The 144179-nt window shown below is 43.9% G+C and overlaps 2 protein-coding genes and 1 long non-coding RNA gene across 6 annotated transcripts; 1 reads left to right on the forward strand and 2 right to left on the reverse strand.

The window, feature by feature from the left end:
* Positions 1-1360: 1360 nt before the first annotated feature.
* Positions 1361-11344, reverse strand: LOC144265754 (uncharacterized). 2 transcript variants are annotated; one of them, XR_013346350.1, is made up of 5 exons: positions 10538-11344; positions 9576-9690; positions 9150-9203; positions 3039-5096; positions 1361-1573 (listed from the first exon to the last, which is right to left on the reverse strand). It is a non-coding gene; the product is annotated as an uncharacterized LOC144265754 (long non-coding RNA). The 2 variants fall into 2 exon arrangements; XR_013346349.1 differs by having other exon boundaries at positions 3039-3195; positions 10538-11335.
* A 93-nt stretch (positions 11345-11437) lies between these two features.
* Positions 11438-21884, forward strand: PIGH (phosphatidylinositol glycan anchor biosynthesis class H). Of its 3 annotated transcripts, none has more exons than XM_077818719.1 (5): positions 11438-11665; positions 15433-15642; positions 17399-17482; positions 17848-17918; positions 20950-21884. In XM_077818719.1, exons 1-4 carry the CDS (start codon positions 11489-11491, stop codon positions 17869-17871), a joined length of 495 nt encoding a protein of 164 aa, XP_077674845.1. In that variant the 5' UTR covers positions 11438-11488; the 3' UTR covers positions 17872-17918; positions 20950-21884. The 3 variants fall into 3 exon arrangements, with proteins under 3 accessions (XP_077674845.1, XP_077674844.1, XP_077674843.1); XM_077818718.1 differs by lacking the exon at positions 17848-17918 and having other exon boundaries at positions 20950-21064; positions 21603-21884; XM_077818717.1 differs by lacking the exon at positions 17848-17918.
* Positions 21885-26600: 4716 nt separating this feature from the next.
* On the reverse strand, positions 26601-97260 carry PLEKHH1 (pleckstrin homology, MyTH4 and FERM domain containing H1). Its single transcript, XM_077818715.1, has 28 exons — positions 97120-97260; positions 83875-83937; positions 78590-78739; positions 75513-75596; positions 72986-73067; positions 66646-67658; positions 63578-63656; positions 62249-62340; positions 61358-61508; positions 59892-60031; positions 58460-58570; positions 54995-55081; positions 53795-53956; positions 51384-51464; positions 50086-50265; positions 49545-49653; positions 48275-48387; positions 46307-46483; positions 45214-45311; positions 41492-41669; positions 41191-41346; positions 40413-40513; positions 38347-38488; positions 36465-36607; positions 30799-30928; positions 27874-27960; positions 27138-27284; positions 26601-26795 (listed from the first exon to the last, which is right to left on the reverse strand). Exons 1-28 carry the CDS (start codon positions 97243-97245, stop codon positions 26601-26603), a joined length of 4377 nt encoding a protein of 1458 aa, XP_077674841.1. The 5' UTR covers positions 97246-97260.
* Positions 97261-144179: the final 46919 nt, after the last annotated feature.

Consider the following 144179-nt stretch of genomic DNA (forward strand, 5'->3'; position numbering starts at 1 on the left):
TCCCAGTAATTATGTCAGCTGGATTGCCGACAGCGCCATCTATAGAAGGGGTTAGGTCGGTATAACTACATTGCTCAGGGATGTGCACTTTTCTCACCCCTGAGCAACATAGTTATGCCGATAGAGGTAGCATAGACCAGACTTGATTTACAAATAACTTCCCTTTCCTGTTTTTTCCCCAGCTCTCTACTCCTTAGAGGAACCATGGTGGTAACATTGCACTTTACTTCCATTTGGACAGTTTGGAGTACCAGTTTGGTGAGAAGAGTTTTTCACAAAAGAGTTAACTGGGGAAAGGAGAGCAATGGTAGAGCCCAATGTGGGGTTAAGGAAAAGGGAGTTAGCCAGAAATGAATTTGGCCAGAAATTAAAACAATGTCTAACCTTAAAGGTGTGCATCATTTCTTGCTTTTTTCCTTCTCTTTCCTTCTCTCATTTTCATCATCCAATTTCCTTTCATCTATTTTTCTTCCTTTTTATTTCCTGACCATTCCCATTTCTACCCCTACTGGTCTCCTGGGAGACCATTTCTCTCCCCTCCCACCACTGGTCCCCCACCACCTCTAGTTCTTCAATTTTCTCTCCTTGCCCCCTTTCCATCTCCTGGGACTCCCATCTCAAGGTATGTCTACACTACGTGCTGGATCAGCAGGCAGCAATCGATCCAGCAGGGGTCAATTTATCGCGTCTAGTCTAGATGCAGTAAATGGACCCCCGAGCGCTCGCCCGTCGACTCCTGTACTCCAGCTCGGCGACAGGCGCCAGCAGAGTGGATGGGGGAGCAGCAGTAGTCGACTCACTGCGGTAAATCGACCCAAGTACGTCGACTTCAGCTGCGTTATTCACGCAGCTGAAGTTGCGTAACTTAAGATTGATCCCCCCGCCCCAGTGTAGACCAGGCCTCAGTAGTCCCCATCAGTCCTTTCCACTGTTACTACTCTGTCCCCTCCCATCCCATCTTTAAATTTGCTATGTTGGTTCCACTTTATTTCTTTCTATTTTAATTCTCTCTCCAAAGCTTCCTCATATTTCTTACTAATTAATTTTCTCAACTTATTTCAGTCTCTCTGCACCATTATTTCCTTCCCCCAGTTTCTCTCACCTTACAGTTTTTCCTCTTCAGACTTCCAGCCCATCTTTCAAAGCAGCTGCTTGTATTACAGTGTGATTCAGTACAAGAGTCTTCTGCTAGTGCCAGGCTTCACCTGCTGCCACACCCAAGGTTGAGGTCCTCTGTATTGTTTCTTCAGACCACCAGTTCCACCCCACTGTTTCCCTACACATTGCAATTATTAATAGTATCTGAAATTATTATTATTAATACAGGACACACAAGACACTAATTTAACCATAAATTCCTTTATTAAGTCCAAAGGCCAAATGGTATTTTATACCATTGCTTTTAACATGCATGACAGCCTAAAATTAAGCAATCACTACACCCAATACAGTAATAACGTATTCATAAGCATGTGATCAGTATACTTACAACTCATCCTGGCATGCTCTGTGCGCAGTTAAGGTAGACGTCTCATGTATGATCACATCACCCTCTCCATACACTGCCAACAGCCTGAAAAACAAAACAATTTCTGTGTACCCTTAGTGGGAACCTCTGAACAATTTTAACTGACTAGCATGTCTTTCCCAAGGACCCTTGAAGTGCTGTGCCTGGATAAATCTACCTTTTGTTTGTCCAGGAGAAGTTTTTTTTAAGCACAAACCAGGCAATTGTGAACATGAATTGTTACATCTTTTTTGCAATTGGGCTGGCTACCTTAAATCACTGAAAAGTAGCACAGTCGAACCTCAGAGTTACGAACTGACCAGTCAACCACGCACCTCATTTGGAACCAGAAGTTCGCAATCAGGCAGCAGCAAAGACAACAACAAAAAAAGGCAAATACAGTACAGTGCTGTGTTAAACATAAACTACTAAAAAACAAAGGGAAAGAAAAAAATTTGACAAGTTAAGGATACTTTCTGTGCTTGTTTCATTTAAATTAAGACGGTTAAAAACAGCATTTTTCTTCTGCACAGTAAAATTTCCAAGTTGTATTAAGTCAATGTTGAGTTGTAAAGTTTTGAAAGAACTGTAACGTTTTGTTCAGAGCTATGAATGCTTCAGAGTTACAAACAGCCTCCATTCCCGAGGTGTTCGTAACTCCAAGGTTCTACTGTATCAGTATTTTGGTGGGCCCCTGAAATACATCATGCACTAATCTCAACATTTCCCTTTGAAAGGGCTGTAAAGGAATCCAAACCTGGTAAGGCAAATCATCCCCTTCACTGAGCAATGAGTTATCCCTAACAAGGGGTTGTTTACCATTTAACTGGTTTAACTCCCCAAGCATTACTTTTTGATTAAGAGCAGATAACTCTGGATCAGATTCTTGTAATGTTACTAAGGCCTTGTCTACACTGACTAGTTTCTGCGCAGTAAAGTAGCTTTCTGCATTGTAACTCCAGAGGTGTACACACTGCCAAGCCACTTAGTGCACAGAAACCGTGCAGTTGCAGCGCTGTAAAAAAAAAAAAAAAACCCACCCCGACAAGAGGTATACAGGTTTCTGTGCTGGGGTACAGCTCCTCAGTGCTGGTATGGACACCCGGGTCCATTACTGCACTTTGATTGGCCTCCGGGAGGTTTCCCACAATGCCTGTTCTCACCTCTCTGGTCACTGGTTTGAGCTCTACTGCCCTGCCCTCAGGTGACCAACCGTCATCCCCACCACTTAAATTCCTTGGGAATTTTGAAAGTCCCCTTCCTGTTTGCTTGGTGACGCGTGCAGTGGTCTCAGTGCATCTTTCCAGGTGACCATGCCTGCTCCACGCACCAGGCGATCCCCCGCTTGGAGCAATGCCGAGCTGCTGGACCTCATCAGCATTTGGGGAGAGGAGGCTGTCCAGTCCCAGCTGTGTTCCAGCCATAGGAATTATACCACCTATGGACAGATTTCACGACCAATGACAGAAAGGGGCTAGGACTGTGACACACTTCAGTGCAGGTCAAAGTGAAGAAGCTGCGGAACACCTACCACAAGGTGCGGGAGGCAAACTGCTGCTCTGGTGCTGTGCCCACAAGCTGCTGGTTCTACAAGAGCTGGACGTGATACTCAGTGGTGACCACACCTCCACTGCGAAGGCCCCTGTGGATACTTCGGTGGCTCTTTCTGCATGCAGTCATGATGCTTTCTGCAGCCGAAAAACAAGAATTGAAGGAGTGGCGGGACAGCGAGAATAGGGACCGAAAGGAGAACACGGTGCGCCAAAACGAAGCCATGGAGTGGCTCTTAAATGTTATGAAGCGCCAAGCGGACATGCTCCATGCACTATTAGCACTGCAAACAGAGCAGTTCCGTGCCTGCCCTCCCCTGCAGCCGCTGTCGCAAAACTCTTTCCCATGCGCCCCCCCCCAGACACTGCCAACACACTCTTATCAACCTCCTGGCTCCAGTCTGTACCCGCTGCATTCCACTCCTGCCCCATCACAGTCCAGCACTGCAGACTCCCAGTACCCACTGCACTCAACACCCATCTTTCTGCAGTTTAGCCGTGCTGAAGTACAGTACCCACTGCACTGTACTCCAAAGGACAAGGTTGGATATGATACCTGGACATAAACAAATCTTTAACCATCCTGGGACCCTCCCTTTCCCCATCCCCCTCAGTGCTGATGTGTTTTTTTGTTTGTCTCTCTCCACCGGTTGTTGTTTTTTAGTAAAATAATTGTTTTGGTTTGAAAGCAATCTTTAGTCCATTAATTGAAAGCAAACAGAGTCCTGCAAAGCAACAGGCCATTTTCTTAGATCTTCATAGTGCATCGTCTGCACCAATCACAATAATCTCCTAGCATTACAAGCACTGCACTCTCAAGCACAGCAACAAACATTAGTGGCTTTCAGCATCAAACTGCTGCCTCAAGGCATCCCTGATCCTTATGGCCCCACACTGCACCCCTCTAATAGCCCTGGTCTCTGGCTATTCAAATTCAGCATCCAGGTGCTGAGCTTCAGCGGTCCAGCCCTGAGTGAAGCTTTCACCCTTCCCTTCACAAATATTATGGAGTGTACAGCATGTGGCTATAAACATAGGAATATTGCCATTGGCCATGTCCAGCTTCCCACAGAGGCAGCGCCAGCAGGCTTTTAAATGGCCAAATGCACACTCCACAGTCATTCTGCATTTGCTCAGCCTCTTGAACTGCTCCTTGCTGCTGTCAAGTTGCCCAGTGTATGGCTTCATGAGCCACGGCATTAAGGAGTAGGCAGGGTCTCCCAAAATCACATTGGGCATTTCGACTTCCTCTATAGCGATCTTCTGGTCCAGGAAGAAAGTCCCTGCTTGCAGCTTCTTGAACAGGCCAGTGTTCCGAAAGATGCATGCGTCATGCACCTTTCCAGACCAGCCTGCGTTAATGCCTGGAGAACCACTGAAAAATACCCCTTGCAATTAATGTACTCGGTGGCTAGGTGGTCTGGTGCCAGAATTGGAATGTGCATGCCATTTATCGCCTCTCCGCAATTAGGGAAGCCCATTTGTGCAAAGTCATCCACAATGTCACGCATGTTGCCCAGAGTCACGGTCTTTCGGAGCAGGATGCGATTAATGGCCCTGTCGATCAACAAGACTCCAACGGTTGACTTTCCCACTCCGAACTGATCAGTGACCAATCGGTAGCAGTCTGGAGTAGCCAGCTTCCACAGTGCTATCGCCACACACTTCTTCAACGACAGGGCAGCTTTCATTCTCGTGCCCCTGAGCCGCAGAGCTGGGGTGAGCTCATCACACAGTCATACGAATGTGGCTTTTCTCATGCGAAAGTTCTGCAACCACTGCTCGTCATCCCAGACATGCATCGCGATGTGATCCCACCATTCAGTGATTGTTTCCCGAGCCCAAAAGCGGTGCTCCACTGTGGTCAGCACCTCCATGAATGCCACAAGCAATCTCGTGTCTTAGCTACTATGCATGGCAAGATCAATGTCGCTCTCCTCTTGCCTTTGTAGTTTGAGGAATAACTCCACTGCCACTCATGACTTGTTGGTCAGAGTGAGCAGCATACTGGTTAGCAGTTTGGGATCCATTCCTGAATCCTGAAACAGGCAGGGCACACAGTACACAAACTGTTGAAAGATAGTGCCAAATGTGAACAGCAGCACAGGGATTGATGGGATGCAAAGCAATGCATCACGGGGCATTGAGACTGGACCTAGGATGCCCCGCAACCCCCTCCACCTTCCCACAAGTCTTAGAAGCAAAAGAAAAAGTGGTGCTCTGTGGGATAGTTGGGGATTGGTCCTGCTTTGAGCAGGGGGTTGAACTAGATGACCTCCTGAGGTCCCTTCCAACTCTGATATTCTATGGCTGCCCAGAGTGCAGCACTGTGAATAGTGCTGCAAGTGTGAACATGCTATTGTGCGGGCAGCTGTCAGTGTGAACACACAACAGCGGTTTCCCTTCTGCACTCTCTGAGCAGCGCTGTAACTGCCGGCCCTGTAACTTTGCAAGTGTAGACGTGTCCTCAATCAGTGTTTTCTGTTTGTGCTTGGGTGGTAACAACAAGGATTGGATAATCAGGGTGGGACCCATACCACAGCCTCCCTAGCAGCAGCAGCTTCATCCACATTTATTCTTCTTCCTTACTTCCTAAGTCTAGGATGAGCTTTTACCTTAACCACATATATCACCGAGTTACCCAATTTATCTGCCAATTCCTATATATAGGACAAAAGGGCTTGAGAAGCGTAAAGGCTTGTGATCTGCACTACAAAATGAATTCATACTCCACCCAGGGAGGTATGTTGTCAAGGCATCACAGATCCACTGAGTTTGAACATATCACACCAACCAGTACTTGTCCTTTATTACAGAGTGATAATGCCTTTGACACAGCAGCCACTTCAGTACGCTTGGCTGAGTGTGTACTACACCTGTGCTGCAGAGGTACAGCTGCCTGAATGCGGGGAGCTCAATCAGCAAATCCTGTGACTAGGGTCCCTTTTTGGTGACAGGGTGACGCATCAACATATATTGCTAGTCCCTCAGGCTACCGCCCTTCAGAATTTAACTTATGTACTGCTCATGGGATAAAAGGGTTAAGGGCCCCTTTTTAGAGAAAATTTCTCCAGAACACTCACATGGAGTACAATTAACAATCCTGTTGGTAAGGGTGACTGGGTTTTTGAGAGGACAGACTTCAAGATGGTGCTCTTCCAGCAGCAAGGACCATGTCATTTTAGAACTTGACACTGTACCATTTTTGATTTTACCAGACAAAAGATACTTTTAAAGAGTATGAGCCACATAGTTTTATGCGTCCCAGCCCCACCAGATATCTAAAATATGTCAGAGCCCACTAAAAACCCAGTAGTATTTTTCATACAGGTATACTGCTTTTCAACTCCATTTAATACCCAGGAAGCATAACACTAACATTTTTCTCTGTTGTGAGATACTGAGTTAATAGCTGAAATGGCTGTTTCCCTGGTTGCTACAAACAATCCAAAAGGTTTTGTATAAGCTGAGGTGCTAAGAACTGGAGCTTGTGCTAAAAGCCTCCTAACTTATACGCTGGCAGGGTATGCTGGGGGGTATCCATTCCCACTCTGTCTTCTTCTGGGGGAGGTGGTAGAGGGGTGCAAGGATTACAGTGTAACCAGGGATGAAATCCCCCACAAAAGCCTGTCACACCCAGCAGTGATCTAGTGTTGTTTCTGACATAGGGAGGGGCAGTTCTAAAAAAAAAAAAAAAAAATATATCACATGAAGCTTTTGTTTGGAGCATACAGGCCTGGTTGTAGGGTTAGTCCCAGGAAGGAAATCTCCTGCTTCATGAGCTGAGCCTTTTTTGGCTTTAGCTTTAGTCCAGCTTTCATTAAAATCTAACACAGGACTTTTAATACCATTACCTGTCTGCACCAGAATATCATCTACATCTTACACAACATTTTAAAAGGTTTACCCAACCCTAAACCATCAGTTGCATTCATTTGCAATTTACTAAGGTATTTAAATGTTGTATACACTTGCTTTAGTTTAAATACAATTCTTTTTTCTATTTACAAAACATTCCCATATAGATTCTCACTCCCTAATAACCTTTACTTTACACCACAGTTAATCAGAACTTTTGGATACAATTTTTAGTGGTTAATCATCATTTCTTACATTCACTGATCTTTCTTGGTGCTGAGTTGGTTTCTGCTTCCAAGACACACAGCCATCTGAAAAAGCCTCTTTGGAGCCATGATAGGATTTTAATTAAGTAGTATGTCTTGTTTACATTTCTTTTACAGTATACACTGCATGTTCCATAGAAATGCTCACTCCTTTCATAATTTAACTTTCACTTTTTTATTTGCTATAACTTATTAGCCATATCAATTATACATATATATATATATATATATATATATATATATATATATATACACACACACTATACATTAATATTTTATTTTTCTTCTGCAGCTCTCTCAGCTGTTGCTTCATTACTGAAAAAGGGATGCAGGATCTCTCCCCACTATCCCAGTTCTGCCTGTGCCCTTTTATTCCTTATTTTCATTTACTGGTTTATATTTAACATTTATAACTTAATTAAAAAAGAGTTAAACTTTGTAATAGCACTGAGACACCCAAAGTGTTAACTAACAAAGTTAAGACTGCCCAGACATGTTGGCTGCTGCTCAAAGAGTGTGTGTGTGGGTGTCAGCTTTGCAATCTTGAATGAAAGATTTGGATGGAATTTTAATGGAATCTTTTAAAAGCCAATTAATTTTAAACATACAAAAGAGGGTACTACAAACTCTCTCTCATCAACAGAAGTTGGTCCAATAAAAGATATTACCTCACTCACCGTGTCTCTCCATGGTCAAATAGTTCTAATCAGACTGTCACTCTGCCAGCAGCAGCTATTTACAATTGATTATTTACAGATACATTTCTCCAGAAGCGGTCTTTTCCTTCTAAACAGCTGTAAAGGCTTTTGGGGACAAAACATAGTTGTGCCCAACTGATCTCCCCTTTACATAATTTGTTTCATTACTAAGGCATGACTGCATGGAGTTGTACTGCCATTACTGGGTTTCACTATCAACCCAAGCATTTTTTTTTTTTGGTAAAACACCAACATTCTGTAACATTTAATCACTTCTAATTTTTTAACATTTTATTACTTGCACTACCCTCGACTATCTAGTCCCCTCTGAGCTCTGCAGAGTTAATTTGCACAAAAGCTCCTTTTAATTGCACATACCTTTTCCTTAAATTACTCACCAGTTTTTCCTTGTTTAATAAGACGCTTCCCAAGACCGCACTAGCTACTAACTTCTGGGACTATAACTCTTCTGTGTTATCTCCCAGAATAACATTTCTCTGCTGACTTTTTCTTAGTCTCTAAGTTTATCTTTATGTTTTTTGCACTTATTTCTTAACTTAGTACACTTTGCCTGCAAAGCTGTGCTCACTAAATATGGTCCTTGAAAGACAACTGCTTTTCACTTTGGATTTATGCGACAGACATTGTTTTTTCCTTCCAGGAATCTTTTCCATTTAGCTTGTTTCCTTCTCTACAACTTTGATTTGTTCTCTATGCTTTTTGCATTCATCCCTCAGGGTGGCATATTTTGTTTGTAGCCACCAGAAATAATGCTTGTGAAACTGCTGCTTTATTTTGGCTCTCTTTGCCTTAGGATAAAAGAAGCTAGATACTGTTTTTTCTGTGGCTGCCAACGGTTTTTTTTGTTTTTTGTTTTAATTTCAGTGGCATTCAACAGACTTCTGCCAAGCATTCTTTTACATAGGTATCTAGAATACCTCCCTCTATTCCCCTTATTTTATTGAATTTCTCTTTTCAAGAGAATTCTATATTGTCCCTAGATAACAGGTCCGTTCACTTTGGGGGTTTACAGCAACTAAAATTGTCAGGGGTCCTTTCTGGTCACCAAAAATTTTGGAATCATTAATAGTATCTGAAATTATTGGAGACCACCAAATGCTAAATTTAATCAACAATTCCTTTATTAAATCCAAAGACCAAATGGTATTTTATACAACTGCTGTAAACATACATAGCACCCTAAAAATGAACAGTCACTACACCCAATACAGTAATAAAATATTGATAAGAACATGATCAGTATACTTACAAACAGGCCTGACCTAGGGAAAACCATTTCATCTCCAGCATGATCAGGTAGGATCTGAAAAAGAACCGGCAGCTTCATGGCTCTCTTTATACACTTCAGCTAACTTGCTAGCTTTAGCAAAAACCCAGTTTGAAGCAGTTTATCCTTCCTACTTTCTTTCCTCCAAGGCCTTCCTTTCGGCTCCTCTCTCCTTATTACCAGCTAAATAATGGGATGGTTTGTACTTGTTTCTTTTAAGACCGTTTTCCTTTGTCTTTTTGCTTTATCAGTTACTTTTTGAACCACATATATCTTTTCCACACTATAAGTAATAATACTTATTATTTTCATGGCCTTCTTTTACTTGCTGATGGGGGCTTTTCCGTACTAGCCACAAATTATAAACCAAACTTAAGCTAACTTTAATTCTTTTAATTTCATAAGTACCTCTGCAGCTGGCATTCCTAGGCATGGGTTCTTCAGTTCCTTCTCTTGTCTACTCCTTGTGAGGTATGGTGACAGCAGCAAGCCCTCAGGTCCAAAGAGTATTCACCCAAAAGTTCTGAAGGATTTAAGAATTAAGTGGGTGAGCTGCTAACAAAACAATGTAATTTACAATGAAAGCTAGCTGATATTCTTGAGGACTAGAAGGTAGTCAATATTAGGTCTATTTTTTTAAAGCATTAGGATTAAGTATGACATTTAAAGGCCAGTATCTTTACTTCAGCACTCGGCAAGTTGTTTGAAGCAATATTAAGAAGAACACCTGTCCTAGAGAAACACAATACAAGACCCAATTAATGTGGGCTTTAACCGAGAATCACATCCCTCAATTTAGGAGAAGTCTTTGAGGGTGACAAAGGAAAACCAGTTGATATTATTGGTTCAGACTTTCAAAAAGCTTTAATCAGGTTCCTCATAAGAAGGTGTAGTTAAGGAAACTAGATACAGGGTGTAAGAGAAGTTCTTTTGTGTAATAGAAATTGACAGAAACAGAAAAACAAACAGGAATAAGTCATCAGTTTTTAAATCATGGAATGAAGCAAATAAGAGGATATTGCAATGATTTATACTAAGAGCAGTTTAAACTTATTTATTAAAGACCTGGAGAGGAAGGTTAACAGTGACTTGGCAAAATCTGCACATGACACAAGATTATTTAGATTAGTCAAAGACTACAGAAGACTGAGGAAGTTCAAAGGCACCTGAGTTAGAGAATTAAATAAAATTCACTGTAGATAAATATGATGCTCACAGAGAGGAACAGTTTAAATTTCTAACACTGCTAGATTTTAAAATAAACAGATATTCAGAAAAAGTATCTAGCCGTACCTGTTGACAGTTTATGATAGAGTCATTATGCTTTAGTAGCAGGAAAATATTTGGGAGTCTCTTTCAGACTCTCTTACCTTAGGATGGGTTTATCCTATTTGTCTGAACTTGATTTTCTAGGACTCCAGGAGGATGCTAGCGTGTGTCCTTGTTATAGGATACACCTGGCAAGACCAGGTAATCACCCTGCTAAGAGTGGGACTAGAGAAATTTATACCAGCATAAAGCCCCACTGAAGTCAACAGGGTTCTGCCTGCATGTTTTACCTTATTAGGGCTCAAGCACTAAGTAGAATCAAAACGTGGCCATTCATTTCAATTACAGAATTGAGACACCTTGGGCCTGATTGTCAGAGGTGTTGAGCGTCTGGATCTGCCCATGCCTTTATCTGGATCGGGAGTGCTCAGTGCTTCTGAAAAATCAGGTTCAATGGAGCTCAGATTTAGATGGGAGGCCCCTACAATCAGCAGCCACGGACAACCTGGGCCTTCGCCTTTCACAAACTACGGCTCTTCGTGAGGAGCCACAACCACGCCTCTGACTTGGTGCCTGTGAATTGGGCCAGCACTGCTGTGCGGCGACCACTTGCGGGTACGGATAAGGGCACTGGGAGACTTAAGTTCCCCGCTGAACGAGCCCATGGGGCGGAGGGCAAGTCTGTCACTCGGCGGCCGCTTCTTCAGCTGGGCGGCCCCTGGCCTCAGGCTCCCCATCCCTCAAACAGAGATCACAACGCTCCCCTGCTCCAGGAGGGGCCTGCGCACCCCAAAGCCGGGGGCTGCTGCGTAGGGCGGCTCGGCCCCGGACTCCTCGGGCAGCAGCTCCCGCGGGGGCGGGCGGTTCAGGGGAGGCAGGAGACCGAGTCAGGTCAAAGGGCAACACGGGGAGCGAGCCCGGGCGGCGGCGGCGGAAGTGAGAGCTCTGTACCATGGAGCTGACGGCAAGTGGTGGCTAGAGCGGCGGGCAGCCGGGGCCGCTCTGCGCGGCGGGAGGCCCGCTCGGTGCGGCTGGCTGGCTGGCGGGGCAATATGGAGGAGGGGGTGTACCGGGCCGTGTCCGGGGGCCGCATCGCGCTGCAGCGCCGCCAGTACAGCGCCTCCTGCCGGGAGTTCTCGGTGCGCTGCCCCCGGCTGCAGCTGCGCTCGCTGAGCGCCGCTACCTGCTCCGTCTGGCTGGCGGCTTATGGGCTCTTCGTGCTCAGCCAGGTACCGAGGGGCCCTCCGGGCCCGCCCCGACCGCGCAGCCCCGGCGGGGGCCCCCAAAGCCTCCTCCGCCTTGCGGGCGCCCCGGTCATGCGCCGCCACGTTCTCCCAGCCCCCGTGAGGGGCCCCCGAAATCCGCCGTCAGGGGAGCCCTGGCGTCAGCCCGCGTCCCCTGCGCCCCATCAGGGTCCCCCATGGCCCACTGCTCATTTATCAAAGTGCTGCAGTCTCCAGGCGGGCACGGAAATGTCATTATTTAAAAGAAAGGACCTTTTGTCATTATTTACCCAGGGAATCCCTTTGCCCCCACCACCTTCGCACACAGACACCAGGCAGCAGCCAGCCCCTTAAACCGGCGCAAATTCCGAGAAAGGCATAACAGGAACAAAAGTTAAAGGCAGACAAATTCAAGTTAGAAATAAAGAACAAATTTAACGGTGAGGGTGAGTAACTGCTGGAAGAAGTGAGCAGGGAAGTGGTGGATTCTCCATATCTTGATGTCTTCAAATCAAGACTTTCTGGATGCCTTTCTGAAAGCTATCCTTTAGTCAAACTGAAGTTGTTAGATTCCGTATAGGATAGGGCTGTCGATTAATCGCAGTTAACTCGCGATTAACTCAAAAAAATTAATTGCGATTAAAAAAATTAATTGTGATTCATTGCAGTTTTAATCGCACTGTTAAACAAGAGACTACCAATTGAAATTTATTAAATATTTTGGATATTTTTCTACGTTTTCTGTCTTATATTCTGTGTTGTAATTGAAATCAAAGTGTATATTTTGATTACAAATATTTGCACTGTAAAAATGATAAACAGAAGAAATAGTATTTTTCAGTTCACCTCAGACAAGTACTGTAGTGCAATCTCTTTGTCCTGAAAGTGCAGCGTACAAACGTAGATTTTTTTTTTGCATAACTGCACTCAAAAACAAAACTATATAAAACTTCAGAGGCTACAGATCCACTCAGTCCTACTTCTTGTTCAGCCAATCACTCAGACAAACAAGTTTGTGTACATTTACAGGAGATAATGCTGCTCTCTTCTTATTTACAATGTCACCAGAAAGTGAGAACAGGCAGTTGCTTGGCACTTTTGTAGCCAGCATTGCAAGGTATTTAAGTGCCAGATATGCTAAACATTCATATGCCGTTTCATGCTTTGGCCACCATTCCAGAGGACATGCTTCCATGCTGATGACGCTCATTTAAAAAAATAATGAGTTAACTAAATTTGTGACTGAACTCCTTGGGGGAGAATTGTATGTCCCCTGCTCTGTTTTACCCACATTCTGCCATATATTTCATGTTATAGCAGTCTTGGATGATGACCCAAAACATGTTCATTTTAAGAACACTTTTGCTGCAGATTTGACAAAGGCAAAGAAGGTACCAATGTGAGATTTCTAAAGATAGCTACAGCACTCAACCCAAGATTTAAGAATCGGAAGTGCCTTCCAAAATCTGAGAGGGACGAGGTAGGGAGCATGCTTTCAGATGTCTTAAAAGAGCAACACTCTGATGTGGAAACTACAGAATCTGAACCACCAAAAAATAAAAACAGCCTTCTGCTGGTGGCATCTGACTCAGATAATGAAAATGAACATGCATCGGTACATCTAGCCCCCAGATGTAGAAATCTAGGGGCTAGTGAGCATGAACACTCATTCCATCTGACTTCAGCTCCTATGATGGCTTATGGAGAGCAAGATGATGCACCAGGTAGCTGAGACTCTGATAATACAGGACAAAGTAAATTCTTAGAAGTGAATAGAAAGCCAGTTCCTAGCAAATGGATGTAATATATCACTATTCAGGAAGACTGACTGATGTTGCTGTTAAGTGATCTTTAGGGGTATCCCCATGTAGAGCATTACTGCAATTCTGCTTGAGCTGAGCTTCTGCTAGTTCACATCCCAAGTCTTGGGCTCACCCAGGCTCTGGGAAAGCAAAGATGCTCTGTCATCTTCATTTGATGAAAATGAGTCAGAGTTGCATGACAGCCACATTCTGATCTCATTATTTTCCCAGAAGCCTCAGTTAGTTTGTAAGCTTCTTCAGGGCAGGGATCATGTATCTTTTATGTATATGGATCCATGTCTAGCATATTGATGGGAGCCAGATTATATACACTGAACAGGAGAGATGAGTGTCTGGAAACCCACAGGAGATATTTCTTGGGGGCAGAGAAGTGATCACGGAGAATAATTCTCTCAAATTTTTCTGAGGGGAAGAAGGGCACTCCACTAGCAATACCATCTACGTACTTGTGGTCATGTGTCAACAAGACCTTGTGGGCAAAGATTTTAAAGACTGTTGACAGATCTAAAAGAATAGGCATAAATATCTGACCTTTAGCATTACTAAGAGATTGTGAACAACCAATGAGACCAGTGCAATCTCTATAGTGTATATTGAAGCCAAAAGATGGACTGAAAAGGCTCAAGAAAGTCTGAGGACTACAGTTAACACTAGCATTGCCATACAACAACCTTCTCAGTGACATTTCCCAGAAAGCAAAGATAAAGAGACCAGGGTGATAATTGGCAAGGTTGTCAATGTCAGAAGATAGTTTATTGAGCAAGGATTTAACAGCCACTTGTTAGTGGGGGAATTGTATCCTAAATTCCTGTAAGAAGGCATTAATCTGTCAGCAATTGCCCCCAGTGCCTTCCTACTTGATTATACAAGCTGTGAAGAACACTGATCCAAGCTGTACACCATTGGTTGAAATTCTTCCATTACCCCAAGAACCTGAGCCTCAATCTCACCACCCTCTTAGTGCAGCGCAGGACCCCTTTCTCCTGTAACAGTGCTAGCGAGCAGTCCAGCATCATTCCTCCTTCAAGACAGCCACCAAGGATTATCCAGTTTGGGAAGTGGCATGAAATGAGTTAGAACAACAGAGTTTTGGTCCATTAGTGATAGAATTAATATTTCCTATGCTCATCAATGTTCTCTCTAAAATTGGTCCTGGGGATAGAGCACTGGATTTTGAGTCAGGACACCTGGATACTATTCCCAGCTCTCCAAGTGAGCTGCTGCTTGAGTTTAATCTAATCATTGATTTAGCATGTATTATTTATAATGTAGTAATACCAAAAGGTCCCAAGATCAGGGCACCATACAAACACCTAGCAAGGCACAGTTCCATCTCCAGAAAGCTTACGGTCTAAATATACAAGACAAAGCATTGAAGAAAGGGATAAGTATTACTACCATTGTACCGATCAAGGTACTAAGGCAGAGAAATTAAGATTAATAAAGGTCACACATGGCAGAACTAGACTGAACTCACATCTTCTGATTCCAATCCAGTGCTTGAACCACAAGACCATCCTTACTCTCTAATCATGCTGGGCCTCTGATTCACCATCTATAAAAAAGGGGTAATACCTGTCTATCTTTGTAAGTGTAACTGCATCATAATCTGCATTTATATGACAGTCTGTCTTGTATGATATAACTTGGTGTTTTGGGGCAGAGTTAGTAGAACCCACTGGTCAGTTATAGGTCCCCCTCCAGGCCTGATCCACTGAGGTATCAGTCTGTTACAGCATTCAACCACAGAGCTTGGCACTTAATTAAGTTCAAGGTATAGAGACTCATGCTTCCTGATCTAGAGGTTAGTCCACAGTGTGTCAAGCAAGATGGGAACTATCAGACTTTCATGGATGACCCTACAATTTACTGTACATAGCCCCATGTCTATGCTTGCATGCAGTTAATTGCAGGGTTGGAGCCTAAATGCCTGTTTGGTTTTCTTTACAGAACAGCATGGTGCTCTCAGCTGCTATATTTATCACCCTGATTGGCTTGATCGTGTACCTGCACTTTGTGAAAATTGACCACGAGTCCCTGTTAGTCATTGGCTCACTTGGCATCCAGATGACCTCATCCTATGCTTCGGGCAAAGAGAATACAACCTTCATTGAAATGAGCCAAGTGAAGGACGTGGTCATCAATGAGGCCATCTATATGGTAATCAGCTCATACAGCCTTTCTTCTTGTACAGCATAATCAGTACTGCATCTGTTACGTTTTCCCGTGTGCTTGGGTTAGGAACAACTGTTTTAACTGGGCAATGGATTCAGATTTTGTTGTCAAGGCATGAAATTCTTGGACTGGTGTGGTGTCCTTAGCTTCACCAACATTATGTTCTATATTCCTGATTTCTCTTCCCATTGCACCATCTTTTTCCTTTCTGAACCCTGCTGGAAAGAGGACATTTAAAACAAAAGGCCACATTCATCCCTGATATAATGAAGTTGATGGTAGTGGATTTACATCAGGGTGAATTTGGGTCAGCGGTTGTAAACATTCCCTCTTGTGTTATTCCTGTGAGTGTTGGTCCCGATGTCAGACACACCAAATGGTTTATAAATCAGAAGACAGACCACAATACATCTCATTATGTTTGTGGTTTTCTGATTTTGTTTAAGGTCTTATGGGAAAGCCGCAACTATCCTCTCAATTTATTGGAGTTGATTTCATATTAAAAGTGTAATATTAAATGTGGCTAAAATTGCACATATATTGGGTGACAGTGGAGGGAGGGAGTTGCAATGTCAATGTACTATAATGTAAACAGGGCCTTAGAGACTGAGGTGCATGGGCTGTCTGTTTTGCATGTATGTTTTGGGATGATATATTGGTGTGGGTGGGTGGGTTTGGTTTGGTTGTTTCCCTAGATTTGTTCCCTTCCAGTGTAGACCGGGTACAATTGTGCTTGGCTTGTAAGATTTGAAGAGATCTCAGCTGTAGATGGAATGGTTGCAGGAACTCCATTTTCCTCTGAAAAGTATTTGAGAGAACGCTTCTGAAGTGGATTGGTATAGAAAGGAGATACCTGGCTTCTTGGAATGAAAGAGCAGGAAAACCTCTTGGAGTTCATAGCACTGCAGTGCAGATCTTAACCAAGACCTGCAAAAGAAAAAACAACTGAGCTTGGACATGTTTTTTTTTTTTCTCTTCATTTTGATGGCTAAAGAAGGCTTGAAAGTCTTTAAAAATTGTTTTTTGTTGCTTTAAGTCTATTCAGTCTGATTAGTCTGGAAGACTCTATGTGCTGCACTAAATAACAAAATGTTACCATGTTTGAACACAGTCATGAAGAAGTGAGTCTACTAACAGGATGTCACTGGCAGCGTCTTTGTAGTCAGTGCAGACCAGGACAAATCCTTTCTTGATTCTTCACAATCCTGTTTAATTATGATATAATTTTATAGGAAAGACAAATCCTGTGATAACTGGAGAATTAGTAAAATGATATCATGAGTCAAAAGGGTAAGAGCGGAAGGAATTTTTAGTCAGACTGTTTAAAACACTTTTTGTGTTTGCTTTTTGTTAATACCTATTGAACTACAGTGACTGATGAACATTTTGGAAAAACAACGTCTTTGTTAAAAATTCAGCACCATTACCCTTTCAGTTAAAGGGAAGGAGATCACAATATCTATGCTACTGGAGCCTTAAAAGATCCTCCAGCAAAACCCAGAAAAACAGGGCATTCCTGATATTTCTAAGGTAAAACACAGTTGGGAGATGAGAGGAGACCACATCATTTTAAAGCAAAAATTGTTCCTTGTTTAAATCAGCTGTCGGTGCTGAGTCATCTCAATATGCCTTACCCCTTCCCTCAGGTCACTTTTGTTAGGAACAGATCCCCTCTCACTGATAATTTAAGGCACTCTGATAAAATTCTCATGCTTTGTTGGTTTTTGCTTTTGTTTTTTAGCAAAAAGTTATCTATTACCTGTGCATCCTTCTCCAAGATCCTGGGGAACCTCATGGGGTGTCTGAGGTGGTGCCGCTCTTTCAGGTGAGAATGAAATGGATTGTGGAGAGACTCAGATTTGTAGTTTGTTGGTATTACTGGGGTTCTCAACACTTTTCATTCCATAACCCCTCACTCAGCCCATTGCAGTTGCTCTCTCCGAGATGTGCCTCGGAGTCCGCCAGCTTGATTCCTATAGCACTTTATAGCTGGTGCCACAGGAGCAGTAGAAATTAGTGTTGGGAAAACACTTTTGGCTCTCGTGTAGTCCATTCTGGATTCAGAGTAGGAATAGAAAGATGTGCAAATCTCAACCCAAGAGAAAAGCTCATTGGTCAGCCTAGGAACCAAGGCTGCTGAATTTCATACAGCTCGGTTTATCTGGCTTCTGTGTGTCGTCTCCTCCTCAGGCTATACAGTGCTGCCACCAGTAGAGTCTCAGCTACCCACGTCAAAGGTTCTGGTAAGGAGGTACTCTGAAGTAAGTGGATGGTCTCTCCCTTTTTTACCCAATGACAATCAAAGGTATTGAAACAGAAGTGGTGAGCTGAGACCTCTGCTTAACATTACCTTCTTTCCTCTCTTCTCTGCCCATTTATTTGTACGATCCACTTGTTGTGACTTGTCGTAACCTAGGTTATGAGCTCTTTGGGGTTGGGAATTTCTTTTTACTGTTTGACTCTGTACGGTGCCTAACACAGTGGGTTTTCCTTTCACGTTCCTAGGCACTACTGAAGTACAAATATAGTAATAACAAATTTTTGTATACTTCGTATAATGTAATGACTCTACAGCCTTCTCTACCTGTGAAAATTACCTACTGCTGAGTGTCAGGTTTTAGCCATGGTTTCTGAATCACTACTGAACACAATTTGTCAATGGCTACACACAGCTAAATTGCATTCAGCTGCACATGTTGCTGATGATAGGCAAAGATCTCAAAGATACTTACAAATGTTAATGAATTAAACTTCTTCAGCAAATCCAATGTCACTTGCAATGAGTGAATTCCTTACAGCTCCACCGAGAATCCTGGCATCGGACTGTGATCTCAGCTGCCTCTATTCATTGCCAATGCCAAGGGATAGGCTTGTATTTGGGTGTGGTTTCTCGCATCCACCCAACTCTGAACAATGCTACTTTCAAGGGTATACTCTGATACTTGTATTTGATTCTCCTTTAACCACTCACTACCAAGGACCTAGGAAAGAGGATGCTTTAGTCTGAAATGCAGTACCCCTCAAAAATTCTCACCTAAGACAATCTGACATGCTCACTTGAGGGTGCATTCACAGATACTTTAACAGGAGCAGTAACCTCTTGTTGCCTCCACTGTACAGTCTTTATTTCTCTCTGTTATGCCAACTTTAGAGAAGGCAATTTTAATGAATATCATCTGACGGAGCCCGTTAACACGTCTGCACTGACCTGACCTATTGTTCTCTCAAGCTGCCATTGGCAACGTTTACAAAGATAGCTTTTAGGTGGACTTCATACTACACTGCTGTTTTGGGAGCTCAAAAGTCATAAAACCCTGGGGGACTAGATGACTCAGAAGGTTAGGAATGGGATACAGAACCTTTCACCTCTCTGTTGGCTTTAATCTGACCCAGGTCAGTAGTGACAAAAAATCATTATCCTTTGACTGCCATTTAGTGATTATGTGGAATGAATTGGTGGTTTCAGTCCACGTCCTCTCCTCTTGTGGATAGTAGTAGAAGAGGCTAAGCACTGTGGAGTCCGAACTCCCCTTTCTTAAAGGTAGATCCTCCAGGGCAGGATCCAGATACATTGGGTCAATATGAGGAAAGCTGCTTCTTATGGTAAATAGAGGAGTAATATATGGGGGTAACAATTAGGTTATGGGTCTGAGAATCAGGACACCTGGGTTTTATTCCACAGTCAGAGACAGATTTGCTTTTTGAAAAATCCTCTTACCCTCTGTGTGCTTCAGTCTTACCTATCTGCAGAATGTAGAACAACACTTAACCATTTTTATAAAGTACTTTGAGATCCTTGGATGACAGGTGCTGTATAAATGCCAGTAAGTAATAGTATTCTATTTCCTCATCATAAGTGATATTTGGACCATGTGGATGTTTTGCAGCTATGGCATTGATGGCTTATTATAAGGGGGTCAAGGCTGGGAAGCACAGACTAACAAAATGTCAAAAAGGTAACAATAACATAATACTCTTGGTGGAATGCATTTTGGCATTACATATTATATACACCAGCATCATAGTGCTCAGTATGATATATGTACAAGGCCAATAAAAAGAAGCTGTAGAGATCTCACCAAATCCCCCTGTTTACTGAGTTATAGTTAAAGCCCAAGGACCACTGAGGCTTAGCAAAGGTTCATTAGTAACTTGCCAGGAACCTGAAAGCCACACTTGATTAGTATAAGAGGGAGCCAATTGCAGTAGTGCCCTTCTTTATTATGGAGGTATTTCTATCTCCTGTCAACCAGGTCCTTCTGGTTTCTCTGTAAATACTCCAAGTACTGACAGTGGACGATTGCTCTCTGTCTCATGTCACATAATTTGTTCCCCACCCTCTCATGAGATATATATGTGTTTCACTTGTAACAAATGTATGTATTAGCATGTGCAGTCAAATTTTTTCTTTTCCCTGCATCTGGCACTGATTTACTGGGCTAAATTAAGCCATTGAATTTAGCAATTACCCCTCCTCATACCAACGTTCAGTTTGGACAAGTCCTCTGAATAAAATCAGTTTATTCGTCAATAAAAAAGATACGCTTACTTTGAAGAGTATTGTGAGGCTTAATTAGTTTACAAAGCCCTTTGAGAACTTCTGAAAAAATGTTACTATTATATTATTACTGAAAAGTCAAGGAATTTTAAACTGGAAAAATGTTACTGTTATATTGTTGGTGAGATTGGGAAGTTCAAAGTTGTGGTTCCTGTGACAATTGTAATTCTGTCCTGTTGCACATGTATATTGAGGCATTAAATTAAAGCTCAGATTTAGTAATACAGAATGCTACATGTACAAAGGATAAAAGGTACAGTTTCTGTGTGACCCATCAACTTGAATATTCTAGCCTCTGGGTGTTTAAAACCTCAACCATAACTTTGCATTAACTTAAAGAACAAAGTGGATGTCCTGTTCCTTAAAGGGACTGCATTGACAGCCTTGAGGACTGAAGTCCTCTAACCACAGTACAGGTACAGCACAGGCTATGTTCATACAATCATTCCCCTTCAATCTGCCTCAGCCCTTCCTTGGAGCCTGATGGATCACCTCGAGTTGTATGGATACAAGAGGAGTTCACTCTATAGTCATCATCTCACTTCAGAAAAATAATCTACTGCAGATGCCTTGCTTTTGTGTTCCCTTTATATCCATGCCAATGGTAGCTTGCTTTGCGTGAGTCTTCTTCCCGCTCCTTCCTCCATCTGACAAATGTTACTGTGGATGAATATTAAAACTCTTACCTCTTCAGCAACCAGCCCAGAGCCTGACTGTTTTTCCTTGACCTCTAGAGCTCCAAGCCACGTCTAGACTGTCTGGTTGAAGTGTACCGAAGTTGCCAAGAAATCCTGGAGCAGAGGAAGACTTAAAACTTCATCAGAACTTTAAACTAAAAAGCTCATCAAGGTAGAAAACTCACAGCAAACTAGGATAGATTGTATATAGTAAATGAACCCCAGACCAAAACAGTCCTGCAGTTTGTCCTTCATTAGATGGTGCATGTAGACTGTGATCCAGCAGCAAGTGAAGTTGTTGCTAGTGCCCTGGCTGGTGGCCCACGGTTATGGAAAAATTTTCAGCCCATCCACAAAATCTATCCTTGCCAAGATGATGATGTAAAAGTTAATGATAAATTTACTTGGCTGTCCAAAATATTAACACAACTCAGATTAGTAGAATTTTTCAAGACTGGAGCCTCAGAGATGGGATTTCCTTCCCCGCTGCCCACCCTGCCAATAGAGGGATGGGACTAGGTATGGGGAGATCATGCAACAAATTTATACTCCTTTAATAAATCCTAAAACAAATTCTGATAAGCACACATTACAACTTTGGCCAAATTGCCAATAAACCCACAAAGAACAAACGAACCAAATGCCCTCGACAGTGAATATTGGTATTACATTTTTGTTGTAAAATTCTTTAAACCTTTTGTTTGAAAAAGGAGGTATCGTCCCTAAGTGAGCCAAAGCCAAGCAGATGTGCGAAGAGGAGAGCTCTGGTTCTCTGGTCTGAGGAGAGCTAAGAGAAGGGAAACTTGCCCAGGAAAATGCCAAACTTACTGCAGCATTTAATTCTTTGTTTTCTGGACTGTTTACCGGTTACTTTGTTTGGATGGTAAAGGCCACCTATAAATGTCTGGGACTCCTTGCGTGTGTGGGGAAACCTGCCACTGATAATGTTGTGTAATGAGAATGTGTGTAAATAAAGTTTTTATTGGCTTGTGCCCTTGGGAGTATTTCATGGTGTGAATTTGTATTGTACCTCATTGTTATCCTGAAGATTATTGTAGCTTTTAACTAAGATGACCTAGAGGTGTGGGGCTTTTTTGAACTCTTTCATAATAATATAACCTGGGCAGCTAAACCTTTGCCTACCTAAAGGACAAGTCAGCAGCTCATCAGGAGCCTATGGCTCACACATAATTTGCATAAAAATGGAGCTAGGTGTGTCAGTATGCAGTGCTCCAGCGGCTAAGATGGCAGTGACTCTGAAAATGTTAAATTTACACTTTAGAAAGAAATGCCTTCCTATTACATGTTAGTACATAAGGCAAGAGCTCTGGGTTCTGCCACTGACTTCTGGGTGGCCTTGGTTAAGTCATTTAACCTTTCTGTGCTTCAGTTTCTCACCCATGCTTTAATTCATGTCTTAATTACTGAAGTCATACCTGGAGTTGTACAGACTTTAAGAGCTAAATCTTGTCCTGGTATAAGCTGGTTGGACTCCACTGAACTCAATGAAGTTGCATCCTTTAAGAGCGGGTGCTGTGAGCCCAGGCATAATTTAGGTTTGGCCTTTTAAGAGTGGGAAGCCATGGGAGGTGTAGTTTCCAGGAGGGATTGTTTGAGATCCTGTGAGTAGGGACTGTCGTTCAGTGAGTGAGGGGAATGAAGGTATGAGGTGGGGTGGTTTCTCCTTGGTTGTAGGCTTCAGGAGACAGCCAGGTCACCGGGTAGAACAGAGCTGGGAAAAGACATGCGAGAGATCTAGGGACAGGATAGAGAAAGACCCTGAGGAGGGGCATTGCCAGAAGGAAGTAGCCTGGGCAGGATAGTGCAGAGGGATGTTGAAGAGAGTTGATGCTCAATTAGGGGGTCCAGGCTGGGACTTTCAGTGACAGTGGGAGGAAGCCTTCTGTCTATGGTTCTGTGCCAGCAAGGCAAATAGACTGTTGAGCCCAGGAAGATGGTAGAAGAGGACCTATGGGTGAAGATACTATGTGGCCCTGTGAGGGTGCCCACTGAGTGAACAGGAAGAACTACCTAGTCTGAGGAATGCTGGAAAGTTGTTTTTTAATGCCAGAAGGGGTGGAGTTCTTGTGGCTTACCTGGAGGCCTAAGTCACCTCAGTGACCCCAAGCACTGAGAGCTGGAGGCCCACCAGAGAGAAACAGTGGGTCGGAAAGGGAAAGTTGAAGCAGGTGCATGCCCAGAAGGCAAGGGAAATACGGCCATCTTTTTAACATGCCTACTTACATCCAGGCTGGTTTTGTCTTCTAAAAGATTGTCACAATTTGACATTAAACTGCTGCTGAAATGCTGATTATGATATAATGAAACAAACACAGCTTGAGTCACTGACAACTGCATTTTATTAAGAACAAAAAACCTCACAGTATCTCACAGTTATCCTTTTACATACAGCACAGCAGTTAGGCTTCTGTTATTCAGTATCTCATTCTACACTTTAGAAAATGTCCAGTCATTGCCAAGAGTGTTGACGAAAATAAAAAATTAAATTCTCTACCCAGCAATCAAAAAAATAGTTAAGCTAGCTACACAGTTTTCTGAAGTCAGGTAAGCTATAAATAAGAGGTATATGGTGGCATTCATCAAAGTGGGGGTGTTCCCTGAAATGCTCAAGTATTGATGAATGCTCACAAGATCTAATGCCTAAAGGAACAACATGCCATGCTGTAGAGTTTAAAGTGCAGTTATGGTCAGAAAAATGACAGTAAAAATGGCCCGCTTCTTACTCAATTTCTCTGCTTCCTGTGTATGAGTCAAATCGTTAATGTAACAAGTGTTACTCCCGTAGGGCTTTGTGCATCATTAACACAAGTAACAGCTCAATTCGGACTGAGGAATCTTTGTTGCTGGTGATAACGTAAGAGGCAGAAGGCCAGCTGGATTCTCATATCCCAGGGGAGGATTGCAGTGCAGGCAATTGGAAAAAAAAACACCATTTGACTCAAATTGGCACATTTGTACTGGGATTAGAGAGAGAATAAATACCAGAGACCACAATGTCAAGATATGTAGTCACTTTTTTGACTATATCTGCAACTTTTAAAAGGCTAAAAATCAAAACTTTGTCAAAATTATTCTTTGACTCAGAAAACCCACAGCTCATCTCAATAGTGTGATGGGAAAGTCCCCGAACATGTGAGAACTCGGTAAATTACAGTATATGTAAATCAGGTCTCCAGGATTTATCAGCTTCAGACTTGCTGTTTCTGGCACATTAACTTTCACCAGCCCACCAGCCTTTCTATATTTTAGAGCCCTAAAAGGATTCTGTCAAGAAATTGCTTAGAATCATACAAGATAATTTTCCCAGTTCCATGCTCTTCACTATTTGTGCCTAATTAGTCATTGGAAGCTTGAAATTGAAACCTGTTTTCTTTCTGTAATGTCCTCGTTGTATACACTGGCTTGTTGTTGTAAGGTTGCTTGTAGTTTGCAGGGTTGCTGATGGGCACGAAATTAAGCACATTGACAATAACAAAACAGTTTGCTCATTCTGAATGCTGGGCTGGAAGAACTGGTTTGTTACCGTAGAACAGCTCATGGGGACTGGATTCTTTTGGTGCAGTGCCCATGTCAGCTAGGCAGAGCACATAGTTTGTTATAGGTTGTTCGTGGGTGCTGGGGAGATGACAATTTAAATTTTTTTAAAGCTTTTTAGAAAGCTAGAAGATTGATGAGCACAGCATAAAAACCTAGCTAGGTAGATTTGTGTGTCTTTGAAGAATAATTTAAAAAAACCTATGTGAAACCTCTACAAAAAATTTCACATTTTGGCCCTTCCGACTTTGACAGAGTCCCTTTGGGACTGGTGAAACACCACTAGTTAGGAAGGCCTGAAGGACAGTATTTGGGAATATATTTGCTAGCCACTTTCCCTTGCCCTAATGGTATGGTGGAAGCTGGGATTTGGAAGTAACTGCACCTATGAAATTAGTGTGGTCTAGCTATTTCTAAAAACTACAGCAGTTGCTGGAAGACATTATAAATACAAAACTCATTTGCCTTGCCATCCCAATTCGTAGAGATCACGTGCAGTAATGTTATACAGTAGTGAACACATCCTGAAATACATATAATATAGTGGTGAACACCAAGATTCTTTGAAAGCATGTGTCTGGCAGGGGACTGGGCATGATAAATACAGCCCTGTGGTGGAGACCTAGCTTTTTGTCCATTATATAGACCAGCCTGGCATTCCATGGTACCTCAGTCCTGCAGGAGTAAGGACATCGTCAGACATCTGTTCCAGTCCTATTCACTCTTTACTAAGTTCTCAGAATGCAGAGATGTTGCCACATTTCTGCCCTAATTTTACTAAAGCAAAATTGCCCTGGCCTTTGTTTTTAAAGTAGTATTAAACTCTCCTCCTGTACTCTCCCTTTTCTCTATAATATGCTCTCTTCAAAGACAGACTGTGACATTTCTTTGCTTGTCAGCTTAGCGTCCTTTCATCTAGTCAACTTTATTTTTTCCCTTTCTATGTCTTTCTTAGACTACAGGTCAATACAGGCTCAGGACTGCATCAGCTTTTGAATCTGAGCACCAATCACATTGATGTGTCAGCACAGCTGTGGGGTTAAGTTCACTTGTAGTCTTGGTTTGCATGCATATTCAGCAGCACAGTACAAAATATTGTAGGTCATACAGAAAGACTGGTTATTTTAACTTGTTTTGGGGTTGGCAATAGTGAATTTAAACACCACTGGAAAGTCTTTGGAACATGGAGGACATTCACCACCAGAGCATAGGGTTAATGTTGTACCTAAACTACATGATAGGGTCACCGTAAAACTCCATTATATTACTCTTTACACTCTGGTATTTGTCCTGTTTTGGTGCATGTATTTTCTGATCCAGGAATATAAAACTTGTCATACTGGCCATATTCATTATGAAGTATCCTTGCAGAAGGCTCATACCACAGTTCTCATCACTGTGTATTATGCTTGAAACACACAAAAGTCAAAGTCCATTGCCCAAGTTGCTTACAGTCTAATTCAGGTGAAGGACAGGTAAGTTAATGATTCAAAAGTGAAGTGGACATACAGGATTTGTCAGGAGACGAATGGTGAAAAGCTACTGAAAAGGGATGTGTTAAGGATACAAGAGAGCTCACGAGGAGCGCAAGAAGTGGGAGACAGTTTCTAGGCATAGGGGATGGTGACCTGAGACAAGGTGCAAAGCCCAGAATGGGAAGGGGCACACTTATAAGAGCAGCTTGAACATGACGTGGAAGTAGGGTTGCCAACCCTCCAGGATTGTCCTGGAGTCTCAAGGAATTAAAGATTAATCTTTAATTAAAGTAAAGCTTACATCGTGTGATAAAAACTCCAAGAACATGTCCAACCAAAATTGACAACCCTACGATGGAAGGAGTGCAAAAGCTAGTGAAGAGATTCAGAGGGAGTGACGTGATTGGAGCAGCAAGAAGGGAAGATGACCTTAGCCACAATGTTTAGGATAGCATGTAGCAGAGAGAGGAAATGTGGACAGACCCCAAAATCTAGTCTTTAGAAAAGAAAGGATATTACCTCTAAACATACTTCATACCACACTAAGGAGAGAGAACTGGAGTCTGCATTAAAACAGGATACATAAACAGCAAAATCACGGCAGTCCTCAACTCAAAATTGGGCAGCTTGCAAAAAAACCCAAAACCACTAAAGCCCAAAGGCACTGAGAACAAGCACTCAGAGCAGTGTAGGCCCCTTGGTAGTACGGGGCATGGAAGGAAAGAAACACTGGCTTTGAGTTTCCCAGAGCTTTTTAGTTGGCATTGTGCTCAAAGGCGAGATGATGTTCAGAGAAGGAGGTGCAGGAGACAGGAGGGGAGTCAGTGCACAGTAGTTAATATAGCTGGCAATTAGAAGAGTCACCTCAACAATCTGTGGGAGAAAGAAAATGATTAACGGTAGATCAGTTAGAGGGAAAATGCACTTTGGTTTCCAGCACCCATGTGCAGAGAAATTGCTGAGTATGGCAATGTCTGAAAGCTGAGTTGCTCTATTTAGGGCTGAGCGAATACATTTAGGGCTGGGTTGAATGGATCAATCAGTTTGAGGCCCACACCCATAAGGGGCTTCCCAGGTTGAAAGCACAGGAGGGTTAGTGCAGAAAGGAAAGGAACAATTCCTTTGGAAATACACCAAAGGCCTAGCAGGTTTTAATACACAGTTTTTCTGCTGCCAGGTGGAAGGGACCTATTTTGGTGTTTGTCTTATACCCACCTTTGGAGCTGCCATTCTGAAAAGTAGTTTTTCAGTGCTGTTTTTCCCAGAACTCCTATCCTTCCCCTGACTGACTACAATCATGAAGTCATCCCGACAGCCTCCAAAGGTCAGCACAGACGGGTATGCATAAGATAGCCTTAAGTGCTGCAGACAATGGAGAGAAAGTTCAATCGGCAACTAGATTCTTTTAAAAGAAAAAAAGTTTCCCCAAAGAGTACTCTTGTTATTTGCTTAGGCAACATCAGATTCCCAGTAATGAAAACAGCTGTAAGCAGCTCTGCTGCACTGAACAGAATGTAGACATACTGTTAATAGTCCAAATTTACGCCCCTGTTTGGGATTTAGCTTTATTGGTAATTCAGATAACAAAGAAACATCTCAGCCTAAGCTTGATCCCCGTATTAGGCTGTTCCTAAGATTTCCCTGCAAGCCCGGTGCCTAGCTGCCTCTGAGAGAGATAGTCCAACCGTTTTAATAGCCTGGTTGGAATTAACAAATTGCATCTGCCACTCTGACTCAGCAGTAATGACCCTGTATCTTTATGCATGGTTCAAATACAGAAAACCTTTTCCATCTCTAACTTCTGTGTGTCAAATCCTGGTCCCATTTGAAGTCAATAGAAGTTTACCATTGATTTTAGTGTGGCCAGGATTTTACTCTATGAGTCAAGATTGTGGGAATGTACTTCTGCAGGGATGAAGTTATTTTTCTCAATCAACATACTTCACCATACCATAGTGTTGTAATCCAGTATGCTAATGCCATCTTCATTCACAGCTATCCAAACTGGACAATCTTCCAAGGGAGAAGGAAGGACAGGCTGGGGAAATAATAAATAATTTATACAGGTATTTATACAGCAGCGCAAAAATAAGAAATTTCCACCATATTTCTTGGGTATTGAGGACAAGCTAGCAGGGAACTGAGATTCCTGTACATTAGCTAGCCTGACTGAATTTATTTAACTTGCAATAGCTACTTCATCATTGCATATCTTGTAGAACTGATCCCAGTGACTGATATAATCTTGTTCATGAGAATAGTTCATCTCCATGGTTTTAAAATGTTTTTTCTCTTAAAAATTAAACTAAGTCAGCATACTGAAAACTGAATGTAATGCTGGTCCAAGATGCCAGTTTGACAGTCATAGTCTATTCAGGTTCTTGTGTTGCTTCCATCACCATGGGGTCTGAGGCTGACATCCTTTGTTCTTCCACAGAACAGGTACACTGTGGGCAGCAGCAATGCAGGTGTCCCTACACAGTCTTCTGTCAGTGTGCTTCAGTCCTGTCCTCAAGTAACAGGTTACTGCAGCTCAGTGTCCTAGACTGATATTGCCAAGAGGCCAATTAGTGCCAGTTGTGGGGGTATCCTAAGAACTAGACTCAGATTACCAATGCATTTTACCTAGGCCATCAGAAAGCAATGGTCACTGTCAAACAAGGCTATATCTGAGCCAGTGATTTAGATGAGAAAAACTCTCTAGCCTATTAGCAATCCCCTGAGCTATCCAGTACCTCCACAGTCATTTCCCGTATACAGTATTTATAACATGCCAGAAATCCTGGGGGAGGTAGCAAATCTATGTCCATCAGAGAATTCCAGCCAGAGGGACAATGGTGTTTAGAATTTATTTTGTGTGAGATGTGTTACTGAGCCTTGACATGGACTGAGGATATCCAGGGACTAGAGTTTCCTGAGAAGGAAACTCTATGCTTTAAATTAAGCAACTCAAAACTGCTAATTATTTAACATGAGTTGTGCTCATGTGTGAAGGTTTTTATCTCATCAGAATGAAGTCTGTTTTATCAAAGACAATTCAGATTGTTTGGTAAACACAGGAGACACTGTGTTGTGCATTATTGTTATGGCTAATGCCACTAATTTGTCATGGGACTCTGTGCTGTGTTATTGTTATGGCTAATTCATAGTTCTGGCAGTGTAACTATCAGAAAGGTGTCAAACAGATTGTTCTTTAAACTCTGGATGGAATTATTGTATCTTCTGCTTTTCAACCCCACTGACTCCAAATGCTTGTGATCTTTCCTGCTTTTACTGGTGACAGCCACGGAATTTAAGGAAGCCTGTATAATCTCTAAACTCAAAGGAAACTTCCAGTTTAACTGCACACAAGGGCAGTACTTTTACTTTAAGATTTTATTTCAGAAAGTCAAGTACTTTGATTGCAAAGCAAGAGACCAAAGGATCACAACTACTATCTGCAATTAAGAGCATGTCTACACTATGACTATACTGGCATGGTAGGTTGGCATGGGGTTTTTCTGTCAGTGTAGGAACATCACCTCCCTGAACAAAATTAACTGTATTGACTGAAGTCCTCTTCCACTGACCTCACTATGTATATACAGGGTTTCATGCTGGCATGGCTGTGTCAGTCAGGGCTGTGGTTTTTTGCACATTCCTGACATGGCTATACCAATATAACTTTCCTGTGTAGACCTGGCCTTAGGGTATGTCTACACTGCAGGCAGGTCTGATTGCTGCACATGTAGACATACCCAAGCTAGCTCACTAAAAATAACAGTGAAGCTGTGGGAGCACTAGCTAGCCATTCTAGTATAAGCCTGCCTTGTACCCTGGGTACCAATTTGGGTGCCTAGCCCATGCTGCCAGCTGTGCTGCTGCAGCTTCACTGCTATTTTTAGCAAGTTAGCTTGATCTGAGTTAGCTCAGGCATGACTATGCATGTAGCGATCACACCTGACAACTGCAGTGTAAACATACCTTAATATGGGAGGATGTAGTAGACTAGGTCTCTAAGTTTAGGATGGTTGAAAGGTTAGAACAAACTGCTAGAAGCCAGGACTCCTGGGTGCTGTTCCTGGCTGTGCCACTGATGTGATTCTTGGAAAGTGAACTTAGCCAATCTGTGCTTCAGTTTCTCTCTTTGTACAGTAGGGATAGTAATACTGTTTGCCTTTCTCACATGAGAACAGGGATTGTTGCACAGTGTTACCTACAGAATTGAAACATCGGTTCTCTCCATTTACATGTCACTAGCTACAGGGTATGATTTACAGAGGTTTTTTCTTTTTTCTCCTCTGGTAAATACTTAAGGAATACTATTTTTTAAACTATGTTTGCTCTTGTCATCAAAGGCACAGTATTGATCCATAAGGATTTGTCTACACAAACACACAGTTTGCAGCAAGCTGGCATGTAAATCTGCCCTGCACGAGCCTGCTCCGTACTAAGTGTCCATGTAGACCCTGCTGCTACGCGCTAAGGAACTTTTATGGTGTCGCAGCAGGGTTCATGTAGACAATTAGTGCCTGGTAGGTTAGTGGAGGGGAGATTTACACTCCAGCCTGCCACAAACTAAGTTTGGTAGACAAGTTCTGACTCCTAAGATCTTCAGCGTGTAATTTGTGGCACTCTAGCAACCCCTAGCGTCTCTAAAACATATTTGTCTTCTCTATTCCATCTAAACAGATGGGAAACTAAATACAGCTTGGTCAGCCAGATGGAACGGTATGGAAAGTGCTGTACCTCTAAATAACTTCCAAAGGTGGGGAGAACGGGTTCCCCATGAGGTATGAGCTCTTTTAGCAAAGACTGTAATAGAAGCTGAGCTGAACAAATTTAACTTGGGGGGTAAAGAAACAAAGTACTCCAGCAAGAAGCCACTTGTGATTACCTTCGCAGCAAATACCTTGGCTCCAAAGAGAGGCCATTTCCGGGCCACTGTCAAATAAATTCTAATGCATTCTAGTGGAGAGCATCCCTGCAGCATCATCCACTTTGTAGCCAGCCAGTCAGCCAGCCGCCTGTGGGAATCCAAATTACATTATAACATTTGCTCATGTCTTCAAATAACTTATTATAAACATAATGTTACATTTATACAGTGTTTTTCATCTTGAAGGGCTGGAAGCGTCTTTTAAACTACTGTAGGCAGAGCTGCTAGCACCACCTATTATTTAAGTTGCCCAAGACATCCTAGGATAAGATCTTATTCAGTTGTTCATAAGTTTGTCAGACTTTAACCATTTGAGCTGAAGTTTTCCATGCTGGGCATCTGCCTCAGACTGAATCTTTTTGGAAAATTTTAGCCAAATGGTTCAGTCATCTAGGAGAAGGAGGCTAGGGGAAAATACATTATCTCGTCCAGGTTAAAAAAAATCTGGTGACCTTTTCTTTTTAAAGCTCCAGTGACCCCATGTTTTGGAGCAGGGATTTGAAATTTGGCAGGGGAGTAGCCTCCCTGTTAAGGCTCTGCTTTTTCACATCTCCATGAAAATCTACCCAGATTTGGTCAAGTCATAAATACACGCTCAGAGACTTCTTCAATTCTAGTCACTAAACGCTCTGAAGATTTCATCCTCCGTGAGCATGCTCGAGTATCTCACAGCTCCAAAGTACAACTAGGCTGCACATACACCAACCTCACAGAGAAAGTGAGTGTGCTCTATACCGTCACAGCTCCTATATGGGACTAAAGTGTGCATGTGCCATCCTCACTGAGCATGCTCTAGGCCAGGACCAGACTGTTCCTGTAATTGCTGTTTCAGGGTGCTCTGAGCCAGGATGGAGCTGAGCACTGGAAATGAGAGCAGGGAAACTGTTTCTCCTGTGCTCTCAATGACTCCCTTGCTGACGCCCAGGCACTGTGGAGGAGGAAGCTGTCAGATTTGAATATAGAGGGGACAAAAGCCATGCCAGAGGGGTAGGAAAGGATTTGATTGGGACAAGGAGTGTGATGAGATGGGAAGAGGGAAGGAGATAAACTGTGACACTAGGGGCTAAAGGAAGGATGACTGGGACTGGCTGGGCATTTGAGCAAGGAGCCTGGGATTGGGTAGAGGCAAGGGAAACTGGAACTTGTTGGGCAAGGAGACTAAGACTAGGAGCTAGGGGGAGATTGGGATCCAGTAAGTGAAATGGATCAGATGACTTGGAGCCAGTTGGCTGGGGAGGGGACACTGAGATTGAAAAAGGAGCTGGGGGGACTCTGACTGGCTGGATAAGGAATGTGGGACTAGGAACCAGTGTTTGGGGGAAGAACAGAGCAGGGGGAGGAGAGACAGATCTGAGAAGTAGTTGGAGTGCAGGGAGAGAACTAGGACTGTCTGGGTAAAGAGACTGTGATGAACCAGGGAGACGGTAAATGGGGCAATGAGTGGGGGAGGGGAAGTGGAGATCGGGACTGTGCAGGGGATGAGACTGGAACTGGGAGCCAGATGGAGGGAAAGGGGGGAGTGGGAACTGGGACTGGCTGGGCAAGGAGACTGAGATTGGGAGTCAGGGGGAGATTGGGACTTGAAGAGTGAGCCTGGAGGGGGAAACTAGATCCATCTGTGCAAGGAGACAGGGCCTGGGATGAGAAGTCTGAGGAGTAGAGACTGGCACAGGGTAGGCAAGGAGGATAGGACTGGGACAAGGAGACGGGGTGAGGAAAAGACAGGACTGGACTAGGGACAGATTGGAAGGGATGAGGCAGAAGGAGTCAAGCTTGTGGGGGAAGAGGCTGAAGTCCGTGCCCACTAGAGCACACTCCCTTCCAGAGGCTAGAATGGAAACCAAAGATTCTGAGTCTCACCATTCCCCTGCTGTCAGCAAATATCTGTGATAACCACTGGTAAAGGGTGTGTCTCAGTCTCCTCTAGTGCTGGTCCTGTAGGATAACACCTACTGTTGCTAACAGTTACTCCGTTAGCTCCACTGGCAGAGGTCTGTGCTGTTGACCTAAAGGTTCCAACCCTGCTGATGAACCATGTGGGTGTCAGTATGATGCTGGAATTTCTGTATATTCATTTTGGTTTATTTAAAACCTAGGAAATTACACATTAAAAAACGACATTAGAAGAACATTACTAAGGTTGCAAAGTCAAGCAATCAAAAGTTAGGAGATGCCAGAATTAAGTTTGTCTGTGCAACCTTAATTTGGCCCTCTTGTGCATATGCAATATGATACAATCTTTAATTATATGTCAGTATTTTTTCCACAGGACCCCTGCCTCCTTCAGTGCAGAGGAAGGAACTGCTGTGGGCATTGATCAGGATTTTGTTGTGAAGGAGGCTGATGTCTGTAGGACTCCTGTGTCTTTTGTTGCAGAAATTGGAAGATCTATGGCAGTGGTGGGCAACCTGCAGCCCACAGGCCACACGCAGGCCATCAGGGTAATCCACTGGCAGGCTGCCGGAGAGTTTGTTTACCTTTGCGCGACCGCCCGCAGCTCCCAGTGGCTGCCGTTTGCCGTTCCTGGCCAAAGGGAGCTGCGGGAAGCAGTGGCCAGCATGTCCCTGCAGCCCGCGCTGCTTCCCGCAGCTCCCATTGGCTGGGAACGGTGAACCACGGCCACTGGGAGCTGCGGGCAGCCGTGCAAATGTAAACAAACTATCTAGTGACCCGCCAGCGGATTACCCTGATGGGCCAAGTTGCCCACTACTGATCTATGGTGAATGAGGCAGGGAATTGCAGGAAGAGAAAGGATGATCTCATAGTTAAGGCAGGTGAATGTTGCCCTGGACAACTGGATTCTATTCCTGCCTCTTCCACAGAGTTCCTGTGTGAATATTAATTGTTATTATTATTTTATTTATTATTATAGCAGCACTTAGGAGCCCCTGTCATGGACCAGGACCCCACTGTTCTCGGAGCTGTACAAACAGAACACAAAGAGTCCCTGTGCCTGGTCAGCTGACTTCAGTTAGGTTTAAAAGAGGCATTTGGGCCTGGGGAAAGAGAGATTGAGTGAGAAAGGGAGACCTGGTGAGTCAGAGCTAGAAAACTCCAGGAAGCAGGTGCAGTGGACTGCCAAAATTCCCCTCAGAGGGGAAGCAGTGGGAGACTGAGTGGTAAATGGGAAAAATCCCCTGAGAATAAAATCCCAGGGTGACCTGAAGAACTGTAATCTATAAAAATAATTTATATTAAATTAAAAAACATATTAAGCTGTTTGCTGTCAAATTTTAAAGAACATAAATCTACTGACCTGGTGCAAGTCACTAGCTAAAGCACCTGGAACCAGTTTGTTGAAGTGCTAACCCAGTTTTTGACAACCTTCTGCAGGTACAGCAAGAATATTTCATTTATTTCAGTTTGTTCAATGAGTTCAGTTCAATGACTCTTTCACTGAAACTTATGAAACTGACTGGAAGTTGGAAAAAGCAGGAAAGCTTGTTTTCCTCTTCCAATCTATGAATAAAATCTAACTGTGAGAGAATGAGATCTATTAATTCTAAAATTTTAAGGGACATGTGACCAACAACAATCAGTTCAATTCACTAATTACAGACAATACTTTCTTTGTTTAATAAATTAGTTGGTTTTAATTGCAAAACATATTTGATAAATTTACTTTTTTCTTCTGTATCCAGCCAATTTAAGATTATTTAACTAATAAAAACAAACTGATTTTAAAATGCTGTTTTTGTGCATTTAATTGAATTTCAGTTTCCATCCAAAAGCAACTTGACACAAATCACAAGTATAAAAACTAATTTAGTAAATAAGAAATGCATAATTCCCCATTTTCTAACATAATAAAGTAAAAATTAAGAATCTGAATAAGTGTATGTTAAGCTATGTAGTTGCTTAAATAAATGTGTATAGCTGTATCCTGGTTAGCAAAAGAATCACCACATTTAGTGTAAAGGCTATATTTAGTTACAAATCAACATGTTTGAATAGTTATCAACCTATCAGAATCAACCTTTCTTTAGGAAAGTAACTGAAGTACAAATGCAAAACAAGATTAAAATTCTCTATTTAAATCAACATTTTCTGCTTCCTGATTTAAATCACTTTCATTTAACTCGGTCCACCTTGGAAGAAATTAACAATTCTGTCTTCGGAACAGGGTTTGAATAGTGAGCAGTAAATGTGGCCTGGGGCCACACATTGAAAATGTGGAGAAAATAAAATATTGAGTAGCTGCTCATTGATTGTACACTGAACGAGGCAGGGATCCTGTGGGGAGGAATATTATGCAATAATGTAACTGACGACTGTATCATAATGCATATGCACCAGGGGGCTGAACTAAGAAAACCTTAATTCTGGTATTTTCTAACTGTTGAGTGCTTGACTTTGCAACCTTAATAATGTTCCTTTAACTGTCTGTGTAAAATATAGGGATCACTTCACCCACCGCAGAAGTGCAGCCCCTTCTGTAACAAAAGCACATCAGTTTAGCAGTGCAAAGCAATACTGCACAGCAGTTCAGGATAGGGAGTGATGGAGAACGGAAACAGTGGAAATGTATAGTCTCAGAGGATCTATGTTGGAAGCTCCCACACCTTAACTGAAGGGGTGATGTTGTTGAATTTTTAACAAAGGTTTCCTTTTTTCAAAATGTTAGTCAGTGAAGTTAGCGATTTGGTAGGATCTTATGCCATGGTTGTGCAGGAGATAGAGAGGTTCTTTGCTTCCACATTATTATTGTATTGTGATAATTTCTAGGAGCCCCAGTCACTGACCAGAACCCCATTGTGCTAGGAACTGTGCAACAGTATCTGCAAAATCTCAAATAGTAGCTTTCTTCCATGTGGTAGAAGCCTGTCTAACCCAGGCTGTCTTCTCCCAAGGAGAAACCATTTTTCAGGTGCATACCTTAGTACCATCATCACCTGTCACTTCACAGTTAGACCGTGGTAAAGTTAAGCAGCATGTCTTGCTATGAGAATATGAAATCTGCACCAGTTCATTCCCAGGTAGAGTTAATATATTAGTTCTGATCAATAAAGCCCTTAAAAGACTTAGGACCTGCCTATCTCGGAGATTGCCTTGCTTCCCCGACAACATAGCTGAGATCAGTGGAGGCCCCTGAGCTAGAGCTCAGTTGGTACAGATGTGGATTCTTTTTTAAAAAGTGATGCTTAGACTTCAGAATTCACTCTCTCATGGTCCAAAGAAGCCCAGATTTGTTGAACTTTAGGGCATACTTCAAAGCCCATCTATTTGGCCAGACATTTGGAGAGAGTTGTGGTTTGGAGGGAGTTCAGATAGGGCATGGCTTTTGATTTGGGGCATATCAGGATTGTTGGAGCCAAGGTGGGTAACACAAGTTTTTTAGACTGGCTTCCTTTGTGCATAGAAGGGTGGCTTGTTTGCGAATGCTGTTTTAGTCCAGGTTGGCTTGTATATCACCTTTCAAGGGTATCTATTGCCCTGGATCTGAGTTCTTTTTATACTTATATGTTGAATTCAAAATAAATTTGTGTATTTAACTTGACAGTTTCTCCTTAAACTTTCTTTCTAAATAAGAAAAAGGATGGATGTATTATGAAGTAGCAAGTGGTCTATTTTTTTTCCCCACAGCAAAATTTTATATAACCGAACAAGGCCCATTTTAGTCTCACCTGAGATGCTCAGGGGTAATGTTTTGTTTGTAGCATTTGGGATAGAATTTGTCCAAGACCTGTTGGAGAAGATGTTGCATTTTGGACTGTGGTGTCCCCCCAGGGCTTGAAGATACTGGTCGATCCAAGTCTCCATATTCCACCTGCACCAGAATGTTAAAGGGTTTTGGTTTATATCACAGTGAAAAATGACAAGGTCTCGCATCAATATCCTTTCCATACAGAGCAAGTGACTCTTAGGGATAGGCCTGCCCAGGAAATTTCTTAAATCTGTGGAGGGTGCAACAAGATTTGGGCCAGCCACTCTGTGTGCCAGAAAACTGAACTCTATGTATTGCTATTTTTTTCCCAGTTGGCCAATAAAAAAACAGCTTATTTGTAAACTGCATAGGCAAGATTGCCCAGTCTGCTGCAGTGCAAAATTGCTAGAGATATATGGGGGAGATTTCTCCCTGCTTAGGGGAACTCTGCTGGAAGAAAGGGCTCTGCTCCCTCCAGTGCCAGCTGTTCCCCATAATCCCCAGCAAGATCCCCAGGGATCTTAAAAGCCTGGGCTGGGTGGAGAGGGGATTCCCCCACTGGGGTAAGGTCTCAGATGGATCTCATGCCAATGGCACAAATTAAAGCTATTCCTTGCAACTTTCACTTACTCTAGAGCTGACTGAGTGATGATCAGGGTTCCACAACTAGTTCCCTGCATCACCCCCATCTCCACTGTACTCAAGCTCTGCTTGAACAAGGTGGAGAGCCTCTCCTCCTCCTCCTGTGTCTAAGAAATGTCCTTTTCAGGATACTTTTCCCTGATTGGCTTAGTGAACAGACTCATCATTTGCTTGAGCCAATACAGCAGGTCAGTTAAAGTCCAGTAAGACACAACTGTCCTGTCTACTACAACAACACTTGCCACACAAGGTGCATAAATCCACAGTGGTAATATGGTACATGTAACTTACATATGGAGGCCTAATTTAGGACCTTGCAAGATGCTTTTCCTGAGTGAGGTTCTAGGCTGTTAGCAATATAACAGGGAGGGCTCAGACCATTAGGCTAAGATCAGAACAGTGATATTTTAATATCTCCATCAGAATGGCTGTGCAGAGCTGTTTTGAGGCTTTCCCAGGCTGGCTGTGTTTTCCTCAAGCTCTTGCTAGAATAGAATTCCTTTGAGGGAATGATGGATGCACACATGCAATCAAAGCAGTAAACATCATCAATGACTGTCTTCCTGCAGGAGCACCTGCAACAGACTATCTTATCCCCTCTTTTTGTATTAAGACCGTTGCACATGGATAACACTGCTTCTTAGCTTGGTTTCAGTTTTTCACTGTTTATGGTGAATAATTTACTTGAGTGATGTTGGTTTGGCATGACGTGACTCATTCTGTGTGTGAGCAGTTTGATAAGAAACACCATCTCTGTTGTAGCAGCCCTAATTGCTTAATTGAGGAAATGCAATGTACAGCTTGGCTGATGTGCAGCCCAACTAACTGGGCAACAGGACTTACACTTACAATAGAGCACATGAAAATGGCAGAGTCATTGTAGCATGTGGGGAAAGGGGTGTGAATTTTCTCCTATCCTTCTGCCCCAGGTTCTTTATAGAACAGAAATAAACAGTGACGAAAGATCACCACCAGATACCACATCTTTCTCTTTGGACAGTCCAAAACAAAGCCTAAAGAGATGGTTTCCCTAGCGCAGGGTTTCTCAAACTGGGGTTGTGACCCTCAGGGGGTCGCAAGGTTTTTATGTGGGGTTGGGGGGGGAGGGTCATGAGCTGTCAGCCTCCATTCCCAAACCCTGCTTCGCCTCCAGCATTTATAATAGTGTTAAATGTAAAAAAAAAGTGTTACTCCCAAAGCACACTGGGCTGGTTGCTCACCTGAGCCATCAAAGCCACCATTTCCAGAGCCAGCTCCTTATTGACAGGGAACCTCCCACTGGCTATTTCACTGCTGACCTGGAAGGCCAGCAGCAACCGCTCTCTATCTGTCTCACCTTTTGCCTGGTTTCGAAAATACAATCTAAAAAGGAGAGAAATGCAGGAGAAAAGGTACCAGGCACTAGCTGCGAACAGAGTTGAAATAGCCATTATTTTCAAAGTGAGTTTTGTGCATTAGAAAGGAGTTGTACTGAGAGCCCTGAAGACTAAAGCCCTCTGTTCATGGACAAGGAGAATAGCTTTTGAAGCCATTCCAGTCTGCGAGCCATCCATTTACTGAAAGTGTCTAGTTAGCTTAGCAATATTTTATAAAACTGGGGGAAGAGATTCCCTTCCGTTAAGTACAGACATGGATGGTATTTATTAGATGGCCTTTAACTCCTCCACCTATCACAGAATCCAGATCTAGCTCTGACGAAGCTACAAAGAGAGTATTGCATGAACCTGTCGTTCCATTCCCTTACTTGTGTATGGGTGCTGATACAGAAAACCTTGATATTTAATTCTTCAGTTCCTAAGGAGGGCTTACTTTTGCTAGCAGTGTGGAACCCTTCAAAAGGATGTCATGACCTCACCCTCACTCACAGACAGCTCTCCATTGGCTCCCTATTCCTTTCAGAGTCCACTTCAGAAATGCCATTCTTATGTATGAAGCCCACCATGAACTCAGTGCAGCTCTCCCTATGGATCTGTCTCCTACTTCCCAACTGTCCCAATTCATCTAGCATCTCTCCATTGTCATACAAGAGCCTCCTCCTGTGCAGCTCCTGCCATTTAGAACAGGCTTTCTGTATTTTCTTGTCCCAATGACTTAGTTTCATTGCAAGGCTCAGGCAGCCTACATTTCCCCCCCAGCAACATAGACCTATGCTTTTTCAATTCTCTCTTGCTCTTATGTAGTATGTATTATTTAATTTTGTTTCAGGATCCAGCCTGTATGGATGGAGCTACACAAAACTTTAGTTGTACTGTATCTAGTTTTTATTTGGTTCCAAGTCTGTTATAACTTTCACAGTGTATTGATTTGATCTTTCGCCCATATACCCCTTCCCATACATTTGGGAATGGAATGCAGCCAGACTAAAGGTTTGTCTACACAGGGAATTTGTCTACACAGGGAATTTTTCTGGAATAGCTATTCCTGATTAACTCCGTGTGTGGATACTTTTATTCCAGAATACGAGTGTTTTATTGAAAATTAACTCCATGTGTGGACACACATATTCTGGAATAAGAGTTGATTAAAAATTGATTAAGCTAATCAGGAATAGTTAATGTGCTTATTATTATTTATTTGTATTATAGAATCCACAAGCCCCAGTAATGGACCAGAACTCTATTATGCTAGGTGCTGTACAAACACAGAACATACAAAGCCCCAAAGAGCTTACAATTTAAGTATAAGACAAAAGATGGAGACAGATAGATGGGGAGAATACAAGGAAACAATGAGACCATATAGGTCAGGACATCAGCTGCCTAACTAGTGTCAGTTTTTTGTAGGCCTCCCAACAAAGCAGAGTTTTGAGGATGGATTTAATGTGGATAATGAGTTAGTTTTGCACATGTTTATGGGGAGTTTCTCCCAAATACGAGAGACAGCATGAGGATGCTTGTTTTAAAACTTTGTGGTGATGAAGGCTGACGTCATAGGCCAATTAAACATGGGAACTGACTTTTCAATACTGAATGAAAAATGATATGGTAGGGATGGGTCATGAAGAGCCTTGAAAGTAAAGACAAGTAGCTTTACATTATTCTGGATTAGTTTTCATGTGTAGACAAGCCCTAAGCAAGTTCTGCCAGTTCTAACAGTATTGTAAAAAGTTATAGGCCCTGTAGCTGGATCTCTGCTCTCAATATTTAACGATGACTCCCTCAAATCACTCAGACCTGAAGAAGAGCTCTGTGTAGCTCGAAAACTTGTCTCTCTCACCAACAGAAGATGCTCCAATAAAAGATATTACCTCACCCAAGTTGTGTCTCTCTCAAACTATGCACAATACCTGCTTTTATAGGTCAGCTTCACTATTCTTGTGCTACCTTCATATTTCCCAGGATGCAGTTCTTTCAAGGCTTGTTCCCATTTTGAAATAACATCACAGATCTGTAAAGAGATCACAGAGAGACAAGCTGCTTAAATGAAAAGTAAGCAAACAAACTTTGTGGGGTTTGGGTATGGAAAGGAGAGAGTAGATCAAGAACACATTCGGCCAGAAAATCACATACAATTCCACCATACCTTTTTTTCTTATAGACAACACATGATAATTAGAGTTACAGACATACTTGCTGACAGGAATTTTGAAAAAAAATGACCAAAAATAATTGAAACTGGTGTGATTATATGGTGTTATTTTGACAAATAAAATATGCAGAATTTTTCAGAATTTGAAAATACTGTGTGCAGAATTTTTAATTTTTTGGTGCAGAATTCCCCCAGGAGTTACTGGCTGCACTGTTGTCAATGGAAAGTTAGGGCATATTCAGTAACATGGCAGGAAGTACCTGGTACCTTCATCAAGAGATGGTATGTGTGTATTTATCAATTCAGTCACTGAGTTTGAACTAGATGTACCTGGCATCCCACAACACAACAGGAACTTGTCTTGACTAGCATCTATAAGTGTAATGTTTAATCGTGCTAGCTAGCTCATTCTGACTAACACCATGTAACACTCTAGTCAAGACAAGGCAAGTTCTACTTCTGCTAAGAAACTCAAGGCTCCTTACTAGGCTTTAACTCTTGCTTTGTCTTTATTAGACTAGTGGGGAGGGAATTACCTTCACATTGCCCTGCAGGCAGTGTTCCAGATCCCTGCCAGAAGGATCATCTGTAAAGAGGGAAAACCCAATGTGGGATGGTTTCCTCATTCCTGTCTCCTGGTTCAGTCGCTGGAGGAATTCATTCACAGTTGAGGAACCATCAAAACCCACGACCTGAAATGGAACAGGAGATTAAAGTAATTAAATAAGTCTATCTTGGGGGACAGAACTAGCCACAAGTGGCGAAAGAATGTAAACACCAGCAAAAGCCCAGTGTAGGACTCAATTACCTGAGAGGTACCCGGTGCCCATGTCTTACCTGGTAGGTTCCATTCATGAAGTGCACTGGAATGCTGAAGGGGAGTGAATGGTGGAAGGGATTCCGCAACAAAATAGACACAATCTCCATTCGTGAAGGCTTGGCTTCCCGTTCTCCAGTGTGCAACGTGCGCTCCACAGATCTCTGACAGTAGATGGCATACTTGCCTATTTCACTCCTAATCCCAGGGTGAGAGCGTGACAACACAAACACATGTTTTGGATACACTTATTGTGCCCATTACCATTTCCTCTCCCCAGTGACTCTCTCCCCGGCATCTTGCTCAAGTGAAAATGTGTGTATTTGCAAATGTCCTTATTCACCTCTACAGAGTTGGAGATTAGATTTGATTCAGATAAACAAAGACGCGTTAGGATTGAGATCCAAACCTCTTCAGAATGCAAAACAAGGCTAGATGCTAGGTTCTCTTTTAAGATTTATAGAATTTTCTGCTTCCACCTATTGAGATCTGGGAACGAGTGGGCACAAGTTCGCCTGTGTCTAAAGATCCCTCTCCCAGTCGAAGGGTGGGAGCAGCTGAACCCGGGACTCAAATAATTCCAGGGGACAACTACGGAGAAAACAGGGACAGGAGTGAGGTCATAGGACCATTATCAAGGAACCAGAGGGTGACACCAAGCAGAGAACCCTGGACAGCGCCCACAGTTCCTCAAAAGTGTCTAGGGAACCAGCAGATGCTGCCCAGAGGAACTCTGCCCAGATACGTGATTGAAGAGAGGAACGGAAGTAGATCCCAGAGTCACAGAGCACCTCCCCACCCAGCATCCTCCTCCTGGTTTAATAAATGGCCACTTTAGCCAATGCCTAGAGGAGCTTGATGAGGAGATCCTGCTACTTTGTGGGGCCATGGTCAGGGTGTGCATAAATCAGGAAGCGTGGGGAAAAATTCAGACAGAACCTTAGGAGAAGGTTCTGGAGGAGCCGGAAAAGGGGCTGCAACCTGGCGCACTCTAAATAGACGTGCTCCAGCGTCTCCCTCACTCCACAAAAAGGGCAAATGTTCGGGATAGGGGTGAACCACGCCAAGTACACGCCCATGCTCACGGCTCCATGAAGGAGCCGCCGGCTGATATCCCTGGCAGGCCGTGGAACATCAGCAAGAAAGATTATACAGACTCTTTCAAATCCCAGGAGAGTTTTGATTTGAGTTTTTGACAAAGGTGTATCTAAGCCTGTGTTTGAAATGACACAGCTGTTTACCCACGTTTAGTCTTCATATAGCAATAAACCACAACAGGCTGTGCATTACCTGGCCACTGATACATGCCCCAAGAGTATAGGGAGACTAAAGGCTGAAGTCCAAGCTCCTTAAACTACCCAAGAAATCTATTAACAGACAACTAATGTACACCCCAGGATGGCTTATTGCTATGGGTACCTGCATGGCCCCACAGTATGCCAACGTTTTTATGGCTGATTTAGAACAACGCTTCCTCAGCTCTCGTCCCCTAACGCCCCTACTCTACTTGCGCTATATTGATGACATCTTCATCATCTGGACCCATGGAAAAGAAGCCCTTGAGGAATTCCACCATGATTTCAACAATTTCCATCCCACCATCAACCTCAGCCTGGTCCAGTCCACACAAGAGATCCACTTCCTGGACACTACAGTGCTAATAAACGATGGTCACATGAACACCACCCTATACCGGAAACCTACTGACCGCTATTCCTACCTGCATGCCTCCAGCTTTCACCCTGACCACACCACACGATCCATCGTCTAAAGCCAAGCTCTGCGATACAACTGCATTTGCTCCAACCCCTCAGACAGAGACAAATACCTACAAGATCTCTATCAAGCATTCTTACAACTACAGTACCCACCTGCGGAAGTGAAGAAACAGATTGATAGAGCCAGAAGAGTTCCCAGAAGTCACCTACTACAGGACAGGCCTAACAAGGAAAATAAGAGAACGCCACTAACCGTCACCTTCAGCCCCCAACTAAAACCCCTCCAACGCATTATTAAGGATCTACAACCTATCCTGAAGGATGACCCAACACTCTCACAAATCTTGGGAGACAGGCCAGTCCTTGCCTACAGACAGCCCCCCAACCTGAAGCAAATACTCACCAACAACCACATACCACACAACAGAACCACTAACCCAGGAACCTATCCTTGCAACAAAGCCCGTTGCCAACTGTGCCCACATATCTATTCAGAGGACACCATCACAGGGCCTAATAACATCAGCCACACTATCAGAGGCTCGTTCACCTCCACATCCACCAATGTGATATATGCCATCATGTGCCAGCAATGCCCCTCTGCCATGTACATTGGTCAAACTGGACAGTCTCTACGTAAAAGAATAAATGGACACAAATCAGATGTCAAGAATTATAACATTCATAAACCAGTCGGAGAACGCTTCAATCTCTCTGGTCACGCAATTACAGACATGAAGGTCGCTATCTTAAAACAAAAAAACTTCAAATCCAGACTCCAGCGAGAAACTGCTGAATTGGAATTCATTTGCAAATTGGATATTATTAATTTAGGCTTAAATAGAGATTGGGAGTGGCTAAGTCATTATGCAAAGTATCCTATTTCCCCTTGTTTTTTCCTATTCCCCCCCCCCCCGACGTTCTGGTTAAACTTGGATTTATGCTGGAAATGGCCCACCTTGATTATCGTGCACATTGTGGGGAGAGTGGTCGCTTTGGATGGGCTGTTACCAGCAGGAGAGTGAGTTTGTGTGTGTATGGGGGTGGGGGGGGTGAGAAAACCTGGATTTGTGCTGGAAATGGCCCACCTTGATTATCATGCACATTGTAGGGAGAGTGGTCACTTTGGATAAGCTATTACCAGCAGGAGGGTGAGTTTGTGTGTGTGTGTTTTTTTGGGGGGGGGGGTGAGAAAACCTGGATTTGTGCTGGAAATGGCCCACCCTGATTATCATACACATTGTAAAGAGAGTGATCACTTTAGATAAGCTATTACCAGCAGGAAAGTGGGGTGGGAGGAGGTATTGTTTCATGGTCTCTGTGTATATAATGTCTTCTGCAGTTTCCACAGTATGCATCCGATGAAGTGAGCTGTAGCTCACGAAAGCTTATGCTCAAATAAATTGGTTAGTCTCTAAGGTGCCACAAGTACTCCTTTTCTTTTTGCTGTTAAAGAAGCTCTTGTTTGTTTTCATCGCTTGCATGTTTTCTTGTTGGTAAGTTTGTGGCGGGGAGTGCGGGGGAGGTTAGAGTGTTATGCAACATAACCTTCCACTCTGAAACATAATTCCTACTAAAAGGTTAAAAGGGTAGGGAGAAGGTGATGGAAGGTCCTGTTTGGTTTTAAATAACTTTTCTTATCTCTTTGGAATTCAGTTTGGGTTTGTTAACCCAGGAATCCCCCTTAATTTTTTTTTATTTGCACTCCCCCCCAGCCTCTTTTCCTGTCCTCCCAGAAGCCCTGCTAACCTTTCAGAAGCATTTATACTCACTGTCTTTTATAAACAGTCATATGGACTAGGAAACATTCCCACTGAAAAGTGGGTCAAAAGTGATTGAAAGATGGCTTCTGAATAAGGACAGCCTGGCACCTTGGAGAAGGCTTCTTATGTCATCTCCATCCCCAACTCACCTTTGCATGGGTCAGTCATAAATTAGCCTTACTGTACTACAATCCTGTAGTTGATACAGAAAGGAATGGAAGCAACATAGCCAGTGAAAGAAGAAGATGGCATGCTATTTACCTGGGGTCTGCATGCCGCTGCAGGTGTTGTTTGATATACCAGAGGAAGTGGTGCTGAGGAAGAAAGAGAGGAGCACACAAAGCCAGGAGCTGCCAGCACTGTGAAGAGAAACAGGCCACCAGCAAACTAAGGTATAATCACTCCTCTCTGCTCTTGTTGCCAGGTATCCATGTGGAAAACACTCGGGCCAAGAATTTGAAGAGTGACTAGGATTTTTGGGTGCTTCCATTTTTTGGGTGTGCAACTTGAGATGCTTTAAAGGGGCCTGATTTTCAGAGGCAGGTGCTCAGCACTTTCTGAACATCAGGCCTCTTTGACATCTCAAATTGGGCACCCAAAAATTCAGGCACCACAAATCAGTTGTCACTTTTCAAAATCTTGGCCACTGTAACTAGAGCTGTGAAAATAGTTCCTAACTACTAATTCAGTAAATTTTGCTTTTTTTATTGTCTGCAAACAGATCACAAAACTCTCAGAATTACTCATTATTTCAAATTATTCATAAATTTCTCCTGCTGGTCATTCTTGCTCTCTACATGATTTGAACTGGGAATATTACAATCAAGAATCCAATAGACACTTTGGCTCAGATCCACAAAAATATTTAGGATCCCAACTTCTACTGAAATCAATGGAAGTTAGGGACCTAAATACCTACGGGGATCTGGGTCTTTGAGTTGTAATGGATGCAGGCAGCTAACTTAATAAGCACATCACAAAATTCAAAATGCACATTCAAGTGTAATAATTAGCCAACAGGATACAAAGCACGATTAAGTCACAATTAGACATGGAACCAATACCCTGTGACTTAGGCAACTATTCAACGCAACACAAACTGAATTTTGCAACTGAACAGTATTTGGAATTTGCTTTTGGTGAATAGTTGAGCATTCAACCTAAACATGCTTTTGCAAGTAAATTGCATTACTCAGTACTTTTATTTTTCCTTTGCGCATCACATTTCAGATTATTTTTTCCCCCACAATCCTTGAAATGTTTAAGGTGACTAGTCTTTTATGGGGACTAGACCTAACGCTAATTATTCAACATATGGAAGCTTGCAGCCTGGAAGTGGCCAAGCAAAGCTCACCTGAATAACTGAGTGGTTCTGAGGCTGCCGGCAGCTAGTCTGTTTAACCAGTTGGCAGTAGATTTCATTCTGTAGCTCAGTATGTGTCAGACAGACTTGCAATGCTGTCTGAGCAAGTGACACATGGTAATCAATAGATGGAGCCTCCACAGGGACATTGATGAACAGCTGACAGGACTACAAAAAAGGGAAATTAGCATGTGCGGTAATAATAATACTTCACTTTTCCCCCACAGCACCTTCCAGCTCCAGTATGGCTCAGAGGGGAAATTAATTCTCCAAGGTGTCACAGCACATCAGTGGTAGAAACAGGGAGAAAATCCAGATCTCCTGACTTCCAAGCCTATGCTTTAACCTCTACTAGGTCAAGCTTCTCTCATACAAACTTTCTCCCCTTGCCCTATATGCTTCATACACAGACTGGTCCTTAAGTAGCCCATCCTTTGTAGCACGTGCAGAAAGCTACAATCATGCAACATTACACAGCAAGAAAAGCCAGGAACAGAATCCCTGACTTCCAGCCGACTGTTCTAGCCATTAGACTATACTGCCGCTCCATCCCTGTTACGATTGGGGTCTAGGAATGATGCTAAACATAGGGGAGTTCAGATTACCCCATTATTATAAAAGGCATCTTGGTCACACTAATAAATCTGCCACTGGGCTTCATAGCTTGGCAAACCAAGGGTGCTACAAATTTATGGTAAAATACTCAGAGAAGTATCAGGGTGTAGTTTGTCTGTATCCACAAAAACAACAAGGAGTCCGGTGGCACCTTAAAGACTAACAGATTTATGTGGGTAAAAAAACCACTTCTTCAGATAAGAAGTGGGTTTTTTACCCACGAAAACTTATGCCCAAATAAATCTGTTAGTCTTTAAGGTGCCACTGGACTCCTTGTTGTTTTTAGTCAGAGAAGGTGCCTTTATAAATGATAAAATACTGCAACAGTCAACAGTAATGACCCCAAACACTACAAGTGAGACTACTGTAAGATGCAGAGTTTCAGACTATTCCTGTACCATACTGTAGGATTCTTTTATAAAAATTTATTATCCCATTTTGTAGAAGGGAAAACAGAGGCACAGAGGTTAAGGAACTTTCCCACTCTCACAGGGTGAGTGAGTGATAGAGCCATGGTTAGAATTCATTAGTCCTGAATCAGTCCACTGCACTAACCCCCAAACACAACTTTCTATTGTATCTCTCGTGTCATTGAATGCAGTTGTTTTTAAGAACCCTCTCCACTGTTACCTGCTCCCCTCAGCAATCCTCTAATCTCATCCTTGCTTTCTAGTCTTAGGGCTTGTCTACGCTTAAAACGCTGCAGCTGCGCCGCTGTAGTGCTTCTGTGCAGACACTACTTATGCCGACGGGAGGTTTCTGGTAATCCTCCTCTCCGAGAGGGTAGCTATGTCAACAGGATAATTCTCCTGTTGACCTAGCCCTGTCTACACTGGGGGTTAGGCTGGTTTAACTGTGGATTTTTCACACCCCTGAGTGACGTAGTTATACCGACCTAATTTCCTAGTGTAGACCAGGCCTTAATGTTGGCATTAATGTTTTCAGGGCTCAAAGTGGAGGGAGAGATGTGGAAATCAGGTGATGAGTTGCCTACCCGAGGTACCCTGGCTGGAAGGCACTAGGGAGTCTGACAATAAGTTGTTTCCTCTCTTTCCAGTGCTGCTATTGGAGAAGAAGATAGACAAGTCCTGCAATTCAGAAGCTGGCTCTGAGATACCTGCTCCCCCACCCCCCCAAAAGTGAGGGCCCAAGTGGGTCTCTGCATAGAATAAAATACATCTGGTAGACAGATTGACCTTTTTTATTACAATTGACACATTAGCCCCATCTGTGCCAACAGTAGGGGCAAACAAAGCCGCAGTAAATGTCTTGCACAGAGCTTACCCCTCCCTTAAGATATTTGAGTAGAACATCTGAAATCTTTTATACTGGTTCTTTGAATACCTTGAAGAGCTTGAGGGCTTCTGTCTGCAGCGCCTCTGATGGCAGAGTAGTGAGGGAGGTGTGCAGTCCATCCTTACTGTAGCACAGCATGGGGTGTTTCCACAAAGGAGATTCTGGGTGGCAGATGAGGTAAAAACATGCAACCTCAGAAACGTAGCAGTGTAAGTTTGGTACAAGGTGAGACAGACTCTCCCAGCAAAATCTCCCATGCAGAGCCGCCTCAGATCCCTGCAGAAAAAAAACCTGGCCCAACTAGCAAGCAATTAGGGCAAGCAGCATTATATTGGGCCACGTTAATCCTTGGTGTCACTCTGTTGACTCCAGTGAAGCCATGACACTAACAGTGGCCAAGTAGCTATGCATGCCAGCAAGTAATGCCAGATGGCTCCAGAGAGCAGCCCTGCGATTTGCCACCAGGTCATCTGAGAGCTTCACACAGGCTGGACTGTGGTGGGAAGCAGCTCAATTTGTTGATGCACATGAGAGACCGATTCTGTGAAACAGACACACACTATTGGGATCTTTATCAGTGGAAGCTATTATGGCACATTCATCAAAGCTCAGAGACAGTTTATGTCTATATGTGGGTGTGCAGGAGAGAGTATGTGCGTATTCAGGGGTGTGAGAGTGTAGGTGTACGCGTGGTATGTATACCTCAGAATGTGTGCAGGTGGTATGTGTGAACGTGTCTACATGGAGATGAGTGAGTAAACAGATGTGTATGTATGTGTGAGACAGTATATGCATGTCTGTGGGAATGAATGTATGTGGCTGTGAGTGTATATCCAGGGATATGTCGGTGTGGATGCACACATACATACATACATGGAGAGCTAACTGTGTGCGTGTGTATGTGTGTGTTTGAGAAACAGTATATGTGCATGCAACCATGATACATGGGTAAGTGAAACTCAAGGCAAACAGTGCCAGGGAGTCAGAGATTCAGACTTTTCTCTCTTAAGTTCTTATTTATTAAGAACATCCCAGATTTGGATCAACTTTCTGTGCTCAGTATTTACTATAGTTTGATCTGCAATGTAAGAGGAACTGCAGATCCTTTGATAAATTAATTGACAGAGTAGATTCACTGTAGTGCCTGAGTCCTTTGCTGAAGTGCAACTGTCTAATTAGAGGTGAAAGATACCCTATCCCGTTACTGATCTATCGAGCCATTCCCTCTACTCTTCTGTGGCTGTATTCAAACCAGTGACAGAGATAACTATTCCGCACCCTTTCCCACTATGGAAAGATATTTTGGGGTTTTATTTACGTGAGTCTCCCTCTGCATCCAGTAATTTTCCAATTAGCTGTTCATATGCTGTGCCCACTTTGGCACTGCTGCTGCCTGCTGCTACTGTCAGATGGTACAGCCACGTATCCTAGGGATAAAGGAAAGAAGAGCATGAAAAGAACAGGTAATGCTGGAAACCCAGGACATTTCACTGTCATCTTTATAAATGACCAGCCATCAAGGTACCAAAAGCGAAGGGTCACCATTAAAGGTAAATATGTTTCTCTCTCTCTTAAACAAACACACACACACACACACACACACTGGGGTTTGGAAATCTTGGTATCCTGAGCCCTCAGCTGCAGAGAGGGCAGCAAAAATGAAAAATAAATAGAAGGGAAAAGAAAATCATTAAACCAGACTCAAAATCTCAACCCGCCTGTTGGGGTTGAGTTTGGGAAAACTTTTAAGTTGGATCTTATTTTATCCAAACTGGTTTAATCATCTGTATTTTCCACTCACTGGTGCCAAGTTATACCAGCATCACATATCCCTGCTCTCCAAAGACACCAGCTCATACCTTCTCGTGTTTGGTACCAATGAGTAAGTAGGTGGGACTCTGATCTTGTGGGTGAATCACCAGGGTGTAATGGGATGAGAGGAGACCCCCTGCAGTGGCTTCATAATCTTCGTCTGAGTCACAGGAACGGTCCACCTCCTCCACCTTTGATTTGCGTATGTGCAAATGCCCCAGAGGACACTGGGAAAAGGAAATGAACTAAGATAAGTATGCTGTCTCAGTGTAGAGAAGATGGAGAAAAAGAAGAAACTGAAACCAGGAAACCCTGGTCAGATTGCTGGGAGTGCTAGAAAATGCAAGAACTAAACTATAAAATTCTATGTTCAAATAGTTGGTTTTAAAGTGATAGTATCATTTTGCATTTCTGTAGCACCTCTCCCCCTTCATGAGCCTAAAGTACTTTACAAACTATGGCCCCAATCCTATTCCCATTATTATTATTGTATTGTACTAGCACTAGAATCCCAGTCAGGAATTAGAGCCCTTATCACTGGGTGACTGGACCCTTTAAGGAGCAGGGTCCAGTGCACATGGGACTCATCAGCTGCCTTCTAATTGGGTTTAAGTGAAGGCACCTGGGCTGTAGGGGAAGGGCAGCACAGATGAGAACTGCTTGATAGCAGGCTGAGATTCAGAGAAGGGCAGGTGAGAACTGCCTGAGGAGAAAAAGGGAGCCCCCAGGAGAAGCAGAGGAGAGCTGTACAGAGACCCTGAGGGAAGAGCAAAAGGTGAAGAATGTTGTTAATGAGGTCTGGGCAGAGGTGGGCGGAGCCCATGCGGAGTTACAAGAGGGCTTGTACAGAGGCCTTAGGAACCAGGGGAAGACCCAGCCTGATCAAGGGAATCTGAGCCTGAAACATGAGGGTGGATGCTGAAGGGTGAGTCGCAGGGGTAGGACTCACATGGATAGGGAGGCCTGGGTGAGTGGAATGCTCTGGGAAGCTCTCTTGCAGCAGGCCTTAGTGGAGGGCTGTGGGAAGTTGAGCCCAGAACACGGGCTTGCCATTCCCTGAGCAGGGGTAGGACTCGCAGGTACAAAGACAAAGGAAGTGAGAGAGAGACAAGTGGAGCAATCTGGGAGACAGCAGGAATCCACTTTGTTAGTTATGTCTCTTTGGTATTTTTAAAGACTATTAATATATTTGTATTTATAGTAGGAGGTGTAGACATTTTTGCAGAGTGGGAGGTACTAGTTGGGGCTGAAGTGAGGGAGAGGATGGGATTGTTGGAGTAAGAAGGGACAGTAGGTAAAGGAAGATAGAAACTACATGAGACATAGCAGGAGGAACACAAAGTACCTTATCCTCATTATTTCGATAGTAGTAAAAGATTTTCCCAATCAGTGCGCACCAAACCAACTTAGAGTGACCATGCTTCACCTACAGGAAGGACAAAGGAATGAAAGATTTTAACCTAGGAACTGGATCCTAGTGCAATGCCAGCAGTAGTTTTGGGGATTTTTCTTCCCATTCAAATCTCTTGTTGGAAGGTTCTCTACGCTAGTTAGTCTGAGCTAGTGTAAACTATCCTTCATTTGTGATCCCTGCAAAGATGCAGGGAAACACTTTCAAAAGCACCTAAGCCAGTTAAATGCTTTTGAAAATGGAATGTAGGTGCCTAAGTAATTGAGAGTATGTCTAGACTGCACAGAAAACTGTGTGGCCCTGAGTCTGAGCCCAGGTCAAATGACTTGGGCTCGGGCTGCAGGGCTAAAAATAGCAGGATAGACGTACTGCTCAAGCTGGAGCCTGGGCTCTGAAACCCAGAGAGGTGGGAGGGTCTCGGAGCTTGGGCTCCAGCCCAAGCAGGAATGTCTACACTGCTGTTTTTAGCCCTGCGGCCCAAGCCCCAGTCAACTGACCTGGGCTCCAAGACTTGGTGCTGTGGGTTTTTCTTTTCAGTTTACACGTATCCTGAGATCCTTTTGAAAATTTTACCCAAAGTGACCTATTGTTGTTGTTTTTTGAAATGCAATATAAAAAATACCTGAATAAAAATGTTTAAATAATGAAAAAAATTCAACGTACCGAAGCAGACCAATAGACTATCTAGTCTAGTGACCTTTCCCCTGCTACACAGGAACAGACCAATGGCTTCCAGGGGGTACATCAACTCATCTAGATATTTGCCTAGTTTTACAACAGGCTAAATAAAAAGCACTAAGGAAGTCAGTACAAACTAAAAGTTCATGCAGACAATGACTTGTTTATATTGCTCTATATCAGGGGTGGGAAAACTTTTTGGCCTGACGGCCACATCGGCATTGCGAAACTGTATGGAGGGCCGGGTAGGGAAGGCTGTGCCTCCCCAAACAGCCTGGCGCCTACCCCCATCCTCCCTCTCCCACTTCCCGCCCCCCTCAGAACCCACAATCCATCCAAACCCGCTGCTCTTATCCCCTGACTGCCCCCTCTTGGGACCCCCGCCCCTGACCACTCCCTGGGACTCCACCCCCTATCCAACACCCCCTGCTCCCTGTCACCTGACTGCCCCGACCCCTGTCCACACCCCCACCCCCAGATGGCCCCTCCAGGACTCCCATGCTATCCAACCACCCCCTGTCCCCTGACTGCCCCCAGGACCCCCTGTCCCTTATCCAACCTCCCCACCCCCTTACCATGCTGCTCAGAGCAGCAGGAGCTTGCAGCCCCGCCACCCAGCTGGAGCCAGCCACGCCGCCCACACTGCACAGCAGGAGCAGTGGACCAGAGCGCTGGCGGTGCGGCACACTGAGGCTGTGGGGGGAGGGGGGACAGCAGGGGAGGGGCCAGGGGCTAGCCTCCCCGGCTGGAGCTCAGGGGCCAGGCAGGACGGTCCCGTGGGCTGTAGTTTGCCCACCTCTGCTCTATATACTATACACTGAAATGTTAGTACAATATTTATATTCCAACTGATTTATTTTATAATTATATGGTAAAAATGAGAAAAACAATTTTTCAGTAATAATGTGCTGTGACCCTTTGTATTTTTATATCTGAGTTTGTAAGCAAATAGTTTTTAACTTGAGATGAAACTTGAGGGTATGCAAGACAAATCAGACTTCTGAAAGGGGTACAGTAGTCTGGAAAGGTTGAGAGCCACTGCCCGGAGCAAACTACAGACCAGCCAGACTTTAGTCTTCACTTGGACATTAGCCAGTACAGCATGAAGGAGCCCCATAATGCATCTTGTGCAACACTGTTCTATGGGGGAGAATAAAAAATTATTTCCTGACTCCCAAGTAGTGATCATTTTTTGTCCTGAAGCATGAGAATCCATAGTGCCTGGAAGTGTATCCTGACTAACATAATTGCCAATGCAATTCTTATATGAATAAGTGTTCAATCCATTTGAAACCTTACTAGACAATTTCCTTGATAATATCCTACAATAGCAAGTTCCATACGTTAATTATATGTGACATTATAAAAGCATTTACTTTAATTGGTATTAAATATTTTGCATTGTTCTTGCACTGTACTATTGGAGAGGGTCAATGTGTCCTGATAGGGTGCTCTATGCCATTCTTCAGTGTATATAATTAGCACATCCTCTTTCCCTGCTCCTTTGAACTTCAGGAATCCACCTCTGCCTCTCTGTAACCCCCCAAGTTTCCAGGGAGAATTAAAACACACACTTCTTGCAGGCCCTCAGTATATAAACCCAGAGGCCTGTTGTCTGTCAGGCCATTGGGTGTGGAGGGAGACTGACTGGGGTAGAGCCACCTTACCTTGGTGAGCCAGCCTTTCACAGTGGGTTTGGCATCATTCTGAGGGACAGCAGCAGAGCTGGTCACCTGCACCTTGAGAATGCTCTGCAGAACACGGATCCATTCTTCCAGGATGTTGGGAGAGTCTGCAGTCAGGAAGTAGGTCCTCTTTTCAGTGATGAGCTGGAGGGAAAGGAGGCAGGGAAATGTCACTGTCTGATCACGTGTGATCGCTCCTTCAGATGTTGAGTCATATGGTACTTTTATAAGAGTAAAGGAGTTAACCCCTATGTCCTTGGCCAAATTCAAACTCAAATAGTTACATGCTACATCTGTAAATTCCCCCCATGTTTTTGCTGGATACTATATTTTTCTTCATTTCCTCTCCTGTTTTGCAATGTTGCTTAAGTCTATTAAGTAGCTGCTCTATGTCACTATAGAGGTAGCTGCATTTTAGTGGGGGGTAAAGTAGTGTCTATCTCTTTATTTATACATCCATATTTATAGCCAATTGTTTCCCTCTGCCTTCAATAGCTTCCAAAGTGCTTTGGGGTCCTTTGAGAGGAAAGCTGTTCCATGAATACAAGATATTACTATTAACTCTCAGTTAACTTCAGTGCGAGACGGGCAGAAGGGAGCTCACTGTATGCTAGTCCCACTCAGAATGCAAGGGAAGCTTTAATATCTCGTCTCCTTTACAAAGAAGTCCCCTGGCATTGATGCTTTGGCCGAGGACAAGTAAGTAGGGCTAGTGAGGGGCCAATTTCAAATGGTTTGGAGACTCAGTTTTGTGATGCACCCAAAATTGTAGATGTTTCTCCAAAGCATATGAGAATGGTCTCGACAAGAAGATTCTTTGTACCCCTACTTTTGGTTGAGCCAGAAGCAACACAATAACAGTCTCTCTCACAGAGGTTCAACCTTTCTTAAGAAGGTGCTGGCTGCACAGAGGGAAATGCAGAGGGGGAAAGTTATCTGAACTTCTTTAAACATCAGAAAGCTGGGTTTGAGCTTTAGGTTGCATTTCGGACCTTTGCTCATTTTTATACAAAACTGACTGCCTCCCCAAGCTGAAACACAAGGCAAATAAAAGCCAGGAAAGTCAGTACACATCTGTCATGACCAAGTACACCATCCAGACTGAAGTAACTCCTCTCCCACTTAGCCCTGTTTACATCCTTGAGCATGTGGTTATGTGCAAGGTCAAAAGGCAATTCTCACCTGAAATGTCTGGGACCCTTCACCCCGAATGATCTGGCAAGTAGAATTCAGCTCAACCTGCCCCTGAGGCTTGCGGATAACATCGCTCTGTGGAGAGAAAGGCAACATTCTCAAAAGGATCAGCACTAGCTTCACCAGCCAGCTAGAAGTATGGAGTATGAGACATTATGCCTGGATGCATCTTAGGCAACATGTGGCTGGCTCCCTAGGGACAGACTGAGAGGTGCCTCCTCCACCAGGCTAATGAGAACTTAGCTCCCAGGGACAGAAGTACAGCACACCCATGACCACAGGCACCACCAATATGAGATATCCCCACACTATGCTAGCCACAAATGTGCAGAGACAGAAGAGCAGAATGTTTTTTATTTAAAACTATTTCTCTGTTTAGGAAGTTTTAACAAATTTAGAAATCTGTAAATGTCAGACACAACACAACCATCATTACAATGAGCGAACTTTTGTTTAGAGAAACATTATACAGTAATAACAATCAGATCTCTCTTTTTAACAGGGTGTTAACATGTTACAGAGTGAGCATCTTCACACTATCCATGACATGTTCTTTTAGTGTTTTGTGTTGACTTTTTTTTTTTTTGAGTGAAATCTCTGATTACATGCATTTAACAGACCAGGTAAGTCTATCAGATGTTAATATTCAAAAAAATTGAAAAGGTGTGCTGGGTTTTTGGTTGTTGTTTTTTTTGTTTTGTTTTTTTTTTGGCAGGTGGAATGTACTTTGTCTGAATATTGAATAAGTGGTAACCAAACATCTAAGTATCTCTTTGTCCTCTGTCTGTTTTGCTGGGTACGTAATTGGTGCATTAAATTTTCCATAACAACTCCCATATTTTTTTGAACAATTCCACCAGAGTTGAACTATTTTTTTCTCCAATGAGCAGCTATAAGTAGCAGATCAGCTACTAGCTGATGAGAGATGAAATCTTAATTTCCTTTTGTGGGATCATTTCCACTAGGAAGCCCCCAGGAGGATTACCAAAAATGAATCAATGAGTGGTCTGCAGGGCTGGCCTTTATGCCATCTTTAGGATTTCTTATACTGTGCACTTTCAAGGGTACATTCTTACACAGGTATGGAAATCCATGCAAGACTAACAAACTAATTGCCTTTTGGCTGAATGGTGTACAAGTGCATACTTCAGTAGCAATATTGATAGGCACCAGTTACCCTTGACAGGCTGGTGCTTCTTAGTCATAAAACTGGATAATTTCCTTTTCCTTTTTTACCTTGTAAGCAGATGTTATTTGAGCCAAATGGGTATCCTTCAGAAAATGGAAACCCAGCCCAAGTTAAGTCTATAGAAAAGAAAATGAAATAATAGTAGGTAAAATGTGAGAGAGAAATTAAGAGTGCAAAGTGGGAATTGAAGAGGAAATACCCAAAAACATAGAAACAAATAATGACTTTTTTTTTTTTTAATAGAAGCAGGAAGCCTGTTAGGGAACTGTTGAGTCTACCAAAGAGTAAAGAGAAAATTTAAGGAGAATAAGGACATTGCAGAGAAACTAAGTATTTCCTTTCTGCAGAGGATGTTCCTCAGACCTACTTTTCTGATGTGTTTAAGATGAGGTGCTGGAACAAAATGATAAATTTAAGAGCAACAAGTCATTAGGTGCAGATGGGATTGATTCAGGAGTTCTGAAGAAATTTAAGAATGAACTGGGTGAGCTGCTAATAAAGTTATGCAATATCTCATCAAAATAAGTTCTTTGACAGAGGACTGGAGAGTAGCAAATATTGTATCTATCATAACAAAGGCACTAGGAATGGGTCTGGGAATTACAAGAGAGTAAGACTTACTTGAGTACCAGGAAAAATGGTTGAAACAGTATTTGAAAAACTGAATTATAAACACTTTGAAAAATGTGATATGGTAGAGAGTAATTAGCATCGCTGCTGTAAAGGAAGAGAGACCCAATTTTCCTACCCTTTAGAACAGCTTCACAAAATAGTGGATAAAAGAGAGAACAGTTGCTCGATGTGTAGCAGATGTCAAAAGGAAAAATAAAGATGTATTAGAAAAGAACACTGAAAGTATTGTAATGCCATTACAGAGTTCAATTGTGTACCCTCACCTGGAATAATGCATTTAATTCTGGTCACTCTAGCTCCAGAAATGTGAGGAAGGCTCAGAGATGAGTAACAAAAATTATTAGGGGCCTAGGAAGGCTTCTGTGTGAGGGAAAATAAAAAGACTGCCACTGTTTAGAGAACAGATGTAAATAAAAGAATGAATGATATGGTGATGATAAATGGGTGCTCATGTCTACACTTCTTTGAATATCTCTTTTTACATTAACTTGAATGACAACAGATTTAAAACTGATAAAAGGAAACCTTTTTTTTTTCTTACCCAATTCATCTGTGGAACTTGCTGCCATTAAATAGCAAAGAGATCAAAAGTTTGTAAGATTTTTAACAGAACGAGGGTTTATGGATAATGAAAACATCTAAAATTACCATAGGTCGGATTTAAAAAAAAAAGATTAAAACCCACTCATGTTTCAGATCATAAGCCAGCCACAAACTGATGGGAATTTAGGAAGAAATATCCCCTATGTGGGGATAACTGTCCACAACAGAATTTCTTGCACACATACCCCACCCTGTGACACAGATCATGTTGGCCACTTTTGTAGCTGGGATTCTAGACTAGTGGGTCCTGTTAGCTGATTTGGCAATGTCTACATTCCAAGGAAATCATATGAAAGAAAATGTTAACGTTGCACAGTTAAGCACTTAAAACTTAGGAAATATGAAAATTAAAGTTAAACTGGCAACACAAATCAGCCCCTTGTTTATATATTGTAGTACTCCTTAAATGATCACATACCACTAGGTGGAAAAAAATTGTATGCTATTGTAATATTTGAGAAACAGTGTGTGACCATGCAATTAACACTGAATTGTATGTTTATACAAGGGGAAGAAAGAGTTAAGAGTCTGTGGTCAGTTCTAACTTCTTCACATCTGAGTGCCTACCTGCATGCCCTTAATGTTGCACTAGCATTTATTTTTGCATTTGCTTTTATATTACAGTAAGATCAATGTGAGGATAAACACTTTTTTTTTTTTTTTGCTTTCAGTGGTCTGTGTGTTGTCAGTCAACAAGTCCCAAGCCAGTTCCTAGTGGATACGTTGTTATTTCACAAAAACCACCACTAAACACGGCCCCTCTGTCTGAACAGAGAAACCCATGACTGAATGGAGACTCCCCTCATCGTTGAGGTCATACTCCAGGGTTGGGGTGAGGCACATTGGCAGGGTAGTGGGGGACAAGTCTGCACTGCAGCTGCCCATGTGGTCTCTGTTATATGAATAAACAGAGGATTTCAGTTGCCAGGGCTAGCCGTGTGGCACCTTTCACCAGTTAATGAAACTAACTCAGACTTCAAGCGGCCTTTCCCCTGTGTCTGACACTGGTGTGTTTGCTTCTCACTCACCGGAGACTTGTAGTACATGATTTGTCCATTTCTCAGAACAAACCAACGTCTCTTCCATGTCTTCACCTGGCTTCCCATCTTCAGCAAATACCCTGATTTCTCCATGGGCTCCTAGAGGATAAAGGATAGGTGGATTATCCTGAGCCCAAGATGAAAGCAACTGAGAAGTGCCCACATGAAGGGCTGCCATCTGCCAGGTCTCCAGCATCCCCCATCTTCTCTTGAGCTCAGATTGTCAGATGTCAGGGCCCCCATCACTGCATAACTTTGAGAATCTGCTACTGCTCATGTATGTGTAAGTACCATGGTGGATGTGTGGGGCAGTGAAGAAGGTATCTGAAGGCAGGACTGGTCATGCTTTCACAGCTTGCCTGAATCACTGAAAATTATTTTCCCATACAATGTGCTAAGCACTCTTCAAACATAAATGAAGTAAGGGTAAGCTCTAGGCAGCAGTAAGTCTCAAGCCTCTTGCATGTATACTCCTTTACTTTCAAGATAAGAGAGTAAAAAAAAAAATGGGTGGAGGGATGGGTAAATAATGGATTCACATGAGAAATTCATTGATTTTTAAGGCCACAAGGGACCACAATAATCATCTAGTCTGGCCTCCTGAATAACACATAGGCTATAGAGTTGGACTAAGTGGTCCCTGCATGAAGTCTATAATTTGTGGCTGAGCTGAGGAGATGGGAGCTTAAACAAAATATATCTCACGCCACTGAGCTATGTGCTTCACCCTTTGTCCTTACCTTGCTGCTAGGCAGGAGTAACGTGGTGGCCGCACAGCAGCATTCTCGTTGATGCAGCATGCTGTAGCTGTGCTTGCAGAATCAAGTCCATACCAGCAATGATAAAGTAACACTGGGTATTTATGGAATGCTTTTCATTTGGTAATCTCACAGCTCTTTACAGAGGTGTGCAATTATCTTTACCCCCATTTTATAGAGGAGGAAACTGAGGCACAGAGCGGTTAAGCAACTTGCTTGATATCACACAATGAATCAGTGGCCGAGTTGGCAATAAAACTTGGGTCTTGTGACTCCTGCTATGTTGCTCTAATCAGTAGATCAAAATGCCTCTCATGTTTCCAAATGAAGAACTTTTTGTTTCTGTACAAATGGGTGAGGTCACAACCATCCCCTAAAGAAGAGTGGGATGTGCCAAAAACTGGTATGGATAATCAAACTTCATGCTGATGGCCCCGGGGTCAGGAAGGACTATATCCCCAGTGCTCAGCACTACACAGTTTGCAAAGTACATTATGGGGGTTCCTATGAAGTATCAGGCAGTGGCTGATGCCAGAGACAAGCTGGATCAACAGTCAGATTTGGCATGGCAGATCCTTCATACTGTAGCTTTGCCACTTCCCTTTCAGGGTCAGTGCTGTGTCCATATCCCAGACTGATGTCCGAGGGGGCATAAAACTTACACTGCCGACTCCGCCATCAGTAGAATAGGAAGATGTCCGCTGCAGCTTGTGCTCTGGCTCTGAACAGTCACCATCCAGGGAGTAGGCATCAGGGGGGATGGCATAATCACTCTCTGAGCTCAGCGAGGACATAGAGACACCTGACAGGAATTAAGGGACAGTGGGAATTTTAGGTGCTCAGGATCGCTGTGATATCTGTAACTTGCAGCCTGAGCCTGCGCTGCCTGAAAAAGCCTCCAGTTCAACCCCAAAGCTACTTGGTTCAAGGTGACCAAGTCAATCAGATACTGTTCCAACCCTTGGACAGCCAAACCCCACCACCCAGGCCTGTGAACCCAGTCTTCTCTAAACCCCACCACCCAGGCCTGTGAACCCAGTCTTCTCTAAACCCCACCACCCAGGCCTGTGAACCCAGTCTTCTCTAAACATGAGAATGGGAAGGAATTCTATAATGTAATGAATTCAGGGCTGCCTAAACACAGGCAAGATACTCACTACCCAAACCACACATGATAATTTTAACTAATAGAGCTCAAGAACCTCTGCTGTCAAACCACAAGCCTCTCCCACTTGAACTAAAGGAAAACCAACAAGGAGTCTGGTGGCACCTTAAAGACTAACAGATTTATTTGGGCATAAGCTTTCGTGGGTAAAAAGACACTTCTTCAGTTGCATCTGAAGAAGTGGATTTTTTACCCATGAAAGCTTATGCCCAAATAAATCTGTTAGTCTTTAAGGTGCCACCAGACTCCTTGTTGTTTTTGTGGATACAGGCTAACATGGCTACCCCTTGATAAAGGAGAACCCTGATCATCTGTTACTAATAGTGCAGCTTCACTTTCCGTAATCCTTCTGCCTCTAGATTCCAGTGGCACACAGACACATTCGCAAGTACAGCACAGGAAGAGACCATTTTAAACCATGTATAGCATGAGAAGAGACAATTTTAAACTATTTACACAGAATTCAGGCTTATTGTTTGCCACTTGCAATGACGGTGCTGCTTTTTGGAAAGTTAGATTGGATCCATAAGTCAGTTCTCATTCTCATGTTTTTCACCTTCACTTATACTGATCAGGATGCAATTTATCTGATGCTCCAAAGGCAGGAAAGAATTGTGCACCTTTTTAAGTGTCATTTGGCTTCTGATTCAGAATTTACCAGATTTGACAGAGCTAACAGGCGCCAACAAGAAGTTGATTGACATGAGTTGGCATTAACATGCCTAACAGATGGCCTGGAAAGAAAAAGGTGTTTCTTTTAGCTAATGTAAAAAAGCTCATGATTCCAAGGATCTGTGTGTCATAATCATTTGGCTGTAACAATCAAATGGGGAGATCCCCAAACTGGTCCTGGTGTCAGAGTTCCACCGTAAACTAAGAACTATTCTAGAAGACTGGTTTCTACTGAGCAATGGTTGGCAGCCCAAGTCTGCCTGCTCTCCCCATCTTACTGGTTCACCTTACCACGTTTCACAGCACGAGGACTGCCTGGCATGCTGCTCTTTCTGATCTCAGATCCACCATTGGAGGTCCTGAAGCTGGCATGGGAGCTGCAGTCATCATCAGAGCCTGAGGACTCATCTAAGAAAGGAACGTTGCTGATCTGGGTGGCTTTCTGGAAAACAAGCCTTCAAGATCAAAATGTGAGGAAGGGGGAGCTCCAATACAGACACATGCTACAATTCATAAAGAGACAGCACAGGCAGAACAGGCCAGTCTCATTTCTTCAAAGCTACCCAGGCCCTCTCACCCCACTCACCATCATGCTGAGGTTCTCAACTCTCATTCCTCATTCTCCAGGGACTCTCCAGGCCATGTTCCCCTCCAGGTCCCATATTCCCGAGTCTCCCCAGATTTTATCCTCCTAGGGCTCCACAAACCCAATCTTTCCCCTTAGGCTCCCAAGATCCATCTTCTATTTCATTCTCATTCACCCTCCAGACTCCATCCTCCAAGACCTCACTAGTCTCCACCATACCCATCTTCCTGAATCTTCCCAAGAACTGCCTGGTCTCAAACATATACCAGGGTTCCATCCTCCCTGAATGGGGATCTGTAACTTCAGTGGACTGAACCTTTGTACATTTCACTTTATGCAAATTTGATGATGTATTCACGGATTTAGCAAGTTTCCAATATTGCCCTCAGTTTGGCAAAGATAAAATAGTTTTAAATATATCTATTACTACCATGTGTGTATGTGGCATCTGCTGCTCCACTGCAGCCTGTCGGCCTGCAGGGCTCCCTGGCATTCTCAAGCCCTCTTGTCTGCTCAGTGTTGTCCCTTGCTACCCTCAAGATGGTAGCAACTCTCCCCATTCTTTTCTTAACACAAAAGGTGAAGTAATCCCTTACCCCCTTCAGCGTGGTGTAGACTGGAACCGTGACATTTCTGTAGATGAGGCAAGTGAATGGCCCAGAAGCTGAATATGATGGAAAATTCAAAACTAGAAAATTTAGAGAAAGAACAAAGACTGGTGAAAAAACAGCAGGTTTTAATGGAGGGAAGTAGGTGTGATGGCACAATGTAGCAATAGGGAACCCCAACAAGACAAACTAGTGAGAAGGAGGTAGTGTCTTCCTGGAAGACTTGATCTTGCAAAGGTTGTGGGAGTTACTAATTTTGGAAAGTTCTCGGAGGTACTGCACTTTCTCTTCCATGGTGCCTACAGGACACCTCACCCACCCTTGCATTCCTCCCAGGCACAGTGAACCACATAGTGAGAGGCAGAACCAGCAGATTTTAGCATTCTGGTGGATAAGTGCATGACCAACCATGACTTAACTGAACTAGGGTGAGACTGTTTGGCCATCTTACTAACAGAGCACACAAGAAAGGTATTCCATTGCTCCTCACTTTGTGGGCCCAGGGCTAGCCTTAGATCTATTCAATCCCTATAGCTACATAGGGTCAACTTACCGAGGTTCATACACATACCAGAGATGCCAGCCAGAGCACTATGCCCAAGAAAGTTAGTGCCAGAGGGCCAAGCCAAATAATTAATTCCCTAACTACCCTCCCCATCTTCATTTTGGAAGGTTCCATGCCTAGCTTCCTGTGCCATTTTGGGGGGTTACCAAAGGTTGTGGGAGCTCAGAAATAGGTGGAAGGTGATGGCGGGGTCACCACAGCCTGAGAGCAGATCACAGGCAGGCAACAGTAGGGTATGCAGAAAAGTGTCTTGTCATAAGTGCGGAAGGAGCTAAATTGATCCCCCCATAGAAGTTATTTAACATAGAGGCCAAAAAAAACCGAGGATTGGTCCTTCAGGGTATTTCTGTGCTGCAACTGAGGGCAAGCCTCCCAGTCCAGGTCCACAGACTCATGCTAGCATGGTTCATGCTACCGTGCTAAACATAGCAGTGTAAACATTGCTTTGACATTGCAGCTCTCACGCCCTCCCGCAGGCTCAGGAGCCCGAACAACATCTACACAGTTATTTTTAGTGTGCTAAATCAAACCCTGCTTAGCACAAATCTATGGACCTGGACTGGGAGACTCGTTCTGAGATGCAGTGTAGGCATACCCATCTAGGCCCAGATATCTTCTTCAACCTGGCTGACAGCCAGGGCAAGATCTGATTTGAAAACAGGCAAGAAAAGGAGAAAACATGAACAGCCAGAGGCTAATGTCCTACAGCCTCAGCCTAAGCTCTCTCTGGATGGATCTTATCTCAAACTTACTCTGGCTGGGAGAGTCAGTCCCGAGGGCCACCTCCGACAGCCTCATGCCAGACTTGGCTACTGCATAGATTCGACTCTCCTGGAACAATAGCATTGCATAGGGTAATGGTCAGAAAAAGCACCAGAATATAAAAATCAAATTGTAAGTCAACTGAACTATTTCATTTGTTCAGATCTAATGGCCTCACGTCCCTTTTTGTCCTGACTGGCAGCCGCATCCATTAACGAAAGAATCTCTAAGGAGAAACTGATCCATCCCACTGCATGGTGGTTGGAAGAGAGCTGTAGTTGTGATATCCAGTCCCACCCCCGAATCACAGCTGAATAGTGCTACAGAGATTACATCCTCAAGATGGGCCATCTATACTCAATCATCAGTTTAAATAATAATTTAGAAATGCTGGTTTAATTGCTATGCAAAATGCATTAAAATGTACTAAAAAAAGATCTAAAGTGAACATCTGTGAAAAATTCCCATTCTTTGCCAAGGGAATGGAGGCAATGGCTGGAATTATTTGAACAAGCCTTGGTCTGAGTTACCATAACATATGGCATTTCCTCTCTAAAGATTTCAAAGAGCTTCACAAATGACACAAATTCCATGGGAAAAAAATCTGACACTAATGCAACATTAAGCTTGAGAAATCAAGCAGTCAAAAGTGGGCAAACACAGAGTTAAGATTGGAAGATAATCCTTAATTCTGCATCCTCACGCTTATTCCTGAAAAACGCTATCGCTGTATAATTAAACATTGTCAAATAATATATAATATTACACATAAAAAACTACATGAAAATCAAGCACCCAAAATTTAGGATATGCCAACATTCAGGTTAACCATATGCATATGCATTATAATACACTCTTTAATTACATGAGCACATACTATTTTTTCCATAGGAGCCCTGCCTCATTCAGTGCACAGCACGAACAGTACTCATTGAATGAGTAACTATTCAATAATTTGGTTTCTTCTCATTGTTCATTGGGTGGCCCGATGCCTTATTTAATACACACAGTTCAAATCTGGCCCTGAAGACAGTTATTAAATTCTTTATGGAAATTCTATGGCACTCATGACTACAGTATCTGAGAGTTTCACAAACATTAATTAATTTATCTTCACAACACCCTTGTGAGATGAGTGTGTGGTTTTATCCCCATTTTACAGGTGGGAAACTGAGGCACAGAGAGATTAAGGTTAAAAGTGTCCATTAATTTTGGGTGTCCAACTTGAGACTTCGGACCTGATTTTTCAGCGAGCTTAGCATTATATAGCACTTTATATGTTCCAAGCACAGCTCCCATTGACTTCAGTTGCAGCTGTTAGTGCTGAGTATTTTTGCAAATCAGACCCCAAGGCACCCAACTCAAGTTGGGCACCCCGAAAATGAGGAATGCACAATTAGTGACCACCAGTGAAAAATTAGGTTTAAGTCAGTGGTGCCCAAACTTTTCCTGTGGCGCCCACCCTTACCAATAATGCAATCTTTCCACATGCCCCCTGCATTCCCGCACAGTTGGCTAAGCAGAAGAGCTTGGGCTAGAGGCAGTGCTGGTCAGGGGGTGGACAGAGAATGAGGGCAAAGCTGGGGTGGGGCTGGAGGCAGAGGGGTGGAGCGGAGCTGCAGCTGGGACTGGGGCAGAGCAGGGCTGGGGGCACTTCCTGCCCCCCCCCCAAGTTCCACCCCCTGAATGTTCCTCCATGCCCCGCCCCTAGGGGGACCACACTCCACAGCGCCCTTAGGGGGACCACTTTTTAAAGTGACTCGACTAGCATCACACAGGAACTCTGTGGCAGAGACAGAAACAGAACCCAGTTCTCCAAGGCAGCATTCAACAGCCTTAACCATGAGACTGTCCTTTCTCTTCCTGCCTCATTCGCCACACACCTCCCAAATTCTGCAATAAGTCAGGCAGGAGTCCTACAGGCAACAGCCTCTTTCACAATACAACCCTGATTCATCCCCAGAGAAGGTTCATCCTGTGCACTGATAAAGGAGGGGTCCTGTGAAAAAAACTGTGTAATTAAAGGCTATGTCTGTACTACAAGCTGGGGGCATGATAACCAGCTCACGTACACATCCTCATGGTAGCTCAATGAAAGCTAGTGCCAGTTGTGCACACAAGCTGGGAATTACATCCCTCGCTCATGATATAGACGTAGCTGACTATATCATAAAGCACATGCATAACGGGGCCAAATTAAGGTTGCACAGGCAACCTTAATTCTGACATTTCCTAACTTTTGAGGGCTTGACTTTCCAACCTTAAAAATGTTCTTTTAATATAGTTTGTGTGTGTCGTTTCCTGAGTTTTTAAAAAAACAAAGTGAATAAACACCCACATGAGTCCTCAGCAGGGTTGGAACATTTAGATCCCCCACACAGACCTCTGCCACTTAAACTAACTGGTACTAAGCTAAACTAATGGAGTAACTGGTACTAATATTTGTAGGCTGTTATCTTCTATGTGGGCTGGACACTAGAGGGGGATGACACACATGCTTTGCCAGTGCCACATTTTACTTTTGCTGATAGCAAAATAATGTTGAGACTTTGGAATATGGAGTTCCTTTTCAGATTCTGGAGGGAAGCATTCTCTAGTGGTGACAGTTCTTTCTGACCCTGTCTCCTACAATAGTCTGTCCCAGTGCTATTTCTCCCCGTCCCGCCTATCCGGCTTGTAATTTCACATGGGAACAGAATTAATGATGAACCTTCAACTGTAGATTTGCATTTCTTGACTTCTGAGTTTGATCACTCAACATTAATATTTCTTTGGTGGGAATTTTTTCCAGAAATCTTTTGCTTTTGTTTTTTTAAAGAAAAGAAAAGAATAAAAGTTGCCAATGTGAACAGTATGTTCCATTATCAGGAACTATTTGGCTTGATAAAGATGGCTGCCTTCATAAGTAACTAAGGTTGCCAGGAGCCAAACAGCCCAGATAAAGGTCACTATAAGCCTTCATCTAGGCAACCCAAGCCCAACCATTATTGACAGAGGCACCCAAGTACTGATGAAAGCTGAGCAGAACAGTATCCGTAGTGTCACCTGTGTTTCTTACCCAGGATGGGAACCTGTGCAGTGGTGGAGTGGGAGGTTTGCCTCCTGGGTCTAGTGGTCCAGCTTCAGAATTCCCAGCTTCATTTTTGCCTGAATCAGGATGCTGATCAATCTCCACACCCATCCCAACCTTTCCCCCCACTGGGCATCCTTCTGTCTCCATCTTCTCTGGCAGCTCATCATCATCAATGTCTGTCTCCTCCACTTGTGCAGGGCAGAGTGTTGAGGTTGTTATGGGCTGGAAGGTGCCAACCTCTGTGCTCATTACATGATGGAAGCGATCAGCACCGGGCTGGGGTTGACTGTAATGTCTCTTTGCTAGCTGGATACTGTCTCTTGGGGTGCTGGGTGTCCGGATTTTTGGGAGAGTCAGACTATTGCCTAGTCCACATTCCCTCCCTGAAAAGCTTGGCTGTGTTGAAGTAATGAATGATGGCAAATCCAGTGTTGGCTCTGCAGTTGGGAGACAGCCATCAGGGGTACTCATCATTTCCCCTGAGGATGAGGAGTCCAGCCTGTGGGAGCGGAACTTGGCACTCAGCTCATCTGAGGAGTTGCCCAGCTCTGATGCCATCTGATCTGAGGTGCTAAGAGAGCTCTGGTTTCTCCCCAAGGAAGACTGGAAAGCCAGGGCTTCAAGGACACTTGCGGACTCAACTGCAGGGTCCTGTAGTGTGGGATCAGGGCACCCTGAGCTACTGTCAGAGATTACAGTAGAGAACGTATCTTTCTCTACAGAGGGCTTCCAGTTCAATGGGTCAGGGATGACCCTGAGCATGTTCTGGGAGGGCAATGATTTATTGGCTTCTTCTGCAATGGAGGCTTCATCAACGAGGATCATACTTGGTGTAAGGGGAACACCTTTAGCAGCTCTTCCCGGACACTCCTGTTTGATACCCATCCCAAGGAGCACGGGATTCTGGTCTGGTTTCTCAAGCAAGGGTGACAATAGCATTCTGGGCACCATAGGGTTATAGCTCCAAAGAGATTCAATAGGAGGGATGGCTGTCAGATCTAAAAAGAGAGAAAAAGGATAGTTAGGGCATTTAAATGTTTTTTGTCCAAAGTGTTGCTTGTTAGGATGAGTTCCTGTCAGATGTATTTCAGCCACGGGGTATGTCTACACTGCATGTGGGAGCAATTCTCCCAGCACAGGTCCACAGACTTACATGAGCACAGCTAGCATTAGCATACTAAAACCAGTGTTTAATTTGTGCCAGGGTTTAGCCCCAGCACCTGTGGGCTTGCCACATCAGTTATTAAATTTACAAAGTTGCTTGAGACCCAGGACCTAATTGCTTGAGCCCTGGCACCTCTTTCATTACAAATTAAACACTGACTAAAAATAACTGTGTAGATGTTGTGGCTCGGGCTCTCAAGTCTCAGGGGTGGAAAAGGTAGGCTTGAGAGCCTGAGCTGCAGCCCAAATCACAACGTCAAAGCAATGTCTACATAGGTATTTTTAGTGCAGTAGCATGAACCCTGCAAACATAAGCCTATGGACCCAGGCTGGGAGGCTCACTCCCAGATACAGTAAAAAGATTACAGTATTTGAGTATTACAGTATTACAGTACTTGAGCATAAGCTTTCGTGAGCTACAGCTCACTCATCGGATGCTCCGATGAAGTGAGCTGTAGCTCATGAAAGCTTATGCTCAAATAAATTTGTTAGTCTCTAAGGTGCCACAAGTCCTCCTGTTCTTTTTGCGGATACAGACTAACACGGCTGCTACTCTGAAACCTCCCTGATACAGTGTAGATGTATTCCTTGGAACAGACCAATGGTCCAGCTACAATAGTGTCCTTTCTCTGACAGCAGCCAATACCCAGTGGATCAGAGGGAAGAGAAATGCCCGCAGTAACTTATATATCCATGCAACATTATGTCACAGGTGAGCTAACGGGCCAGAACCTCAGCAGTGTAAATCAGTATAGCCCCTGTGATTTCAGTGGAGCTACAGTACATTAAACTAGCAGAGTATCTGGCTTGATTTACTTCTATCCCCAGCTGGTGATCAGTGGATGCCCTGAACCATGAAGATTTGAGAGCCTTTGCGACTATTACCACCAGCTAAAGATGCTACCTTCATTCATATGAATGTCTAAATTCCTTTAAAATCTTTCTAAACTGTTTTTCCCAATAATATCCGTGATATCAAGTCTCTTAAATGTATAATATGGTTTGTTCATAAGAATTTCCCTTTTTAGGTTTATGTTTTCATTCCATATGTTGTTGTGTTACAGGATGGGATAAACAGGAATGCCTGGTTGGCCTTCCAAATGTACTTTATTTAATGTCTATATAATACCTCTGCTCTGTCACTTCTTTCTCTTATCTTCCGTACTGCGTATTCTTAGAGACTATCTGAACGCTACAGATACCTTCTAATGGCGTCAGTGAGGGTGTGGAGAAGGATGGCGTACCCCTGCTCAACTAGCAGGAGGTTTGGCCTACAAACCCCCTAGGTCAGGGATATCCATGGGGAGGCCATAGGCCTCCTCAATGCCTCTTGCCTTTATGGGAACATCATGGGAGCACACAATCCTGTAACTATCCAGTAGTCACTGACCCTGATCCTGCCCTCTGGAGATGCAGAGTGAGTTTTAGAATATGAAGGGGAACTATGAGTAGGTTAATGGTGACAAAAATAATAATACTTTGTATTTATATAGAGCTTGTCAGCCAAATTAATACCCCAAAATGCTTTACAAAGCTGGTGAAATAAGCAGAGATATGCTCCAAGGTCACAAAATAAGTCCGTGGCACCATGGGAACTGAACCCAGGGCACTTGTCTCTCAGCACTGTGCTTAGGTCATTAGCTCATAGCTACTCTAATGGCAGGACTGGTATTAAATTTTCAATGAATACCTGTGGAGCTGGTGAGGGAATAGCACCTCAGAGGGCAGCCATATCTCCATCCTGATCCCTCCCCTAGGTATAGAGCCTGATCTGAACAATGCCTTCATGTGAGTTTGGAAAAGGAAATGCGGAAACTGCTCATTGAAACTCTCTAGGCCAGATCCTCTAGGGTTTCAGCCTTTCTGCCCAGGAGGGCCAAAGAAATGGTCTGGCCCCTCATCTTTTTAATCTTTTCTCAGACAGAAACCCACACCCTACCCCTATATGTCTAATAATGTCAGATGCTCTTCTCTGGAAAATCCTGACAGCCTAGAAAAATTTGTGTAGGGTCTGCAATAGAATGGAAATTACGTGGATCATTTCAGGTCTTCTGATAACCTTGACATTTATATTGTGTCTTCTGTCCCAAAGAACCAGATTCCAAGATGCTTTAGATAGAAATTATATATATATATGAATATCCAGGAATAACAAGATATAATTGATAATGGTACCTGAGTATCATAGACTTCACAAGCCTTGCTCAGTGGCCAGCAGGGTTTACAAGGTCAATACAAATTGAAAGAGCACATGGACGGAGGAGAGGACAAAGGGTAAGGGAAATTATTGCTTATTGTGGAGAGAATAAGGCTGGGATCCACAAAGGGACTTAAGCATTGCAACACTGAGTGTCATGGCACTTAACTTTTAGGCTCCTAGAAAATCACAGGAATACGCTGCAATCCACAAAGCCTGAGTTAAGTGCCTAGGGTCCTTATACAATGAATTGGAGAGATAGACACCTTAAAATGTGATCCATAAAGCCAGCATGCTAGACATGGTGCCACCTAAGCTAGCTAATGGGGGATGCCGATGACAGGGGTGTGTGCAAAGCCCCACCTCCCTAAAGGCATTCCACACCTAAGTTTGGGCTCCAGGGAGGCAACCATCTCTGCTTAGCGATCCATGAACAGGGACCAGCCACCTGAAGTCAGGCAGCTTAGCTGCCTAAGGTGTTTCTTGCGGGAATGAATTAGGTGCCTGTCTCACTCCACATAGAACAGCTGGACAAAGAGGAGAGGGTTCTGCCCCCTGCCTTTTGACTTTTAGCCCAAGGATTAGAACATTGACCTGAGATATGGGAAACCCAGGTTCAAGTCTCCCCTCTCTGCCAGAAGGGTAGAAAGGATTTGAAAAAGAGTCTCTAACCACTGAACTATCGGATATTCTCATGTGGGGTTCCCTCAGTCTCTCCTCTTGAAGCTGTTCCACTGTGGACAACTTATGAAGAAGTGATTGGCACACTAACCACTGGGCTGTACCACCATTCTCACTTTCTCTCTCTCTCTCTCTCTCTCTCTCTGTGTGTCTCAATGACTGTTTAAGTGTTTATCCACAATGAACAGTCCTGGGACTTATGTGACTAAACCTAAGGCTTAGGCCCCTAGGTACCTTTGTGAATCTGGGCCTAAAACCCACATTCTTGAGAAATATCACAGGGTGACTGGCCCTTTGAGAGGGAGCAGAGTCCTGTGCAGCTGCGACTGATTACCTGCTGCCCAACTGGGCTTAAGGGAAGGCACCTGGGTCTGCAGCACAAGGCAATAGGAGAGGAAGCTGCAGAATAGTTTGAGACAGTAGGGGAATAAGACTGCAGCCTGCCTAGCCCAAAAGCCGGGAAGAACTAGAATGAAGCTGGAAGGCTTGGATCCTCTTCTGTGGGAACACCCAGGACTAAGTTTGACACACTGTGGGGTGGGGGAACAGACTGTGGGTGGGTGTTGGAGTGGACTGGGGTGAGAAGGATTACTAGTACTGAGTGTTTTTGAATTGTATATACATAAATTAGACCTATTAGAGGAATGTTTTAAGGACTCTGGACTGGGAGACTTATTTAAGGAGCCCTGAAGATGGAAGGCAGGGTGCTGTACTGGGCATATATGTCCTCTTACTAGATATAAAGGAACAAGGACCATCAGTGCATGACCCTAGAGGCACAAGGAACTGATTGTGACACCCACCCAGTCCTAATATGATGCCTGTATAAATTCTCCCAACCCTGACATCAGTGTAACTTTGCAAAAAAGTCATTCATATGAAATATTACAGTATGTTTCCAGAATCCCAGACATGTTGGGAGATGCCTGTAGATGAAGCTGTTAATATCAGCATGGCTGGTTGTAAGAGATTTATCGGTCTACTGAGGCCTCTCAATTTAGCCTGGCAAAGTGAGTCTATGCAATTAGGTGGGGGTAGGGGTTGGGTGGGCAGTGCTGAGCTGTCTGCTGTTCAGTGGGTTGGGATCCAGGGAACACTTAATACTAGATTATTAACACAGCTTACCAGTCATTCTGTCTGTGTAAACAGCCAGAGCCAGAGGGGATGAGAGAAACCCACTTGCAAAGCACCTGACCGGAAGTGTGCTGGGATTTGGCGAGAACTTTGCATGGTTTCCCTGGTGATGGAAGGGTGGGGGCGAGGCATAAAACATCCCAGAATAAGAGTTTAGCAGGAGAGAAATGCTCCCTATCTGCCTAGTGCAAATCTAGGTCATCTGCTCCCATTTCTAGACTTTTTTTTAAATGGACTCAATTTAGGCTAGGAAAGTTGGGGAAAAGGAAACTCCCTCCTTTTAACAGTGAATTATATTCTGATGAAAGGTGCTGGATTCACAGTCCTAGAGAAGAAAGCCTTCTCTTTAGCCACAGAAAAGGTCAGGGGTGCTGGAAAAATGTGTATAGTGGGGGTGCTGAGAGCCACTGAACCAAACTGTAAACCCTGTATATAATGGAAACCACTTCAAGCCAGGGGGGTGCAGTAGCACCCCTAGTTCCAGCACCGATGGAACAGGTACAGCAAAGGCATAGGCAATGTAAGCTTCTTCCTTATCTGCCAAAATGCCTCAACCTTGTGCCGGAGGGAACACTCTCCTCCCTCCCCCCAGAGCAATGGAGAGAGTTCAGTCTTCTTGGCTCAGTCAGTCCTTACTTCCACTCTGGTAAGATGTCAACAAGAAGTCCAATAGTGCCTCTTGTAATGGTGACTCTCTGGCAATGTGGATGCCACTACCCAGGGAGGAAGTATAGTGAAATTCATCAAGGACTTGATCTTGCACTACTGAAGTCAATAAAGGTTTGCCAATGACAGCCTTGACTCCCTGAGCAAAAGGACCAGCCAGGCCCATTAGCTTGGAAGCAGTCGCAGCCTCCTAAACCAGAGGTCCAAGATTCAATCCCCACTGGAACCAAATAAGGAGCATTGTTAGGATAAAAGCAACTTGCTGTCTATAGCTTCTTCCATCCAGATGATTTTACAAACATTGATATAATTAAGCCTCACAGGTCAGCATTATTGTTCACATTTCAAAAATGGGCAAATTAAGGAACAGAGGTTATGCCACTTGCCCAAGTCATACTTACTAATCTATGGCAGAACCCATGATTCCTGACTACCAGTCCTCAGCTGGTTACTAGGTTACAATTCCAAAATGAACATATTTACCTTGTAATGCATCTTGAAGGGCTTCAATTTGCTCTGTCAGCCTCTGATTACAGTTTTTCAGGTGGTAATTTCCTAGCTCAAGCTATGAAACAATAATAAAAACTGAAAAAAATTATTCACACACTCTCCCCAACATCAAGAAGTGTTTAGGTCTCTGACTGCAATTAAGTGTCAAGATAAGAACAAGAAAAAGAACAGATAAATTTAACTTTAAGCTCTGAAGCCCTTCTCAGCAGCAGCTTCTGCCAGTTGGAATAGCCCTTCTGCACCTACCCACTCTTCCCAAATATCCTTGGAAAGCACCTTTCTTCTTCCCTGCATAGGCCCCATCATTTCTCTCACTGCTATTATTTATAGTTTACCTGTAAAATATTTTGGAAAACAACTGGTATGAAAGAGACAGCTAAACTACTATTACTTGGGAGTGTCAGTTTTCCTTCCTCTTGCACACAATGTAATGGGATCCCCCCTGTGCCAGGAGGGACTGGGTGGGGAACACATGAAGTTAACCCTCACAAATACATATTCAAGGGAGGGGAAAGAAACACATCACAGCGAATAATCCAGGCAGTACTAAAGAGACTGGGGACTCTCACCCAAACACAGTGTTCACATAAAGAATCCCTGCACGACCTATAGGTGTAAAGCACCATGCTAACAACTTCCTTCCTGAAACAAATTGAGAAATCCAAAGTTTGGAGATGTATGTGTGGCCTCAATCCAAAGAGTAAAGAGTTACTGAGTCTTTTAAAAAGTGCTTTGAGATGGGACAGCAGGAACCTGATCCAGTGCGCACTGAAGTCAGTGGAAAGAATCCCATTGACTTCAGTGGGCATTGGAATGAGGTAAAGCCCCAGGAGCTGAGAGGGGTTTGGAAGAGAGGGGAAGGGCAGACATGAGGGAATGCCATGCTGGAGGAAAACAGTGTCACACAGAGTTAGTAACTTTAAGGAATAGCAGGAAATAAAATGGCTATGTGCCAGGTGCTGCCTCGGGAGGAATGACAGGAACTGCATCTCAGGATTCACAGGAGAGGGTGACCGTGGGGAAGTCTTTTGCTTCCTCTAAATGAGAGAACAATTTACTTCAAATTCTGGTTCTTGGAGGTGGAAATCTGATCATGGCAACTCAGCACCAGTTTACTCCATTAGGCACAAACTTTGCCCAAATCAGTAAATTGTCCTAAGTCAAGGACAGAGGAACTGCCCCTGCATCATGAGTTGTGTGCTCTGGCAAACATTAACTCCTTTGTGGCAGTGAATATCTTTACTCCTGGGGAAATTCTGTACCAAAAAATTAAAAATTCTGCACACAATATTTTCAAATTCTGAAAAATTCTGCATATTTTGTCAAAATAACACAATATAATCATACCACGTTTCAATTATTTTTGGTCATTTATTTCAAAATACCTGTCAGCAAGTATGTCTGTAACAATACAGATGACAAAAAAGACCCCCATGTGTCCCTCCACTCCCACTCAGACAGCCATTTTCCCGATCCCCATGTGGCCCTGCACTTCCCTCCCCACAGTGGCCCTGCGCCTCTACTCTCATTCAGCCCCTGCCCCAGTCTGTCCTCCCACACTAGCCCTTATGAGCCCCCCTCTGACTCCCCAGCAGCCCCACAGTGTCTGTCTCCCCATATCCCCTTTCTCCAGACCTAGCCCCACAGGCACTGTGAATAAGGCAGGCTTTTTCTCTTCCCTAGCTGGCCAGGAGCTGTAGCTCTGTTCTATCACCACAGCGCCATCTGGTGGGAAAAAGGAGGAACTACAGCAGCTTTCCAGCTGAATGACAGGTTTCAGAGTAACAGCCCTGTTAGTCTGTATTTGCAAAAAGAAAAGGAGTACTTGTGGCACCTTAGAGACTAACCAATTTATTTGAGCATAAGCTTTCGTGAGCTACAGCTCACTTCGCTGTAGTTCACGAAAGCTTATGCTCAAATAAATTGGTTAGTCTCTAAGGTGCCACAAGTACTCCTTTTCTTTTTCCAGCTGAAGTTATTTTCTGCTGAGGCTGCTCTGTTCTAACACTGTAGTGCCCTCTTGTGGGCAAAAGATGGAACTGCAGCAACTTTCTGGCAGAAGCTTTTTTCTGTGCAAAAAATTAAAAATATGCATGGCACATTAAGTATGCGCCTGTTCAGTGGCGTTGAATTCCCACAGGAGTAAGCCAGTGTAGGAGAATACAAGCATTTAAGACAACATTAAAAGTTTCACTCAGTGCAAGAAGAGACCTGACATAAAGAGTTTCTGTATGTAGATATCACCCACACTCCAGTCTGATGGCTGGTTAGTTAACTGGGTGGCACAATAGCTATGCCTTGGAGAGATCACATTTTGTCAGTGACTTTGGAGAGCCCATCCTGCCTGTTGGCATGAGGCAGTGGTACAGAATTCCCCCAGGAGTAATAATATCTTGCTTTTATTGTCCATACAAAGTGCTCGATTTACAACTCCAGCAACATATAGAATCACCACTCCCAACTGCACACCACAGAAGCTGACAACAGGCTGGAGACTCACCTCTCTTAGCTTAAATGTTACCCATTCCTTGATCTTGGCAGCTTTGTCTTGAACAATTTTAGCTTCCTCAGCCCTCAACTGCTTCTGTGGCAAAGAGAGGATTAAATGTATTATGGGAACATGGTCATGATGTTCTTAGTGGGTTAATGTAGCAGTAGTGGCTTATAAACTGGAACTTCCATTCAGTGAATTGGTCCCTGGACTAAAGTGTAGTTAGATATTAATGCTCACCTGGCCTCTGATATCAGGCCCCTTTAAGGTGTCTGGTGATTTCAAGATCCACTTGAGTCATTTTTGAAAATTTAGGCTAACAATTCCAGGGTATCTGTTTTGGGGCCCTGTTGTATCTTGGTCTAATTCCATCTCGAGCAATTACATTCTGCCTCCCAGAGTTTCATTTGTACATAGTCTTCTACTCCTCTTATCCTACATTATTATGTAATGTTGCTCTGCGGTGTTAAATAGCTGTAGTTTTCCACCCAATCGGTGGCTACATGTCAGTGGAGAATTAAACAATTCCTGTGTGTACCTTGTAAAATGTTTTGCAGTCCTTCAGAATGAAGAGAATTCTATAAATGTCAATAGTTCTATCTGGAGCTTAGAGGGCAGGTGTTAAGGTTGGAGGTTTAGGAAGGATGGTTACTTTGAAAGCCTGAAATCCCATCAAGGTCCCTGTGACACACAGCTGTTGCTCTCACTGAGAAACCAAAGTCAACGTAATATAATCGGGGACAACAGGCTCAAAGCCTGAGACTGGACACCCAGGGAGCACTGGTCTGTCTATAGGTGGTAGACTGTCACAGAGTGACTGAGCCCCTTTTTAGGAAGAATGTGTCACACCTCCTGTGACTGAACTGGTGTATCCTAGCTACCACTGATTAGGGGATGAGGTAGCATCTGGGGTCAGGAGATATAAGGAGGCCTAGGAGTTGGAAGGAAGAGAGACAGGCCAAAAGCAGACAGATGGAGACTCTGGAGCTTTGGTTGTGCCTCTAAACTTTATCAGGAGATGATGGGGATAAGCCCAGCAACCTTCTATTTGAAGGAAGATTGAGGACTGAATAAGAGTCAAAAGTGACAAAAGGCAGCAGAGCCAGAGGCTCTAGTTTATGCCTTTGAGATGTGCTTAATCAAAAACTATCCTGTGACAAAACTGTTCTCAGCCCAAGACAGCACTGAAATGTTTGGAGGGACCCTGGGAGGGAAGGGGGAACTGAGTCAGGGTGCCTACGGGGCACCTTTCTACCATGAGGGGAAACTCAAGGAGGATTTTACAGGTATGTTCTGTGTGTGTACAGTGCCTAGAATAAGTTCCTGGCCAGGTCTCCTAGGTGCTACAATAATAGTACGAAGAGTAATGTTTGAGAAATCAAACAGGGAGTATTCTTCCCAAGTGATTGCCAGGGTGATGACACCATGCCATCAGCTTTGCGGTTATGTCATTTTTCTCTTTTTCCCTTCTTAAGGGAATTTGCTGCTGAAAGATGCTAGACTGATACTGCTGGAAAGTGAAGGCCTCTGTTTAGCCTCAGATCAGGTATAGCATGGGTGGTGGTAGTGCAAGCTTCCCCACTCCAAAAATAGCTTAGATACCTTACAAGGAGAAACCAAGCCTACGAGCAAGAGGGAGAAGTTCAGTCTCCCTGGCTCCTTCAGCCATTGGCCTCTCTACTGAGGCTGACAACAAAGGTGACAATTGTGATAGTGGTTTTGTGCCAAATCTGCTGGAGGCTTTTATAACATGGAGTCTAGTTCATTAGAAACTAAGGATAGTAAAAATGATCACTCGCCTCCTTTTTGCACTCTCACAAAGTAAGAGAATAAAGGGTTCACTCAATCATTGGCACGTACAGATACAACAAATAAAAATAAATTTGCTACTTCATTGTTTTAATTGCTCTGTGCAACTCAATGCCACAGCAGCACATCTAGTTCAGATACTGTTTCTGGATTTAAATAGTCCTGGATAATTCTATGACCAAATAATGACTCTTACTTTAATATGCTTAACTACAAATGTTATCAAATCTCATGCTTCATGTCAGGGAGGTAGGATTCTCTCCCTTTCCCCTCTTGAGTACAGCATTGTAACATTTGCAATGTGTATTACTCTACTTATTTGCCTTCCTCTGAAGCATCAGGTGCCAGCTTCTGCTGGAGATGAGATTTCAGACTTGATTGACCAGTGGTTTGATAAGACCTGGCAAATCTTATATAATGCATTTTACATAGGCCTTTGAACATCAATCAAATTGTAATGACCCAGACTAGATTCAGATCAAAGACATAATGGTAAGAGACTCACTATCCTATTACCACACCCCAGAACCACTAAAATCTCTACACTTAAGAATTGAATCATATAGACAACCAGGATGTCAAAGGCTGTTTTCAGTCTGAGATGTCCATTCTCCCAGTCTAGTCTGAATTTAAACCAGTGATCCCAATAAAGCATTTTCACATCCCATTATGAATCACCATCAGCCCAAACTTAAATGGGGGCAGATTTGACTTTGGTTTTGTCTATTTGGATTCCTGTATTTCTCCTTGGCAGGAGACAGGTTTCAGAGTAACAGCCGTGTTAGTCTGTATTTGCAAAAAGAAAAGAAGTACTTGTGGCACCTTAGAGACTAACCAATTTATTTGAGCATGAGCTTTCGTGAGCTACAGCTCAGTTCATCGGATGCATACTGTGGAAAGTATAGAAGATCTTTTTATACACAAGATCTTCTATACTTTCCACAGTATGCATCTGATGAAGTGAGTTCCACAGTATGCATCCGATGAAGTGAGCTGTAGCTCACGAAAGCTTATGCTCAGATAAATTGGTTAGTCTCTAAGGTGCCACAAGTACTCCTTTTCTCTTGGCAGGAGAGGAATCTTGCTTTGATCAGAGAACCATTGTACTAAAGACTCGGGTCACCCTACCAGCCAGAAGGAGATTGTTTCCCTTCATAGATTGGCATAGATGAAAGCACATGGATGCTAGAGAGATAAGCAAAGCCTTGCACCATATGTTACCTACAGTCCCACTGGCCCATGCATGCTACAGATCTCCCAGTGGAAGGTGGCTTTACCTGTTTCTCCAGCTGCATTTTCAGTCTGCCGATCAGATCATCCTTTCCTTGCACTGTGCCCAGCAGCTCCTGGTATTTTCTGTATAGGGTACTCTCTGATTCGCTGGTTTTCATATTGGCCAATTTCACCTTCTCTTCCATTTCTCTGACCTGAAAGATACCCTCACACTTTCACTGTAATGACCATGGGTGGTGGTGGTGGTAGTGGTGGACTTAATGAAAATTGAATGTGATGGCATGAGTTTCTTTAGTGGTAACCACTCTGAATGGGGGCTCATCTTTATGATGGAGGGAAAGAAAGAAAAATCTGACCTTTGAAAAAACACTTTTACAGGCCTAAGGTACTCTGCAATTAATTTTATTTTCAAATGCAGTGTGTTCAGTTCTGACATTGCCACTGGCATCATTGGGGGACAGGGTGAAAGGCAATGAGAAACAAGAGAAGATACAAGTTTGTATCTGAGCACTTCACAATCTGTGGTAATAGGGAGGCCATATAAATACCCTACATTATATAGAAAGGCAGGGCTCTCTACACTGACTACAGCGAATACCATATTGAATTATTTACCCCCATTAATACCAGATTCAATACTTCAAGATCCTACTTGTCCTCTTCAAAGCCTTTGTGTTGTAACTACACTGGGAAAACTTACCAAAAAACTCCCACTGCTATGATCCCTAGTTTAGACAAAGCTTTGACAGCTTCTGGTGGTTTTGCAACTGTGCAGGTTAAACCTGCTAACTAACACAGTGGTAAAAATGCTGAAACCCATCAGAGCCTTGCCTCCCTTTGGGCTCCCTTCTATTCTACTTTATGTAGGTTTTTATACCATGCTTATCACTGTAGTATTTGATGGCCTTCTAGTAGTGCATTAAGCCACCTAACACTTGTGTGTGTGCTCTCTCATCCTCTCCCGAGAGGGAGAAGCATGTGCAGTGAAGTGTCTTGTTTTGAGGGAGGGGGAGTGTTTTAAATATAACTATCTGCAGCTACGTGTTTATATTAGAGAAGGCAAGGTCAAAATAATTCACCCTGCACTTGGAGTGGAAAGTGGTGAGGTTTGTGATGGTCCCTAGTTCCTAGGGGAGTTCATGAGACAGTCTTAGGCTGACCACCAAAGAAAGTTCTGTCTCCTGCACAGATGAGCTTTACTCTTGTTAAGAGTCCATTGTCCCAGTGGAGCAGAGTTGTTGACCACAGTCTCCATCCTGGAGCTTTAGATGATCCTTGTGGGTATCTTGGGCCCAGGGGTCATGGAGTGCTTTGAAGATAAGGACAGACCTTGAACTTAATTTGATAAGTCTATTGGAAGCCACTTTAGCTAGTGGAAGACAGGTCTGATATGTTTGCCATAGCCTGTGTTGCTGAGAAGACAAACATTGCATTTTGCAGTAGCTGGAGTTACGCAGAAGACAACACTGCATTCTGCAGTGCGGAAGACTTCATGCCCAGGCATTGCTATAAACCATCTAAGAGGTGATGAATGAGTGAATAACTGAGGCCTGACCTTTGTCCACTAGAATGGGATGGAATTTTCTAGCCGAGTGTAGATGGTAAAAATGTTACTTGCAGATGCTGCTATGTGAGAGAAATCAGAGTACACCTAGGCTATGGACTGAATTGACCAATTGTAGGCACGTGTCTTCAATGACCAGAGACTGCAGCAGGGCTGCAAGTCCTTCAGAATACTTTCATCTGCCCACCAGCATCACCTCTGCCTTGCTTGGGTTTAGCTTTAGCCAACTGGTATTAATTTAAAAGTTGATCTCACACAAGCACTGGGCCACCTTGGTGGTAGTGGTGTGGTTGTACATGGTAAATGACAAGTATTATCTGAAAATTGCTGGCACTTGAGTCTGTGCAATCTGACCAGTTCACTTAGTGGGTGCATATAGATGTGGAAAAAGATCAGTGAGTAAATTGATCCTTGTGGAACTCCACCAGTAAGGGGTGCAATTTCCTCATCACTGCTTGTTGGGAGTGATATTGCAGGAAGGGCTCAACCCAGGGGTGGAAAAACTATGCCCCGTGGGCCACATCCAGCCCTTGAGCTCCCGCCAGGGAGTGGGATTGGGGGCTTGCCCTGCTCCACGTGTGCCATGGCTCCTGGAAGGAGTGGCATGTCCCCGCTCTGGCTCCTACATGTAGGGGCAGCCAGGGGTTTCTGCATGCTGTCCCCACCCTAAACTCCACCCCTGCAGCTCCCATTGGCCAGGAACCACGGTCAATGGGAGCTGCAGGGGCGGCACCTGCGGACAGGACAGCGCGTAGAGCCACCTGGCCATGCTTCTGTGTAGGAGCTGGAGAGGGGACATGCCACTGCTTCCAGGAGCTGCTTGAGGTAAGTGCCGCACAGAGCCTGCACCCCTGACCTCCTCCCATGCCCCAACACCCTGCCCCAGCTCTGATCCCCCTCCTGCCCTCCAAACCCCTTGGTTCCAGCCCGGAGCACCCTTCTACACCCCAAACCCCTCATCCCCAGCCCCACCCCAGAGCCCACACCCCCAGCTGGAGCCCTCACACCCCCCTCACCCCTGCCCCAGCCTGGAGCCCTCTCCTGCACCCTGAACTCCTCATTTATGGCCCCACCCCAGAATCTGCACTCCCAGATGGAGCCCTTACCCCCTCCTGCACCCCAACCCCCAATTTCGTGAGCATTCACGGCCCGCCATACAATTTCCATACCCAGATGTGGCCCTCAGGCCAAAAAGTTTGCCCACCCCTGGCTCAGACCATTTTAGCACATTCTACCCTGGACTTCTACTATCTCTCTCAGGTGAGATGGCAGAATCTCATGGTCAACAATGTCAAATCCGGCTGAGGTCCAGCAGGATGCCAACACTAGTTCATGTGAACAGGTGGGAATTCTTTTGTATTACAAAGTTTTAGTGCTCTAGAATCTGACTTTTCTTTGCAACCCTCTGAGACTACTACTACTACTTTCTTTCCCGAGCCTATTTCCTAATTCCCACTGTTATCATCATCGTCTAACCCTGTGAAGTGTCTGAGTCTAGTTTGTATGGAAGATTCTATAAAGAACTTGTTTTGCTAGATAGTAAAGTTCCTTACCAATGACAAACTGACCTCCTTCAACTTAACTCAGCCTGGTAATTACAAAACTTAATGAGTGTCAAATACCCGGTACCATTGTCTTGTCAGTAAGACTTGAGTTGTGAATAATTCTCAAACCAGCTCTTCCCAAATGCCATTCTGTCTTGACAAAGGCTTAGGGCCAGCATGGCAGAGTGCTGGCAACGACCAGGTTTCTTCACAGATTCTGCATGAGAGAGCAGCTTACGCTCCATTGGGCAGCCCTCACCTCAGACTTGCAGAAGCTGTGTTTTGTCCCCTTGTCGGTCTGCATTAGACAGAGAGAAGCAAACTGCTTCTCCCTTGCACTGAATCAGAAAGGCAGGCACCTGCCATCCCAGCCAGAAAGCTAAGCTCACTGAGTCGGATGTTTTTTATGTGTGTGTCTGATGCCCGAGTGCTGACTCTGTGCTGGAGGCTCAGAGTAGGGACTGCAGACATGTGGTTTCTTTAATTGAGGATGGCAGCTGTGGGAGCCCATTGAATTAGCAATCCAAACAGCCAGTTTCATGGGGTGAAAGAAAACAAAAGACTCTAAACTCCATGGGGAGCCCTTTCATTTGCCAAATGCTTCTTATTCACCCAGAATATACCTGTTTGTGGGAGGGGCAGCTCCACTTCCTAAAGCTGTTGGATGTAATTAAAGCATTTCTACTGAAAAGCCGCTTCTCTCTCGATATTGATATGGGTAGTGCTGTTGGAAAAGCAGCAACTTTTGGGGCCCAAGTCACTCCCCTGGGTTCTGCCCATGTATGGCAGTACAGCCTGGGCTGCAGGCCTCTCACTGGTGGAAAGTGTGCTACGGTAAGGGTCAGTCACAGTGGCACACACCACCAACCTGAAGAATCTCCACTCTGCCAGAAGTACAGAACGGGCTTGTTTTTCCCAGAAAGTGGGAAGAATCGGCTGGAAGGGTCAGCCTCTGTTAGTGGGTTTCCTACAGAGCCTTGGCTGGAATGTAAAACAATGCTGTCCTGGCAGAACACCTGGAGAGGAGAGGTAGATGCCATTGCTCTGCTGGTTCAGGGGGTGCAATTGCCACCTCTGTGTCAGCAAGGCTGAATCAAGGCCATTACCTTTTAATTAAGTCACCAGGTGGTCTAGTGACCTCAACAATAGCAATAGCTACAATCTCTTTGCCTGTCTCACCCACTGACCTGTGTTACAGTCCCATGCTCAATCCTTTCCTAATCCGCTGCCCACTCACTTCTGCCATTATCATCTCAGCATTTAACAATGAGCTGTTCACAGGGAGCAGGGGGAGGAGAGGAACCTCTGATAGCATGGTGCCAACAACCCAGACATTTTGCACAGGGACCAGCTCGTTGTTAACTTCACACACAGTATAATTTTATTGGGGGTTGGGATGTTTCTAGTTGAGATGTTGCTTGTTTACATTTCATAGTACACTTGCTTTCACTTTGGAAAAACTGCACCAAGGTTAGAGAATCCCACATGAGGGCTAATGGGTCTGGAATTTAAGCTATTTTGTTACTTCTCTGGAGTGATATGGGGCTCCTGGAAGAGAGGAGATGATGCTCCTGGGGCAATGCAAGCTTCCCTCTAAAAGCTATGCCAATGTACTTCAATCCTGAACTGCGGTAGCGCCGGCTATTCCACTCTGAGGCCCCTAAAACAGGAACCAGTGGATACTGACCCCCATGCAACGTGACATAGGTATATAATATCTTGTAATGTTGAGCAATGTCATGGGATTGGGGCCAGGAAATAAGTCAGTCTCACAACAGCATTCCTGTGTATTGCACTGTGTTTTACAGCCTCTATGGTGCCCCAACATTGCACTTCAATCTTGATCTGCAATAGTCCGCTGTTATTCTGTGGTCCAGTGTGACATACTGTGTGACAGTTAGTCACTCCATTGGCTTATCTGCCTCCATGCCACAGATCTGTAGGTAAAGGTGCAGCTTCTCTGCAGGATTCTTCAACTATTTTGGTTGCAGAACTGAAATGCAGGTGTCATGTGTTGGGCTTAACTCCTTTAGGGCCATCCTTGAAACTCAGGCAGGAGGATAGCGGGGCAGGACCAGAAATATTAATTCATTGCTCTGTAATAAGTGTCTCCCCAGTGAAGCTTCGTAATGTTGGGTGCTCTCTCTACAGTGGTTTGGAGACTGTTAAGAGTGCAGGCTTGCTGGGTTCATAACAGTGTCAGTGTTGGAGAACCTCTTACCTGTTTTTCTGCATTCTCAGCCCTCTGCTCTGCCTCGACTACTCTCTGCTCCAGCTCCTGCATCTTCACGGCCAGAAAAGAGATTTGACAGTGAGCAGAATCATTAATTTTTTTTTTACTCATAAGCTGCTGGTTTCTTTAACAGGAACTTTGATCTTTGGCATTCATGGGGTTAACTGGACAGCTCTGACCAGGAAACAAAGATCTTTGATCTCCCCCAGCCTACCCTGCCACCCCTTTTGGATTTGCAAGAACCATTTCCTCATTAGTGAGCTTCACCATTCATTACATGGGTCAAAGGAACATCCCTGGTGCCCTGACCCGCCTCTGCAATTTATACTTGGTGGGTTGTCTCTGCAAGTAGTGTGGCTATAGCCCATCCTTCTTTCCTGTGCTTTCTCCAAACAGTGACTCTTTAATAGGGGGAAATAAAACTGAATACAGCTCTGAATGGCTCCCAGTAGGCTACATACACTATCTAAATCTAAATAGGTCGAGTAGATACTGTGGTCTAGCTACAAAAGCAGCCCCTAATCTCACCAACGCTACAGGTTAATGATCATTTAACATTCCTATTGTACCTTTCATCCCAAAGAATTTAACTAACTAGTCCTTAATTGAAGGAAAGCTCACAGCAAAGTCAATGGATGTCTCTGGTTGATTAAAGAGTATGGAATTTAATCCTAAACATACAGGAATTCCTTCACCTTCAGTGAAATGCACCCATGTCTGGAGTGAAACACAACAACTAGTTAACACACTACATAACTATGTAACAATAAAATATGAAGTCAACTGTATCCAGTTTAAACTGGAGAGAGGATTTAGAGGCAGAATGTAGTTAACCAAGCTAGAATTTGGTGTAGGGCCTATTTTTGCCAAAAATATCATAGGCTTTACAAGTGGTTACAACCTCTGTTGGACAATTCAAGCAAGAAGTGGCACCCCGGCAACTAACACACATGCCAGCTGTCCCTACAGGCCCTACTTATAGCACAAAGTATAGGGTTTTTTCACTCTATTATTCCAAACCACTATAGAACCCCTATAGAGTTAACAGAAACTGTAAACTTTCTATAGACTTTGATAGTGAATTGTATCTAGGCCCCTACTAAATTCATGGTCCATTTTGGTTAATTCCACAGTCATAGGATTTTAAAAATCATAAATTTCATGATTTCAGCTATTTAAATCTAAAATTTCAAGGTGGTATAATTGTAGGGGTCCTGACCCAAAAAGGAGTTGGGGAGGGGGGTGTTGCAAGGTTATTGCAGGGGGCGGGGGAGGGTTGAAGTACTACTACCCTTACTTCTGTGCTGCTGCTGGTGGTGGCAGTGCTTTCAGAGCTGGGCAGCTAGAGAGCAGCGGGACTGGCCGGAAACCCAGCTCTGAAGGCAGAGCTGCCACCAGCAGCAGCGCGGAAGTAAGGATGGCCTGGTATGGTATTTGCCACCTTTCCTTCTGCGCTGTTCTGGCAGCGGTTCTGCCTTCAGACCTAGGCTCCCAGCCAACAGCCGCTGGTCTCCAGTCACCCAGCACTGAAGGCAGCTCAGAAGTAAGGGTGGCGGTATTGCAAACCCTCTACAACTCCCTTTTGGGTCAGGACCCTTAATTTGAGAAACGTTGGTCTCCCCCATGAAATCTGTATAGTATAGGGTAAAAGCACACAAAAGACCAGATTTCACCAGGGAGTGTGTGTGTGGGGGGGAACGGACACACACACCAGATTTCACAGTCCACGATGCGTTTTTCATGGCTGTGAATTTGGTAGGGCCATGTAGCAAGGTGCTGCTGCAAAAGCACCTAATTAGCCCCTGCTCAGCCAGCTCCAATCAAGAGGAATAGATTCAGACTGGTGTAACAGGCATGATTCCTGGCCTGGGGATTGGCTCCACCTGTGGGCCTGACAAGCCAGTAGTTATGAGGGCTGGGAGCCAGTATGAAGGGGGGCTACCAGGAGAATGGGCAGTCTTCTGGCTGTGGGCTGATTGCTTGGGAAGGAGGGAACTAATCCTGTAAGCCTTGTACATAGCTCAACACTGATGGTGGGAGAACTGTGTGTGTAAATAAAGTCAAAGGTGCTGCATAACAGGAAGCCTCTCTGAGCTTTATTGGGGCAGTCAGCGGGCCCCAGGAAGAGGGGCGGGCAGAGGACCCTGTTACAGGCCCTAATTATATCCCTGCTATAGAATTCTACAGGATAGTTCAAAAAAACACAGAAAAACCTCACTCTCTATTAAATTCTATAACTTTTTTGAATTTTTTCTTTGGATCCCTAACTAAAGGTCTGTAAAGATTCTGTTGGTTTCATCCCTTCTAAATTCTACAAGACTTTTCCATAATTTCAGTGGCATTTAAAAGAATGTCCCTATTTTTCTTTTCATGTATCCCTTTTTGTAGCTCTCAAATGTTAGCAGGTAAGGAGCACAGCACATCCTAACAGCATGCTGTAGCATTGGTTCAGCACTAACTAATTTACTTTTCACTATTGATGCCACATTTCCTCCATTTGCATTTCAATCAGCTAGGATAGTCAAACCAGAGGGTCAGATTCACATCATTATTAACAGAAGACTCAGTTTATCATTCCCCTTGTGATAGGACAGGAGTAAGGCCTGTCAGTGCATATCCCCACTGTCGAGGGGCCCTGTGCCAGGCACAAATCGGGCTCTGCCGCCTCTGTGCTGTCTCTGCAGCAGCCCAAAATGTGTTGGGTGTAAAATGTGATGGGGTATAAGCTAGGCAGACCTGTATCCCAGTGATTGTGTTCTTCAAAACCCATCAGGGACACAACTTAGGGCAGCCTTCAGGATCGCCCTCACCCTGGTCATACCCCCACCCCCATCCCATCCCTGCCTCAGAACCAGTACTTAATTTGCAATGAAAGAGGTGCTGGGGCTGAAGCAATTTTTTTTTTTTTTACTTTCATAACTGACTCAACAAGCCCAGAAGAGCTGGGGCTCAGCCTTGGTAAGTCCTGGCACAAATTAAGCATTGCTCATAACCCTCTAAATAGAAGAGGCACAAACTACCTCCACTCCTTCTGTGGCAGTATCCTAGAGAGACAAGGTGGGTGAGGTAATAACTTATAGGACCAACACCAACTTCTGTTTGGTGAGAGAGACAAATTTCCAAATACACAGAGCTCTTTCTCAGATCTGGGAAATGTACTCAGAGTATTCTAACCAATTTCATTTCCTGGTTCCAGTGCTCTAGTACAGTGTGCTCTGCTGCGTCCACAGGTTCGGCCGATCGCGACTCCCACTGGCCGCGGTTCACCGCTCCAGGTGAATGGGGGCTGCATGAAGCAGCACAAGCCAAGGGACGTGCTGGCCACCCTTCCTGCAGTCCCCATTGGGGTAAACAAAACGGTCCGGTGCGCCAGGGGCTTTCCCTGAACAAGCGGCGGACTGGCTTTGAGAACCACTGCTCTAGTACAAAGGTGCTGGGTCTAGATTTTCAGAGATGCTTCAGGGGAAGGTTTACATCTGTTCTCTCCTAAAATGAGTAGATTTTTTATTTCAGGGACATATTTGTTTACATTCAGTTCTGTAACTGCCATCACTTCTAATAAAACCTACATTTTGGGCTTGAATCAAGCCCAAATAAAGTTCAGCTCTTATTTCCCTTCTTCAACAGTGTCAAGGATCAGGGGGTAGCCGTGTTAGTCTGTATCCACAAAAACAACAAGGAGTCCAGTGGCACCTTAAAGACTAACAGACCAGGTAACCTCAGGTAACTCCCTTCTCTTCATGTGCCAGTATATTTACGTCTGTATCTGTAATTTTCACTCCATGCATCTGAAGAAGTGGGGGTTTTACCCACGAAAGCTTATGCTCAAATAAATCTGTTAGTCTTTAAGATGCCACTGGACTCTTTGTTGTTCTTCAACAGTGTCATCCCCAGGGCTTTAGCCTCTTCTATGGAAACATTCAGCACTGTCAAGAACTCCTTCCTTCAGAGCCTGTCTGGCTTTGATCCCTCTCAAGCTTTAGCTAGTCCTTCCCAGCTCCTCCCTCTCTCTCTCTCTCTCAACAAAGTAATATTTGCACACTTACTGATCCTCCTACTGGAGAAAAACACAGAGCTGTAGGATAGGGTCCTGGAGACCCTTTGTGTTCACAGGGCTGTGTTTGAGAGCTTGCTCCATTCCCATAACATTTCCCTGGAGAGTTGACTCTGTGCCAGGAAAACCTGGCGGCCAGAGACAGCACCTAGGAAACACATGGACCTTTCATTCCCTCTTGCTTTACTACAGCAACAGCATTGGTGGATGCTTTTGCAATATGGACTACTACTTGACTCATATGTTCCCTGTCCCCTTTTCCAAATATATTCTTTGCAGTAGGGGTGAACTGTGAAAGATTCAGTTTATCTAAATTCCCAAAACTTAGATGCTTGTCCCAAACTCTTCAGTCTGCACAAGATGAGATTAAACCCAGACCCTTGGAATCCAGGGCCCAATATCACAGGGAGCCTGGACAAAGCGATGAGTATGAAGCAGCAGATGGCAGTTCTGTGCACAGCTGTTTGCTGCTGGTCAGCTGCCTCACTTGAGAGAAAGATCAATAACTCAGAGTAGAAGACAAGCTCTCTAGGAGAGGAGTGGTAGGAGCAAGAGACTGTTCTGGGGAGGCGACAGGGTTTTGGGGTAGCCTTTTGGTAGTTCTGGGTACTATGATTTAGTCTTAATCCATCCTGGGTCTGCAAAAAATGTTGGAAGCCTCACAAGAACAAGTTCGCATATGAAGCTTCCAGTACTTCCTAATGTCCTTATAGAAGAAGGCATGAGGACAAATTGGAGAGTCCAGTGGAGGACAACAAAAATGATTAGGGGACTGGGGCACATGATTTATGATGAGAGGCTGAGGGAACTGGGGTTATTTAGTCTGCAGAAGAGAAGAGCGAGGGGGGATTTGATAGCAGCCTTCAATGACCTGAAGGGGGGTTCCAAACAGGATGGAGCTAGGCTGTTCCCAGTGGTGGCAGATGACAGAACAAGACGCAATGGTCTCAAGTTGCAGTGGGGGAGGTCTAGGTTGGATATTAGGAAACACTATTTCACTAGGAGGGTGGTGAAGCACTGGAATGGGTTACCTAGGATGGTGGTGGAATCTCCGTCCTTAGAGGTTTTTAAGGCCCGGCTTGACAAAGCCTTGGCTGGGATAATTTAGTTGGTGTTGGTCCTGCTTTGAGGAGGGGATGGGACTAGATGACCTCCTGAGGTCTCTTCCAACCCTAATATTCTATGAGGCAGAAGCAGGTGGTAGCAGATAGACAGTTGTAGTTGAGCTCATGTAATACTGACAGACCCCAGTCGCTGGCGGGCGGGATCAAACCTGGGGCCTCTGGAGCTTAGTGCATTAGCCTCTACCACAAGAGCTAAAAGCCAACTGGCTGTTACCTGAGACTGTAGAGCAGACTTATTTTATCTCTCTCTCTAAGTGGCCTCAGTGCCACGAGATGGGACAGAACACCACACCCAAGAGGTGTGTGCGTTACACAAAGAACTAAGAACAGGGATACCTGGTGTGACATTGCACTCCATATGCTTTATGGAAATATGCTTATGAATATGATGTAACTGGAATATGCTTTATGCAAAAGGTCTCTTGTAAGGTATCATTACAAAGCTTATAACGTACTGAGTGTTCATCCTATTTGTATGTATGCATCGTTCTTGTATCTGAAGTTAGAAATATGAAGTATAACTCTGAGGTCCTATTGTAATTATGAAAAGTGTGGGCCATTAATGGTGGATTAGAATCTTGATGGCTCCCATTGACTAGAACAACTGGTTGTAGATGGTTTATTTACCTGCAAGCCTTTCTGTAAAGGTGTGGGGTGGGCTAGCCCGTGGGTGTGTAATGAAGAATGAGGTCTCGCAGGACATGTGACCATGTCACCTGATACTGGAATCCATCTTAAATCTGGTACTTTTTCATTTAGAAGGAGGGGTGGGGACCCAGAGAGACAAAAGATTCCCACCTTGTGCCAAAACTATAAAAAGGGATGGAGCAGGACAGGGGAGTGTGGGGCAGTCATGAGAAAACCCCCGCTTTCCACCTTAGCTGTCTGCTGGAAGTAACAAGGACTGTACCACAGAAAGGATTGGGCCCAGACCAGGAAGGAGTCTAGTCTGTGAAAGAAGCTTATTGGAACATCTCTGAGGGTGAGATATTATCTGTAATCAGTTTCTTACAGTTTCTTAATGTATTAGGCTTAGACTTGCATGTTTTTGCTTGGTGACTTACTTTGTTCTGTCTGTTATTACTTGAAACCACTTAAATCCTACTTTTTATGCTTAATAAAATCACTTTTGTTTTGAACCCAGAGTAAGTGATTAATATCTGGAGGAGCAAACAGCTGTATATCTTTCTCTATCAGTGTTATAGAGGGCAGACACTTTATGAGTTTACCCCCATAAGCTTTATACAGAGTAAAATGGATTTATTTGGGGTTTGGATCCCATTGGGAGCTGAGTGTTCGGGTACTGGAGGCAGGTGACCTGCTAAGCTGTTTTCAGTTAAGTCTGCAGCTTTGGGGGCATGGACCAGACCTGAGTCTGTGTTACAGCAGGCTAGCATGTCTGGCTCAACAAGGCAGGGTTCTAGAGTCCCAAGTTGGCAGGGAAAACAGGCTCAGAGGTAGTCTCAGCACATCAGGTGACAGTCGCAAGGGGGTCTCTGTGACCGAACCTGTCACAGCTGGGCTCTATTTATCTCTGAAATGATGTGTGACAGAGGACAAAATGTAAAGAGCAATTAAAGTTAGTGGGAGCAGCAGATCCGTCCCTTGGAAAAATTGGGCTTTAAGCATCTCAAGCTGATCACCTAAAATTAGTGCCATCTTCTTGAAAATGCGGTCATAAACACTTCTGGGCTCAAGTGTCCCCATATGTAAAATGAGAATGATGTTACTCCCCACCAGACAGAGGGATTGTAAGCACTAGTTTAATTATTGTAGAGCATATTCATATCCTCAGATGGAAGGTAGCAGAGGGGGGGGTGTGTGTGCGCGTACACATTTTAATGATCAAACAGCAAACAAAATTACATACACTAAACTTAATGTTTGGTAGGGCTAGCATAAAATATCACAATGAGCACTAAATTCTCCTCATTTTCAGTGTTCTCAGCCAAGAGGCCAAGGCTTTAATGGGCCATGGAGCCTGACTCCTCTCCAGCTTGTAAAGGTAATCCGTCTAGGTGAGGATGGAATAGTTCAGCAGGGAAATGTTATGGAAGCTTGCCTGGCTACTGTCCATGCTGCACCTGTTCTGATTCCTGGCCAATCAGTCCTTGGTAATCTTGGCAGAGAAGTCAACTTGGAGGCTATTTAGTGTTAATGGTAGTGGTGGGTCTTGTCAGGTGAACATAAGTCCACTAAGACTGGAGATTCACCAATACATTCGTCATACAGTAAGCCACTGAATAGCCACCGCCAAATGGTAATAGCTTCTGACAGCTACCAGTATGGGCTACATGCAAACTAGGGACACTTTAAACGTGGAACAAAAATCAATGCTGGATGACCATTGTGTTAGAGTCAGCGGAGGAAATGGCTTTATGCCCTCACTGTTACCCACAAGATGGGCATTTCTGTGACTTTTCTCCCCTTGCCTGTATTGCTTAATTTTATAGAAACATCCCCCACCTTATGATTCAAATGAGCATGGAGTTGACAGCTCAAAATGCACCCATGCTCTCTTGCTGAGTGTACCTTTGGAACTTATCATCCTGGATTTGGGTCTTTACCAGATGCTGTTGAATATCCTAGGTATGTAACCATCTATTAATTCCTGCAGAATTAACTCTTCCTGCTGTGATACCATTATCTCCCACAAGATAAGCAGGACTGGAGCAGGTCAGGACCTGGATGATAGATTTCCAAGAAAACTCATGATTTTTCAGGAAGTATTGGCTTTTCTTCCCTCTGAAGTAGCATCATGCTAGCTGGCTTAGTACTACTCTAACTGGTGACTTTTGAAGGATATAAAACTGAGGTCATGACTACTTGTGGTCACTAAAGATTCCATACACTTTCTGTAAGATTGAGGTGACCAGGCTAAATTACAGATGAGTTAAATTCTGACACCCTAACTCCCCATGCAATTTAAAGTGAACTGATAGTCTTCACTTCCTGTACTAACCGGTTGTGTATCACCTAATTCACAGGGCCTGCGATGAGACTTAATATACTCCTGTTTGTAAGGCTCTTTGATATTCCTAGGGGAATTAATAATACTTAGTATTTATATAGCTTCTTCCATTTTAAAATCTGAAAATACTTCATAATTATACAGATAGGGAAACTGAGTCACATTGATGAAGTGACTTGTCCCCAGACACACAGCAAATCAGTTGAAGAACCAGGATTAAAAGGCCTCTCTCCCAACTCCATTCCTGTACTTCCACCATTATCCCATGCTATCTCCTGCATATGCTACAGAAAGGCAAAGATTTGTCATTCAAATGTCTCAAAATGAAGCTGCGTCAAAGCCCCATGGCCATATTAAACCCGAGCGTATAAGAGGCTTTTCAAAGGATTGCTATAAGATGCATCCCTCTTCCATACAAACAAGTGAGAAGCCATGCAACTGGTCCCTCTAAAGGCTGCGTAGGAACCTGCCTGCCACGTACATGAACAGACCTCTGCTCATATGTTCAGTCAGGCATTCAAAATAGAACCAAGGCTTAAAGTTAATTTGTTGCTCAGCTTTTTTGTGTGTTCTTTTTTCTGAGAGGCCCACAGCTCACTTGTAACCAGGTCATCATGCTGCCATGGCAACAGTCTGCCATGTCACTCACCAACAGATGATTATCCCCCTCTGTGTGTGTGAGAAACCCAGAGAGTGGAAATAAATGCCTGTACCAAAGACACACAATCCCTGATGATGTACACATACTCCTAGAACCCAGTCTCTAGCACCTATGGCGGGCTGAGGGGAATGCAGAACTTTCTCATAAAGACATGGTATTTTAGTATCTTTGACATAGTTATTAAGGACCTGATTCTACAAACACCTAAATCTTAGTAACTTTACTCATATAGTTAAGTTTCCATGGGATCAGGCTGTCAATACGTAACCTCACAAGTGCAACTCCACTTCCTCTGTCCAAAACTGCATGGAAAGGATACTGGGTTAAATTGTATTAGCTTTATAAACATTCCTTATGTTACAAGCAGCACTGTAGATTACTCAGTCTGAAACCCTTTTTAACATTTAATGTATTTGCATCATAAAATGTAGAGTATTACCAGCCACAAGGGTTCAAAAATCATTAGTCAGATCAGATCCCCCAAAATATCATTAGATTGGCTTAAAAACCCAAACTCTTTATTTGCCTTCTGGTTTCCGAGTCTTTACAGTACATGTGGTTCGCTTTTTCAAACTTTTATCTACAGCTATGAGGGCTAAACATTTTTGAAAGCTGAGATTCTCTTGATTCTAACAGGCAAGGCTTCATTATCATTTGTATTACCCTAGCACTTGGGAACTGCAGCCATGGACCAGGAATGCATGGTGCTAGGCTGTCCCTGGCCTAAAGAGTTTACAATCTAAGTAAGAAATATCAAATATTACAAGACTTGTGCTAAAATTGGCAACACTACCTGTGGAGTATTTTCACTTCACTTCACTTGGATAGCAATGCTAGACTGGTCAGTTTCACTCTGGTTCACTTTCCAGTTCTCTCAGTGCTATAATGTTTAGGTTGCAAATGCTCTAAAGGGATGGTTGCTTAACAACTTGTTTCCCTTGGAATAAAAAAAAATGGAAATATTTGTATTGTCTTAAATTATGCAATAGCTATTTCTTTTTGGGCAATTTTTTTTTCTTTTTAAAAATTTCAGATAAAGTTCCATAACTGGTGCCAGTTAATTTTGCCATTATCTTCAATAGGAGCAGGAGTGGTTTTATATGGCTGAACAAATTTACTAAAAATGTATATATTAAAGTGTCACTGTTCTGATATCTCCGTAACCATTACATTGATACTTCTCATGAACAACTTGGCAAAAGTAGGGACTTCCAGGAAGTAGGTCTGAGCTGAGTTGCAAGAGACTGTCCACTCAGGGTGATAAGGTAGCAATTTTGGCACACAGAGGGGTTCTACTCTGCAGTGAGGGGAGGGGGAAGAGATTTGGAGCAGGGGTGTGTGGGAGGGAAAGATGTATGGGAGCTGAGAAAACACTGTTCTAGTCCCTCATCATAGAGCCCTAGAGATGAGTGTCCTTGTCCTGACAGCACTAAGAATCGGATCACAAACAAATGCACACAACCCAAATATTTTTCTCCGTTCATCTATTAAACAGATGAATGGAAATTGCCAAGGGGTGTCAGTTTGGGATGATGTGAAGGGGACACTTATCCACTGAATGGGAGTAAGCATTTGCCCTCTACATCCCCAGCACACTCATTTCACATAGGCCAGTGGTTCCCAAATGGAGGCTTGTGGGACTACTGGGAATCTATAAGGCACTTCCTGGTCATCTGCAGAATGCTGGTCAGTCATATCATGCTGGTCTTCCTTGTTTTCAACAGCTTATACGTAGTTCAGGGTCTTCATTGTAAAGAAGAGCCTGGAGGACTGTACTAGCAGCTGAAAAGAAGGAAGAGGAGCCAGCCACCAGCAAGTGAGGAATGTCCAGGAAAGAAGGGAATGAGGCAGCCCAGGCAGTACGACCAGGGGAAGGAGAGGTACCAGCTGAAAGAGAAATCTGTGTGGTACAGGAGAAGGAGAGACAGACATTCTCAGAAGAGGTGGGGTAGGGGTTGGGGAAGAGGAAGAACCAGAACAGAGAGAGGGAGGAAGAGCTGAAATGAAGAGCAAAAACAGACAGTAGGATTCTCTCTCCTCAAAAAGAACACTTATTACCTTCAGCTAAACAAACAGATGCTCTCCTAATATACCCTTTCCATGTAAGCAATTGCCATAGTTGCTACAAGGCTGGTAAGAGACTGTGAATGAGGAGTGAGTGAGTCTGCAGACAGTCTTCCAGTTCAGAGAGATTGAACCCCTGACCCAGGCCACCTAACCACGATCAGATGGTGGAGAACCTGTATTCAGCAGGGGCACTGTGTACTGTAAAACTTCACTTGGACAAGCAAGTTCACATATGTCCTGAAACCTGACCCTTAACTTGTCCTCCTCTCCTCTCCCCTCCTGATATACGTTAAGTATATGGGGCCCCGCTCTTTGACCTTTCATTAAACCACATCACAAAGCCATACAGCTGGTTACAGAGTAACTTGATCACTGAACCAAACTGTTGAGATTAGGGAACAAAGGGCCTATTGCTTTGACTGAAGGGCTGGATTAGCCCCAGAGTTGCTTCCCTTTCCATAGCAGGGGGCTCCCTGAAGCAGGTGACTATCCCACTGTCCTTGGCCAGGATTTTCATCAAAGGTTCTATGGAGGGGAGAGTCAAACAGGCGTATGGTGTGTTCATGCTCCAGAAGGAGATTTAATAAACAGTTTCATTAGTTTGATGTGGATTTAGTCTAAGAATTTCCATGGAAAGAAATAAAACTAGGAAGTGGCTATACACAGCCTAAGAAATGAGGCTTAGATTTCCTTGGTGTCATAAAAGCTGGTCTGGCTGCCTTAATACCAGGCCTACGCTCTGGCTCTGTACAGTGCATAAAGTTTGCTTAGCCGCCTGGCTTTAAAACTGGTTAGAAAGTGTCCCCAGTATGGACAGGCCTTGGAGGAGCTCAGCCCAGATGCTGCCTTCCCAAAATGAAGTGAGCTGAGAGTTTCTCAGACCTGTATGAAGTGTGAAATGAACAGGACTGGAACGCTCTATATCATGTTAGTGCAAATGTAATTAAAGTGAAAGTAAGATTGAAAATCACTACAGGGGTTGAGATAACTGTGCTTTCTGAAGGAATGTACAAACAAGGGTTCCTAATGTAAAATGGAGCAAAACTGATGTAGGTCACAATTATCATCAGGGACAGATTAAAAAAGTGTTAGGATGTCTGCAGCTTGCCTACTTAACTGTGACTGAAGGAAATTGCTACCACCATACAAATAACTGATTGGCTGAACCCTCTTAAATTGGATTATCATAAACCACGTTGGATCCAGTGAGGGAATCAAAAGCAAACTATAAGCTGTATTAATACAGGCATGAGGTTAATAAAAGGGGTCCCAGCAAAAATGCATGTGGCTGAAAGTACTATTCTTAATTTCTAAAGGTTAATCCTGTGCCTTATGCTTTGTGGGAACCTGTAGAAAGGCAGTTACTAGAGCTACACTAGCAGGAAATAATTTCACATGAAGAGCTCAAGGAATGAGCTTTGACTTGCAGCCCTCTGCAGAACATAAATAAACCTGCTGTTACCAGAGCATTTCAATCTCACTTTCCAGACAGATGGTGTTTTCCCCTCTTCAAAACACTGATAAATTAAAAAATATAATCTCAGAGAAAAAGAAATCCAGGTGTGTGTGTGTGTGTGTAACACAGAATATCAAAAGTAAAAACCTCCTTCTCTCTTCCTCCCCAACTTTGAGTGAACTTAGTGGACAAGAAAGTGAGGGACAGACAAAAAGTAGTTTTTTTAAGACAGAAAGGTGCTGTACAAGCTTCCCCTGCACAACACTGATAATGCGTCTCAGTCCTGAGCGGCTGTTCCCCTTGACAGTTTTGGCCTGGGACCTGACACAACTGTCACAATACAGCATAGTTCTGTACCCCTCTAAGCTCTTCTAATACCAACCCAATCTGGACCTGCAGCATCCTCCACTATTGTTGGCCCAAGATCCAAATCAACTCTGCTATTGTGTCTATGCCCTACAGTAGTCAGAGTCATTCCCTGGATAGAGACTGCCAATTGTGCCAGACTGTGTGGTGGTGTGGATAAACAAGAAGCTGGAATGAGCCTGCAAAACTCCTTTCATTTGTGACTTGAGACAAAATCTCAACAAAGGTCTCCAGAGGTGAAAATTTAAAATATTAAATTCCAGTGAGCCACTAAGGAGCCTTTGCATTAAATGAGTCTGATGGTACAATATGTCAGATGCACAGGACCCAATTTTCATTTACACTAATGCCACTTTATACCACGCTGGGAGGCACATCACCATCAGGCTCTTTAACAATATAAAGTGACTATAGTGTAAGTGGGAATTAGGTCCAGATGTAGTACAACTGACTGATTGTTCTTGCTCATTGATTTCACTGCATAGCCCAGTAATAGGTAGGTAGACATGTTCTAGTACATAGCTTTGGCCTCACCTTTTCAGCTAGTAACTCTCGGATCTTGCTAGCCTGCAGACGGAATTTGAAGAGCTGGGATTCCAATGCGAGGCACCGTTTCTGCCAGTCCATGCAGCTGCTGTTCTCCATTGCAAGCTCTGCCATGGCAAAGCTCTTCGTCTCCTTAGGCAGATCCTCCAAAGTACTCTTTAAAAAACAAAAAAACAAAAAAACAAAAACTGAGAAAAGAAAAATACAAACTTTGAAATGATTATCCTGGCAGGGTTTTTCTCCATTAGTTCCTGTACGAGGGCATGTAGGGGAGATGCCTTCTCCCAAAGCTTTTGGCTTTAGCCTACTATGTAGAGAGTTGAATAGTGTAGGTTTCCACCATGCTATTGTGGGGTGTCCTCTTGAAGCCATCCTACCTTTAACACAAGACCTCCAGCACAGCCACTAGGACTGGTAGTCAACATGGACTATCATGAGACAAAGCTTTGTTAATGTTAAGGTTTTTAAACTAAGAGCTGGGGGAAAGCCGACAGCTGAGAGGAGCACATGGTTGGGACTGAGACATTCCTTTGGGGACAATCTATTAATTATAGTAGTAAGTAAGTAATATAGTAAGGAGGAGAGGATCGAAGATGATAAAATACGTGTAGGATCTGATGAGAAACAGTCAAATGAAAGAGTCCCATTCAATTACATCACAAAATGGCAGACAGCAAAAAAGTGATAATTTTTTTTAAAGTGCTTATACACAAATGCTAGAAGTCTAAAATCTAAGATGGGTGAACTTGAGTGCCTCATATTAAGTGAGAATATATTAATATAATAAGCATCACAGACACTTGATGGAATGAGGATAATCGATCGGACATAGTAATACCAAGGTACAATATATCGGAAGGACAGACTAGGCATATTGGTGGGGGAGTGGCATTATATGTGAAAGAAAGAAGAGTCAAATGAAGTAAAAATCTTAAACAAATCACACTGTACCATGGAATCTCTACGGATAGTAATTTCATGCTTGAATAATAAGAATATAGCAGTAGGGACATACTACCGACCACCTGACCAGGATGGGGATAGTGGCAATGAAATGCTCAGGGAAATTTGAGAGGCTATACAAATTTTAAAAACACAATAATAATGGGGGATTTTAACTATCCTAACTTTTAACTATTAGGAAGGCCAAAAAAGAATTTGAAGAACAGCTAGCCAAAGACTCAAAAAGTAACAGGAAAAAAAATGTTTAAGTATACCAGAAGCAGGAAGCCTGCTAAACAACCAGTGGGGCCACTAGACAATAGAGATGCTAAAGGACCACTCAAGGATGATAAGGCCATTACAGAGAGACTAAATTAATTCTTTACGTGGGTCTTCATGGATGAGGACGTGAGGGAGATTCCCAAACCTGACCCATTCTTTTTAGGTGACAAATCTGAGGAACTGTCCCAGATTGAGGTGTCATTGGAGGAAGTTTGGAACAAATTGATAAATTAAACAGTAATAAGTCACCAGGATCAGATGGTATTCACTCAAGAGTTCTGAAGGAACTAAAATGAGAAATTGCAGAACCACTAACTGTGGTAGGTAACCTATCATTTAAATCAGCTTCTGTACCAGATGGCTGGAGGCTGGCTAATGTGATGCCAGTTTTTAAAAGAGGCTCCAGAGGCAATCCTGGCAATTACAAGCCAGTAAGCCTAACTTCAGGACCAGACAAATTGTTTGAAGCTATATTAAAGAACAGAATTATCAGACACATAGATGAACACAATTTGTTGGGGGAAGAGTCAACATGGTTTTTGTAAAGGGAAGTCATGCCTCTCTAATCTACTAGAATTCTTTGAGGGGGGTCAAGAAGCATGTGGACAAGGGTATATGGATATAGTATACTTCAACTTCCAATGGATATAGTATACTTCAACTTCCAGAAAGCCTTTGACAAGGTCCTTTAGAAAAGACTCTTAAGCGAAGTAAGTAGTCATGGGATAAGAGTGAAAGTCCTCTCATGGATCAGTAACTGGCTAAAAGACAGGAAATAAAGGGTAGGAATAAATGGTCAGTTTTCAGAATGGAGAGAGGTAAATAGTGGTGTCTCCCAGGGATCTGTACTGAGACCAGTACTATTCAACGTATTCATAAATGATCTGGAAAAAATGGGTAAACAGTGAGGTTGCAAAATTCGCAGATGATACACAAATACTCAAGATAATTAAGTCCAAAGCAGACTGCAAAGAGTTACAAAGGGATCTCACAAAACTGGATGACTGGGCAATAAAATGGCAGATGAAATTCAATGTTGATAAATGCAAATCAATGCACATTGGACAACATAATCCAAGCTATACATATAAAATGGGGTCTAAAATTAGCTATTACCACTCTAAAAAGAGAGCTTGAAGTCATTGTGGATAGTTCTCTGAACACATCCACTTGGGGATGTTCAAAATTTGAACACTGATCTGAATTTTTAACAAATGGCCCCTGATGAACCAATATCCCAGATTCTGAGTGGGAGTCTAGGAGAGAGTAGTTCCTCTTGTCACTGAAGAGAGCCAGGATGGATTGTGCTTCCCTAAGCACAATCCCTCCTAGAGCCACTCTTGGGCAGCTTGGTCCACTCTAGCACCAGTGCCACCAAGCATGTACATTACACACTTGGTCCGGTCCCTTTGTATCTTAAATGGGTTGGATGAACTGGAAGATAGGACTTCTCACTCACAGAAATAGGGTGAATTGGAAAGGCATGCTGAGATTTCCAGTCAACAGGAGGAGGACAGATAGAAAACTCAATCTATCCTGACTCAGTGGAATAGTGAGTTGGGGACAGGTACTTCTGGACTGTAAATGAGAATAAAACGCAATATGTTGTCAGTACTTTGGGATTAGGGAAGGTCCAGTTTCTGGTCTTTATACAGAAAATAGGATGCTGGTGCTTCTAGTTAATAGTGGGTAGATGAACTGAGTGGGAGGATGTTCTACAGTTGGATCTATGAACTAAATGTGGTGAGTTGGTGGTGGTCTGAAAATCTGTAACCATATTAGCAGTCTAGAGTGCAGAATGGGTGGGTAAGAGAGTTCCTAGTCTATATTCTGTGGCTGAGCAGGGATGTGGGGACAGAGTTATGGTTGAATATGCAATGTGATGTATTAGTAAATAACTTTAAGGAGATTGTATGAACATAAGAACAGCCATACTGGATCAGACCAAGGGTCCATCTAGCCCAGTTTCTGGTCTTCTGACAGTGGCCAATGCCAGGTGCTTCAGAGGGAATGAACAGAACAGGTAATCATCAAGTGATCCATCCCCTGTCGCCCAGTCCCAGCTTCTAGCAAACAGAAATTAGGGACACATCAGAGCATGGCTTTGCATCCCTGCCCATCCTGGCTAATGGCCATTGATGGACTTATCCTCCATGAATTTATCTAGTTCTTTTTTGAACCCTGTTATAGTCTTTGCCAGAGGGTGTTGTGAAGGCTAAAAGTTCCACAGGTTGACTGTGCATTGTGTGAAGAAATACTTCCTTTTGTTTGTTTTAAACCTGATACCTTTGAATTTCATTTGGTGATCCCTAGTTCTTGTGTTATGAGTAACTAGCACGTCCTTATTTACTTTCTCTACACCACTCACGATTTTATAGACCTCTATCATATCCCCCCTTAGCTGTCTTTTTTCCAAGCTGAAAAGCCCCAGTTTTATTAATCTCTCCTAATATGGAAGCTGTTCCCTGCCCCTAATCATTTTTGTTGCCCTTCTCTGTACCTTTTCCAATATATCTTTTTTGAGATGGGGCAAGCAGATCTGCATGCAGTATTCAAGATGTGGGGGTACCATGGATTTATATAGAGGCAGTATGATATTTTCCCGTCTTATTATCTATCCCTTTCCTGATGATTCCCAATAGTCTGTTAGCTTTTTTGACTGCTGCTGCACTGTAACCTTTCCCAGCAGGACTTACACATTGGCAGGCAGTGGGAATCTAAACATGAAAACCTGCTGCTATGTGGGGAAGACTGGGAGGATGGGGGATAGGGACGGACACAGACATATTTGTCTCTTGACTAAATATTTAAAGTTCACATAGCCAGAGATTCCACTTCATTAGGAGGCCAGGGGCTTAGTGTCCTCCTGCATGACAGCAGTCACGGTAGGGCAAACCTTTGGCTGCAAGCTATTCAAGTGTTGCAGAGAATAGGGGAGATAAAGCCTCATTCATTAGGCTTTTGGAGAAACTGGCACTGTTACCCAGACTGGAGCATATTCAACTAAGTTTATGCTTCCGTTTGCAAACTATAATGTCCCCATTCCATCTCCCCAGGATCACATGCCTAACACAGTCTGAGTAATCAAAGATGAAGACGACCTTTTGGTAGAGCTGGGCAAATACCTTAAATACGTTCCCCAAATATTTGCTTGACTAAAACTTGGGATTTGTTTTGTCCTTTGACTGCACCTCTTTCATGTTCGTATCCCACAAATATTCTAATGCATAAGTTTACTAGCATGAATGGTTGCCAAAACAGTGAATTTACAGCACTATATACTTTCTACAACTATTCTGAATTTTGAACTTTCAGTTGCAAGTAAAAACTTACATTGGAGGAGTATAACTCCTGGAATGGTTCCCAATCAGGAAACAGAAATAATACCATGTGACCTTCTTTACTTAAAAGAAGTAAAATCTAGCCAAACTAGGCTGGCAACATAGGGGGCTGAGAAAAATTGTGTCTGGAGGACCCTGACAATTTTTCATGGATTTAGGGGACCTATTGTGTCCTAATACAGCAGCTGTAAAACAAGGGTGATTTCTTTACAATGGGAAGTAGGCTGTTTGAGAACAGAAAGAGAGGCAGCCTCAGCAAACTTATTAAAAGTTATTGCACACAGAGGGAACACAGCTGGATCTAGGCAGTGGTAGCAGGGACTTTGGGAGCTTACTTGCTATTTAGGGTGCAGAGTGCTAAATAGTTGGGACATTTTTAACCAAAGACCTTAAGAAACCTGCAGTGGAGGTTTAAGGTGTTACAGAGAAAATAGTCCACTCATTCAATGCAGAGAGCTATGCATCAAGAGACCTGGGCTCTCCTGCCAGCTCTGCTGTTGACTCATACTAGGATACTAAACATTATCTCCCTGCGCTTCATTTCCACCCCCATCCTTCCCAACCTATAAATGGAGGAGTAATAAAAATGTATCCACCTTTGTTAAAACACTCTGGATGAAAATATGGAAGGTATAAATAACTTGAGTTTTAAATTTTTGGATAATTTCATGAGCAATAATCATATCTGTACCTATGCAGGCTACAATGAGGTACTCAAGTCTATCACCTTCTGGCATGAGCTGGTTGCTACAGTTCACTTCAGTTCCCAGAGGTCAGCTGTCCATATCATATACACTACCAACACCATTGTTGTTAGATGGTGGTCTTGTTGACAGTCTCAGCAGAGAGGCTAAAATTAATGGGGTCACCTACTGAATTCCTTTCACACCCTGCAAGTGCTCTTTCCCAGACTGGGGGTGGAGTATGGTATGCCTATACTGTTCCTTTATTGTGCAATCCATAAATAGATGACTTCAATATCCAAGGCTGTCAATCTAGCATCTTCCAATCCAGATGAAGTTCTCTCACTCACACATACACACTAACGCACACCAAAGTGTTACAATCAGTGCTTAATTTGTGCTGGGGTTTGCCAGGTCTGAGCTCTGGCACCTCTAGGTTTGGCAGTTCATAGTCCCGGCACCTCTCGGCTCCCAGCCAGCAACTGCCTCTCCAGCCACCCTGCTCTAAAGGCAGCGCAGGCATCAGCCATAGTGCAGAATAAGGGTGGAAATACCATACCATGCCACCCTTACTTCTGTGCTCCTGCTGGCGGTGGTGCTGCCTTCAGAGCCGGGCACCCAATCAGCAGCCACCACTCTCAGGCTGCCCAGCTTGAACCCTGGCAACTCTTTCATTACAAATTAAGCACTGGTTACAAAGACATTTTGGTGCATTACCATGAAACACCATAAAATGATGCTAGTAAGGGTGGGTGAGCAGGGGGAAGGTGGAAATTACAAGCCCAGTATTTCACTGTAGTTTAGACACTTAAAAGTTTGGCTCCCAGTTTCCTCAGGTATCAGATTCCAAGAACAATTTTCAGGGAGGATGTGGTGTTTTATCTTAGTACTGCAACAGTGGACCCATTACCCAGACAATCCAGCTATTGCAACAGATACAGATTCTTCCATCCCTCAGTGGGAACAAACTAGAACTGAAAGACAAAAATCCACAATCCTATGTCCTTGTTCACATCTAAAGAGATAAAACAGAACTGTGTAAAGGTCACAGCCATGGGTCAAAAACCCTGCATTTGACCTGCTTTATTTGTCTCTTCAGTAACTGCTTGCAAAGTTCTGATTTTTTTTTTTTAAGGTTTGTTTTCCAAATATATGCATGAGGAGTCTTACATACAAAATGAAGTAGAATCATTGAATTCAACCACCTAGAATCCACAAGCAACCTTACAATAATGAACTGGTGCGTGCTGCCTCACCTACTTGTGTAATCCTACAATAACAAACTAGTGGAAGGCAAAAATATTCAAAGACACGGCTTTTAGTTACTGAGCCCCCAAACCAGCAAAGCACAGTTAAGTATGTCCTTGAGTAAGTAAGTAAATAATCCAGTTTACTTCAATGGGACCTCACATGCTTACACTTAAGCACACACTTAATTGCTTTGCTGAACTGGGGCCTAAGTGAGAGAACAAGAATTCAAAAAAAGTGAGGCAAAATCCCTGAACATCATGATCTTTAAGTCTACCATCACAAGATAGAAAGAGAGAACTTGTTCCTCTAGATGTAATCACCTCTGAGTCTTCTGCCTTCATCTATAAACCTTAGAAGACTTGGGATCAGAACTTAAGTTCAGCTGAAGTAGTCTGGAGCCCGTAAATATTTTCAAACCTGAGGGAGCCCTTGCAACCCAACCCCTACCCCGACCTGGGGCTGAAGCCCTAAGCCCCAGTGTCACATCCCTCCTCCCCCCAAGCTGGGCTGACCTGCCCATATTTTCACATGATCTGTGAATTAGAGTTCCACATCAAAATGCATGTTCATTTAATACAGGGGAATGACATTGCTCAGGATCTGCATTGTATTGTGGGGCATGCAAGTAACAGACCTGTTCAAAGAATAACATTCTACAAGCCCCAGACCTAAAAACTATTCCAAAATAAGAGCTCGCTCCTCTCCACATCACATTTTGCACAGCCCAATACAGCAGGTATATCATTCTCACCTACAGCATACACATACATATAGTCACAGTCTCCTAGGCACACTCACCACTACATCAGTGTTTACATCTCTAGTGCCTGATATACACCATTACTCTAAAGCCAGTGCGCGTGCAATGGTCACGAAAGGTTGAACAACACTGTATAACTACGCTGCCTTATCAATGAAGTTAGAACTCTGTTCTAATGTGGCTCTTTGGACAGAGATCATAAGTGAAACGCTGCTCTCTTTTTATACTGGCATAAACAGATTTTAGCCTGACATCTTCATGCATAGATTTTAAGGCCAAAAGGGATTGTTATGATCATCTAGTCTGACCTCCTTTTAACACAGGCCATAGAACCTCACCCAGTAATTTTGGCATATAGCCCATAACTTCTGGGTTGAGCTATAACATATCATTTAGAAAATATCCAGTTTGGATTTAAAGACTGTGATGGAAAATCCACACAATCTAATTATATGGCTGAACTGTTCGTTTTCCTAATTTGATTTTACCCCATATGAAATATTTGGGATATTTTTGCTTTAAAACAACAACAACAACTGCCTAATCCCCCTAATGGAAAAAAATTATTAGGGATGTTAATTAAAAATTCAGATGTAACAGCATTCTCAATACCTGTGAAATAGAAAGCAGCTGCTTAATTTAATAGGGGCAGGCTTTTCAAAACTAGGGGTCTAAAGCTACATTCTTAAATCCATATGTACACACTTAAATAAGTGGCCTGATTAAATCAAGGTGCTGAGTATCCAACAGCTCTCATTGACTTCAACAGGAGCTGCTTGGCACTTAGCACTTTTGAATATGAGGCCACTTATTAAGTGCATAAATATGGATGTAAGAACCTAGCTTTAGACACCTAATTTTAAAAAATCTTTGCTGCAGCTATAAAATTTTTGAGTAACAGCAAAGATGAGCCTGACTCCAAACTCTGGATCCAAAAATTAGGGGACCTAGGTCCAATTCCAATTTTGGGAAATACAAATCTGGATCAGAACTTTGTGGTTAATCTGTGACTCTCTAGTAGGACCACCTAACATCCCTGCACTTTCTGATGTTCTAGCCTTGATCTAGAGAGCGCCTATATTTTCCACTAAAAGCCTTTTGAAAATGACGAAGAACAAAGTGATCAAGCAAGATGACTGTAAAAGTTCTAAAGTGAAGATCTCCGTGCATGTAGTGTTAGGAGAATCAATCCTTTTTTATTGTGAATTTTTATTTCCTACAAAAATGAAAGCCACAGAGACAATATTTCCATATCTCAACTACACATTTCTCCACGCTAGAGCATCTGCTTAAGCACCTGCTGGTCGGTGATGTTCGAATCAGCCAGTCAGTGTAAAAGAATAAAGTGGAAATGCTTGGAACTGCGCGGACAATGCCCCAGATTCTCTCCCTTGAGGCGCAGTTCAGCTCGGTCTGTTTCGAAGGCTCCCAAAAAGGAGTCAGCGAAGGTGCTCGCTGTGTCTCAGCTGAGCAGCGGGGGCTCCTCCTGGCTCCAGTCAGCACTCAGCGCCGAACCCCCCCATTAACCTAACGCCTCTTCTCGAGCATCCTGTTCCCCCTCCCCCCCCAGCCCTTCACGCAGTCCCTCGGTTTTCCCCTCGGGGGATGTTTCGGAGTCACCGAGAAAGCCAGGCTGGCGAGGGTGTCCCTCACGTCTGTCACGGCTGGCTCGCAAATCCAGGGTGAATCAAAGCAGGGGAATGAATAAGGCGAAAGAGGCCGGTCTACGCGCCAAAGGGCAGGTTGGGTCAACTGAGGAAAGGAGTGGGGCGGGCCCCCCTTTCTAGCCATGCCAGAGGGATGAAGTGGAGGGGGGACGCTATGAAGGGAGAGGCGGTTTGTCACTTACTCTGTAAGGACGTTGTTCTCCATGGCCCCGGGCTAGCCGGAGGGCCCCCATGAACTGGATTTCTCCCTTGAGCTACAGCCTTCTCCTGGCCCCTCCTGCAGTTTACTAATCCTACCCAGGGGGCCTCGCCTAGGACGCGCCACACACCGCCGCTCGCACACTACTACCCCCGGGCCAGCGCGAGCCCCCGCGGCGGCACCTCCGAAAGACCCCGCAGAAGCCCCCGCCTGGCTTCTCCGCGCAGAAGAGCGAACAACCAGCGCCCGACGCTCCGGCTGGAGGCTGCTTGGCAGTCAGGTGCGGGCACTGCCCGGGGACAGCAGCCTCCCGCCCTCACCTGCGGCAGGCTGCTCATGGGCAGGAGCTGAGCAGCCCAAGTAGCCGGCCGGGGAGGCACGGGGACGGCTCCGAGGCATGAAGGGCTCCCAGCGGCTGACCTTGTGTTGTTCTTGGGGTCTGGTGCTGAGGAGCGGGGCGGAGCGGGGCCCTGCTCCTGGGGCGCTCCTGCAGCCGGCGAGGCGCGCGGCTCCCCTGGGGCGCTCCCGTATCCACGCGCTGCTCGTCTCCGTCCCATTCAGCGTTGTGCCATGCTCCTGGGCGCTCCGCTCGCCTTAAAGCGGGAGAGCCTGGCTCCAATAGCAAGGGCAGCCCTCCAAAGCAGCACAGGAACTGACATCATCGGCCCCGCGCTTTTAACCCCTTCTCTGGCCCTGCGGGGAGGCAGCCGGGCCAGACGGATTCTCCAGCGAGAACTGAAATATTGAAAAGCCTGGATTGGACCCAGCCTTCAGCCCCACGCACCCACCCTCTGGCACTTTGGGGGGCTGAGTGGAAAATGGCACTGAATAGATGTAAAGAAAACTGGCCACCTGCTTTATGTGGGCCCCAATAACTGCGGCTCAGCCACTTCTGGTTGCCTCCTTTTCCACCTGCTTGGACAAGATCCGTTTACTCGGCCTCCACTCTATGCAGGTTCACCAGCATTGCACCTTCAGCTGCAGCTCCGCCCAAACGCCCTGAGGCATTTTTGGACACAGCTAGGCAGGCCGGGGAACTCCCCCAACCTAGCAGGCATGGCTGGAGGGCAGACTCTTCTTCTTTGCCTCTTGTATACCGGGAAATAAATCCAGCGTTGGTTCCTTGACTGCACCTAGAATCCCCTCTAAACTCAGCAGCATGAGGTCCCTCATCCATAAGAGTCGCAGATCCCAAACCTGTACTGAAATAGTGAGTGTTCTGCAGCCAATCCCTCCAACCTAAGGAGGAGTTTCTGTGCTGGACCTTGGGTGGTCACAGCAGCTCACTTACCCCATTCAGTTGTGTACACCGTTGCCCGCCGTGCAGCTTGGGCACTAGCCTCCTCCAAACTTCCATGCCCCATCGCAGGTTATGGCAGTAGCAGGGCCCTGGGGTCTAGCAGTGGGGTTGTGGCCTGAGTTCAGGCTGCATTAAGGTGCAGGGAAAGGGGATGCGGTTAAGTGGTTGCTGCCTGTTATAGCTGAAGTCTACCTCTGGTTAACAATCCATTAGAGGAACTACCCTCCCCTGCATGCTCAGGCCATCCAGAACAATGGTTATAGAAAGTCTGGGGAACACAAGTTCATGATTTACAAAGTTTTTGGGGGTGTCCACTCTAACATGCCAGATGTTTTAGTGGGGGAGATGGGCATTAGCAGCCATCTCTTCAGATCTACAGAACACACTTGCTGGGATACTAGGGCAGGCTATATTATTTAAACAGAGCTCGAAGGCTACCTGTCTAGCCTCCCTCAGCAGCTTGCTGAGGTGCGTATGTGTGCGCACGTTGCTTGCTACTGTCCTCTGCTGGAAAGAATATATAACCAGCCTTCCTTGTATGCTTCTAGGGGCTGTTTGCAGAGTAGCTCCTTTAGTTCACTGGAGTCTGGTGTGTATGCAGAAAAGAGTTGGGCCTAAACTTAAAACCAAACTTCCTCAGACTTTGTAGCTTAGGCCACCCATCTCTAGCTTGCAGCAAAAAGATTGTGAATTCTGGTTCAGGTGTTGCACTTCTGTAGCAGTTACCTTAGCAGGATCCAGATGACTTCCACCAATTAGATAGTTTATAATAACAGCAGAAGTTCCCATGGGCATAGCCAGCTGCAAAATAATTTTCCCACATTAAATCACACCAGCTGACATACATGTGCTTTTGAAACCAGGGAGTACAACTTTGTCTCTTGTCTCCAAAGGGGTGTGGTTTGGCAAAAAGAGGGTGTGGCTTGCTGGGGAGTATGTACATGTACAAAGTAAATTGTAATGTGACTGTAAGGACAATTCCTAAGTTTAGATTGCTGATGAGATCATCCATGTACCACAGAGGCAGAGCTCTGAGACAGTATGAAATAAACAGAGTTTAGACAATAGAACTGATTTAGGGAAGAACAGGGATGAAGAAAGGAGCTAAATCAAATCTTATTACTCTAAGCAACACTGTACATTAAACATACTCAGGTAACATCCTGGTTACAGTTATCCAACCCAGGGATGTCCCTCAGTCTACCCATGTTCAATTGTAGTCTCCCATCTCATGTTTGCAGCACAGTTCTGCCTTCTGCTGGAATCCCAGCAGAGAAGCAACGGGCAGCAAGTCAGGCACTCAGCACTAGTAAAAAGGCTGATCATGTGATGAAATCAGTAACATATTAAAAAGAATATTAGAAGATTTTCAAACTTGGGTGCCTAAAGTTAGGCTCCTAAATCCATACTTAGGCACCTAAATAAGTTTGATTTTAAAAGGGGCTGAGAACCCATCAGCTCCCATTGACTTCAGGGAGAGCAGACTCAGGCTTACCACATTTTCTGGATTCCAAGGGGCATTCTGCATGTTAGTTGAATCAGGCAGCCTGTCCTGCTGCATCAGAAAGGCAGACAATGATCCACAGATGCATGAGAAAGGTGGGAAGGAAGCTGGGCTGAGACAGGCAGAGAGCTGGGCAGAGTTTGGAAAGGAACTGGCAAGAGACAGGTGAGGGCAGGAACCTGAGCAGAGATGGACCTGGTAATGGCAACATTACCACTTTCCACCCAAAGAGATTCCCCCAGTGATTCCCACTTCTGCTGCCAACAGTACCCGGAAGAAAGGGACTCTGGTTGCTAACAGTATGTTTATGTTAATCATTATTCCTGTTGGTTAAAGTATTGTAATAAATAACCAGTGTCAAGGTACCTAAGATTTGCCCAAAGGGTTTCCTTTTAGGGGAGAAAGGAACTTATTGTGACTGAGTTATTTATTTTTGTCACCCTGGTCCAGGTTCATAGAGTTTAAGACCAGAAAGAGACCTTTAAGATCATCTAGTCTGGCATTCTGCACAACACAGGCCATAGAACCTCACCCAGTAATTTCTGCATCAAGCCCATAACTTCTGGTTGAGCTACAGCAATTTGTTCAGCAGTTGGCATTAGTCTGGGATTATTAATTTTTGTTGCTCTTATATTTTATGTCCATTTTATTTTTTTTAAGGGAAGATTTAATGCTAACAATTTGGAGTTGCTGGCTACTGACCCTGTTGTGTGACCGAGGTATTTATATTTGTCACCCTGGCCCAGGTGCATAGAGTTTAAGACCAGAGGGAGACCTTAAAGATCATCTAGTAGTCTGACTTTCTGCACAACACAGGCCACAGAACCTCACCCAGTAATTTCTGAATCAAGCCCATAACTTCTGGTTGAGCTGTAGCATATCTTCCAGAAAGATGTCCAATCTTGACTTAAACACGTCATGTGATGGAGAATCTACCACATCCCTAGGTAAGTTATTCCAGTCATTAATTATCCTCACTGTTAAAAAAAATGCACCTTAGTTCTAACCTGAATTTGTTTAGTTTCAACTTCCAAGCATTGGATTGTATTTTGTTGTGCCTTTTTCTGCTAGATTAAAAAGAAATCTACTGTCAGAAATCACTTCTCCACATAAATACTCATAGGCCGTAATCAAGTCTTACCCTTCTCTTGGATAAACTAAGTAGATGGAGCTTCTTAAATCTCTCCCTATTAGGGTATGTTTTCCAGACTTCAAGTCATTCTTGTCAATGACTTGGTCATAAGACTGGGACCAGGAAATAAAGTCCAGTTTCTTATCAGCACTCCTGTATGTGTCAGACCTTTATTACAGGCCTTGTCTTCACTGCTAAATAAGATGTACTTTTTTACTTTGTGGGTAATTAACACATGTGAGCTATCCCAAGGTAAAAGCACAGTGAAGACCAGGCACTTTAGTTTTTACAGGTTAAACTCCCTGAGATCAACCCCTGGTGGGCCTATAGGTCTGTTTACCTCTTGGTTTACCTCATGATAACACTAACATTTTCTAAAGTGCCTGGTTTTTACTATGTTTTTATCTCAGAATAGGTCACACTCATTAGTTACCCAGAGGGAAAAATGCACCTTTTTTTAGCAGCAAAGACAAGGCTGCAGATGGTAAAGAGGAGTAGGCAATGTGGGAGTAGACAGGCAGAAGAGGAGGAGAATGGTACTTGGTAGCATATTTGTTTTGTATGATCATTGTGTGTCTGGTATTAGGTGGTATGCAGCATATTACGTTTTCACATACCAGAGTACTCCCTGCACCTTTCTCTGAGTCCACAGGCTACAGAGGTAAATGCTGTGTAAGTGATGTCATGCATTATATATCACATGGAAAAACTGTATCAAACTCCATTGCTGTGGGTGTCGAGGTTGCATGTAACCACCCAGAGGGATGAGAAACTCAATGAGGGGATGAGACCAAACTCAGCTGAAGAGGAGTAACAAAAGGTTCTGGTTCAGGGGACTGGAAATAGGATCTAGAACTTTTCATTTCTAGATTGCTGGTTCAAATTCAGACCATTCTGTAGAAAGCAAACACTGTTGTGATCTGATGGCTGTTAGGGGGCTGATATGAAAAGCTGTGGTGGTCTCAGTCCAGTTCTTCATAGCCAGATGTCCACACCACAAAACCTGCAAATACAATTTACACTTCTGACCCTCCCAGTACAGAGGCCAAGGCCTGAGTGGATCCTGGAGACTGAATTCTCCTCTGAACCTGACGGGTGTTTCTTGGAGGTAAGGGGTCGGGTAAGGTGCAGGAGGCACTGTTGCTGTCTATGTACCTGTTTAGAGGATGCATAGAGGATTTCAATTTCCAGAGCTGTCAAGCCAATACTCTAAACAAGTAAAGAGGAAAGTAGGTCTTGGGGTGCCCTTCTGATCTGTGATTACCTCAGTTCTCAGTGCAAACAGCCTGCAGCAGCACAGTGCTCAGAACAGAATAGGATTTGGAGATGAGCAGAATTCCCTGTTATAGAATCCCTATTTACTGAAGTCTATTTCACTGGAACAAGTAGGTTGGAGTGTTTTGTGTGGGTGAGGGTAGAGAAGAGAAAAGTTTCTAGAACAGATATGGCTGGCTTTGTTGGAAGGGCTTTTGGCTCCCTTCCTGGTCTGACACAGGAGTCAGACATGCAGCTGCCAGATGTTTGCATTCCCTGCTCTGGTATCTTTCAGGCCTGTCAAGGAAATGTGTGATGGGAAGGAATTATCTCACCGGGGGCTTGGGGGAGAGTTTGTATGCAGAGTGCCCCTGCTGTGCTCTCCTCTGCCTGAATCACCCAGGGGAGGTCATTCTCAGGTTTCTTGTAAATAACCATGGAGACTGTGCCAGCTAGAACATTGTCCCAGACAACTGTGCCAAAACAAAGTGGTGATAGAGCAGTTCTTCTTGGGGCTCCCCTGACATGAGACTCCTCTCTCATTAGTTTCCATGGTGACTCACAAAGGGAGCAGGAAGACAAATACTGCTCTCCTAGCAAAGAAGAATAACAAAGAGGTTAGTGACTGGCGTGCTCTTGCTGTGATGTCCAGCGGAATACCTTAGATTCAGTGCCAGTCCTAGTGCCTTGCTCCCTGACCTGGCCTGGAGAGTTCTACAGTGCCATGCCATGGTGGCAATATTACTGAAGGCAGCAGTTGATGCTGGCAGGTGGCATTAGGTGGCGCTACTACAATGATGCCAAAGTGGTGTTACTAGGCAGCTCTGGCAAATGTAAGCAAGTGGCACAGGCAGGTGGCATTACATGGCAGAGGCAAGTGGTATCCCTGAAAGGTGGCATTAGTTAGCACTGTCAGGGGATACAGGCAGTTGGCATTGGCAGTTGGCACAACAGTGTGTATACATGCACGTATTCTGTATAGATTTAGCATGCACTCTCTAGGCTTTCTGATATCTCCAAAAAGGTTTTCATATCAAAATATCTGAGGTTTAATCTTTGTAGTATATGAAAAAGATGTGTGCAAAGAATGGTCCGCTAGAACATCCAGTTCATCAGATCCCAGCAGCCTTCACCCACAGACACTGTCCTGAAGGTCTCACCATGACCTGCTCTCCATTACAAAAGCAGCAGACATTACTCTGCACTGTACCTTTCAGTCCAGCTGGTCAGCTGCTGTCTGCCTCTTACTCTTCAGCCCCTCCATGGAGCAACTTGTGATGCAGCAGTGATCAGACATAGAGCAGGCCTCAAGGTTGAAATGAGACAGAGGAGGTGGGTGAGTGGTGAATTTCTGATCTGTATCTGTTTTGTTTTGTAATGTAAGATTTCCGGGAGAATTCCAGGGAAAGGAGAGGAATAGAGGGGGCTAAAAGGTAAGCTGGCTTTTAAACATGGCCAAAAACTTTGGCGGGGAGGGATACCTCAGTGGTTTAAGCATTAGCCTGCTAAACTCAGGGTTGTGAGTTCAATCCTTGAGGGGGGCATTTAGGGATCTATCTGGGGCAAAAATTGGGGATTGGTCCTGCTTTGAGCAGGGGGTTGGACTAGATGATCTCATGAGGTCTCTTCCAACCCTGATATTCTATGATTCTAAAAATAGCCACTAATCTGTGGTGCCTCCATTTCTGGCTGACCAATTTGAAACGTGATAGGCCATATTTTAGAGCTGCTGAGCACTCCCATAGGCTTGCTCAGTGTCTGGTTTTTGACTAAAACACCAGGTTGAAAAGGAACCCTGGTGGCTCTGGTCAGCACTGCTAATCGGGCCATTAAAAGTCCAGCTGGCAGGCTCACTGCCCGGCTCCGCACAGCTCCTGGGAAGCGGTCGGCATATCCCTCCAGCTCCTAGGCTGAGGAATGGCTACAGGGGCTCTGCATGCTGCCCCCACTCTGAGCGCTGGCTCCACAGCTCCCATTGGCCAGGAACCACGGCCAGTGGGAGCTGCGGGGGCAGTGCCTGTGGACAGGGGCAGTGCGCAGAACCCCTGGCCACCACTCAGCCTATGAGCCAGAGGGACGTGTCGCCGCTTCCTGGGAGCCACCTGAGGTCAGCACCCCGAATCCCTCCCACACCCAAACCCCCTCCCCCAGCCCTGAGCCCCCTCCTATACCCAAACTCCCTCCCGGAGTCCGCACCCCCTCCCGTATGCCAACCCCTAGCCCCAGCCTCAGAGCACCCTCCCGCACTCTGAATCCCTTATTTCTGGCCCCACCCCAGAGCCTGCACTCCCAGCCCAGAGCCCATACCCCTCCCACACCCCAACCCTCTGCCTCAACCTAGAGCCCCCTCCCACACTCTGAACTCCTCAGCCTTATCCCCCAGCTCGGAGCCCCTTCCTGGATCCCAAACCCCTCATCCCCAGCTCCACTCCAGAGCCTGCATTCCCAGCCAGAGCCCTCACCCCCCTCCCACACCCCAACCCCCTGCCCCAGCCCAGTGAAAATGAGCAAGTGAGCAAGGATGGGGGAGAGCGAGCGACGGAGGGAGTGGGGATGGAGTGAGCGGGGACAGGGGCCTCAGAGAAGGGTTGGGGCAGGGCCTCGGGGCAGAGGATAGGGCAAGGGTGTTCAGTTTTCTGCAATTAGAAAGTTGGCAGCCCTACACTCACAGTTTCAGTGAAGTCAAGGGGAGCTGTGGGGACTGAGCACTTTTGAAAATGGAACTCAAAGTGTTTCCAACAGGTCATGGAAAAATAATGGCACCCCAAATAAATGGCCACTTATAAAGATGTTGACCTAAATATTTAATCATGTAACATTGTGAGCAGGGCAAGCCTCCTCCCCACAGTGGTTAGAGTCTGTGACAATAGCACCACCTCCTAATAAGTGTCTATGACAGCAGCTTCTCCTAATGGTATAGGGATAGGGTAACCGAGGCCTGGTTCTGCCTGGGTTATGAACTAAGGGCCCTCTTGAGCACTTTAAGGCAAATGTCCACTACCTACAACCCAGTTAACACTCTTCCCTGGGTCTCTTCCCAGCACTTGGCCCCTCCTTGGGGTGCTTTCTAGTTCGTGGCTATCCCTGGCAATCTGGTCCATAGGCTTCAGCAGGCTAGGGAGTCCAGTGTTGTGCAGCAGCCCTTTCCTGGGGATGCCCTCCTGGCAGAGTTCCTCCCTAGCAGTGAGCACAGATCTGCCGTCTCTCCGCCCACCACCCTGCTGTGCTGAAGACACTCCCTTTTAAATCTCTCCTCCAACTGGATCATGCCCACAGCCCCAGGCCTGAGAGGTTGGGGCTCCCAGGGCCCAGAGTTATTTCTGCATCCTTATCTCTCCAGTGTGGGGTTTATCCGCTCCATCACAAACCTCCTTTTGGCAAGTGCCCCGGCTACAGGAGGCATAGGTATGAATTCCAGACCTGTTCTCTCACTCTGCTGGGAAGCTGGGATGAAATTGTTAACTCACTGAAATCAATGGGAGTTTTGTCATTGACACTCCTGATGATTAGTACCCTACAGGAGACTCACTTACAAGTTTCAGTCCTCTTTTCTCATTCCTCTGACGAGGGCTGATTTGAGCACCACTGGAAATCTCTGAAAGCCAACTTGTTTGAAGCCCTCTTTCTGGGTCAGTAGTTGCGTCCTGTTCCCCATGCCCTACATATTATTATTAACTGTACAATAATTATTAATAATTAATAATTAATATACAATAACTGTTCACACCCTGAGCACCCGCATACCTAGCGAGAATAATTCTAGACAGATGGCCAATAGAAAAGACTCAGACAGCTCCAAGCATAAAAGCAAACTGGGATTCTTTACGAGGCTGTCATATCATAATGCCACATGGCAAGAGGGCAAAATGACAGATTCCAAACAGAAAATGGATAGTTTTAGTCAGGGGGAGATATGGGTTCCAGACTCAGTCCAGATCTCTCACACTTCTGGGAATCTAGTGTCAATGCCAAGTGAGAGTCATATCTGCTTTACTCACAGATATGACTCCTTCAGTAATAGTAAGGAAATAAATCCCTTGGAATTCTCTAGAATGGGGCCAGAAGAAAGAGAGAGAGCTCAACACTAGGAGAATCTCCCAAGGGTGCCCTCCTGGGTGATCCTTCCAGGCTTCAGGGCTCTGAACCAGAGTTTTTCAATGGAGTTTTTCATGCATTGGTTGTAAAATATCACCTGCTGTATGTAGCTGCAAGTAGGGCTGGGAGAACATTTTCTGCTGAAACTTTTTTGACAGAAAATTAAGTTTGTAACTAAATGAAGATTTTTTTAGAAAGTGTCTGCTTTCCACAAAGAAATTCAATTTTTAGTTGGAAAACCAAAAATTTTTTTGGTTTTTCAGATGAAAAATTTGGGTTTTGATTGCTAAAAAACAGTTCTTCATTTTGTAGGGGTTTTTGACAAAAGTCAGTTTTTATGTGGGGAGAAAAACATTTCCCAAGTAGCTCTAGTTATAAGCATGTTGCTATATCAATCTGAGTAAATCCCTATCTTTCTTTGTCTCAGACACAGATTCTTGTTTTTTATTTTTTTTTTAATGTATTCTGGAGTACTTGGAACTGTGTTTAAAGCTCTCTGCTGAGAGTTCAGAAGCAAGACCTCCCCAAGTAGTTTATTCATTCACCCTCCTCTGCACGATTACTGTGAAGCTGTCTCTTAGTGGCACCTTAGAGACTAACCAATTTATTTGAGCATAAGCTTTCGTGAGCTACAGCTCACTTCATCGGATGCATACTGTTCTACACTTTCCACAGTATGCATCCAATGAAGTGAGCTGTAGCTCACGAAAGCTTATGCTCAAATAAATTGGTTAGTCTCTAAGGTGCCACAAGTACTCCTTTTCTTTTTGCGAATACAGATTAACACGGCTGTTACTCTGAAACCTGTCTCTTAGTGCCATCTAGCTGCCGCAATTATTCATGGTTTCTCCATGGTGCCCCAGTTTCCCACTGTAAGGAGGAATGAGTGTCAGTGCATAACTTCATGCCGGGAAACTTTCTGCCTTATAATAACGGGGATAAGGAAATAAGGAAAAATCTAGGCAAGATTCTATATCAGGCATGGCCAAATTGTGGCTCGTGAGCCTCATGAGCTCTTTTACAGTTAAGGTGCGGCTCATGGAGCCCCCCCGCCCCCACTCCCTCCTATTCTCTGCCTACCAGACTGTGGGAGGGAGCTTGGGGCTTCTGCCCTGTGTCAGGGTGGTGGGTAGGGGCTTCTGCCCTGCAGGGAGGGGAGTCTCAGGGCTTTCACCCCATGGCAGGGGCACTGGCGCTCAGGGTTTCAGCCAGGTGCATGCCCCAGCAGATGCCACCCCTTGGGGATGAACCCCCGAGCCCTAGCAGGCACCGTCCCATGGGGATGAAGCCCCAAGCCCCATCAGGTGCTGCTCTGTGGGCCAGGGTGTGAGTGTCTTATAGCTCTCAAACTTTTGAATATTATCGAATGCGTCTTGGAAAGTCAGTAAGTTTGGCCACCCCTGTTCTATATTTTACTATTATAAAGATAGATACCTAGATTCTATCATTGGAAGCAATATATCTAGGAATTAAAGCAGAGGATTAGCAATCAGGAGACTTGGGTGCTATCTGGTTCTCCCTCTGACTTCCTGCATGACCTTTGGCATTAGTTAAGTCACAGCCAAATTTTGGCAAGTAGTCTCCACTTTTAGATGCGTCAGTTTTTGGGTGCCATATATGGGTGCCATATATATGGGTGCCATATTATTTTTGGGTGCCATATATGTCTGCAGTTAGGCACCAAAAATTGAGGTTCGCAAAGTTAGTGGCCACTCTTGTGGTCTTAACCTTTCTGTACGTAGATTTCTCCATTAATAAAATGGGTATGTATTTAGCAATATGTAAGCTGGTGTAATTTCAGTGGAATTGCATCCCTTTACAGCAGGCTGGATGGGGCTCAAGAATGCAGTGTTGTAGCCACGTTAGTCCCAGGATATTAGAGAGACAAGGTAGGTGAGGTAGTATCTTTTATTGAACCAACTTTTGTGGGTGAGAGAAACAAGCTTTAGAGCTAAACTCTGTGTAGCTTGTCTCTTTCACCCACGGAAATTGGTCCAATTAAAGATATTATCTCACCCACCTTGTCTCTCTACCTCTGGAAAGCCCTCTGAGATCTTTGAATGAAAGGCACTGCAGAAGTACAAAGTATGAAAGACTCACTAATTTGCACTTTGCTAAATGGGACATCAAACACTGCAAACCAAACAGAGCTCTCTCTTCACATCTCAGGGCTTGTCTACACCACGCAGCTTTTAGCGACAAGGCTTTGTCAACACAGCCTTGTCGCTAAAAGTCAGCGTGTGTAAATGCTCTTTGTCGGTACTTTGTCAGCACTTTTGCTGACGAAATACTTCCAGCCCTGCAAGCGTTGTTAGCTTTGTCGGCAGGAGAGCGCTTCTATCGACAAAGACGTGTTCACACTGCCACTTGTGTCGGCAAAACTTTTGTCTTTCGTGGCGGCGGGGGGGGGGGGAGGGAAGCTTTTTTAAGTACCCGTGAAAGACAAAAGTTTTGTCTATAGCTTTGCAGTGTAGACATACCCATAGTGTGAAATGTAAGTTCTGCAAAGGAGAGGTGCCCCTGGGGCAGGGAGTCAGTGTTTTGTTTACAAACAGAGGCAGGGTGATTAAGATAAGAAAGGGCTGGTGATTAAATTAAGGATATGGAAGCTTAGCCTGTAAAAGAGGAATCCCTCTGGGGGGGGGGGGAGGGGGGGGAACTCAGAAAAAATACAGCAAAGCATTGAGCCAAGATTGTATTCAGAAAAAAGGGGAGATTTTGGGGCATAGGTGAAAAGAAAGGGTCAAACCCAGGGAAAGGCTAGCAGTGGTATAGAGAAGTTCCCACTCTACCTGAGGTACTTATGTGGCCCCATCACCATAGTATCTGAGGCTGCGCCTCACAATGTCTAACCTATTTCTCCTCCCAGCCCCTCCGTGAGATAGAGCAGTGCTGTTATCCGCATTATACAGATAGGGCACTGAGGCACACACAGACTAAAGGCCAGATTTTCAAAGGTATTTAGGCACCTAGTGAGATTTTCAAATGCACTTAGAAGGTTAGGTGATTTGTAAACCCCACTAGATATGTAGCAGCATCTTTGGGTGCCTAAAAACCTTTGAAATTCTGTCTTTAAAGCACTGGCCTGGGGTCAGACAGGAAATCCATAGGGGGAGTGGAACCCAGGTCTTTCAGGGATAGCTCCCAATCCAGCAGACCAGCCTCTCTCTCTGCTGCATACTGCAAAAAAAGAGGACTCTGATAGCTGGGAGCAAAACCAAGGTGGCCAGTTCTCTGAGACTCCAGCAAAGGGTCTCAGGATGGATGTCATGGTTGACAGCATCAAAAGCAGCACAGAGGTTAGGAAGCATGGAGAATGAACTCCCAAGGTTCTGCCCCATGCTGGGTTGTACAACAATGGCTGCTGTGCAATTTTACATTTTAACTGAAAACCATTTTGTTTAGTCATTTTTTGTTTTGAGTTTGAGAAAAGGAAGGAATGAGAAGTGTTGTATGAAGAAAAGGAGTACTTGTGGCACCCTAGAGACTAACCAATTTATTTGAGCATGAGCTTTCGTGAGCTACAGCTCACTTCATCGGATGCATATCCACGGTATGCATCCGATGAAGTGAGCTGTAGCTCACGAAAGCTCATGCTCAAATAAATTGGTTAGTCTCTAAGGTGCCACAAGTACTCCTTTTCTTTTTGCAAATACAGACTAACACGGCTGTTACTCTGAAAAGTGTTGTATGAGTATCAGATGTGTTTATGCCTCAAATTCTTAGGGTGTCAGCTGTATTCAGGCCAAATCAAGAACAAAGAACAGAAACTGCATCCACAGAGGCCATAAAGTTGACGATTATTGTCATGATTTGTATTATTCACTGGGCACCATCTGTGTGCTCAGCACTGTTCAGAATATGCCAGAAAATCCAGTCCCTGAGCCAATGCATATAAGATGGCTCAGATATTTAAATATGAAGTGTATAGTTATTGACCACACATGTTATCACATGTTTACTGTGATGTTTATATCTGTGAGTGGAGGCACAGATGGCAGTAGAAGTTTTACTTGATCAAGGACTAGCAGATTTGACCCTCCAACTTTCTTTCCAGAGGAAGAGCTGCCCAGAGCTCCTGTGCCTGTTTATTTTCCTTTCCTGCCTGCAGTGGCCCTGATATACCTCAGAAGTCGCAGTTTTTTTCTCAACTTTAAAATATAGAATTTTCTTGGTGTTTGGTTTTAAATATTCTCCTGTGAGAACTGCAACTCAGTCGCTGTAGTGTTGTGTTTAGGAGCCTTCTGGAAAGTAAGTAGCCTTTAAACAGAAGTAAAAGCACTGTTGCCAACTCTCATGATTCTGTCATGAGTCTCATGATAATTGTTTTCCTTAAAGACCCAGCTCCTGGAGTCAAGTGGATAGGTGATGATTTCAGCCTGCATTCTTAAAGAAAAATCAAGTTTCTAGTCCTCGTGGCTGTGGAGAAAGCTTCAAAATGTGACCCTAGTGCACTCTAAAGGCTCAAAAAGCAGAAGGCAAATAAAAAGAACCCCAAATCTGTTATTTTTACATAATCTCATTATTTTAAAACCAATCTCATGATTTTTGGTGAGCCTGATTCATGATTTTTGCACATTTGGGATTGGCAAAACTGTGAAAGGGACTTGAAAGTGTCAGATTCACTCCTGTTTAAGGTTTAGTTTCTAGTCTATTATTTGTAGTGAGGTAACACCTCTAGAGCCCCAGGCAGGTGCAGTATAAACTCATGGGGCCTTGCCCTAGTAGGATGTTTCCAAAGTTAAATGATCTATTCCAAGCTTGTTGAACTGCAAAAAAGTGAGATGAAGTAATCTAGGTTTTTCTATAATTGTTTCAATTATTGTATTCAAGAGTTAGTAACAAAGAATATACATTAAAATTTTAAACCTAACCAGTGTCCCTTACGTGACTTGACACAAGATGTGAGAACATGTTAGTATTAGAGCTGAGTGGGTCTAATATTTATTAAATCCTCTGAAATGGCGCCCCTGTGCACTGGACAGCCTCATATCTACGAGAGGACATTTCAAAGGGTATTGCAGCAGCTTACTGCCCTGGGATTCCCAGAATCATCCCCTCTGCGGCACAACCTCCAGAATTGCCTGCTGGGGCAATGCCCCTCTACATCACTACTACCACGGGCTGTTGTTTACAGCCATAATTTAGCCCTATGTGTCATCAAGTCACATCTGTTAACTCCATTGTCATAAAAGGTGTTTTCTTCTATTAGCCCTGCAGAAGCCAGTAGAGCTATGGGTCTATTCTACCTCCTACAGAAACAGTAAGATTGCCAGCCAAGTGGCAAATGCTGAATCTTCCATGAGTTTTTGTGCTGTGAACATTATCACCAAAATTGATCATATTTGTGGCACTCACAGTTAAAAAAATAATCTATGGACTCCTAAACTGAGCACAATTAATCTGGACTCACTGAAAAGAAATGTGGGAGCCTGTTGTGTCATTGATTATGCAGACACTTTCCTGAGTGCAACTATAAATTTGGGCCAGCATGAACATCCTTCTTTAAACAGCAAACATCAGAGTTAAATAGTTACTCTTTGCCTTTGCTGTTTGGCTCTCTTGCATACCAAAGCCTTAGCTCTTAGCAACATGAAAACCCATCCTAATTAGCCTTTGCTTAACAATAACTCTCTGTACCATTTTCAGGATGCCAAGATCCTTTTATTCTGGGGCTACAAAAGTGGGAAACAGTTTATTTAAAGCTCTGGTGCAGAGTTTTATGACTCTTTATGTGAAGTGAATTGCACTGTTGCTGTACTTTGGACCTAGCAGACTCAGCTTGAAAACTAAAAGCAGCACTTGAGATATAAAAGGTGTCAGAGTAGCAGCCGTGTTAGTCTGTATTCGCAAAAAGAAAAGGAGGACTTGTGGCACCTTAGAGACTAATCAATTTATTTGAGCATAAGCTTTCGTGAGCTACAGCTCACTTCATCGGATGCATACTGTGGAAAACACAGAAGATGTTTTTGTACACACAAACCATGAAAAAATGGGTGTTTATCACTACAAAAGGTTTTCTCTCACTCCACCCCACTCTCCTGCTGGTAATAGCTTATCTAAAGTGATCACTCTCCTTACAATGTGTGTGATAATCAAGGTGGGCCATTTCCAGCACAAATCCAGGGTTTAACAAGAACATCTGAGGAATGGGGGGGGGGAGGGGGTAGGGGAGGAAAAAACAAGGGGAAATAGGTTACCTTGCATAATGACTTAGCCACTCCCAGTCTCTATTCAAGCCTAAGTTAATTGTATCCAATTTGCAAATGAATTCCAATTCAGCAGTCTCTCGCTGGAGTCTGGTTTGAAGTTTTTCTGTTGTAATATCGCAACTTTCATGTCTGTAATCGCGTGACCAGAGAGATTGAAGTGTTCTCCGACTGGTTTATGAATGTTATAATTCTTGACATCTGATTTGTGTCCATTTATTCTTTTACGTAGAGACTGTCCAGTTTGACCAATGTACATGGCAGAGGGGCATTGCTGGCATATGATGGCATATATCACATTGGTAGATGTGCAGGTGAATGAGCCTCTGATAGTGTGGCTGATGTTATTAGGCCCTGTGATGGTGTCCCCTGAATAGATATGTGGGCACAGTTGGCAACGGGCTTTGTTGCAAGGATAGGTTCCTGGGTTAGTGGTTCTGTTGTGTGGTATGTGGTTGCTGGTGAGTATTCGCTTCAGGTTGGGGGGCTGTCTGTGGGCAAGGACTGGCCTATCTCCCAAGATCTGTGAGAGTGTAGAAGCCCTCTACACCAACATTCCACACAAAGATGGACTACAAGCCGTCAAGAACACTATCCCCGATAATGTTGTTGGGGACACTGGGGCATGGCCACTAGGTAACTCGAGGGGATGGAAGACCACGAGTGTCGATGAAGCCCCCTCGCACTAGGCCCAGGTGTGCTTGGCCCCCCACTCCCGCCTGGAGGCACTCGCAGCAGCTCTGCGTACTGGGCCCAAGTATCCTTGCCCCCCACCCCGGAGGCACTCACAGCAGTTATGCTGAGGATCTGCAACAATATGTTGCAGAGTCAGACTGCCTGAAACTAAGCAAGGCCGAACAGGGCAGATATGGAAGAACAATGCTGAATAAAGCAGCTTTATGTATAGTTTAACAAATGATACAAAAAACAAGGGAACTAGCTGGTAACTGGATTGGCTGGCTATATGGATACTTAGGGCAGCTTGCTATTGGATAAGTATGCTGGGAAAAAGGATGTATAAAAGCCTGTGTAACTTCCTGTTCTGTGTGCAGGATTTGAGATCTTATTCTCCCTGTACCTTTTTGCAGCTGCAAATAAACTTTTCTGCTTCTCCACCCCGTTGTGATTATTGGGTGTAGCACACCGGGTAGCGAACCAACTCCAGCTGTTGTTTAGCCTCTCGGCACTGGGTGCCGGCAACAATGTCACGGCTAACCTGGTGGCTGAACTTTGTGACTTTGTCCTTACCCATAACTATTTTACATTTGGGGACAATGTATACCTTCAAATTTGCGGCACTGCTATGGGTACCCGCATGGCCCCACAGTATGCCAACATTTTTATGGCTGACTTAGAACAACGCTTCCTCAGCTCTCGTCCCCTAACACCCCTACTCTTCTTGCGCTATATTGATGACATCTTCATCATCTGGACCCATGGAAAAGAAGCCCTTGAGGAATTCCACCATGATTTCAACAATTTCCATCCCACCATCAACCTCAGTCTGGTCCAGTCCACACAAGAGATCCACTTCCTGGACACTACAGTGCTAATAAACGGTGGTCACATGAACACCACCCTATACCAGAAACCTACTGACCGCTATTCCTACCTACATGCCTCCAGCTTTCACCCTGACCACACCACACGATCCATTGTCTACAGCCAAGCTCTGCAATACAACCGCATTTGCTCCAACCCCTCAGACAGAGACAAACACCTACAAGATCTCTATCAAGCATTCTTACAACTACAATACCCACTTGCGGAAGTGAAGAAACAGATTGATAGAGCCAGAAGAGTTCCCAGAAGTCACCTACTACAGGACAGGCCTAACAAAGAAAATAACAGAACACCACTAGCCGTCACCTTCAGCCCCCAACTAAAACCCCTCCAACGTATTATCAAGGATCTACAACCTATCCTGAAGGATGACCCAACACTCTCACAAATCTTGGGAGACAGGCCAGTCCTTGCCTACAGACAGCCCCCCAACCTGAAGCGAATACTCACCAGCAACCACATACCACACAACAGAACCACTAACCCAGGAACCTATCCTTGCAACAAAGCCCGTTGCCAACTGTGCCCACATATCTATTCAGGGGACACCATCACAGGGCCTAATAACATCAGCCACACTATCAGAGGCTCATTCACCTGCACATCTACCAATGTGATATATGCCATCATGTGCCAGCAATGCCCCTCTGCCATGTACATTGGTCAAACTGGACAGTCTCTACGTAAAAGAATAAATGGACACAAATCAGATGTCAAGAATTATAACATTCATAAACCAGTCGGAGAACACTTCAATCTCTCTGGTCACGCGATTACAGACATGAAAGTTGCGATATTACAACAGAAAAACTTCAAAACCAGACTCCAGCGAGAGACTGCTGAATTGGAATTCATTTGCAAATTGGATACAATTAACTTAGGCTTGAATAGAGACTGGGAGTGGCTAAGTCATTATGCAAGGTAACCTATTTCCTATTTCCCCTTGTTTTTTCCTCCCCTACCCCCCTCCCCCCCCCCATTCCTCAGATGTTCTTGTTAAACCCTGGATTTGTGCTGGAAATGGCCCACCTTGATTATCACACACATTGTAAGGAGAGTGATCACTTTAGATAAGCTATTACCAACAGGAGAGTGGGGTGGGGTGAAAGAAAATCTTTTGTAGTGATAAACACCCATTTTTTCATGGTTTGTGTGTATAAAAACATCTTCTGTATTTTCCACAGTAAGCATCCGATGAAGTGAGCTGTAGCTCACGAAAGCTTATGCTCAAATAAATTGGTTAGTCGCTAAGGTGCCACAAGTACTCCTTTTTCTTTTTGAGATATAAAAGACTCTGAACCAAATGCAGCCTGGTGCAAGTAGGAAAAACTGCCATAGGAAATTTTGGGCCAATTTCAACACTGTTGTAAAAGCTGGTATGGATGACACAGAAAGTGTGTAGTAGTCATAAAACTGCTGTAACATAGTATAAGTAGTAAGGCTGTGTAATTTGCTCTAATTTGTCTCCAATTTGAGTGCAAAATGATTGTAACATACTGTACATACTAATGGGACAGGAAAGGTGTGTAAAATCAAACAACCCCTCCATACATACGTACAACCACCACCTCTACTTTAATTTACACCTGTACCATTCCCAACACTTCCCAGAACAAATTTAGCCCTTGTGCATGTTGGTACTACTTCTGTTCACTTCAATAAGAGTTGAGCCTGCTTATGCCAGAGTCCCATGTTATCTATGGTCCCCAGGGGATACTGAATCAATGAAAGTTACACTGCTTTGCATCTTACACCGACTTGCACCTATTTTCTGATCATGATACACCTATTATGTAACTTCCACTAGCAGTTAGGTTTACTGCTGACTTTGACCCACTGGTAAGAAATACACACACACACACACACACACTCTGTGGATGAGTAGAAACTCAGAGACTTTTTACTGAATCTTCTATCTTGCTGCCCTCAAAGCAGCGGCACAACTGCACTGGCATAACAGAGTAAACACCTGCATTTCTACACCCCAATTTTTCAATAACTTAGGCCTTGTCTACACTGCCACTTTACAGCACTGCAACTTTCTCACTCAAAGGTGTGAAAAACACCCCCCTGAGCTCTGCTAGTTTTAGCACTGTAAAGTGGCGGTGTAGACAGTGCACCGGAGCCAGGAGCTACTCCCCTCGTGGAGGTGGTTTTTTTACAGTGCTGCAAGAGCCCTCTCCCAGTGCTGGTGCCGGGACTACACAGCCATGTTCAAGTGCTGCCAGGCAGTGCTTTAACGTTGCTAGTGAAGACATACCCTGAGGCACATAACTGCGCTTGCAAAATGCATGCACAATTATGCACCTAATTGGGATAGAAAATTACCATGATTACAAATGCAAATTGGCCACTGAAGATGCCAATGGCCACAGGTCATTTGCATGTGCAGTTGCCCAGGTAGTTCCTCCTTAAGCTACTGTAAACTGTTCCCCTCACAGCAAGGTCTTTGATCTGCACTCAGCCATAAACATGCAGAGAGTTTCACAGCCATCCTGCTCCACCAGGGAAACCACTTGCAGTCTGTTTCATTCTTTTTTCTCCGAAACTTTGACCTACTTTCCCTCCCACAAATCTCCTCCTCTAATTCAGTTTGCTCTGTGCTAGTGAATAATGCATGATGTCCTTCAAATCATGTCTATCAGCATTTGCATCAAGAGTCTTTGTGGTTCACTCAGCCTCACCTCCCTCTGACATCTCTCCTCCATCAAGAAGCTATGCAAGCGGCATGTTCACTAAAGGAAGGTTCATGGCTGCCAAATTAAGCAGGAGAGTCCCTTCATGGAATGAGTGTGATACATGTTCTTAAAAGAAAACAGTAGTGTCATAGCACAGTTCTTCTGATCATTGCCACTCATTATAAAGAAGTAGTGCTGTCAAGCGATTAAAAAAATTATTCGCGATTAATTGCACTATTAATAATAGAATACCATTTATTTAAATATTTTTGGATGTTTTCTACATTTTCAAATATATTGATTTCAATTATAACACAGAATACAAAGTGTACAGTACTCACTTTATATTTATTTTTGATTGCAAATATTCGCACTGTAAAAAACAAAAGAAATAGTATTTTTCAATTCACTTCATACAAGTACTATAGTGCAATCTCTTTATTATGAAAGTTAAACTTACAAATGTAGACTTATGTACAAAAAATAACTGCATTCAAAAATAAAACAATGGAAAAATTTAGAGCCTACGAGTCTACTCAGTCCTACTTCTTGTTCAGACAATTGATCAGACAAACAAGTTTGTTTACATTTGCAGGAGATAATGCTGCCCGCTTCTTGTTTACAATGTCACCTGAAAGTGAGAACTGGCGTTCACATGGCACTGTTGTATCCAGGGTCACAAGTTATTTACATGACAGATGTACTAAAGTAGGGGTCGGCAACCTTTCAGAAGTGGTGTGCCAAGCCTTCATTTATTCACTTTAATTTAAAATTTCGCATGCCAGTAATACATTTTAACATTTTTAGAAGGTCTCTCTCTATAACATAACTAAACTATTGTTGTATGTAAAGTAAATAAGGTTTTTAAAACATTTAAGAAGCTTCATTTAAAATTAAATTAAAATGCAGATCTTATCAGTTTAGTGTGATCCTTGCCCTTGCTTTTCCTTGCTGAGTTTTCCAGTGTCTGGCACGTATTTGGATAGTTTAAGCTGCACACAGGCTTCTGAGTGATCAGTTGTTAACCGGTTCCGAGAGGGACAGAGGACAGATTTCATGTGTGAAAATAGCTGTTCACACAGGTATGTGGATCTAAATGCTGAAAGCATTGCAAACGCAATTTTCTTCAAACAGTTAAATTTCACTGACAGGGACGTCCAGCAGGTCAGACTAGAGGCCCCATGATCTCTCTAGGTAGCTTTAAGTGCACTCCACAGATCTCCAAACTGATGCCCACTATCTGAGCTTTTTAACTGAACGAGCTGCATTTCAAAATCTTCAACACCCATCCACTGAAATACAGAAAAATCCAAGTCGCTTTCGTTGAACTTTTCAGGTTTAATTAGAAAAGAAAGCATTGGACCAAATCGCTGGAAATCTTGAAATCTGTCAGAAAATTCTGATTCCAGTTCTTGCATGTACATTCCAATCTCATTGACACTGACAGTGCAACGTGTCGATAGTGCTTTTATGTGTTGGGAGTAGCGGAAAGTCGAAGTTTGAATATCCCGAGAAAAAACTGCTAGTTTTACAACAAATGCCTTCCAGGTTTCACAAAGATCCAGAACCGTTTGCTCTGCACCCTGGAGACAGAGGTTGAGTTTGTTTAGGTGAGCAGTGATGTCAGTTAGAAACATGAACTTACACAGCCATTTGTCATCATCCAGTTTGGGGTAGTTTTATCCTTTTTCAACAAAAAGGCCTTGACAGTTTACAAAGCGCACCAAAACATTCCACGACTTAGCCACCAAATGTTGCTGTGACGTGAAATGAATGGACATCTAACTTTGCTTTCTTAGGAGCTGACATTTTGTCAAATGTACCCCTCAACTTACAGTGGGGAAAAAAATCACGACAGACGGCACGCACAAGGTCAAACACAATGTGCTGCTCCACGTGATGTGATCGTGATGTAAGCAGCAAATCAGGAGTTAAAAATATCCCAGTACAGTGGTGCTGGAACAATTTTTAAGTTGGGGGTGCTGAGCTGTGTCCCCTCTTGCCCCTGTCTTCACCCCTCACTGCCCCAGGCTGAGGCCAGTGGGCCACAGCTGGAGGCAGCTGCAGAGCCCCGGGCTCGCGGCCGGGACTCCAGGATGGCAGCAGAGCACCCGGGACCGGTGGCCGGGACCTGGGGCCAGCAGCGGGCTGAGCGGGGGCCGGTGGAAGGGGTCCCGGGTGGCAGGGGGCCGGCGGTAGGATCCCAGGCTGGCAGCAGAGCCCCCGGGTCTGGTGGCCGGGACCCGGGCAGTGTGAGTGACACTCAAAATCATCTTGTGTGCCGCCTTTGGCACGTATGCCATAGGTTGTTGACCCCTGTACTAAAAGTTCATATGTCCCTTTATGCTTCAACCACCATTCCAGAGAACATGCATCCATGCTGATGACGGGCACTGCTTGATAATGATCCAGAGCAGGGCGGACCAACACATGTTCATTTTTATCATCTGAGTCAGATGCCACAAGCAGAAGGTTGATTTTCTTTTTTGGTGGTTCGGGTTCTGTAGTTTCTTTTAAGAGTTCTGAAAGCATGTTCCACGCCTTGTCCCTCTCAAATTTTGGAAGACACTTCAGATTCTTAAACCTTGGATCGAGTGCTGAAGCTATTTTTAGAAATCTCACATTGGTACCTTCTTTGTGTTTTGTCAGATCTGCAGTGAAGGTGGTCTTAAAAACAAACATGTGCTGGGTCATCCGAGACTGCTATAACATGAAATATATGGCAGAATGCAGGTAAAACAGAGCAGGGGACATACAATTCTCTCCCAAGCAGTTCAGTCACAAATTTAATTAATGCATTATATTTTTAACGAGTGTCATCAGCATGGAATTATGTCTTCTGGAATGGTGGCCAAAGCATGAAGGGGCATACGAATGTTTAGCATATCTGACATGTAAATATCTTACAATACCGGCTACAAAATTGCCATGCAAACACCTGTTCTCACTTTCAGGTGACTTTGTAAATAAGAAGCAGGCAGCATTATCTCCTGTAAATGTAAACAAATTTGTTTGACTTAGTGATTGGCCGAATAAAAAGTAGGACTGAGTGGACTTCTAGGCTCTAAAGTTTTACATTGTTTTGTTTTTGAATGCAGTTATGTAACAAAAAAAAAATCTACATTTGTAAGTTGCACTTTCATGATAAAGAGAGTACACTACTACAGTACTAGTCTGAGGTGAATTGAAAAATACAATTTCTTTTGGCTATCATTTTTACAGTGCAAATATTTGTAATACAAATAGTATAAAGTGAGCAGTGTACACTTTGTATTCTGTGTTGTAATTGAAATCAATATATTTGAAAATGTAGAAAAACATCAAAAAATATTTAATAAATGTCAATTGGTATTCTATTGTTTGACATCGTGATTAATCACAATTAATTTTTTAATCGCAATTATTTTTTTTATTTAATCGTTCGAGTTAACTGCGATTAATCAACAGCCCTATAAAGAAATGTAAATTCCCTGCATAAAACACTTTAAGGGGAAGTCATGGTTGCACACGTCTAGAGTGGTTAAATCACTCTACATTTAGTGTTGCAGCCCAGTTCCTATTGTAACCCTGTTTTTTAATTTCTTCTAAAACTCGCAAATAAAGACCTTGGGGGCTGACTAAAGTTGCCTCTACAGTCAAGACAGAATTTTGCTAACATATTTCACACAAACTGAACAGGGATTCTGGAGCTACAGAGCCCCCAGAATCTGGCTGGCACTTGCAGTTTAGAAATTCCTATAACTGTTTGGCACAATCATTATTCAAAAAGCATATGGAGTACAGACATGAAACATACATGTGAGTGACACCCAGCTCTGTAAATCTGTTGGATTAGTGTCAGATGGTACAGTTGAAGGACCATGTGTCTAGCTAGGATTTACTGAAGTAAACCTTGACCCACTGGGGGAAGCAATCAGATGACATGGTGGAGATTGTATTAGATCCCCTGACTGAGGGAGCTTACATTTATTACTCAGGTTTGTAATCTAAGGGTCTTTTTGGATCTCTTGTTGATTCTGGATTTCTACATACGAGCAGTGGCTAAGACCATGTTTTTCATCTTTGTTTGGGGAGGGGCTGCAGACTTTCCTTTTGGATGTAGACCTTGTCACTGTGACCCACGCCTTTCATAGAATCATAGAATCATAGAATATCAGGGTTGGAAGGGACCTCAGGAGGTCATATAGTCCAACCCCCTGCTCAAAAGCAGGACCAATCCCCAATTAAATCATCCCAGCCAGGGCTTTGTCAAGCCTGACCTTAAAAACTTCTAAGGAAGGAGATTCTACCACCTCCCTAGGTAACGCATTCCAGTGCTTCACCACCCTCCTAGTGAAAAAGTTTTTCCTAATATCCAACCTAAACCTCCCCCACCGCAACTTGAGACCATTACTCCTTGTCCTGTCCTCTTCTACCACTGAGAATAGTCTAGAACCATCCTCTCTGGAACCACCTCTCAGGTAGTTGAAAGCAGCTATCAAATCCCCCCTCATTCCTCTCTTCTGCAGACTAAACAATCCCAGTTCCCTCAGCCTCTCCTCATAAGTCATGTGTTCCAGACCCCTAATCATTTTTGTTGCCCTTCGCTGGACTCTTTCCAATTTATCCACATCCTTCTTGTAGTGTGGGGCTCAAAACTGGACACAGTACTCCAGATGAGGCCTCACCAATGTTGAATAGTTACCTCAGGAGTGCCTTTGGGCTCAGAGCTGCAAATGTGGCTGGTGAAGAAAGTGGCCACACACCCACTTAGTGGTAATTCTCAGAGAGAGCACATTGCCCATGCGCTCCAGAGTTTGCACTGTCTTCCACGTGATTTCTGGGTGAAGCCTAAGGTGTTTATTTTGAGTTATGTAGCCCTCAAGTAGTTCTTTTGACCTGAAAGGCTGCTTCTCTCTTCATGTGATGCCACAACACTTGTGTTCAGTATGGTGGTGAAGCTCACAGTTCTGTGATTTAAATTGGAGAAGTTTCCTGGCAGGATGTTCTCAGAAAAAGAATCTGGACTTTGAAGTTTACTCATCCCCATGGTCTCACGCAGCCTGGATTTGATTATGGTGACAGTCTGCTGCAAAGCTTCGTCTATTGTGCAAGCCTTTCTGAGAGGGAATGTGCTAAGCTGTGGCATGAGTGGGCAGAGAGGTGATAATTTTATCCTGGTTGGCTGACAGTAATATACTGATCTAGTAGTATATTTTTGTATGTATATGTTTTTATAGATGATCTATAAAAGCCCAGAATTTAGATATATGTTTCTCTGCTCCTGATTATGATGGGCGTCCCACATCCTGCTGGTAGGGCTCTCAGCATGAAAGCACCATTTTTACTTTCTTTGATTGCAGGGATCTCTCTGAATTGAGAAGTCACAGCACAGCATGGACCACGGCGAGAGAGATCCCACTCTTTGCACAAGAGCTGAAACTCTGGTCAGCGGTAAATCCCACTGCAAACTTTCTTGTGCTGTGACTTCTCTGAATAATGGGTGTCTGCACTGCTATTGTCTCACTCAGAGGCTGAGATCGCCTTCTTGGGGGATCCAGGAGTTCTGTTAGGAGGGAGGTGACAACTCTGCCCCTAGCAGCTTTTCTTCATCCATCTGGGGGTTGAAACAGTTCTTCACCCAGATTATTTTTCCTATCAGTTTTTGGCATCTCTAGAATTGTTTCTACAAACAGAAGGTTTCAGGACCCCTTCCAAGAAAGATTATTCTGGCACTGTGAAAATGACTTGAAAGCAGATTTAATTACCACAAGCTGATGGAAGAGCTCTGCTGGAGGATGTCAGCTCTACTGTTAGGCTGTCCATCTGGCAGCACAGCCTTGGTCATTTTTGCTTCCTCAAATCATGGGTTGGAGACATTGGGAATAGAGGGGATTTTAAACATTGGGGGAAAGAAGATGACTAGCTGCCCTAGTGCAGAATATAAAGAGAAGAACACACTAAACTGTTAGAGAGCTTTTTATTAACCTCAGCTAGACGAGTGATCTAACAGTCTGAGCACAGGCGTAGGAGCCAGGCACCTCTGGGTTAGTTTTGTACTGATATTTGCAGGTAAGTACACAGCCAAGTATTCATTAAATACATAAGAGGGTATGGAGGTTTGAGGTGTGGTGCAGTGGAGCTATGGCAGGGACTCGAAAGTTAAGCTAGCATGGCCTGATCTGTACGACAAAAAACAGTCTAGCGAGAGCACTTCGTTAGAATAGTTGGCCCCTGACCGTGTTACAGGCTTTGGTCCAATTTCAGAATGTGGTTAAGGCTGTATCTGCAAAGTGGACTCTTTCCAGTTTTTTCACCTCTTTTTTAAACAGTGGTGCTGAAAACTGGACACAGTACTCCAATTGTGACCTCACAGTGCCATGTTTAGTCACTTTTCAGAGTAGACACTTGTTAAGACTTATTTTTAAAGTTCAATGTGCTGTACATGAGCAAGCAGGCATTTGCTAATGTTATATTATTATATTTTCTTATTGAAAATGTCGTGAACTGACATTCCCCAATGCTGTCCAGTCAAGTGACTAGTTTTTACAGCTATTTGTATTCAGGTGGATTTCTTCACAAACAGAAGAGCTACGAACACAAATTTTTGTAATAAAATCTTAGATACTGTGGAAAACATGCCCCCCCCAAACCACCTTTGCAATCCATGTTGGGGTTATGCCCACTATGCTTTCATTACACGAGGATATATCAGAATTTGGTGGGAGGTTTTATTTATTCAGTATATCAATAAGAAACTGATATCTTTCTGTACTGACTGGGCCTCAAAGATGGGCTCCCTTTCTCAGTCAAGCAAAAGATTCTGAGAACAATTTGGAAAATCACGCCAAATTGTCTCCTTGCCATCTCTTGAGATCAAGTATTTGGCACACAGACATTGTATGAAGATAATCGAAACATGAAAGGAAAATGAAAACTTATTTATATTATGCAGTTTAAAAGAGCCACGACCTTCCTGATTTAGCACTCTTTGACCCATGTATATTTATTTGGGAGACAAGTGGTTAGGTTAGAGGACTGTGAGTCAGGACTCCTGAGTTTTATTCCCAGTTCTGCCTGATTGGCTGTTTGACCTTGGACAAACTTCTCTGTGCCTTTGTCATAAACATACAGCTAAGGGTAGCATAAAATCCCTCCTTTACCTGTAAGAGGTTAAGAAGCTCAAATAACCTGGTTGGCACCTGACCAAAAGGACCAATAAGGGAAGAAGATACTTTCAAATCTGTGGAGAGAGGTTTTGTTTGTGTTCTCTTTGTTGTGTTCTCTCCAGGACAGAGAGGGACCAGGGCAGGAAAAAAATATCTCCTAAAACCCTACCTGAAATAAGCATTTAAGATTACAAAAATTGTAAGTAAAGCAAGAAAATGCATTAGATTATCTTTTGTTTTAGATTGTGAATTTTCCCTATGCTAAGAGGGAGGTTTATTCCTGTTTTTTGTAACTTTGAAGTTTTGCCTAGAGAAGAATCCTTTGTGTTTTAAATCTTATTACCCTGTAAAATTACCTTCCATCCTGATTTTACAGAGGTGCTTCTTTTACTTTTTTCTGTATAATAAAGTTCTGCGTTTAAGAACTAAATTGGTTTTTAGCATTCTAAAAACCCAAGGGTCTGGTCTATGCTCATCTTGTTTACCTATTTTCTTGGTATATTATTCTCAAGCTCCCCAGAAAAGGGGGTGAAGGGGTTTGGGGGGATATTTTGGGGAAACAAGAATTCCAGGTGGTCCTTTTCCTGCATCTTTGTCTAACTCACTTGGTGGTGGCAGCAATACCGTCCAAGGACAAAGGAGAATTTGTGCCTTGGGGAAGTTTTTAACCTAAACTAGTAGAAATAAGCTTAAAGGGTCTTTCATGCGGGTCCCCACATCTGTACCCCAGAGTTCAGAGTCGGGAGGGAACCCTGACAGCCTTGGTTTACTTGTCTGAATAACAGGTATATTAATATATGCCTGCTTCACACGGGTGTTGTGAGAATCAGTTCTGATAAAACTTGGGGATGATAACAAAGATTGGGAAGGAGTGGTAAGTAATGATGAGGACAGGGCAGTCATGTGGAGTGATCTGGATTGCTTGCAAAGCTGGGCCCATTCAAACCAAATGCATTTTAATGGAGCCAAAAGCAAGGTCATTCATCTAGGAATAAGGAGTACAGGTCATATTTACAGAATGGGAAACAGTATCCTGGGAAGCAGTGACTCTGAAAAGGATTTAGGGGTTATAGTGGACAAGCTCCTGAACATGAGCTCCCAGTGCAATTCTGTGGCATAAAGGACTAATGTAGAACTGGTTGAAACTCCAAATTTTCATTCTGTGGGAAATTCTGACATTTCAAAAAAGTTTTCATTGTAAATCAGAACAAAACCTAGAAAATCTGAAATTCCTGCAGAGAGAAAATTCTGAAAAAAATTGTTTAGGAAAAATCCAACTGCTTCAATTTTCATTTTGTTTTTGATCCCCAGCTTGAGCTGGAGTTCTCAGGGCTTCCTGGCTCCCAGCTGTAAGTCCAGAGGTCCCATGCTCTGAGATAGTCAGCATGGCACGGCAGGGCTTCCCTGGAGCCATGGACCCTGGGAGCCCTTGGGTTCCTCTCCCCAGGGCTGTCCACATGTTAGGGGCTGCCTTGGGGTCACAGACCCTAGAAGTTCATCCAAGTTCACACTTCCCAGCAGCCAGTTCCTCAAAACCAAAGTCCTTCCACAAAACATTTTGGATTAGATAAATCAGTCTTTTCTAATGAGAAAACATTTCTTAAAAAATTCCTGACCAGCTCCAGGTGACTGCAATCCTTGGGATGTATAAACAAAGGAGTAGTGAGTAGGGAGGTGATTTTACCTCTGTACACTGCATTGGTGAGACCAATACTGGAATACTGAGCACAGCTTTTAAAAAGGATTTTTTTAAAATTGGAGAGGGTGCAGAAAAGAGCCACAAAAATGATTCAAGGGCTGGAGAAAATACTTTACAGTGGGAGTCTTAAAAGAGCTCAATCTGTTTAGCTTAGCAAAAAGAAGATTGAAAGGTGACTTGACTAGGGTGACGAGACATCCTGATATTATCACGATCATCCTGATATTAAGGGCTTTGTCTTATATAGGCAACTATCCCCTTCCGGCCCCCCGAAAAAAAGTTTCCCAACTTTTCACACTTGCTATCTGGTTACTAGTGTATAAGTAACTTCATAGGTAGAAAAGCACAGCTCTTTAGTGTAGTGGAGAAAAGCCTAACAAAAAGCAATGGCAGAAAGCTGAATCCAAACAAATTCAAATTAGAAATAAGGTACAACATTTTAACAGGGGGGTGACTAACCTTGGAACAAACCACCAAGGGAAGTGGTGGATTCTTCATTTCGTGATGACTTCAAATCAAGACTGGGTGCCTTTTGGGAAGATATGCTTTAGAGAAACACAAATTATTGGGCTTAATCAGAGGTAAGTGGGTGAAATTTAATGGCCTGTGACTTACAGGAGGTCACACTAGATGATCTAATGGTCCCTTCTGGCCCTAAGCTCTATGAATCTCTGAGATCCTTGGATGTATGGTGATGCAGAAGAGAAAGATATTGTTAATTATTAGTATTTAATGAGCTGCAACTAAACATACAACATTCCTTTTGTTCTGTCCTTGAAAGCCATTTAATGATAATGGAATGAATTAAACCTGCCAAGATAACTAATGGAAGGGACCAGAGGACTGAAAATCTCCACAGAGCGATTTTCTGTGTTTACTTAGACACCTCAGCAGATGGTCACCTTGGCTGGTAGATCATTATAATAGACATTGCAATATCAGGGTCATCACACAAGCTGAGACCTGTTCTTCACAGAGTAACTATGCCTCTCCTCTCCCTTGTTCCTCCTTGCAGAGAGATTTCTTTCCTTGGTTGTGACACACACACATACACTGACTTGATCTTGTGTGGAGAAGACTAGATGTGCACAAAATACCAAGAGAAAACTTGCAGAGGTTAGTGTTCGAAAACATGAATGGAAGTTGGTATTCTCACTAGGAATGGAAAATATATTATAGTCATCATGGGCCAGATTTTTAAAGGTAGTTGAGTACCTAAAGATGCAGATAGGTGCCTAATGGGATATTAGGCTCCTGATTCACATTTATTTCAGTGGGCATTAGGCACCATGGGGCTTTTGAAAATTCCGCTAGGCACCTATCTGCATCTTTAGGCATTTAAGTACCTTTAAAAATCTGGCCCATTACGACTTTCATCCTGAAGGATCCTAAAGCACTTCCATTGTTTCTGTGTACAGGAATCTCTCATTGCACCTGTAGGGTGGAACTGGCAGGTGCTAACAGCATGCAGCAACAGTATATAATAGTTTAAGAAAGAAAGTGAAGAATCTCATCAGCAAGAGAAACTGCAGGATAAATTTAGGGAGGCAAGATGGAGAAGAGATAAGTGAATAATTTGAAACAAATAATTTATTTGATAAATTTAGCTGCTTCAAAATTGTTTGTAAGCAGCTTCCATTTGTCTCAGACGTATTCACTATTCAAATCATTCTTGGTCTGTGGCTTATTCATGAGCAGTTCGTTGCGAGTATTCGATACCAGAAATTCAAGAGTCAAGCTGCAGTACTTAGCTTTGAACAGCCTTCCTATATCTCTTTGCCTCATCAGCTCCCCGCTTCATTTCAAATTTCAGATGAAAAGATTTTTTCTCTTTCACTTATACTACTTATTTTCTCTCCTCTTCCTCCATTATTTTTTCTTTTCCTGTTGTAAACCTTGTCCTCATTCCTCCATCCCTTACCACCATGCATTCAATCATGGTATGTTGTCATCTCTTGTGTACTTTGTCTGAATTACATTGCAAACACTGCGGGGTAAGGACTTGTTGTTTTACTTGTTGTGTAAAGCACGCTGTACACATTTGGTGTTGTATAAATAAAATATACAACAGAGATATAAAATACAGAGATATTAACTCTCTAACCCATTTTGCAATACAGCATGTATAAAAGACACTATAGAGAATAATATTGTACAATATTTACGTATTATAGTTATCTTAGCTCTGCCACCGACACCCTGGGAGACCTAGGGAAACTCACTTTACCTGTCTATGTCTCAGTTTCCTGACCTAGATCAGAGTCATAAATGAATCAGTAGAAGAGCCAGATATCCTGATGCCCAGCTCTAACCACAGATTTTACAGATAGGGAAACAGAGGCACAAAAACATGAAGCCAAGGTCACCAGGAGATAGAACCTAGGTCTGCTGAATTCTAGTCTGGTGCCCGATTCACTGGGCCACACCGCCGCTCAGAATAGATAATTGCATTGAATTGAAATTTGGCTTTGCAGAATGACCCTTTCAGCACGCATATCAACTCACCTCAAAAGCAATGTCTGGATTTTGCTAAACTGGTGAAAAATAATAGAAAAGAGAGCTACCACCAATCCTTGCAGTATCTGTCGTTTCCACATATGATATTTTCTTTTCAGCAACGAATCCAGAACAGAAAACATGAGGGAGTCTTTTGTTTTCATTAAAAGTTCAAACAAATGCAGAGACTTTTTTATCCTTGAATAACAGCGAGGAATTGGTTGCAAATCTGAAGGCTGAATGCAGTTTGGATTAAATGACAGATTTCATGAATCAGAGTCGTAAATGAATCAGTAGAAGAGCCAGGTATCCTGATGCCCAGCTCTAACCACTAGACAGCACTGTAGTGATGGGTGCTATAGAAAACCCTCAAATAGATAATAATACCTTGGTCTTATATGGTGCTTTACATCCATAGATCTGAAAGCCCTTTACAAAGGAGAGAAGTCTCATTATTTCCATTTTACGGATAGGGAATCAGAGGCACAAAAACATGAAGCCAAGGAAGGAGTGAGAGCAGCAGAATGAGGATGTTGGACTTCAAAAAAGCCGACTTTAACAAACTCGGAGAACTGGTAGGTAAAGTCCCATGGGAAGAAAATCTAAGAGAAAAAGGAGTTCAGGAGAGCTGGCAGTTTCTCAAAGAGACGATATTAAAGGCATAACAGCAAACTATCCCGATGTGGAGGAAAGATAGGAAGAATAGTGACAGGCCAATATGGCTGCATCAGGAGCTCTTTAATGACTTGAAAATCTAAAAGGAACCCTACAAAAGTGGAAACATGGACGAATTGCTAAGGAGGCATACAAAAGAATAGCACAAGCATGTAAGGACAAATTCAGAAAGTCTAAGTATTGTTACAGAAGGAACTGATTATTATTATTTTCTCAGAAATCTAGGACTTAGCTCCCTTAGAAGATTCTTCAAACAATTCAAGAACTAGTAGGATTGTGCAGGTAACTATGGCTGGATCCCCCCTGTAGCTGCCTAGAAGCAGCCATGGAGGGGAACCAGGAGTAGTTAATTCAGCTGCAAACTGTCCCAATCACATTTCTGCATGGAAATCTGACTGCTCTGTTGGAGATAGTGCTGTTGAAAGGCACAGCCAGTCCCATGCTCAGTCCTCCTCCACCACCCCAAGCTCTCAGACCTTCCAGCGCTCTGATCCCATGAAGCATGCACCGTGGGCCAGTGAAAGGGTACAAGTGTGGGGGCAGTACCAGAAGAGTCATCCCTCCATTCCTCATGGTTCGTCCTCCTGCTGTTCCCCCCTCATTATAGCCCTCATCCCATTTATCTTCGCCTCTCCCACTATTGCCTCTAAGTCTAACCCTGAGCCCCTCCTACCTGGCTCTCCTTCCCTCACTGTGACATTCTCATCTGTACTAACCTTCCCCACACTCACTCTGCCTCCGCCTTCCATTCTCCTCAGTGTAATAGCTCCTTCCTCTGCCCGATCACTGTAACTAGAGGGAAGAATATAGATTTGCATGTTCATCTCTCCTACTTTTTTTTCTTTTACTCTCTTCCATTTCTGTACATTGATTTTCCCTTCCTGCCTGTGGGTGAGTCTTTCTTTCTAACTAGGGAGCATTCTTTTCTTACTTCCTCACTGATCTTTCCCTCATCTCTCACTCACCGCACAGCATACTCCTTTTCTTCTCACGCTGCAAAATGGTCTTGGATACTTTCCGAAAGATGCGACCCAACAATAAATTGCATTGCACTGTATCACATTGTGGTCCTCTTTCTGACTAATTTATCATCTATTGTATTTGTAAGGGGCATTTCACTGTAACAGCTAAACAGCCTCCTTTTCACATCTCTTGAAATCTATTCAAAATAATTATTTTTTTTAAATCAACCACCATATCCTAAATGTAGCAATAATAGCCCAGCTTGCAAAGGTCAGCCGCTGAGTTATAACTCAGCCATATGCTACATTTTATTTCCCCATCAAAATGCTCCATGTTTCTGATACTCCTGTTCTTGCAGAGAAATTGGTGTGGTCAGGTGACTCTGTAACAGGCTGGTTTGCTGCATTGTGGCATATTAGGAGGAATCACATTCCTTTGTGCATAGAACTACCTGAGTGAATATTCACTCAGAATGAGATCCTAATAACACAATATTCTTCTCCAGTGTAATCTGGGCTCTGATATCTGCATGGTGCTGAGCACTTACTGGCTCTGCAACTTCTCTTTGATTCCTGACACTTTTATGCTGAAGAAGTTGTCTGTGATAGATAAGAGTATCTATTGTGGCAGGATCCTTTGATGGTCCCTCATTATAGGGCATCCCTTAATTGCCTCTGTCTGGCACAAACCTGATGTTGCCTCGCTCCTCTGACATCAGAATGCAGAGACATAAAATTAAAGTTATAAAAGTGTTCTTATTCTCTCAGATACATTAACTTTGTGCTTCCAGCATTGTTCATAGGTCAGAGGGGACCCCAGTCATCTAGTCTGGCCTCCTACGTAACTCAGGCTATAGAGCTCCCCGAAATAATTCCAGTTTGAATTAGAGCATATCCTTTAGAAAAACATCCACTCTTGATTTGTAATATCCTGTGGTGGATAACTCACCAAAACCCATGGTAAATAGTTCCAATGATTAATGACTCTCACTGTAAAAAACATATGCTTTATTTCCAGTTTGAATTTGTCTAGCTTCAGTTTTCAACCATTGGCTCATGGCTTTGTCGGACTGAAGAACCCTTTATCCCATGAAGATACTTACAGACTTATTAACCATAGAAGCCAGGAGAGACACCTGAGGACTATGAAAAAGAAACATGGAATCTGTTGTTCAGATAGTGCTTGAAGGAGAAAGAAAGAGCCACAAAGGGAGTGGCTGATTGGAGAAGAGAGATCATGATTAAAACATGAGACTCAGAAGCAAGTGTTTTAGATTCTATTTCCAGTTCTAGTACAGACAACCTCAGGTGGTGACACAGGAAGTGTCATTTTATCCACCTGTACCTCACTTTCTCTCTCTGTAAAATAACCAAACCTTGTACTTCCCCGCCTTCTATCAGAAGACCTTAAAAAACATTTGTGATGGATTTGGTCACAGAAACTCCCTCAAGACTGTCTCTAGATGTGCTGGGATACCACTGAGAGCAAGCCCCCCTGCCAGAGAAGGCTTCCCTCCACTCCCATCTTGCTGAGTTAGACACTCTAGTCAGCTACAGCACAGACCAAGAGGTTGGGCCACACACCCCCTGCAGTGCACAGAAACTAAGATTCACTTAGCCCAGAGGCATCTCAGGTAACAGGGACTTTTCCAGCACCCAGTGTTCAGTCTTTCTGGGAACCTAAACCCCAAATGAATCCGTTTTACTCTGTATAAAGCTTATACAGGGTAAACTCATAAATTGTCCACTTTCTATAACACTGATAGAGAGATATGCACAGGTGTTTGCTCCCATAAGTATTACTTACTCTGGGTTCATTAATAAGCAAAAGTGATGTTATTAAATATAAAAAGTAGAATTTAAGTAGTTCCAAGCAATAACAGACAGAACAAAGCAAGTTACCAAGCAAAATAAAACAAAACGTGCAAGTCTAAGCCTAATACAGTAGGAAACTGAATACAGGTAAATCGCACCCTCAGAGATGTTCCAATAAGCTTCTTTCACAGATTAGACTCCTTCCTAGTCTGGGCCCAGTCCTTTTCAGACCAACGTTGTGGTTTATGGCATGGGTCCAGCAATCACTCACACCCCCGTAGTTAGAGTCCTTTGTCCCAGTTTCTTTCAGGCATCTCTTTGGGGTGGAGAGGCCATCTCTTGAGCCAGCTGAAGACAAAATGGAGAGGCTTCCAGGGCCTTTTATATTCTCCCTCTTGTGGGCAGAAACCCCTTTGTTCTTCTGTGCAAAATCATAGCAACAAGATGGAGTTTGTAGCCACCTGGGCAAGTCACATGTTCATGAATGATTCAGCTTTTTGCAGGCCAACGCCATTGTTTACATGTTAGTTTGAATGTTCCCAGGAAAGCTCAGATGTGGACTGGCATCTCTTAAAGTCCATTGTCAGTTAAGTGTTTCTCGATTGGGCACTTACTCACAATAGTCCTTTTTCAAGAAGCTGACCAAATGCTTTATTGATGCTACTTAGAATCAAACACATCAAGATACAAGTACAAAGCCAATATTCATAACTTCAAATACAAAAATGATACACACATACAGACAGCGTAATCATAACCAGCAAATTACAACCTTTCCATAGACACCTTACTTGACCTCCTTTGTACAAGATTTGGTGCAACTATGGGACCTTGGTTGCCACAATGATCTATGCAGTCAAAGTTCATGTTAATAACATCACAACATTACCAATGTTAACTAGCTAATCCTCCTCCTTGGAGACTTTCTTTCAGATAGATAGGTATTATTTCCATTTTACAGATGAGGAAACTGAGGTACAGGGAAGTTACATGCTTGCCAAAGGTCACACAGGAATTCTGTGTCAGGAGCCAAATCTCCTGACTTCTAATACAGTGGTTTAATCACAAGAACATTCTTCCACCATGCAAAGAGCAGGCAATTTTGCAGAAGAGTTAACACAGAGAAAGAAGGGAATCTGATTCTGTAACTTTAATTTATTTTCATTATTCTTCATCGGCAAGCTTAGTCAGGGAATAATCTGAAGAGGACTTTCTGGTGGAAATGGAAAAATGGTAAAGAGATTGTTTCAGCATGTAGCAGTGAAGCCTTCAAATATATATTTCTTGCTATGTGTGTCTGATCTCATACGCTACAGGGGTGTCAGTGACAACAAAATGACATTGGGATCTAAGTTCCCTCCAAGCTGCGTGGCTGCCTATTAAGCCCCATACAGTGGCTCACGGCTGCAGCAGGGAGAGGCTCCCCTCCTTGCCAGCCCCAGCATGGACCTGTCCCGGACTTGCCATGGCTGGGGGAGAGGAGCTGCCAGGAGGTGCCTCTCCCCTGGCCCTGAGCTGCCGAGGTGAGAGAAGGCTGGGGGGAGTCCTCTCTCCCCACCGAAGCCCCGGGGAAGCCTGCACCCCAAACCCCTTATCCCCAGCCCCACCCCAGAGCCCGTGCCCCCTCCCACATGCCAACCCTCTGCCCCAGCCCTAAGCCCCCTCCCACACTCTAAACTCAGCCCCACCCCCACCACATGAATTTTGTTATGTGCACCAATATGAAGGTGATGTGTCACATATGACCTCCATATTGGTGCACGTAACAAAATTCATTCCGCACATGGACGTAAACAATTAGAGGGAACACTGCTTGGGATTATATTCTTTGACCTATTTTTTCTTATGTTTCTTAGGTGTTTTATACATAACTTATTATTAATCAGAAATCATATGTGGAATCTGTCTTGTATCTACATTAAGGAAAAGTATTGAAATGACTGTGCAATGCCTAGTGTCCATTCACAACAGCTGACCCAGGCCTTTGACAAGCATTGGTTACCACGTCTGAGAGCAGGTTTTTAGTTAGAAAACTGAGCGGAAAATATTTACCACTTTACAGAGGTGTGAATGAGTGTTTGCAAAGGACCTTGAGATTGTAACAGGTTGGTTTGCCCCTGGGCTGGAGAGCCTGGGGCTAAACCAGCTGTGATTACAAGATGAGCCAACCTGAGAGGAATCAGAAAATTAAAGTATAAATGGCAGTAGGAAGGTGAGGAGGATAGGGTAGTTGGTTGAGGGAAGTAGTAGAGCCTACTAGAAGTAGGAAGCCCTGAAGTAAGTGAGGGAAGCCCAGGAAACAGGATGCTGCGAGCAGCTGGAACTGATGAAACACTTTGTATTTGTTTTTGGACTTTTGAGTTCTGTTTTTGATTAAACTCTGTTGGCCTCCAGGAGCGGCAGGTTTGTAGAAACTTTGGTGATGCCCAGAGGGCCCCCCCCCCAAACTAAGGCTCTGTGAGGGAGTTTGGGTGGGGGAAGGAGGTCTGAGGTGCAGGTCCTGGGCTGGGGCAGGGGATTGGGGTGTAGGATGGTTGAGAGGTTGGGCTCTGGGATGGAGTCTGGGGTGCAGGTTCTGGGATGGAGTTTGGGTGCAGGCTCCAGGCTGGGGCAGGGGGTGGGGGTGGGGGTGAGGGTTACAGGCTCTGGGATGGCGTTTGGGAGCCAGAGGGGGTGTGTGGGAAAGGGGTGGGGGTGCAGGCTCTGTGCGGGAGGGTGTGTGTGCAGCGCTTACAGGGAAGGGACTGCCATCACACGTGGCTTCCTTCCTCCCCTGCTGCCTCTCACCATAGCCTCACTGGGGGTGGGGGATGGGGCTGCTCCTTGCCCAGCGTTGGGCAGGGGGGTGGGGGCAGATCACAGGGTCAAACGCTCACCAAAGCCCCAGCAGCTGCTCAGGTGAGTGAGGTCCACTCCAGATGTCTCCCACCAGAAGCCCCCTCGGTGTCTCCTCCTGATGCGTGCACAGGGAGGGGAGGGCTGCTAAGCATGTGTGCGCCTCTACCTCCTCCTGAGGTGCAGCCGGCTGCCTCAGCCTGCCACCAGCACGGCTCTTGTGCTGGGCTGTAGCTGTAGGCGGCGGCGGCAGGAGCAGCCGCCAGTGCAGGCAGGCGAGGGAGAGCTGTGCCGCTTTCTTTCAGGCAGGGACGCTCTGGGGCCTGGGTGAGGCGCATGGGGGTGGGGTGGGGCCGGTGGGGGCCGGGGGCTGCTCCAGGCAGGGCTGGAGGAGAGACCCAGCTCCAAACACTGGTGGAGCAGGGGCCCCAGCCCTGAATATTCCTGGAGCCCGGGCACCACCGGCCCATACAACTCGTTGCCCCTGCCTGGTAAAGAGTGAATTAAAGGATTTTGGACTGAGAAGGTGACTGGAAACTGAGACAGGAGTTCTTAAAG

This window comes from Eretmochelys imbricata, chromosome 6 (assembly GCF_965152235.1).
Source record: "Eretmochelys imbricata isolate rEreImb1 chromosome 6, rEreImb1.hap1, whole genome shotgun sequence".
In the NCBI taxonomy this organism is placed as follows: Eukaryota; Metazoa; Chordata; order Testudines; family Cheloniidae; genus Eretmochelys; species Eretmochelys imbricata.

Bases quoted from the DNA above. Each gene is read 5' to 3' on its own strand.
- PIGH (XM_077818717.1), top strand. From the start codon at position 11,489: ATGGAGGAGGGGGTGTACCGGGCCGTGTCCGGGGGCCGCATCGCGCTG. The intron at 11,666-15,432 runs GTACCGAGGGGC...TTTTCTTTACAG, and splicing joins GGCTCTTCGTGCTCAGCCAG to AACAGCATGGTGCTCTCAGC. The intron at 15,643-17,398 runs GTAATCAGCTCA...TTTGTTTTTTAG, and splicing joins TCAATGAGGCCATCTATATG to CAAAAAGTTATCTATTACCT.
- PLEKHH1 (XM_077818715.1), bottom strand. From the start codon at position 97,245: ATGGCAGAGCTTGCAATGGAGAACAGCAGCTGCATGGACTGGCAGAAA. The intron at 78,740-83,874 runs GTAAGAGGTTCT...GGTATCTTTCAG, and splicing joins CTGAGAATGCAGAAAAACAG to GTCAGAGAAATGGAAGAGAA. The intron at 62,341-63,577 runs GTAAGTTTGAGA...TAAATTTTCTAG, and splicing joins GACTGACTCTCCCAGCCAGA to TTTTGAATTTTCCATCATAT.